This window comes from Triticum aestivum, chromosome 5B (assembly GCF_018294505.1).
Source record: "Triticum aestivum cultivar Chinese Spring chromosome 5B, IWGSC CS RefSeq v2.1, whole genome shotgun sequence".
NCBI lineage: Eukaryota > Viridiplantae > Streptophyta > Magnoliopsida > Poales > Poaceae > Triticum > Triticum aestivum.
In genome coordinates, this window is record NC_057807.1 from 460,980,307 (window position 1) to 461,124,485 (window position 144,179).

Sequence of the window (144,179 nt, forward strand, 5' to 3'; positions counted from 1 at the left end):
CTCCATGTCATAGGACATCTCTCTTATATGGTCCCTCCAGTTCTTGGCCGAGGGATCAAGCTTGTCCATAAGATCCATCTCGTCAAGGAGAGCTTTCATGGCACTGAGCTCGTCCTTGAGGAAGGAGGCATGCCTCCTCACCCCTGTGAGCATCTTGTACTCGTCGCTGAGCACCGTGGTGAGTTTGCCGAGGAGCAGGTCCAACACCCCTGCCATTCCAACGAGCTTGGTGAGCTTGCTGCTTTTGTGAGTGAGAGCAAGCAATCCCAACCCAGTAGCGGAGGCAAATCGCAAGTTCTCGACAGCGCTGCCCTGGAACCAGAGAGAGAGAGGCGGTGGGGGTCAGTGACTCAAGCGGCGGTGCGAGCTAGTCGAGAAACTGGACGCCGGAGGAGCGTGCCGCCGTTGCCATGGCCAGAGACTGCCTTTCAGAGCTCCCCGCCACCGGATCTGGGCGGGGAAGGTTATGAGGACAAGGGGAGGGCGTCACCGTGGCCAGGTGGTCCTGTCCGTGCCGTCGTTGACAGGGAAGAGGGTGGAGAAGAGGCTCCGTAGAGAGGGGAGAGTTGCTGCTGATGCTGCTGGGTTTGGGCGGAGAGAAGACGATCAGCTCGCCAGAGACCAGAGAGAATGGGACGGCCGGAGAGATGCTCAGCTCGACCGAGGACGGGAGAAGTGGATATTTTTTTCTGAGAGTGGCCATGATAACGCAGCACGTCAGGCAGCTCGGATGGTGGAGCGATGAGTCTCGACGGGTAAGCAGTCCAACGACGACGACGAGGACCCGAGCTGGTAAAGGCGACAATCGACAAGCAGCACGCGCGTTCCATTAATGAAGTAAGAAAAAATTGAGCATCGAAAATGATATGTTGCCTACCCCTTTGCTGAAGTGCTTCAAGAGCACGCATGCTGGCATGCATATGCGTTGGCAAGTTTGAAAATGGTGGATTGACGCCTTTGACGAGCACTCATGATTTTTATTCTAGGCACCTACGTGTTACGTGAGGAGAGGGCTTACGTAGGCCACCCTGAAATTCTTTTCTTTTTTCCAAATGATAACGTCCACACGTGTGGCATGTTTGCACATCGCCCACGCGCCTTGGTCCACGTTGATTCTGTTTTACACGAATCCTAAAGGAATTTGTTAGAATCTGAGTGCCATGTGGGCATCATCGACTGGTTCCGATAAAAAAAACTGCCCTCCCGAGTCACCCCCGCGAGGCGACCGGGAGGCGCCCCCAAATCCCCGCCGGCAGCCTTCTCGTCTCCCGTCCCTTCCCTCGCCGCCACCACAGGGCGCGACCGGGCGAAGCCCGGCCGGCGTCGGCGGCGGCGGGGCCCCCTTTGCCTCCTCGTGCAGCAGTTCTTCGCGGGCGGACGTGGCTGCTCCGAGGTGTGGTGCGGCGGCGACGGGGCACCACAGCGCGGCGCACGCCGGCGGTTTGAGGCGGCGGCAGATCGGCCGCACGGTAGGCTGCGGATGGTGGCGCATCGGCGACCTCGCTTCCCCGTGGCAGGAGGTCTCGCGATCTGGTGCGTCGCGGCCGACAAGGACGGCGGCGGCGTGACCGGATCGGTTCGCGGCGGCGCGACCGGATCTATGCCCATGCGTGGGCCTTGATCGCTGGTCTGCCGTCGGCACGGTGGTGGGTGCGACTCGTCGGCAGCTGGGCAGATCCGCGGGATTCTACCCTTGTCTGGTCCTTGACAGCGCGGGCAACTCCAGGGGAAACCCTAGATCTCCTTGGGATCGAACGATGATGGCGCTTTTGCGTTGTGGTCCCTCTTTAGGGCATTGTTTTGGAGTTTGCTCCGGTTGAAGGGACCAGCGACGTCAGCGGCGCATGTCTGGTGGAGCAACTGTCGATGAAAATCGCGCCGACTACGGTCATGGCGGACGATAGCGGCGTCTTAGATGTCGTTCCCTTGTCGAGGCATCGTCATTGCAGTCTGCGTCATCAGGCTCGGGATGCTACGGGGGAAGCCCTAGATCTGGGTCTTTCGGATCGGACGATGATGGCGTTTTATCGCTTTCCCTCCTGGGGGGCATCGTTTTGGAGTAAGTGATGGCTGGGGGGATGGTGGAGCGGTGCTTCATCTCACACATTGATGGCGGCGGATATCGGCGGCATGGCGCTGTGGAGGCTCGGCGTCCGATGCACGGAGATGGACTCACGCAGGAGGAGGTTGTTGTGCGGCGTCATGGTGACATCGATGGCAGAGTGGCCAGACAAGGTAGAGGCCTCAATATGATCTGAAGACGGACTTGTGGAAGATGGCGGCGACGACACACGAGTGCGTCTGACCGGATTGTGCCCCAGACCCGGTATGTGGCTCGGCTGGGGCTTCCGAATGAGTTTCGGCTTCCGGCTTTTGATGTTAGGCTTAGGTGAGTGATTTGTGTAGTGACCCAACTAGCACCCCTTCATCATTTTGGATAGGAGTAGTGGCATATGCTACCAAGATGGTGGATTCAGGCACATTGTTGTAATATTTTGTAAGGTCCTCGAGAATAATTAATAAAGTGGTCGTATGCATCTTCCAGATGCAGAGGCTCGGGGGCCATCCTCCTTTTCTAAAAAAATGTGGGCATCATCGTGTGTGTGAGCGTTGGAAAGTTCGCCCACACGCCCCGCAGCACGCGATTTACCAGCTGCGCTGTGTGGGCGAACTAGTTTCTGCCCACAAAGTCACCACCTAGTCCACGCGCGTGTGGGCGAACTGCTTTTCGCCCACACGGCACTCGTACGTTGTTGGTGGGCAACTGCAGTTGTGCATACGTGGCAACTAGTTAAATACACATGGTAACTATGATTCGTTGCTAGACAGCAACTGCAGTTGCAGCAACCAGATAAACATACATGGCAACTATGGATGGACCAGATGTGGCAACTAGGTAAACACACATGGCAACTATTGTTTGACCATATATGGCAAGTAGTTAATCACACACGGCAACTATAGTTTGACTACACGCGGCAACTACCATAAATTAGACATGGCAACTACAGTTAACCAAAACAGAGAGAGTTGCATGCTTTTACAACTACATTTGCCATCCCGGATAACTACATTTGTCATCCTGGATGGCAACTAAATCGCATCCCGCGGGATACCTAACGTAGTTGTACCAGGACGTGTGGGCATTTTTGCTTCGTGCCACACGCGCGGGATGGGAATGAGTAGTACTTGTTGGACATGTGGCACGAAGTAGCTACGCCCACACGTGTGGGCAATTCTAATGTTCGCCCACACACAACCAGTGTGGACTGCCTCCTGATTATGCCACGCAGGGCGGGTGGGCGGATCTCTAATATGCCACACGTGTGAGCATTATCAGGACCTTTCTTTTTTGGAAATTCAGAGAGAGGTTTTATTCAAACAAAAGCATTCGTAGGACAATTAGCTAATAAACTGCTCAATAGGAAGCTTAGGCTCACATCAAGCGAGCTAAGAAATCACTAAGGGCATCTCCAATGCAGACTCTCAAACCATCTGCATACATTCGGACCGCATTGTCTGGACATGTTGTGCCATCTAACACGGGTCTGTATCGGTCCGCCGAGCGGTTCGGACGTACTTTTTCCCACACATCGGAGGAAAATTAGGGAGGGCTTTGTGGGTGTCCGGACCACTGCCACGCTCGCTCCTGACCGCCCTGGCCCATAAAAAACCACTCGCCTCTCCCGCGCTTGCCTTCCGATGCATGCGTCGTTTCCCGTGCCGCATCAATGTCGGCCCAAAGCACGCAGCGGTAGGCATTGATGCCGCGATATGACCGGGCGGGAGGGAGGAGCGTCGCTCGCCACCGCCCGTGTCCCAATGCAATCGCCATGAAGGCACGTGGTCGCCTTCGCCACTACCTCGGCTGCAGCAGCGGAAGCTCTTCGTCCTCCTGGAGCGCCCTAACGGCACAAGAGTACGCTGACAGGGAGCGACGCTGGTCGAAGTTCACGGACTCCGACATTCTGCCGCCATACATTGCGGCGGGCCAGGAGCTAGCATACACTTGGGCCCTGGACTGCTCCGTGATGACGGCGGAGACCAGCAAGCGTCATCTCCGCCGCCTGGACGGGGAAATGGCAAAGTACGGCGAGGAGTGGTCCCTCAGCGATATTGCCGTCGCCAACACGCCTCCTCCTCCAAGGCCCGTCACCCTCTCCCCCGCACACGTCGTCGATGGTCATGGACGCACTCAGTACGACGCAGGAGAAAGTGGAGAAGTTCATCTACGAGCGCCAGACGGCTGCCGGGAAGCCCTGCCGCGACGCCGCCCCCATCCACCGCCCGAAGCCCGACGATGATGACGGAGGAGAAGCCGCCCGCCAGCCCAGCATGGCCTACCATGTCACCTTCAAGTATATGGTAGTTTAGTGTTTTTGTTTTAAGGTTTTTAGTTCACTGGACGAAAGTCCGGTTTTATGTAAAAATTATCCTAGTTTAAATGAACTTCATCCGGTTTATATGGAATCAACCGTATTTGCATGAATTTCGTCCGTTTAGTTTGAATAGTGGTTGAAATATATGCGGGCAGCATTGGATGGCGACCTCCGGCATCAGTGTTCGCGGACTGATCCCCCTGTCCGTGGACAGATGCCGAAACAAATTTGCCGGTCAGCGTTGAAGATGCCCTAACTAGCTCTCCAATTTCAAGTAACAAAGGAGTCACAATCGAACAAGAATTGGGCCAACCTGTCGGGGGGCGGTGGTTTTATTAATGGTGAAAAAGTCTACGTAAGACCTTTATGTAGGTATATTATTTCCACCAATAATCTTATACCTATGAAAGGTCTTACATAAGTTTACTTAACCTTTCATAAATTCTCTCCTACACGATGGGCCCCAGTCGCTAATTCTGGCCTAATTAATCACCGCCACACCAGCTTTTATGAAAAATTCTCATGTAAACTCTCGTACATGTAGCATTGCTCTATTTTCGCACACACCGTGAAGGCAATTGGGAGGCTTCTTCTTTGGGCACGATATTAGTCGGGCGTTTTTTGCTTTCATTTTCATTTCTTTATGCTTCCAAATATTCTAAATAAATATATTACAAAAACATTTTACATATAACATTTAAAAGGTGTTAATCAAACATTCAGAAAATGTTAAATGTGTATAGAAAAATGTTGAAGTGGTATAAAGATGTTCCTAATGTATACAACAAAGTACAATGTTTATGAAAAAAGTAGACATAAAAGTTAAGTTTAAAAAATTTAATCATGTATTTCGGAAATGTTAAACGTGTATAAAAAATATTTCTGATGTAGACAGAAAATATACAATTGTGTATGAAAAAAGTAGACATCAAAAACATACTACCTCTGTAAACTAATATATGACATTTTAGAGACTTAGAGACTAGATACAGGTCTCCAAAATGTGTTTTAAAAATTGTTAATCATTTATTTAGAAATTGTTCATGCAGTTTAAAAAAATGTATATTACCATAGAAACATTCTTCAATGTGTATTTGAAAGAAGGTTGACCATGCATTTGAATAAGTGTTCATAACATGTTTTATAAGAAAAGAATGTTCAACCTGTATCAAAAAAATGTTTCCTGTGTATAGTAATATATACACTGTGCACTGAAAAAAATAGAAATGTGTTGAAAAAAAGTGATGAAAACCGACAAACAAACATAAAGAAAACAAAGAAAACAGATAAAATCCAAAGTATAATGAGAAAAAAAACCAGTGAAGAAAAAAATAAAAAGAAAACAGAACAAAAACCGGAACAAAAACGAAACCAAGAAAATAAACCAAAATGCTAAATAAATCAAAAGAAAAGAAGAAACAAAGAAAACCAGTTAAAACAGAAAGAAAATAATAAACCAAAGAAAAAATGTTCAAGAAACGATAGAAAATAATAGTAAGAAAACCAAAGAAGAAAAAAAAATTGAAGCAACCAGAGCGAACGCAGCCACCCACGAGCGTCTCGATCAAAACCCCATTGAACGAAAACAAACTGGCAAACTGGCCTGCCCAATGTATACACATGGGAAGAAAGCTTTCAGACCAGGGCAACATGTATCTCGCTATAAGGGGTCCCTTATGTGTCGCTTCATGGGAGACGTAAAGGACTCTCGCGTGAAGTCGAGCGCAAGATGGGCAGCTCAGGCGCGCCAGAACCGAAGCATCAATTATTTTACTTATTTCTTTCTTATTTCTTTCCTTTTGCTTATACTTTCTGATATTCTAAATAAATATATTATAGGAAACGCTTTAATTTTTTAAAAAATGTTGTCCAAGCATATGAAAAAGTTAAATGTGAATATAGAAACTGTTTCTCATGTATACGAAAAATACAATCTGTGTGAAAAAGTTGATCATGTGTTAAGAAAAATACTCAAGAATTTGAAAAACTGTTAAACAAGTGTTTGAAAAAATGTTAATCAAGCATTTCAAAAATGTTAATATGTATAGAAAAAATGTTGATGACGTATTGAAAAAATGTTAGTCTTGTATTTGCAAAATGTTTCAAGCATTTGAAAAATGTGAAATGTGTATAGAAAAAATATTGACCATGTATTAAAAATGTTGATTCTGTAACTGAAAATGCTAATCAAGCATTTGAAAAGTTAATTTGTATATAAAAATACTGATCATGTATTAAAAAATTGTTGTAGTTGTATATGATAAATGTTAAACATGTAATAAAAAATTATTAGAAACATAATTAGAATGTACAATGTGTATGAAAACGAAATAGGCATAAAAAATAAAGCTTTTCAAAAAAATACTAATCATGTATTTCAAAATGTTAAACATGTATATAAAAATATTGTTGATGTATAAGAGAAAATGTTATTAGCACGTGTTAAACAAAAGAGAAACTGATGAAAATCAAGAAAAAGGATCAAAGAAAAATTAAAAAACCAATAAATACCAAAATGGAAATCAAAGAAAATAAAAGAAATAGATTAAAACCAAATAAACAAATTTATAAGATGAAACCAAGAAATAAAAAATCAATAAAGGAAAAAAGGAAAGGAAAAAAACCAATGAAATCCGAGAAAGAAACAATTAAAAATAAAGAAAAAAGGGAAAATGGGGATAACCAAGAAAGAACTGAAAAAAAATAAAAATAAAAGTAAACAAAGAAACCCATAAATAAAACAAAGGAAAATGATTAAAAAACAAAAGAAAAAGAAAAACCCATAAAACCGGAGAAGAAAATAAAATAATATGAAAAAACAAAATCGAACTATGGAAGCAGTCTAACGCTCGCGTGTGAGCGTCGGGAGCCAGCGTTGAAGAAAAAGGATAGATGGGCCGGCTTAGTAGCTATGCAAGATAAGAAGTTCTTCAGGACGAAATCACTAACCGAGGAGTATTTCTTTCAAAGATCACTCCCACCTCCTCAGGTTGCGACAAGTGGTGCGCTACATGTGCGTCACTTGTCGCAACCTGGGAATTTTCTTTTTCATAGATCCGTTTATTCACAACGTTTTATTTCTTAAATCGTGCGTCCAAATCTTGAACCGTTTTCACCATTGAATTTCTTACGTCGAGATCTTCGAAACTAGATCATATGTTGATAGATTTTGACGAACTTTTTTTCACAAGAAAAAACAGACGAAAAAATCGAACCGAGAGCATAATTTTTTTCCCTTTTCGGAAGCGGTTTTCGAGTGGCACGACCGTGCCTCTCAAGGAAGAAAAATATAGAGAAAACGTGTTTTTCATTTTCGAGAGGCACGACGTGCCTCTCGCAGAAGCAAAATTGTGTCTTTCAGTGAGGAAAAAAGGATTTTCTTTTCCATTTTCAAGAGACAAGCAGAAGCAAAACCTTACCTCTCACGAAAGAAAAAATGTGTTTTTTGTTTCCGAGAGGCACGACTGTACCTCTCACGGAAGAAGAAGAAAAAAGAAAATGTGTTTTTTCCGTTTTTGATAGGCACGACTGTGCCTCTCGCGGAAGCAAAACCGTACCTCTCACGGAAGGAAAAAAATAAAGAAAACATGTTTTGTTTCGTTTCCAAGAGGCACAGCCGCACCTTTCACGGAAAACACGTTTTCCGCGCACAAATAACTTTTTTTCAAAATAAATGTCAAAAAGCTAAGAAAAACCGGTGGAAAACTAAAAAAACTTCTAAAATCTAGAAACGCATGCGGAAAAAAAATCGAAGGGAGCGTGCTCTCAGCCAACTCCATGTAATCGTTGGTGAGGCTCCTGAAAGAGCGCTCTCAACTCCATGTGATCCACTTGTTGTTCACGGATGATAGCATTGTTTTCCTGGAGGGATCCCAAACCAACTTGGAGGCTCTTAGAGATATTCTGCAGGTATATGGACAAGCTTCGGGCCAGGCGTGTGAATCTTCAAAAATCATCAATATTCTTTGGAAAGGGGGGGCGCGAAGGGAACAAGGAGGTGATTAAGGGCATTATTGGCATATCTTCTGAAGTTCTCAGTGAAAAATATCTGGGTTTGCCAGCTGTGGTGTCCGATCTAAGGATGGTACTTTCAGGAATGTGAAGGAACCCTCCAAAGGAAAGGTCTTAGTTTGGAAAGGCCAAGAATTGTCTAAAGCTGCAAAGGAAGTTCTTGCCAAATCTGGACTTCAAGCGACACCTGCTTTCACCATGAGTCGTTCTCAACTCTCAAAGAAAATGTGTCGGAATCTGACTACCATTTCTTCTAACTTCTGGTGGGGTTCAGCGAATGGTGGAAAAAAGGTGCACTGGGTCGCTTGAGATAAGATGTGTTTGTCTAAAAAAGAAGGTGGCATGGGGTTCAGGAATTATGAAGCTTTTAACCAGGCTCTGCTTGTGAATCAAGCTTGGAGAATTCTGAATGCACCACATTCCTTGTGTGCTCGTGTCCTTAAAGCCAGATACTTCAAGGAGGGGTCCATCATGAATGCGACATGTCCTTCGGGAGGGTCCTATACTTTTAGAAGCATTTTGTTTGGACGTGATCTTCTCAGGGAGGGACTTGTTTGGCAGATCGGTGATGGATTGAGGGTTCTAATCCATCATGACAATTGGATTACACAGAAGAGCAACCTTCGACCACTGGGTCAGATTTTTATGCAGGGCACCACACGGGTGAGCGACCTACTTACTGCTAATGATGATGAGTGGGACCATACTGATACGTCTCTCATGTATCTATAATTTTTTATTGCTCCATGCTACTTTATCTACTGTTTTAGGCAATATTGGGCTTTATTTTCCACTTTTATATTATTTCTGGGACTAAACTATTAACCGGAGGCCCAACCCAGAATTGCTGTTTTTAGTCTATTTCAGTGTTTCGAAGAAAGGGAATATCAAACGGAGTCCAAAAGACCTAAAACTCCACGGAACCTGTTTTTGGACCAGAAGAAGCCCATGGAGTACCGGAAGCTCACCAGGGGAGTCCCGGGCTGCCCACGAGGGTGGGGGGCGCACCCCCCCCCCCGGGGGCGCGCCCCCCTACCTCGTGGGCGCCCCCCACCCTCGTGGACATCTCGGAAGTCCACCGACGTACCTCCTGCACCCATATATACTCTCGTACCCTAAAACTTCCAGAGGGGAGATTAGATCAGAAGTTCCGCCGCCACAAGCCTCCGTAGCCACGAAAAACCAATCGGGGCCCTCTCCGGCACCCTGCCGGAGGGGGCCATCATCATCGGTGGCCATGGAGGAGTATCCTGGAGGGGTCTTCATCACCATGAAGGCCAAGGACTAGAAGGTGGAGGCCATGGAGGAAGAAGTGAAAGATCGAGGATGTCGCCTAGAGGGGGTGAATAGGCGCTTTAAAATAATTACGGTTTAGGCTTGAACAAATGCGGAATAAACCCAACGGTTAATTTGCCAAGCACAAAACCTAAAACAACTAGGCTCACCTATGTGCACCAACAACTTATGCTAAGCAAGATAGGCAACTATGTGATAGCAAGATATATGACAAAGAACAATATGGCTATCACAAAGTAAAGTGCATAAGTAAAGGGCTCGGGTAAGAGATAACCGAGGCACGCGGAGACGACGATGTATCCCGAAGTTCACACCCTTGCGGATGCTAATCTCTGTTTGGAGCGGTGTGGAGGCACAATGCTCCCCAAGAAGCCACTAGGGCCACCGTAATCTCCTCACGCCCTCGAACAATGCAAGATGTCGTGATTCCACTAAGGGACCCTTGAGGGCGGTCACCGAACCCGTACAAATGGCAACCCTTGGGGGCGGTCACCGAACCCGAACACTTTGGCAACCCTTGGGGGCGGTCACCGGAACCCGTAAGATGCTCGGGGCGATCTCCACAACCTTATTGGAGACCCCGACGCTTGCCCAGAGCTTTACACCACAATGATTGAGCTCCGAACACCACCAACCGTCTAGGGCGCCCAAGCACCCAAGAGGAACAAGCTCAAGGGCACCAAGCACCCAAGAGTAATAAGCTTCTCAAACTTCACTTCCACGTATCACCGTGGAAAACTCAAACCGATGCACCAAATGCAATGGCAAGGGCACACGGAGTGCCCAAGTCCTTCTCTCTCAAATCCCACCGAAGCAACTAATGCTAGGGAGGAAAATGAGAGGAAGAACAAGAAGGAGAACACCAAGAACTCCAAGATCAAGATCCAAGGGGTTCCCCTCACATAGAGGAGAAAGTGATTGGTGGAAATGTGGATCTAGATCTCCTCTCTCTTTTCCCTTAAAAAGTAGCAAGAATCCATGGAGGGATTGAGAGTTAGCAAGCTCGAAGAAGGTCAACAATGGGGGAAGAACACGAGCTCAAAGTATTAGGTTCATTGGGGAAGAAGACCCCCTTTTATAGGACCTCCCGAATCTAACCGTTATGTGCTCAGGTCGTGCACAAGCGGTACTACCGCTTGGAGGAGCGGTACTACCGCTTAGCACGGTCAAAACAACCCAAACGAGAGAGAAAGCATGAGATTTTGGTCCGGGGCGGTACTACCACTTAGGAGCCACGGTAGTACTGCTCTGGAGCGGTACTACCGCTCAGGAGCAGCGGTAGTACCGCTCTGGAGCGGTAGTAAAAAATTACATCCGCTCTAGTCGTGGTAGTACCGCTGCAGCCTTTACCAAAACAGCCACAACATTTGCAAACGGACTCATGCGAACTCCGTTTTCGATGAACTCAAGCTTGTCATCAAGATGACCATAAGCTCTAAGACTCACAAAGATAACCAAACAAGAACCAAGAAACATGATGCAAGGATGCAATGGTTTGAGCTCTCTACTAACGATACGATCAAGCTACCAGCTTGAGAGCCCCCCTTGATAGTACGGCAAACGATCCTATAACCCGGTCTCCCAACTACCACCACGAGACCGGTAAAATAGAAAACCTATCAAGGGCAAACCTTTGCCTTGCACATGGTCCACTTGAGCTAGATGATGACGATCTTGACTCCCTCAAGTTGGACCACTTTTCTTGATTGCGTTGGCTCGATGAAGACTAGATGATTGCTCCCCCATAGTCCACTATGGGTGAGCGACTCTTCAGCACATCTTCACAAGTCCATTGGCACCACAATGGATGGCAAGATTCAAACTTGATTGCTCCCCCATACTCCATTATGGGTGAGCCACTCTTTGTGTTGCTCCACTTGAACTTGCACACTGCAAACTTCATGACGATCACCACTTGATGTTATCCTCCATGGGTTGTATGGGATCTTCCTCTTGACGCAAGACCATGGAAACATACGTAACCCCACAAAGAACTCTCACGTAGACCATGGGTTAGTACACAAAGTGTAATGGACAAAGCTTACCATACCATGGGAACACTTGGTCCCACTCGGTACATCTTCTATGCTTTGTGAGTTGATCAACTTGATTCACTCTTGACTTAGTCTTGATCAACCTTGAATCTTTCCAACTCTCTTCATTTGGATGATGTCTTGAAGGTAAATATGACTGATCACACAATCTTCTTCTTCAAGACATGCTTGCAATAAGCTCAACACTCACATGACCAATCTTTGGATAATTCCTTAATAGCACCTTGGTCAACTCATAAACTCCTTGAAACCAACACATGGACTTCAAGAAAAGCCTATGGACAAAATCTTCAAATATAACTCAAGGCAACCATTAGTCCATAGAGATTGTCATCAATTACCAAAACCAAACATGGGGGCACCGCATGTTCTTTCGATCTCCCCCATTTTGGTAATTGATGACAATCACTTTCACGAGAGTTTATATAAGGAATTATGCATCACAATGCAATGCAACAACCAATGATGCAGGAGAATGAGATGCAAATGCTTAGGAACAAAACCAAAGCAAGGAGAAAACTTTGGAATCTTCTCCACAAAACTCTCTGAAACTTCTCCCCCATTGGCATCGATTGCCAAAATGGGCGAAAAGCTTAGAAGGCCAAAATAAATTGTAGTCCTCCATAAATTGTGTATTTCTCAACAAGAGAGTGGAATGCAATACACATATCCAACTGTCAATACTTGGAGGAAGACAAACTATATTGAGGCCCAAAGATTGCAACAGAGAGATATGCCACAAAGACATAACAAAGAGAGAGACAAGCAATCAGAAGATACCAAAAGAAGCAAGCAATCAACGGATATCAATTGAACCAACTAGAACAATGATCCTACGTGCCACAAGAATAAAGATATTATGATATGAGCAAAGGATTGTTCTAAAGAAACTAGAGACGCTCCCCATGATTTGTGCACATATAAGAATTTTTGTATTTGAGTACAAAGTGCTCAAAATAGGATCGTAGCTCCCCCAAAATCAACAGAAACTCACATCCAGTGCAAGTGAGCATATAGGAAACAAAGCCTAGCGCTTGCAACAAGCACATGGTTGAGCAACACGTAAGGGAGGCAACTTAAGAATAGGCTCAACCAGAACCTATGTGTGTGAGTCAAGGCAATGCACTTGAGAAGACTAATGTATGGATGAGCATTAATCATCAATATAGTCCTGAAAGAAAGAGATACACGGTGCAAGGCATGTCATTCCCACACACAACTTGCAAACGGGTTCACAAGCTCACTAATAAGCATATAAAGAACCAATGCTTGTGACAACCCATGGTGAAGATAGACGATGAAAGCCTCATCAAGACGAGGGATACCAATTAGATGGCAAAGGCCTCATCAGGACAAGCAAAAGGAAAAAGATCTTCACCACAAAAGAGTGCATCAAGATGCAACGAAGTAAGACACGCACTCAAGGCAAATGCTTTCACGGAGCCACCAAAGAAATAACATAAGAAAGACAAGGTGGACGTGAAGGAAAGGAAATCAACTAGAGATGTAATTTCTCTCAAGTGTATAAGGTTCTAGGTAGACGAAATCATGATGACATATATCTACAAAGAAGGATGTACACCTGAAATAGTTACAACACGAAGGAACCAGATATCCACAAGGAAGTCATAAATATATCAATAAGATATTTGCTTGCAAGCATAGCACTTGCCTAGATATGGTCTTATTGTATATAAATGAATTCCAATCACACATCCATCAAAGACATCACAACTAGCAACAAGAGATCATCATTGGGATGCTTTGAGAAAGGAAACAAGTATCACAAGATATGAAATGAATATCATGCCAAGATGCAACCTACACAAGGTTGAATGCAAGAGAGGAAAGCATGAATAGATACTTGTTACCGAGATATCATTGGAAGGATGTAGTAGATACCAATTGAAGGTAGATAGTAATTCATTGATCATCCTAGCTTGACTCCAATATGCACATGGTGACAACACCTTCCTTGTGAGTGAGCCGAGCATCCAATGTATCTCCAAATGTTCCTAGAAGAACAACACAAACTAAACGGTATCCAAACTCATTGGGACCACATAGTTAGAAACACCAATACATAGGACAAACTCCACATAAATATGTGCATATAGATATGAAAATAAACATCATGCACATCTCATCCAATTTGAGACTTGGTGGAGTTTCCCCTATATATTGGGTCAAACAAAGAAAGCATGCCAAATAAAATACGTGAAGTAAACATGCATGCTCAAGACTTTCAAAACCCGAAACCAAAAGACAAAGAAATGCTAAGTGAAAAGGATACCAAATGGAGAAATCATCACTTGGAAGATATTATTAAAGATACATCAAGGAATGAGATATCCATTGATACACACTAAACTAAAGATGTCAAACTCCCAAAGATAGGATGGTTCCAAACAAACCAAGCTCTCAACAAAGTTTCATGATGGCACAAAGTACCAAAAAGAAATGGCTTGCCTTCCACCAAAACACACTTGATAAGGATCACAAGAAGAGTGTTCTGAAGAAAATAGAATAGCTCCCCCATGAGTTGTGCATTATATAGGATTTGTATTTGAATACAAAATGCACAGGGTGGGATCACCGCTTTCACTATATCTAGAAAACACTAGATAAGAACAAGAAATAAACAAGATCCACAAGTGGTATGGAAGACAAGGGGAGTTGACACAAACCTTGGCAAGAGAAAAGGCAAGTAAAACAAAAGCCAATGTAAAGATGATCAATAAATTCTACCACACATAAATGACTACCAATTGTCAAAAGACAAGAAGTAGATGAAAAGAATTCCCGGTGGTAGATAGCAAGGATATCCAACATCATCTTCACACCACACACAAGCAAATTGCAACTTGTAGAGCTAACATGCCACCTAGGAACAAGATAATCTACAATATCAACACTAGGTGACAACATCTCAAATGTACACATTTTCTAGGCTAGTAATATACATAGCATATTACTCCCCCATAATGTGATACCAATGAAGAAAACTTAACAAGAGACAACTAAGAAATAAACAAGATGCACTAAGGCTCAACAAACGACACACAAGTACATGGTGTGCAAACCAACATACACAAAGGCAATTTGGAGACACATCATATACAAACACATGCAAGGAACAAAACCAAAACATGCAAGGGGGCAAGTAACTTTCAAGGTAAACAATTTAAGTACAAGTTACCGCAAGGAGGCACATTGGATATAAGATAGAAACTTGATAATCCAATTGACTTGGCTTGAGACAAAGAGAATGATGAAGTCCCCTTAATTCTTCATAATGTAGCCAAGTCTCCAATGCCCTCCAACAACACCTATTGATCAAGTTTGAGCTTGTTGGTCCCCAACCAAGTTGGGTCCTAAGAGGTTAGTCACAATAGGTTTGGCTAACCAAATGGTTCTTTGCTTGACACCACTTTGAGTACCAACAAACTTGGCAAACACATTGCCAACCTTATCCTTACCAAGAGAATAGATATCATCAATAATAATTGGGTTGGATAAGTTACCACTAGTGCATGAAGAAGCGATGTGACCTTTCTCACGACATAAGTAGCAACGTCTACTCTTCACTTTCTTCTCACTTGATTTCTCAATTTGAGAAGCATTAACTTGAGTCTTCTTGGGAAGAGGCCTTTCTTCAACTTGATGTTGAGAATGAGATTGAACTTGTGCCCTCTTCCCTTGTTGCTTGACACTGATGGCCTTCTTCTTCAATGGGCAAGATCTAACATGATGCCCTTCAACTTTGCACTTGAAGCAAACAATCTTGGACGAATTCTTGACTTGTTCTTGGCCCTTCTTCTTGTTCAACTTGGACTTCTTCTTCTTGTTGGAGTTGAATCCAAGTCCACCTTTGTCATTGGGGGATTTTTGCACACTCAAGATATTGTTGAGTGTGGCCTTCCCTTCATGACACTTTTCCAAGTCTTTCTTCAAAGAAGTGACTTGGGCCTTGAGCTCTTTGATTTCCTCTACATGGTTAGTCTCAGGGGGATAATAGGTGGAATTTCGTAAACGCCAAATTCAGGGGGCTAAGGGTACCACAGGGAAAAATAGCAAAAAATATCAAACTATATATTCCTTAGAAGAAAATAACTAGACATAGAGGGTAGTCCGCAGTCTTACACATTTCTGAATGTAGTAAAAATATGACAAATGAAGACACAAAATTATTTCAAACCATCTGCCACGTCCCCTCAGAAAGAAAAAAAATAAAAAAAATAAGACAAAAGCATATGACGGGAGAAATTTCAAAACCACATTTCAAACAAACGCACAAACTCACATTCAAACTTCCAATTCGTACTCGCATTCACAAACACATAGTAGTGATGAACACAAAAGTAGTTCTTGTCACACCTCAACAGATTCAGGTCCACACTTATATTACAAAGCTTAGACGACACATACACGCCACCACTATACACTACAGCTACGGGGAATGAAGTCATAACCTAGCACACGGGCATAGTTTCGAAGAGTGAGGTGATACCTTACATTCATCAGCCACACACTGTAAGGTAGGCGTGTGTATGGAGCACCACGTGATCACATGTACTTCTTGTTCACAATTTTGACAGCTCCCTCTATGAATTCTCGTGCTGAAGCCCATGTGTTGAAATCTTCATTCATCAACCAGTTCCATATATGGATTTTACGTAGCTTGACGGCCATTGCAGCTGTGATCACAGGGACCCGTCAACCTGTCCACTTTGCAAGGTATTCCAACAAGTAAAACCTGAGTCATACCCAGAACTAAACAAAAACAGGTGAACACATGCCAACAGGAACATGATAAACTTTGATGGAGAGATGAAAAGGGTCAACATTGAGGTAGAAAACACATGAAGAAGATAGTAATTACCCGTTTTCTTGCTTCTCAGTCTTGACATACTCGATTGGAAAATGATTGATCTGGACCTTTGAGTTTTCATAATGACGGTTCCAGGTCTCTTTCAGGTTGTTGATAAAGAATTTAGCATGAGTAGAAAGGCTTTCATCATCTCCTGAACGGATTGAATCAAGAACCTCGAAATGTTGGTTCTCCGGATCAAGGCAAATGGCGTAGTGGTGACCACACTTATCAACTGGGTTATCTAGCTAGTGCACGTAGCTGGAACATGGGGAACATGATCTGCAAGTAAAAAAAGAAAGGAAAAAAAGAGTTGACATGAAAATAGATTGATGTAGTTGCAAATATGATATCTTCTAATGTTGCCATTTGCAATAATGGACATATGAAAAGTAAGCAACAAATGGCCAAGTGGAGACATGGAAAAAGGGTTCAGTTGCCATGTGTAAATGTCAGAAGTTGCCATACATGTTTAAAGAAAGTTGCCCAATATTTTCAGTTAGGTTGCCACATGAGTTCCAATAAATTTGACACTTCCTTACCATGGTAATTGTTGCCATAGGAAACAATTACCATGAAAAGTGTGTAACCCACATATCGAATATAACTATCGACAAACATAGAATGGAAGAAAGTAAAACATCTACAATGGGAAGAAAAACTCACATATTTTTTTAGTGTGAGCTTGTAGTCACCATGCGCAGCAAAATGTGTCCTCATGATGCGATGATGGAAGCCACCATCCCATATTTTGTTGGTCACGCAGTAGTGCATGATCGTCTTCTCGGGGAAAATGTCCACATGCTTGTTGATGTAGTCAATCCCACACACAACTACATTCTGCGACATTTTACTAGTAGGCCTCACAGACTCGGCTAGATCACCCATGTCGATGTATGTCGCATCGCATTGTATGATCTTGGTTCTGTCCAAACATGAGCTGTATAAAAATGATATAACATGGAAGAATCATGTCTACTAAAAAAAAGTAAACAAAAAACATGGAAAAGGGGCAAAAAAGGGAAAAAGCAAGTAATGGGTTATGTGGTGTGGACATTACTTTTTCAGCTCCTTCATGTGTTTGTTGTTCGACCTCGCATTTCCGAAACGCTTGACAATATCGTAGAGAAGGTTCTGCTCCTTTGTGGCCTTAACATCGAGCTCAAATTCATTCAATGGTGGTGCGTGAACTATCCTCGTCTGCCTCACAGAACCAGGGGTTGCACTCCTGACGATATCCTCAGATACTAGATCAGCAGGCACATCATAACTTGATTGGCCCTGATTCTGCGATGACCTCCTGTTTAATGTTTCCTGCTCAATCCTACGACAAGCTTCATCGAGGGAAGACGAAATCTCCTCAGGGGTGGCTGAAAGAAACAAAGGGGGGAATAAGAAAATTGGACACAACAAGTTATTGTGCATAAAAGTTCAAACTGTGAACTGTAGTGCTGGTAGAAAAGTATCAGTTTCAAAATGTTCAGTTCACAAAACAAAGTTTGCCATGTGAAAAATGCACTTCAGTTGCCATGTGACAACAACTGTAGTTTCCATATGTAATGCACTTTAGTTGCCATGTACAATGCAATTCAGTTGCCATGTGACAACAACTACATTTGCCATGGGCGACGAAGTACAGTCGCCATGCCACAACATCTATAGAAAACATATGTGATCAAAAGTGTTTTGGCCCTGCCAAAGATAAACAACGGTTATCATGTCAAAATAAAAATCAGTTGCCATGTTAAATGAACAGCAATTGCCAAATTAGGTAACCTGCAAATGCCATCTACATGTGCATCCCATAAGATTTTCCATCACAATTCAAAAACCAAAAGCTTGCGACGTAGATCCGGAAAAAAATTAGAACAAATGAGAAGCAAAAAAAAGTTTACCTTGCACTATAGGCTCTGCAAACTTCACAGCGTTCCTGCCATCAGCCATGGGTTGCGCCATCATCGAGACCGTCCCTGCCGGGAAAGCAAAGGCAACAGGCATAGGATCGATGACCGGTTCATCATGAGTGCGATCAATCCCAAGGCTGCATCTTGGTGGGGTGAAAGCCATGGGGTGCCTCTCCTACTGATCAGCCGGGTTGCGAACAAACTGTTTAGAAGAATCTAGAGGTGAAAGATCAATAAACATGCCAGTCTCGTCTGTTGCAGAATCATCACGCTTATCTGTAGGGCGAGGCATCCTCTCAACGATCTCAATCACAGCCTTCTTGCCTATCTTCTTGTTTGGGTTGTGCGGGACACCGATGTTGACAGGGAGCTTAGAAGTGCGCAGATTTAAATTGGTGTTCTCCGCGGCAGTAAAAGAAACCATCTACTCTGAACGTCTACCTCCTTCAGTGGGACACTGCTTACCACCTGCATCTGTTGTAGTGCGGACTTCCATCTTCTCGGCTGCATTGCTTTTGGCAGGTGGGAAAAGTGTGGAAGTAGGCACAAAACCAGAGTCATCTCTGCTCCTCTTAAGTACCTCCGGTGCATTGGATAACTGTGTAGGATTCTACGCCTAGGTGGTAGGCCAGCTCGCACAATGGTTGCAGTAGCAGCCTGTGCGCCAGTAGCCGCTGAAGCTATTGTGCGGTGAGAGTCCTCGGTGGATGTATTGTCATACTGAAATGTGGCCGCATCCACTTCCTTCATGGCCACATAGGTGCCATCGGCCGCACGCTTGGAATCCGTATGAGATGAGCGGGAATCTTCCTTGTTTAGGTTGAGTTTAGGAGCGTCCACTTCAACACTTGCTGATTGGGTGGCATGGGTCACAACAGCATCTCTCATTGCCACCAGGGTAGGCAATATCTCAGCAGTCCTGGCAGACATTGACTCGTCACTCCCAGATGTACGGATGCCTAAGGTTGTATTCTGCACATCTGCAACCGACGGAGATGGGCTGCCACTTGCATCAGAACTAGTGGCAACAGTGGGTGGTACAACGGCAGATTTGTCAACTGGCGGATCATGAATATCTGCATTATCGAATGTCGACAACTTGGAGTGAATGCGTTCAAGTGGGTCTTTAGTAGTGTGACTGGTTGAGCGTGTAGTAGTCTTCTTCATCCTACAAAAAATATGTCGAACAATTAGGCAGCCATTCATGAAAGCACATTGATACGTCCATTTTGCATCATGCTTTTATGTCAATATTTATTGCACTATGGGTTGTTATTTCACGTTATGTCACAATACTTATGGCTATTCTCTCTTATTTTACAAGGTTTACATGAAGAGGGAGAATGCTGGCAGCTGGAATTCTGGGCTGGAAAAGGAGCAAATATTGAAGGACTATTCTGCGCAACTCCAAAAGTCCTGAAACTCCACGGAATACCTTAAAATAAATAAAGAAAAATTGTCACCAAAGATGAAGGCCAGGGGGCCCACACCCTGCTCACGAGGGTGGGGGGCGCCCCCCTGGGCGCGCCCCCCTACCTCGTGGGCCCCCTGGTGGCTCTCTGACACCCATCTTCTTCCATATGAAGTCTTTCGATGAGAAAAAAATAGAAGAGAACCTTTCGGGACGAGACTCCGCCGCCACGAGGCGGAACCTTGGCGAAACCAATCTAGGGCTCCGGCAGAGCTGTTCTGCCGGGGACGCTTCCCTCCGAGAGGGGAAATCGTCACCATCATCATCACCAACGCTCCTCTCATCGGGAGAGGGCAATCTCCATCAACGTCTTCACCAGCACCATCTCATCTCCAAACCCTAGTTCATCTCTTGTATCCAATTCTTGTCTCTAAGTCCGGGATTGGTGCTAGTAGGTTGCTAGTAGTGTTGATTACTCCTTGTAGTTGATGCTAGTTGGTTTATTTGGTGGAAGATCATATGTTCAGATCCTTTATGCACATTATTACCCCTCTGATTATGAACATGAATATGCTTTGTGAGTAATTACGTTTGTTCCTGAGGACAAGGGAGAAGTCTTGCTATTAGTAGTCATGTGAATTTGGTATTTGTTTGATATTTTGATAAGATGTATGTTGTCTAACCTCTAGTGGTGTTATTTGAACGTCTACTACATAACACTTCACCATTATTTGGGCCTAGAGGAAGGCATTGGGAAGTAATAAGTAGATGATGGGTTGCTAGAGTGACAGAAGCTTAAACCCTAGTTTATGCGTTGCTTCGTAAGGGGCTGATTTGGATCCATATGTTTCATGCTATGGTTAGGTTTACCTTAATACTTTTATTGTAGTTGCGGATGCTTGCAATAGAGGTTAATCATAAGTGGGATGCTTGTTCAAGTAAGAACAGCACCCAAGCACCGGTCCACCCACATATCAAATTATCAAAGTATCGAACGCGAATCATATGAGCATGATGAAAACTAGCTTGACGATATTCCCATGTGTCCTCGGGAGCGCTTTTCCTATTATAAGAATTTGTCCAGGCTTGTCCTTTGCTACAAAAAGGATTGGGCCATCTTGTTGCACTTTATTTAATTTTGTTACTCGTTACTCGTTACAATTTATCCTATCACAAAACTATCTGTTACCACTTATTTCAGTACTTGCAGAGAATACCTTGCTGAAAACCGCTTATCATTTCCTTCTGCTCCTCGTTGGGTTCGACACTCTTACTTATTGAAAGGACTACGATAGATCCCCTATACTTGTGGGTCATCAAGACTCTTTTCTGGCACCATTGCCGGGGAGTGAAGCGCCTTTGGTAGGTGGAATTTGGTAAGGAAAATTTTAGAGCAACAAGGCAAGGAAAGCAATTCATCACAAGATGTACCAACATTGTGAGTAGATGAATTACAAGGACTAGCACATGGCAATATACTATCTTGACTAGAAGTAGTGCTAGTATCCACATGAGGCTCACTAGATGTTACCTTAGCAATCATGGCCTCATGAGCTATCTTTAGCACACTATGGGATACTAGAAGATCATCATCAGAGCTTGAGAGCTTTTCATAACTTTCTTCCAATTTCCCATAATTGCAAGATAGCACCTCAAGTTGAGCCCGTAGCTCAACATTCTCCTTCAAAATGGATGCTTCACAAGTAATAGAATTAGTAGCACAAGCATCATCATTAACAACAAGAGGAGAAGGCAACTTGGCAAGCTCTTTTAAATAAGCGGCTTCAAGTTGAGCATGAGACTCGGTGAGTTTGATGAGCTCACCCTTGATGACCCTTGAGCCATTTTCGAGGTGCTCAAAATCCTCAAGGAGTCTAGCATGAGCAACTTCAAGCTTAGCATTTTTAGTTTCAAAAACATTGGCCACCTCAAGGGCTCTATCAGTAGATTCCTTCACTCTAGACAATTCTAGAGCAAAAGTCTCCTCAAGAGATTCCTTGGTGGTTTGTTCAAGTTCAAGAGCTTGAGAGAGGTCCGCAATCTCATTAGCGTAATCACGCCCATGACCTTCCATTTTATCAATGGTGACCTCATGCTCCTCAAGACAAGATTCCAACTCATCAATATATTTCTTGCTCTCAATAGCAATGGACATAATTTCCATGAAGTTGGAACGAGCAATTTTATTTTTATGAAGAGCTTTAAAAACCATTTCCCCCTTAATTTTTAAGGAGGCAACATTATCATTCTCTTCATCATTATCCTCATCATCATTAGCATTAACATCATCATCAAGAGACATATTGGGGTACAAAGTAGGAGATACCTTTGACGCCTTAGCCATAAGGCAAAACGCAATAGATGATGATGTAGGATCCCTTGAGGCACCATTAAACACCACATCTTGTTCCATGGAGTGTTCGGTTTCCTCTACATTGTTAGCACAACAATTTGAGGAAATAGATGCATTTTTATAATGGCAACAAGACATAGCAAGCATATCATCATGATATTTAGTCAAGCAATTTCTACATGATATGCAAGGACTATCAACACAAGCACGTGAAACATTTGGAGTGCTCGAACTGTTAAGCCCAAGAGGAGCATTGCAATAATATAGTGATGAAGGATCATCCACAATAAGCATACTATCATCATTGCAATGACCAACACTACTCACCATATCATTACCTTGTGGCAAATCACATGTAGGTGAAGTAGAAGAAGTTGAGAAGACTATATGACCGGAGGTGGAGGAAGAACAACCATCCCCACAAATCTTGGACACACCATATTTATCTTGAAGCTTTGTCCATAACTCATGAGCATCCCGGAACGGCATGAGTTGAAATATAACTACATTGCTCAAAGCATCGAAAAGCACATTAGAGGCTTGAGCATTGAGATAAGAGTTTTTCTCATCCTCTAAAGATAATCTTTGGGGATCCTTTGGAGGAGAAAAACCCATATCTACAATTCGCTCTAAATTTGGGTCCATGACCCTAAAGAGATTAAGCATGCGAATTACCCAAACATCAAAATTTGTGCCATCGAAACTAAGAGTGTCAGAGAATCCTAATCCTCTAGTCGACATCTTTACTCTCTAGGCGGTTAAGCCCAACAAAGAGAGACGAGGCTCTGATACCAATTGAAAGATCGAGGATGTCGCCTAGAGGGGGGGTGAATAGGCGCTTTAAAATAATTACGGTTTAGGCTTGAACAAATGCGGAATAAACCTAACGGTTAATTTGTCAAGCACAAAACCTAAAACAACTAGGCTCACCTATGTGCACCAACAACTTATGCTAAGCAAGATAAGCAACTATGTGATAGCAAGATATATGACAAAGAACAATATGGCTATCACAAAGTAAAGTGCATAAGTAAAGGGCTCGGGTAAGAGATAACCGAGGCACGCGGAGACGACGATGTATCCCGAAGTTCACACCCTTGCGGATGCTAATCTCCGTTTGGAGCGGTGTGGAGGCACAATGCTCCCCAAGAAGCCACTAGGGCCACCGTAATCTCCTCACGCCCTCGCACAATGCAAGATGTCGTGATTCCACTAAGGGACCCTTGAGGGCGGTCACCGAACCCGTACAAATGGCAACCCTTGGGGGCGGTCACCGAACCCGTACACTTTGGCAACCCTTGGGGGCGGTCACCGGAACCCGTCAAGATGCTCGGGGCGATCTCCACAACCTAATTGGAGACCCCGACGCTTGCCCGGAGCTTTACACCACAATGATTGAGCTCCGAACACCACCAACCGTCTAGGGCGCCCAAGCACCCAAGAGGAACAAGCTCAAGGGCACCAAGCACCCAAGAGTAATAAGCTTCTCAAACTTCACTTCCACGTATCACCGTGGAGAACTCAAACCGATGCACCAAATGCAATGGCAAGGGCACACGGAGTGCCCAAGTCCTTCTCTCTCAAATCCCACCGAAGCAACTAATGCTAGGGAGGAAAATGAGAGGAAGAACAAGAAGGAGAACACCAAGAACTCCAAGATCAAGATCCAAGGGGTTCCCCTCACATAGAGGAGAAAGTGATTGGTGGAAATGTGGATCTAGATCTCCTCTCTCTTTTCCCTCAAAAACTAGCAAGAATCCATGGAGGGATTGAGAGTTAGCAAGCTCGAAGAAGGTCAACAATGGGGGAAGAACACGAGCTCAAAGTATTAGGTTCATTGGGGAAAAAGACCCCCTTTTATAGGACCTCCCGAATCCAACCGTTATGTGCTCAGGTCGAGCAACAAGCGGTACTACCGCTTGGAGGAGCGGTACTACCGCTTAGCACGGTCAAAACAACCCAAACGAGAGAGAAAACACGAGATTTTGGTCCGGGGCGGTACTACCGCTTAGGAGCCACGGTAGTACTGCTCTGGAGCGGTACTACCGCTCAGGAGCAGCGGTAGTACCGCTCTGGAGCGGTAGTGAAAAATTACATCCGCTCTAGTCGCGGTAGTACCGCTGCAGCCTTTACCAAAACAGCCACAACTTTTGCAAACGGACTCCAAATTCAACGAAACCAAGTTTGTTGGAAAGCTAACGACATGGGCTAACACAATATTGATAGAAATATCAAGAATAAGCAAATGAGAAAAGTCCCATAAGAAAATGGTGAGAACCCTTCATCGGATAAGACCGGTAAAACCTCCAACACCGAAAACATCATAGAAGACGCATGCGAACTCCGTTTTCGATGAACTCAAGCTTGTCATCAAGATGACCATAAGCTCTAAGACTCACAAAGATAACCAAACAAGAACCAAGAAACATGATGCAAGGATGCAATGGTTTGAGCTCTCTACTAACGATACGATCAAGCTACCAACTTGAGAGCCCCCCTTGATAGTACGGCAAACGATCCTATAACCCGGTCTCCCAACTACCACCATGAGACCGGTAAAATAGAAAACCTATCAAGGGCAAACCTTTGCCTTGCACATGGTCCACTTGAGCTAGATGATGACGATCTTGACTCCCTCAAGTTGGACCACTTTTCTTGATTGCGTTGGCTCGATGAAGACTAGATGATTGCTCCCCCATAGTCCACTATGGGTGAGCGACTCTTCGGCACATCTTCACAAGTCCATTGACACCACAATGGATGGCAAGATTCAAAATTGATTGCTCCCCCATACTCCATTATGGGTGAGCCACTCTTTGTGTTGCTCCACTTGAACTTGCACACTGCAAACTTCATGACGATCACCACTTGATGTTATCCTCCATGGGTTGTATGGGATCTTCCTCTTGACGCAAGACCATGGAAACATACGTAACCCCACAAAGAACTCTCACGTAGACCATGGGTTAGTACACAAAGTGTAATGGACAAAGCTTACCATACCATGGGAACACTTGGTCCCACTCGGTACATCTTCTATGCTTTGTGAGTTGATCAACTTGATTCACTCTTGACTTAGTCTTGATCAACCTTGAATCTTTCCAACTCTCTTCATTTGGATGATGTCTTGAAGGTAAATATGACTGATCACACAATCTTCTTCTTCAAGACATGCTTGCAATAAGCTCAACACTCACATGACCAATCTTTGGATAATTCCTTAATAGCACCTTGGTCAACTCATAAACTCCTTGAAACCAACACATGGACTTCAAGAAAAGCCTATGGACAAAACCTTCAAATATAAGTCAAGGCAACCATTAGTCCATAGAGATTGTCATCAATTACCAAAACCAAACATGGGGGCACCGCATGTTCTTTCAAGAAGCACAAGGGGGAGAACCTCTCATCCTCTCTCTTGGTGGCACCGGAGTGCCATCGGGAGGGGAATCATCGCCGTGGTGATCGTCTTCATCAACATCACCATCATCATCATCATCCTCATCTCTTTTACGCGGTCCACTCTCCCGCACCTCGCTGTAATCCCCTACTTGAACATGGTGCTTTATTCCACATATTATGATCCAATGATGTGTTGCCATCCTATGATGTTTTGAGTAGATATCTTTTGTCTTTGAGTTGATTGATGATCTAGATTGGTATGAGTTGTATGTTTTACTTTGGTGCTGTCCTATGGTGCCCTCTGTGTCGTGCAAGCGTGAGGGATTCCCGCTGCAGGGTGTTGCAATACGTTCATGATTCGCTTATAGTGGGTTGGTGAGTGAACAGAAGCACAAACCTGAGTAAGAGGGATTGTTGCGTATGGGAATAAAGAGGACTTGATGCTTTAATGCTATGGTTGGGTTTTACCTTAATGATCTTTAGTAGTTGCGGATGCTTGCTAGAGTTCCAATCATAAGTGCATATGATCCAAATAGAGAAAGTATGTTAGCTTATGCCTCTCCCTCATATGAAACTGCAATAGTGATTACCGGTCATGTTAATAATTGTCTAGGACAATTCCGCACACCGATCCACCATTATTCCACACTCGCTATTTATATTATTAGTATTATATTCTAACTTTATGATAACAGCACCTACTTTTATGTTTTAGCTCTCCGATATCATACAAAGGTATCCTCGCCATACCCACAACGTAGTTTTATTTCTCGTTGCTAGTTGAAAGCAAACGTTCGGTGCACGTAGAGTCGTATCAGTGGCAGATAGGGCTTGAGAGAATATTGATCTTACCTTTAGCTCCTTGTGGGTTCGACACTCCATACTTATCACTTCCATCTTTGGAAAGTGCTACGATGATTCCTTGCACTTGGGGATTATCACATACTAAGGTTGATGCCATGTTCTCTACTGATGATGCCTTGGATATTAAGCAAATTCCAATTGGGGGCCAGGGTGTGGCGGACTATTTAGTGTGGAATTACACAAAGGATGGAGCTTTCACTGTTCGGTCGGCATATCACCTTCTCATGAACAAGAAGTGGGCTCACACTGGACGTCCGGGGGCCTCCTCGAATGTGCAGACCCATAGGAGTTGGCTGTCCGTGTGGGGCTCTCATGTCCCAAAAAGGTGAAGGTGCATAGCTAGTGCCTCATGGGAAATGGATTGGCTGTTGGGTCCGAGCTTCTTAGTAGGAAGATCAAGCCTGGTGTATTTTATACAACATGTGGCAGAGAGGAAACACTTGCTCATCGTTTTTGGGCGTGCCCCCATTCTAAAAGTTTTTGGAATGAACTTTCTGATAAACGAGGAGTCCCATCTACACATCCTCCTGTATTTGTCTAGTCTACCAGGGATGTGGGCATGTGGTTACTTCAATAGATGGTGGATGCTAAAGATGAGGAAAAGGAAATGATGTTGCAGGGTGTGTATGGCCTTTGGCTTGCAAGGAATAAAGCTAGGGATGGAAAGAAGCTCCAAGCTCCAATTGGTTTAGCTGGTTCTGTAAGTAAATTCATGGACAAGTGGCTTGAGGTGGTCCAGAAAAAAGTGAGACCTGAAGGGCGGCCTACTCCAGCGACATGGATTCCTCATGATCATGGATGGATCCTCGCCAACGTTAACGGAGCTGTGTCCAAGGGTGCGAACAAATGTGGAGGAGGGATGGTCTTACGTGACCATGATGGTGCCTTTAGGGGTGCTACATCCTAGTTCTCCTAATGATTCGAAGCCAGAGTTTGTTGAACTTAAAACTTGTCAGAAAGCGCTCTAGTTCAGACGTGAGACGGGGGTCCCTAGAACCCATGTTGAGTTTGATTGCAGTGAGGCCGTGAGGATGATCAATAGTGCAAGCAAAAACATGTCGGTAGTTGGGCCTCTTGTGGAGGAGATTAAGAGTTTAATGCAGGGTTGGCAGGGTTGCAAAGTTACATGGAAACGACAATCTGCAAATCGTGTTGCTCATATTTTAGCTAAGCTAGTTGTAGGGGACGAGTTGTGTGAGGAATGGCGATCTGTGCCTCCTGATTGTATCCTTAATGTAGTTGCGGATGAGATCCCGAACGCTTTTTTAGTTAACTAGCAAAACATGCCCGTGCGTTGCAACGGGAAAGAACATTTGTCCCTCATACTCACACCTAACAACATCGTTGAACCCCTTGAATCTTTGACGATGCCATACGACAAACAACATGATAAGTCATGTTGTGCAAAAAGGTTGGATGTTTTTTAAAGTGTACTCAAGATGTTTTCAATTTATTAGACAACAAAAATATCAACGTTAAGCTGGCATTTCCAAAATACCCCATATAAAGAAGATATTAATTAATATTGCATCATAAACAGAATAAAATGGACAATATAATAGCATATTTAAAATTTAAATATATTTTTTGAGGGATTTTCATATATAACATATTAGATTTGGAGTTAGGGTTTGAAAGTTATGAATCATTAAAAAAACATTTGAATTTGCCCGAAAATAGAAAAGCTGGGCCAAAACTGAAACATCTTTGCGGACCATCTGCTAAATGACGCTCGGGCGAGGCAGTAATATCCTTGCCTACCGGCATTAGTAGCAGAGATTTCAAATACCCCATATAAAGAGGATATTAATTAAGATTGCATCGTAAACGAAATATTAGAAATGGATAATATAATAGCATATTTAAAATCTAAACATTTTTGAGGGATTTTCATATATAACATGTTAGTTTCGGAGTTAGAAAAGCTGGGCCAAAATTGTAACATTTTGCAACCCATCTGCTAAATGACGCTCGGGCGAGGCAGTAATATTAGTAGCAGAGAAAAGGAGAAAAAGAAAGAGAGAGCCAAGATCAATCCCGCGTCTCTGACGCGGAGTGGTTAGGCTCATACCACTGCGCCACTCAAGCACTAGTGATGTCTATCAGATGCTTAATATAAATAACATAAACTACCGGCGATTTTAGAAGGAAAAAAAGCGAACGGTTCTTTCAACTTACCAATGGCATGATGGGTAATTATTTACAACTCCGGGAACGGATAATTTTAATGACGAACGAACAAAAGCAGCCCGTGCTTTATTAGTAGGTAGAGATAGAGATAGAGATAGAGAAGAGATAGAGATGAAGTGTTCTTCCCTAAAATCTCTACTCCTAATGGAGCAGTTGGTAGTCTCGCTTCCAGGTTTTTTTTCGTCCCCCCTCTCATGGTTTTTTTTGGTACCTCCTCCCACCTTCGCTGGGTTTTTTTCATAGATTTTTTTTCGTCCACTCCCCCCACTTCATCGGTTTATTTTCGCCTCACCCTCTCACACAACGAAAGAAATCTGAATAGATCAGAACTTTCCATACTGGCGCAACTTATTTAGTAATGTAGAATCAATCACGAAAAATCTCTAAAGATCAAATCTAAATTAATTAACATTACCTTAAATCAGTCAATCACATTAATTAGAAAACAAATAATTGATTTTCAAAAAAATCGCTCAATCACATTAACCTTACCTTAACTCACGGATGGTAATCAATCTCCAAACAAAGGAAACAATACATCGAGGGAGCAGTAAATAAACTCCCTTTCTTATTACATGTATATGATCTTCCCTTTCCTCTCCGTTGTCGAGCGTTCTTGATTCTCGACGCCGATGCTTGGGCCGCGTCACTGGGTCGCGACGGTGCCGGAGGACGAGGACAGCGAGGCCGGGTGCCGCGGCACCGCGTTGGCTGCGGCTGGTGAAGGGGGCGAAGAAGGGCGGCTTCCCTGGCCCTGGCCGTGGCCGTGGCCCTGGGAGTTGGTGCGGTGGAAGCGGCACTTGGAGGACCCGGTGTGGCTGGCCGGCGCGCAGATGCACTTGGAAGCGGGCCCGTGGCCCGCGCCGGACGGCGCCGACGCCGACCCGGGCCACCTCCTCCGAGTATTCTTGGAGCTGTGGCTGGCCGATTTACATGAAATTATTTCCCTCAGTTGTGGTGGCAAAAATACACATAATCCATATTGTTATGCACTAGCGTGTGTGTGTGAAATAGATGGATTATGATCCCGTACTCGATAATATGGATTTGTGTGTGTGTTAGAGAGAGAGGGAGAGGGGGGGAGAGAGTGAGAAAGTGGGAGGGAGAGAGTGTGTGTGTGAGGATTTGATGGTAAAAAATGTCGCCAATGTCACTTAATATGTATGAGAATATTAACATTGAACTCTTAAAGTTAATGTGTCCCCGTTGCAACGCACGGGCGTTCTTCTAGTAAAAGTAGTTACTCTCTCTTCAGGCGAGAGAAAGCTACGGTCTCGCGCCGAGCGAGACATAGCTCTCGTGCGCTATAAGCCAGATATAGCTTCCGTGTTTCCACTCTGAGGCCCAATAAAATCAGTCTAAACGAAAAGGCCCAATAAAATCGATCGAGGTAGCTTGGGTGGCGGCGCCGAAGCGATTTCCTCCCCTGGCCTGGCCCCTCGATTCCTCTCGGCGTACCATGGGGGTGCTGGCGCTGGGGCGGCTCATCTCCGCGCAGCGGCAGCGGCGGCGGCAGCGGCGGCGGCGTCGCCGGATACAAGCCCGTGGTGAGGCCTCTCTCTCTGCTCGTCCTGCTACTTTTGTAACCATGTCCTGGCATCTGTAGAAGAGTATCTCTTATATTGCGTTTGCAGATTAGGGTTCCTTTTCCAGAAGAACAAAAGAAAAAGGAGCCATATGTTAGAGTTAACTCCAATCCCCTCGAGTAGCAACTACGCGGTTAGGGATTAATCCTTTTCTGAGGCAGGCTAGGGTTTAAAACCCTTGTTCAGGCAGGCTGGGAATTAAACTTGTGATCAAGGACCGGCATTTTTTTTTTGTGTGTGTTTGTGTACATGATAAGGATCTCACTCGCAGATGGTTGAATGTTCTGGACTTCTGGTGCACTGTTAGAGGGTTAAACCTGTGAGATGTTGCGGAAGGATAGGGATCTCACTCGCTGATGGGTAAAATCAATTGTTCCGTCAGATTTGGCACAAATGTGTGAGACTGGGGAGAGGTTGTACTGTTCTGCAAAAAAACCGAAAAAACCATATGCTCTAGTGAACTGGATTCTCAAAGGCACTAGCGCTCTTGTGTAAAAGTTGGATGCCAAGTCGAAATTGAACCTTTGTTTTACGCAAGCGTGTACCTTGTTGCTTTCTTCTGTTAGCATGTGTCCTTATAACGATGATGTGTTGCAGATGATCCAGTTCCTTTGTTGGCGAAAAGAGGACGCTCATCCTGGCAACAAGATGATCGTTCAGAGGGTAGGAAAAGAGTTAAATACTCGATACCAGACCTTCCACAGGTATGAATAATGGAAGACTTTGGTTGCAAGTAAATAAAATATCACCATCACTGCCCTGCTGTACAAATTTTTGGACCTGTGTTAGCTCAATAAAGATGTATTTCCTGTGTTAGTAAGTAGTAACTCCTCTTCTACTCCCTCCGTTCCAAAATATAAGTCTTTTTAGAGATTTCAACAAGTGACTACATACGAAGCAAAATAAGTGAATCTATACTCTAAAATATGTCTACATACATCCGTATGTTTTAGTCCATTTGAAATGTCTAAAAAGACTTATATTTAGGAACGGAGGGAGTATTTTACAAAGGGGAAAGATTGATGTTGGGGCTTTAACTTTGTGGAAAACTGTCTGTCACGAGTCTTGGGTGCCCTGATGTTGGATAGAATTCCTATAGGCCCTTATCAGCAATTCCTTGTGCTTCATTTATTGTGATTGATGTGTTTTAGCTACAATCTCCGCAGTTTATGCTTACCCGAATTCTTATTGTGTGACTTGTCGCTATTATCTATTGCATATATAGCACATGTCTTGGTTATATGGCCACTCTTGCTACCGTCTAACGCCTGGGTGTATATCTACCGGAATACATGTTTAAGATAGGATCTCCCACCTCGTGGGCAATATGCGTCCCAAACTCTGTAGATATGTTATTGTGATGTCCCACCAGTCTTATAATGTCATTTAACATGTAGAAGGTCCAAGTGCGGATGGACTGGCTGAAAATTATAATGTCACTTGTACCATGTAGAAGTTGCACGTTCGTGCTATTTCTTTGCTGTATTGGCCTATCTATAGCATGCTATTGTGCAGTAGACACCATTCGAGGCAATTTGTAAGCCGATATTATTGGCTACCCCATGACTAACTCAAGAATATATTTCTTAGTTGCCATCTATAGCAGTCTTCTAGGAAAACCATTATAAACATGTAGGAAAAAGGAATGCCCTATCTTCCTCACCAGTGCATGCTTGCATACAGTTGACTGCTCAGGTTTGGATGGTGTTGTGCTTGTTGTCGTCCATTAAGTCTGGCCTTCGGGCAGATAGTGACCAGAACATTACTAGTTATAATTAGGCTCAGGGCTCAGGCTTCCCGGAAACAAAGTAACATGATTAAACCATGAGCACCACAAGCTTGGACCCATGTCAAATATGCATACTCACTTATTCAGACTAGAAATTTGGGGGAATAATCCGTCTATACTACTTAACACAAGTGGGACTTTACTCCACTCTTGAATATTTTGTCCTATAATCAGGTTCCTGCAAGTCCAAATTTCATATGTGATCCACCTGCAGTCTCCATACAGTTCAGGGTAGAGTATTGATTCCTCTATTATGTGTGTAGAACATCAATATCTGGTCTCTTCAATCTCTTCTCATCTCAGTTACCATGTTGTGTGTTATATATCTTCGTGGGTAGCTGCTAGAGTTGTTGCGTGAGCTTTCTGGCTGATTAAATATTACTCCCTCCGTCCCAAAATATAAGAACGGTTTTTACACTATACTAGTGTCAAAAACGTTCTTATATTTTGGGACAGAGGGAGTAAATGGTATTTGTGCAATGTAGAAGTTACATGTTTGTTGCTGTTTCTTTGCACATTATTTTCTCCCAACGAATCACACCACATGTCCTTTTTTTCTTCTCCTTTCCATAGTCAATTGTACTCATTATCCTTCGGAAATCCAGTGTTTAACTCTTGAATGCTTGGTCATACAGAAAATTTGGCGTCATATAATCTCACTAGTACCAATGCAAGATGCTGCTCGTGCTGCCTGTGTCTCTCATGCCTTTCTACGTTGTTGGAGGTTCTACCCGAACATTGGATTTAGTAACTCGACTGTAGGATGCAATGGAGTTCTTACAAAGGCTGAAACAGCAAGAAAATTCGCCAGCAAAGTTAACCAAGTTCTGAAAAACCACTCCGGCATTGGCTTGAAGACTCTCAAGCTTGAATTCCTTGGCCACAATTCCAGCGATTGTTCTTCTCTCGATAGCTGGCTTCGGGTTGCTATTACATCGGAGATTGAAGAACTCGGCCTTATGTTGTCTTCAGAGGTGGCAACATACAGATTCCCGTGCTCACTTTTATCTGGTCTGAGGGGGAACTCGATTCGGTATGTACACCTCTCGGGTTGTGTCTTCCGTCCTGTGGTCAGACTCAGCTGTTTCAGAAGCCTGATGAATCTGCGCCTGTATCATGTGCGTATCAGTGAGGATGAGTTAGGATGCCTTCTTTCCAGTTGTTCTGCTCTGGAGCTATTTGCATTTGGGTACTGCAATGAAATAACTTGCCTGAAGATACCCGACATGCTGCAGCGCCTCAACGACCTACAAGTGGTCGGATGCAACGCTCTACGAGTGGTAGAGAGCAAAGCTCTGAATCTCTCCAGTTTTTACTTTGGTGGTAAACAAGGACAAATCTCACATGGAGAGCAATTGAAGAACTTAACAATGCTGCATCCACATGCCCTCGATAATGCTCATGCCATGCTTCAGACTACTATCCCGAATCTTGAAACTCTTGACATAAGTTTGCGTCTCAAGGTATATTCATCTGACAGATATATGCATATGAAAATGTTATATCTTGCTTGACAATTAACCTGAGATATGTCTTTATACAGGCTGATACCCCCATGATGCATAGCCAATTCCTCCGCATTAAGTACCTGAGGATAACTGTTGATGGATATGCATTTCCTCGTATCAATGATTATATTTCCCTGGTTCCTTTTCTGGATGCTTCTCCTTGCTTGGAGTCCTTTTTCTTGCAAGTAAGTTAATGCTCATCCTGCAAAGGTATCTAGTGATTATAAATGGCAGAACCATTAATTTAATTGGCTTTTCATCTTTAGGCAGCAGAACCCATGGAGCACGAGTCGATTTTCAGAGATCCCTCTCCTCTGAGGCGGATGCCAGGACACCGCCATGACAAGCTGAAGAGTGTGAAGATAACCGGCTTCAAATCTGCAAAGAGCTTGATTGAGCTAACGCTTCATATCATCGAGAATGCAGGGTCGCTACAGTCCCTCACATTGGACACCGCTGATTGTTCTCGTAGATGTTCTGACAGCGACATGGACAGTTGCTCTACCTTGGGCCAGAGTACTCTCATGGAAGTTCCTAGAGCGCTCTTTGCTATCCGAAGGTACGTGGAGGGCATAGTTCCGTCCACCATGAAGCTGGATGTTCTGGAGCCTTGCGCCCGCTGCTGCAATGCTTCTTGAGCTTTAGAGATGTCAAGCTATATTAATATTTTGCATGATGTTTATGTGATTTTAGATGGGATGTGATCGAGTGAGACCCTTTACCTGGAGTAGTACAAGTGTGTATTTCACTTGTAAATCAATTATGAAACAACAATATTAATTTTTATTACCGACGCTTTAGATGTTAAGTTCTGATAATATCTGGTAATTGATAATAAATCAAAAACAGTCAAAACAGTTTCAGAAATGTGATGTATGAGGTAGCAGGCCATGTACAGATGGAGTTCAAATTTGTTCCATGTGTCAGCATCTTGTAAGCCTTGAAGGTGGTATGAACTGGAGGCAACAGTTTGTATTGGTCTTGGCATCAGAAATGCAGCGCAGAATCTACTCCAGTTCAGTACAGCAAATCAAACTGTGTCTTGGCATCATAACTTTCAGAAATCCAGTGCAGGAATACAGTTCGGTACAGCAAACAAAAACAGGTCTGCAGTATAGCAGGTTCAGACTTCAGAGCCGCTATTTATCAGTACATTATATAATTTCCCATGACAAGAATCACAAGATTAAGCGGGAGAGAAGTGTCCCTTTTACCGAGACGCCAAATGGCGGCGCCTGGGGAACCCTAGGGCCTTTGCATCTTTAAACTGATGCAAACAAAGATTTTTTTTTTAGGAAGGAAGGTGCTCTATCTTGATGCATCTGTTAACACTTATTTCCACTTTATCTGTCTTTTTGCTTTTCATCACTGATATTTAATGAGCATCGATGCTTAAGATGTTTAGTTCTGATAATAATATTTGGTAGTAATAGATAATAAATCAAAAACAGCGAAACACTTTCAGAAGTGCGATGTACTATGAGGTAGCAGGGCCATGTACAGATGGAGTACAATTGTCAGCATCTTATAAGCCTTGAAGTTGGTATGAACTGTAGGCAAACAGTTTGCATTGGTCTTGGCATTTGGAACATTCCGAAACGCAGCGCAGAATCTAGTTCAGTACGGCAAATCAACCAGTGCCTTAGCATCAGAACTTTGATAAGTACGATGCAGGAATACAGTTCGGTACAGCAAACCAAAACAGGTGTGCAGTATAGCAGAGTCGAAACGTTCAGAGCTCCCCTTTTTCAGTACAGCACCCATAAGAAGATCAACAATGAAGGGTGGGAGGAGCTGCTCTACTGAAACACTTATTTCAAACAAACAAAGATGCTCTACCATTTTTTTTAAATAAGGTGCTCTACCTTGATGGATATGTTCAACACTTATTTCCACTTCATCTGTTCTGTTTACTTTTCCTACATGTTCAGTCAGGCAGAAACATGTCTGCTATAAATGATCACTTGCAGTAGCATACAATACAGGTCAAGGCAAAGATGAGATGTCACAAGTGTGTAACCATTCCAAGATAGACAGTATACCAAATGTAAGAAACTATAAAGATTCATAACAATGTTTAACGGCACCTGATACAGCAATATTAAGTACATTGGACAGTCTGGTAAACAAAGTTTACGAGAATGTAATATCACAGACCCCTAAACGTTGGGCAGCTCTTGAAAGTAACATGGCAACTAAAACATCTAATCATTAAACATCAGATAGAATGGTTTGACACCTGATTCGTTCAAACGATGGCATCGTCCGCAAGGCTCCGGAACATTTAACTTGACTGTAGAGGGAACATTCCCCTCAATGTATTTTTTCACAGCCAAGACTGATTTATGTGCCTTCACTATAGCTGTAGTTGTCAGGGGACTGCATTTTCTGCCCGGTTTACTGCCAGAACACCTGTAATTAGCTGGACTAGCATCCACTGTAAGGGACTCAAGTGACATTGCATTCTCGAGAAGATGACATGTTAGCTCAACCATGCTCTTTTGGGGGAAGAAACCAATGATCTTCACACTCTTGAGGCTCCCATGGCAGTGTTGTGGCATTCGCCTCAGAGACGAGGGATCTCCCTCAAACCAGTCATCCATGGAATGCTCGATTACCTTAAGATCAAAAGCCAAGGTATTTAAATTGATGATCCAAACATGGTTATTAGACAATTTGCAGGATGAACAGTCATTTGTTTCCTTTTTTGAAGAAAGGGTGAACAGCAAACTTACATACAAGCGAAACGTCTCGAGGGAAGGAGAAGCATCAAAAAAATGAACCAACGACAAAAAATCGTAGTCCTGGAGAAAATATGATCCACTAATAAGAAAAATACTCAAGAACTTGAGGTGGAGGAACTTGCTAGATGCCAGTGAGGAATTGACTATCTGCATCTATGTTTTCAAGGCGTCCAGGCGCTTTAAGGCGCTGGGGGGGGCGCCTCAACGCCTAGGCGCTCAAAGCGTGAGGCGAGGCGACGCCTTAGACACTTATTATTAGGCGCTAGGGGTACTAATATGGCAGCCATGAGTGGACATGTAACTGATTCATACCTTGAATTTCCTGGTTGTTGAGCCCACATAGCATCCATTCCTCCCATCTTGTTTCCCATTTCTGCCTTCCACAATAGAAATCTGCATAAAGATGAACATATATCATATATGGTTAAAACTAAACTTAATTAATAGATCACCATTGGTAAAAAAACAGAGTAGATGACAGAGCAAGTGCAAAACAAGATGACAAACATGAGTGCATTACATATACTAAACAGAGGGCTAGCTTAGAGGCAAAGCAGTGAGGCACAAGCAGCAGCACCATCAGAAAACATGGGCAGGTGAGGGGAAAAGAGAGGCAGAGAGGAGCCGTACCTTGGGAGAGGGCTGCCGGCGGCCGAGGAGCTTGGCCGGAGAGGGGGATGGCCGGCGGAGATGGATCTTGGCCGGAGAGGGGAAGGGCCTGCGGAGGAGGAGCTTGGCCGGACAGGGGGAGGCCGGCGGAGGAGGAACGGATCTGGGCCGGCGGCGTGAGAGACTGAGAGGAGAGAGCTCCTCTCTCTTTTCCCCTCGATTTGGAGTCACAGGTGTGTTCCCCTCTCTCTCCTGCCTCTGTTTACCCCCTCTCTCCCGCCCAATTTCTCTTCCCTCCCGCCAATTCCTCTTTCTGGCGCGCGCCAGCTGCTGGTTCCCGCTCAACCTGCCCGCGCATGTCCAGGGCGTCCAAAATCAAGCAAAGCGGCGCCTTGGACGCCTAGGCGACGCCTTGGACGCCTCAACAGCACAAGGCGGACGCCTTAGACAAAAAACTAAAGCGACGGCGACGCCTTGACGTTCGCGAGCGCTCTGACGCCTAGGCGTCGCCTAGGCGACGCCTAGGCGACGCCTTGAAAACATAGATCTGCATAAAGATGACTCAGGTTAATTATTCCAAACATCCGGCTACTGTTATATGGACGTTCGCCAACTTAAGAGCAAGACCATACCTCATGAGAAGATTGTATGTTAAGTGTCTCAAGATTCGGCACACGTGAAGGAAGGTTCTCAATAGCATAATTGATGGCATAACCCTGCCTCAACTGCACGTCCTTCACTTTCGACTCTCCAAACGAGACTTGCACCAGTTCACCTGCTTCAAGGTAAAATCTGGAGAGATTTGGAGCTTTGTTCTCTATCACTTGAAGATTCGTGCATCCAGACACCTCCAGGAAGCTGAGCCTCTGCAGCAGGCAAGGTATCTCCAGGCGAACTATATCATCACAATATACGAGCTTCAGGTGTTCCAAAGCAGTGGAACTGGACAGAAGGCACCCTAACTCCTCCCCCGTAACACGCACATCGCGCAGATGCAGAGTTTTCAGGCTTCTCAAACCAAGTTGAAATGTGGGACGTAAGGCACATCTGAAAAGGAGAAGCTTCTGAATCGAGCCCCCACACCTGTCAGATAGTAGTGTGCATGGGAAATCAAAGCTCGCCTCTTTCGACCATACTAGAAGCTCGAGTTCTTTGGTCCTGGGCGTAACAGCCATCTGGAGCCAGCTATCAAGACGATGATACGATTCAGCACCATCAGGAGGAACGTGGTAGTCAAGCTTGAGTTTCGTCACGGCATCAGTACACAAGCGGTTCCTCAGAACACAGTCAATTTTGTTGTTGTAGTCTCTTATAATAGCGTTCGATCCCGCTGCTTTTAAATCTTCTTTGGGGCACATCGTTTCGTTGGTGAAGGTGAGATTGGGGTGGCATCTCCAGGAGTGTAGGAAGGAGCGAGAAACACAGGCGGCACGGGCAGCATCTTGCATTGGTAGTAGGAAGTGTATACGACACCAAATGTCCTGCACGCGTGCACAAGTAGAGAAGATCATCATGAGAAATAGAGAGGTAAAAGCTGGGAAAGGATGTTACAATCAGCAAGATTCAGCCAAGGTTAGGACTTAGGAACAAGAATGACATGAACAGGAATGCTGTAATGATTTTCTATTTAGCTATTCTGCTGAGAACATACCTCTGGAAGGTCTGGGCCCGGATATCTGGCTTCTTTGCCACCATAGGAATTAACATCCGGTCGGCAGGGTGGGCTGTTTCTTTCGGATAATGAAGAAGCATTCCATCCATCTGCAACAAATACATCAGTGTTATGATCAGTACAGACAGGGATGAAAGGAACAAACGAGTTCAAGCACAAGCAAGGAAAGTGAGATCCCCAATGCGAACAGGGCTCTGAAGAAGTTCCTTTTTTTCCATATACCAGCAAGGCACACAAAGGGGTAATTAAGTAACCAAAGAAGGGCCGAAGGGCACGGACGAGTTCAAGCACACGCAAAGTTGGATCCTCTGTCTGATTCTCTGCAGGAACACAAACGGAATCTACAATCTACAAGACGGATATCAAATCGTGTGAGCACAGGTGTTTTAACAAAGCAACGCCTGCAATTTCCTTCAATCTCATATAAACCTAGATCCCTTCTCCCCCAATGCGGACCGACATGGCTCCTAAATAAAGTTGTTTTTTGCTTATATAGCAGCAACTTGCATATGAATTAATTTCAGCTAGCAATCAGATCAAATACAAGATCATATAACACTATAGCACGACATGGCATAGTTATGAAATAGTAAAACATGTCTGCCTATAGTAAATTTGGTAGAGATAGAGAGCACTAGATAAATCAATGTGCCTAGTTCACAGTTCAGAAAAAAGAAAAATTAGCATCTTCCATGTATAAACTTCATGCAATCAGCACCGGGAAAATTTCTTGTTCCATGTATGGTTGTAATAAGATGTTGAACAAATATGGGAGAAAACCTTTGATGAAAAAGAATAGCAGGATCATTTTATGACTTGAGATGAAATGTATCCATAACTACATACATGTGTCAGCAGGCTAGAGTTGTCCAGGACAATTCTTGCTTAGTACTACCACAACCGCCAGAATTCATGACACATGCGGACATGCCCTTCCTTGTACCTCTACACCTAGTACTACACATGTCGACCTATGTCTCGACCTAAAGGATCACAAAATACCTACCTCACGATCCATGGATGCAAGCTACAGTGCTATCTAGCACAAGCAAAAAGCTACTGTTCTCGACGAATCCAAAGGGGAGATGGCGCGGGATCTTTACCTGGGGGGAGAAGAGGATGAGGAGCTGAAGAGAGCATCGGCGGGATTGGAGAGAGAGTAGAGGAGGCGCCTCCGCAAGGCTCCGCTGGGTCCCCGGCGCTCCCCGACGGCGGCTTCTTCGAGAAACATGGCGGCGCCATGGAACGGAGGGAGGATTGGCAAGGGGAAGCGATGCGGGCAGCGACGGCGACCGCGAACGCGCAAGGATTGGGGAAGGAGAGGCCCAGGAGGCGAACAGGGAAATGTGGTCAGGTCAGGCCGCTGGTGTTCATGGGCCTTCCTGGGCTGTCCACTTGCGCCACTTATTTTTCTGGATATCCACCAACGCCATTTACAAAAAAAAAAAAAAAAAAAATCCTGAGCAGCAAGGCACGCATGGGAGAGAATTAACGTGTAGATGAATAATACTCTCTCCGTCTCATAATATAAGAGCGCTCTTATATGTGTCAAAAATGCTCTTATATTATGGGACGGTGGTGTAATAAACACTCTTATATTATGGGATGGAGGGAATAGCAGAGAGGCGAGTTAAAGATTTTTTTTTCTTTGCAGGGCAGCGAGTGAAAGAATCTGTGTCGCGCTGCACGGACATGTCCTCCCTTCCTCTCTCTAGGATGCTCGGGATCAACTGGCACGAAGGGAGGAGGGATGGAGCCGCCAAACCCTAGGCGGTATATTTGGTTGGGATCAACTGGTCCGAAGGGAGGAGGGATACGGAACAACCAAACCTTAGGCAGTACTTGGGCCAAGTGCAGCTCCCTACTACAGTACTACTACCTCTGTTTCTAATGGTCTCCTTGGAATCTTGCATTAGGTCTAGCCGGACCTGCTGGCTGCCATTTTGACATGTTTGATTGCATGTATCAAATTCTTAGCCCGCACCAGTCAAGCCTGCTTGAAACACTCAAATCGATTGTTTCTAGGGCCAGTTTTTTTGGGCAATTCTCCCAGAATTAACCCCCTCCCCAGCTTCTCCCAGAATTGCCACTTAATATTTTTTTACAATTCCTAGCTAATTAGACCTTAACTAGCTAGGAATTGTAAAAAAATATTAAGTGGCAATTCTGGGAGAAGCTGGGGAGGGGGTCAATTCTGGGAGAATTGCCCAAAAGAACTGGCCCCTAGTGAGTCAGGCTGAATCGACCTCAAAAGTGGGGCGCATCTATGTCTCGCTTATTACGATATGAGGGCAGTCTCCCCTTGGGTGAGCGCAAGACTGGGCCAGACCCGCGCGCGGGAGGCCATAGGCTACAACCTAATTATTTGGGCAATTCTTTGCTTTATTTTTTTATTTTGTGTACTTTTAAGTATTATAAATATTTATGTTACAAAAAAATTACATAAAATTTCGAAAAATGTTAATCAAACATTTAAATATTAAATGTGTATAAAAAATGTTTCATATGTAATGTATGCAATGTGTCAAAAATAGTTGACAATGTACTTAAAAATATTAATCAAGCATATGAAAAATGTTAAGCAACCATTTGAAAAATGGTAATTATTATTTGAAAAAATTAAATATGTATAAAAATGTTTCTATACACATCTAAAACGTTTGTATACTTAATTATCAAAATATAAATTTTACTAAATGTTAATCATGCATTAGGAGAATGCTAAATGTGTATAAGAAAATGTTCCTAATGTATAAAAATTATTGAATGTGCGTGAAAAAAGTTGATCACTAGAAAAGCGAAGAATGTGTGTGTGTGAAATGCAGAATGTGCACGAAACAAATGTTAATTATGTACTTAAAAATGTAAACATGTGTAAAAAAATGTTCTAGATGTAAACATCAAAACCATATATTCAAAAAAAAATGTTATTCAGATAAAAATAGAAGATAAACAAAACAAATAGAAAGAAAAGTAAAAAACGTAGAAAATAAATCAAAAGATGGAAACAAAAAATGACAAAAGAAACAGAGAAAAATGAATAGAACCATTGAAACCCAGAAAAGAAGCAAAGAAAACCAATGAAAAATAATGAAAACAATAAAATCCACAAGGAAACAAAGAAAAATTAAGTAAATCATGAAAGAATAGAAACACCAAATAAAAAAGAAAAAATAAATAAACAAAAAAACAATGAAAACCAAGAAAGAAAAAAGAAACTGAAAATTTAATATATAAATAAAAACAAGTGAAAACCGAGTAATACCAAAGAACACAGGTGAAAAAAGCAAAGAAAACTGACAAAAAACAAAGAAAAGTGGTGAAAAAACAAACAAACCAAAAAAACAAAAAGGAAATAGAAAAACAATTCAAACGAAGCTACAACGAGCGATCGAAACAAATGAAACGGGCCGGCCCTGTTTACGACGTGGAAGAAAAAGCTTATGCCAGTACTCGCTAAAATCCCCTCAGAAAAAGATGGAAGTTATACTTGCTACAGTCTTCACTCACTTTGTGCATTTTAAAATCAAACCCAAAAACCATACAAAAAATAAACCAGACCGAACCAGTTTTACGGATTTTGTTTTCGGTATGGTATGAACTTTCCATACCGATTTGAATTTTTATTTTTATGGTATATACTGAAAAACCAAACGGTTAACCAAATAAACCGAAGTAAAAAATATATTTATATTTCTTGAGCGAACAACCATAAAAGTAGTAATTTCTCTTGTACAGGAACCACGAGGCGCACCCATTTTCCTTGTAACGTACTTATTTTTCTCTTGAAAAATGTTAAGCACAACCATAACCATCAAGGCATGATTCAATACATGCAATGTACTTATATGTATTTATTATATATTTTTGTATAAAAAATAGGTGTTTTGAGTCGTAAATTTGTAAATTATTGTTATGTCATTTTCAAATTCGCGTCAACTTTAGTTTTTATGGTATATACTGAAACTATACCAGTTATTTTTGATATATACCGAAACGGAGCCGTAATTACCGAGGTATTAGTACCGTACAAATCGGTAAACCTTATAAACCGAACCTTGCAAATCGAATAAACTGAATGTATAGAGTTAGTCTTCACCACAAAAGCAAGCCAACAAAGTGCACGTGATGGACCCGCAAGTCAAGGAGTGTACGTGATGGGCCCAAATGTATGAAAGGATGAGAGCAAGCACAGAGGATACACTTGGAGTGTTTTGTTTCCTCTCTAATCTCTTTCACTTAATCTCTTTCACTTAATCTCTTATAATCTATACAACAGTGCTTAAATTCGAGATGAGCTCTACACAAAAAGGGTGTACATCAATGTTTGGTTTCATTCAGACGATCGGTTCATAATTTCGTTGACTGTAAATGTTCGATTTCATGTTCATATTTAAAGTTGTGTTGGACAAAATTTGTGGCGCATGGTTGACTGTTTGAAATCTTCTTGGACAAGTAGTTTCACACAACTTTCATGTTGTACGTTATTTGTTTCGACAGTAGACGAGTAGATCTACATCTATGGACTGTACAAATTCATATATGTAGTTTGTTTTAATGTCCCTCTTTAATCTACTTGACCTAGTTCATTCTAATCTACACAACGATGCTTCGATTCGAGATAATCTCTACACAAAAAAGATGCATATCGACGTTGTGGTTCTATTCAGATGATATATTCATAATTTCATAGTTTTGTCGATCGTAAATGTTTAATTTCATGTTCATGTTTGAAGATGTTTTGGACCATTTTTGTCAAAACCGTCGTGTTTGGTTGACCGTTTGACATTACCTTTGACAAGTAGTGTCAGCCCGTCGTTTCTACGGTCCTAGACGAGTAGATATACATATCCCTAGTGGAATGTACAAATTCATAAGTGTAGTTTGTTTTAATGACACTTCTTACTCTCCTTCACCTAGTTCCTTTTAATCTACACAACGGTCTTAAATTCGAGATAAGTTGTACATCAATGTTGTGGTTCCATTCATTGGATCGGTTTGTAGTTCCGTTAACTGTATATGTTCAACTTCGTGTACATGTTTGGAGCTATTTGGGTGAATTTTGTCAAATTCGCCGCGCATGGTCGACCGTTTGAAATTTTCTTTGGCTAGTAGATTCATCTCGCTATTTTACATGACTTTTCTGTTGTACATTTGTGTGGTGTGTTGTACTCACACTCCATAATCTCCTATGTCTAGTCCCTTCTAATCTACTAACATCTAAACGAAAAAGATACACATCAACGTTATGGTTCCATCTAGGCGATGGATTCGTAGGTTCGTTGACTTTAAATGTTCAACTTCGTGTTCATGTTTGGAGCTATTTCGGACAAAATTTTCAAACTCATCGCACACGATCGACTGATTCACACTACTATCACGTTGTATGCTTTATGTTTCGACGTTCGTAGACGAGTATATGTGTATCACACTAGTGTACTGTCCTAAGGTGTTCCTGTGATGGTTTAGACAAAATTCGGCAAATCCATCGCACACGCTCGACCGTTTGAAATTTCCTTTAATCACTAGCTTCATCTCGTTATTCCATGGAACTTTTGTGTTGTACATTTTCCGTTTCAACTCGGGTAGGCGAATAGAGCTATACCTATCTACTCTACTCTTAACTTTGTGTGTCATGTGTACCTGTTAACTCTTAACCGAATCCAGTGTGAACCGATAATCCTGTGAGGGAAATGTCATATATCGTATGTCTCTGTGTGTATGTTGTAACCATCGGAAGCAAATGGGGAATTCGATATCTCACACCCGCTACAGCCCAACCGTTATATAGGAGCAGGTTTAACTGAAGTAAATGAGCTACAGTTACTACGACAGTGGTTAAATAGTCAACAAGCGTGTCGTAGACAATCTCAACGCTGAGCGACGAAGCTGTGAGGGAGGAGCGAAGGGAGCCGTTCGGTAACTGATGAATTGGCACGCGTAGTAAAACTTGACACCGTCTTCAGATCTAGGTGGAGAGTACCTGACAATCTGTCATATAGTTCAAGGCAAATATGATATGCGAGTGCCAAACGTAAAAATATACTACGAACATGAACATGAATACCATCCATAAATTTGAATACTCAAGAACTTGAGGTGGAGGAATTTGCTAGATGCCATTGGTGCACTGAGTATCTGCATAAAGATGCCATTGGTGCACTTGTTGTATTACCAATGCTTTCGATGTTTAGGTCTGATATAAATAATATTTGGTGATTAGATAATAAATCATAAACAGTTTCAGAAATGCGATGTAGCATGAGGTAGCAGGCCATGTACAGATGGAAAGGTGTGTGTTAGCTGTCGTTATCTTGAAGATGTCAGGCGAGGCGACTGGGGGGGCGACTCCCCGGGCGATTCCCAGGGTGTGTCCCCGGGGGACCGCGGAGGCCGCCGCCGCGCCATGCCTCCCCGCGGCGGCTCGGGCGGGTATTGGCGGCCGGTTTTGGGCCCTGATGGAGTCAGACAACGAGGACGACGCCGGAGATGGAGACATGGCGATACGTTCGCCGCTGTCACCTACGCCTTCGGATTTGATTGGCGATCTATTTCATGCAGGTTATGATGAAGATGAGGTCGCCAATAACGTAGACACGGTGGTGCCGGTGGAAGATCCGGCGCGGGTGGGGCTTCACCCGGACGAGAGGAGGGAATTGGTACGACGTGTCGTTCATCGGAGAAATGCGGCATCGACGGTCAGGCCATGGAAGGGCCATATACCCAAGGTATGCCTTCCGAATCTTACTCTTTTCGACATGATTAAGCCGGAGTCGTGGATTACTGTTAAGAGACGAAAGAACGGGAAGCGGAGGGGCGTGCATCCGGCGCCGGCGGCGGCCATGGCGTCCGCAGAACCTTCCCAGATCGCTCAGATGCGATCGGCTCGTTTGAATTTTTTTGGTGGGCTGCGATGGGCCGACTATGTGTCGGTCGGGGAGGCGAGGAGATGGGCCTGGGATGGCTGGGTATGTGGCCCAGGCTAGACCGGACCTGACTCTCCTACGTAGCGAACCTCCATGCACGAACGCAGCGATATCTCTTTCTTCTGCTATCGCGCCGTCGACTGCTAGCGCTAGGGTTCTTAGGCGAGGGACTCCGGGATTCCCAGCGTGTGGCTCGGGTCGGGCGAAGAGGATCACGCCTCTCCGGCCTATGGTTGGCCGCGGGGCGGCAGCGCCGCCGGCCAAGAAAACCGTCACGGTGGTTCCCTCGGGTTGGGGCGGGGCTGCGCCGCCGACAGATGCGGCTACTGGACGTGGGGCACCGGCGGGTGATGGTGCGGTGCCCGGCTTCCCTGGTCGTGGAGCGGGCAATCTGGGCACCCACCGGCCAGGGCAAGTGCCGCCGCTTCCTTTGCCTCGTCGGGGCGGGCCGAGACCTCCAACACCAGGAGTGGTCGCCGCGCCGACGGCTGCGGGCCGAGGAGGGACTCGGCCCCCGGCACCGGGCGTGACGACCGGTGTGCAACCAGCCGCGGGTCGGGGCGGGACACGGCCCTCGGCGCCGGGCGCTGCAGCACCAGGCCGGGGTGGTGCGGCCTCAGGAGTTGCGCCTACTGTCGGCTACCAGCCTCGTGCCAAGCATCCACCGCACTACGTCGCGCGGCCTGAGCAGGATCGTTCGGGATCATTGCAAACGAGACAGAACACCAACACGACAGAGTCCTATGACCCGCCCCGAGGTCAGTGGGGGGACGACGGTTCGGACGCGTATGGAGATGGACAGCATCGAGGGTCTTCATCCACGGGGGGCGGCCGGGGCTATGCCTGGCAGAGTGACGGGTCTGCTGAGAGACCGTTTCTCGGCCCGGCAGGTGGTTTTGTTGAGGGGGCTTTCGGCCCGGATCACCGCCAGAGAGGAGGATTTCGTGGCCATCGTGGTGTGTCGGGGTGGGGGTCGTGGGAGGTTTCGCCGACCGCCCCCGCCCAGGGCAGTTGATCCCGCGGCGTCTACAGCGGAGGATGGTCATACTCTTACCGAGCCCCAGCCGATGGAGGTAAACGTCGGGGTCAGTGTTGAGGTTCCTGAGGCTGGGACGGTGGAGGAGGCTACTGAAAGGGCGTCCAAATATGCTCGAAAGAAGGAAAGGATGCTTTGTTACCGCTGCGGTGAGAAGGGTCACTTCATTGCTGAATGTGTGGCCGAACTGTGCGAGACGTGTGGCAAGCCGGTACACGATTCCGGGGAGTGCCCGTTGTTGCGTGACCTGCCTCCGACGCTGAACATTTATGGAGTCTATTGTGCTGAGCTCATGTTTTTCGAGTCCCCGGGGGCAAGAGAGGTCTCGGAGGATTCACTAAGCTTGACTACCGGGATTGTGAAAGCAACCCAGGGCGAGGTGAGTGAGGCACAGATTGTGAGGAGGCTTCAGGAGTTGGCTCCCGGGGATTTTCGATGGGAACTGGTGCTTATCGAGGACAGGTCTTTTAAGGTTGAGTTCCCAACTGTGGATGATCTGCAGAGATTATTGAGCTTTGGCCTGTGTCGAGTTCCCGGTACTACGTGTATCTTGGAGTTCCATGAGTGGAAGTAGGTTGAGCCTAAGGGGAAGCCGCTTACGCAGGTCTAGTTGCGGTTTACAGGGGCTCCTTCTAAGCCTCTGCAGGACGCTCGAGTGGTGGCTAGCATGGGCATAATGGTGGGGAAGACAGAAAAAGTGGATATGGCGTTCACACGTGCCCATGGGGTGGCCCGGATATTGGTGAGTGTTCTGGATATTGAGTTCGTGCCCGATAAGGTCAACTGGACCTACAGGGGAGTGGTGTTCCCGCTAGACATCGAGTTTGAGGACACGGATTTATTTGATGATGCGGTTAATGGTAATGATGTTGACATGCAAGACAGTGATGGTAATGCCGGGGCCAAGGGGGCACCGTCATATGAGCCCACGCACGAGGGGGCTAAGGGTTCTTCTCAGTTGCCCGGGGATGGGATCGGGGTTGAGCCTGCTGCTTCCCCAGCGGTGCCCATGACTACTCTGCGCTTTGGGTCTTTTCAGCCAGCCTCGGCACCTCCCAAATTATGGAGTGACCGGGTAGATTCTGATGATTGTCTTGAGTACACGCTCCCCCCGTTGGAGTTCGAGAGGGAGGCTGGCTTATTTGCGGGTCGCCAGGCCAGGACTATGGTCGGAGCTACGGAGAGGAGCCTGGAGGGAGCTTCTCTTGCACTGGCACCCCAGGCGGACGCGACTCCGGTGTCGGCGTCTACGGGCAGGGTGAGTCGAGGGGGGGGAGCTTCGGGGCTGGTGGCCTCGCCTTCTTCCCACCCCACCACGCCCTCGGCGGCGTCGGTCACGCTGGCCCAGTGTGGGTCGGCCGGTACGAGGGGCGGGATCCCGAGGCAGGCGGCCTCGGCTCCTGCCTCCCCGACGGTGGCGGTAACCACCGCAGCAGTAGCGGAGCTGGGGGGGCGCTGGGGCAGGAGGCCTTGGCTCCCCCTTCACCCTCGACGATCAGGAGGACCGTCTCTCCCTCGCTGATGGCTCATGCGTCTGAGCCTGCGGCTGCGGTCGGAGGAGGGCGCGGGCAGGCGGCCCCCGTCATCATCTCCTCTCCGCCCCTACCCATGACCAGGGTCCCTAGTGTGGGACTCCCGTCTAAGGGGATCGGGAGCCCGCTGACGCCTTCTCAGGTAACCCCGGTACAGCCTTCGGAGGGCTCTATGCCAGGTGTTACTAGGGAGGAGGTGGTCGCGTTTGGCGGGATCCCGGACCCGATTGCCGAGGGGAGACGGATGAGTGCTCGCATCCTGGACGTCCCCGAGATAGATGATATGCAGCAGCGGTGCGCTATGAGGGCGGCCAAGCTTCAGGAGGCTGCGTTTACATCTGGTATGTCCGTCAACTTATCTAATTCACTATTGCATTTTTCTAATGAGGACATTATAAATAATGCAAACCAATTAGGAGTTTCACTAGGTGCTACGGACAGTGAGATTACTAAGTCGGTGAATGATATTTTAGATCTGGAGGCGGAACGTGCTTTAGAGACTATTCATAATCTTGCAGCAGTTAAACCAATGAATGATGATGAGATTAATGCGTTAGGGTTAGAGTGCTTGATAGCTTGTGTGCGGATCTAGCACCCACCAACCATGACGCTGAGGAAGATTATGTTTCCCCAGAGAACGATTCGACTAATATTGGTGAACCCGGTCATGAGGACCGGGTGCCTGAGCTTAGTAAACCTAAGCGTAAGTGGAAACGGAAGATCTATCCCGATTCCGCAGTTCGTAGGAGTGCTAGGATTCGAACCACCAAAAAATTCCATGATGAACTATGAGAGGAATTTTTTGGAATAGCAGAGGTCTAAAGGACTTGGCTAAAAGAAGATTCCTGGCTGAGACAGCTGTAGAAGAGAAGTTAGACTTCGTTGCTCTATCAGAGACGGGTAGAGATAACTTTGCACCGCAGTTTCTCTCCTCTCTGGTTGGTGGTATTGATTTCGATTGGCATTGCCTCCCTCCGCGAGGAAGATCGGGTGGTATCTTACTCGGTGTGAGATGCGATTCTCTTGAAGTCCGTAGTGTAGTGATGGGCGATTTCGCGGTCAAGTTTCGAGTTAGGTCTAAGATGGATGGCTTTAATTGGGCTTTGGTGGTGGTTTATGGTGCCGCGCAACCAGAGCTTAAAGCGGAGTTTCTCGCAGACCTTGTTCGAATCTGTGGATCAGAGCAGCTGCCAATTTTAGTTGGAGGTGATTTCAATATCATCAGGAGGAGAGAGGAGAAGAACAATGATAACTTTGATGGCAGATGGTCCTTCATGTTCAACACCATTATTGAAAGCCTGGATCTGAGAGAGATAGAACTTTCTGGTCGAAAGTTCACATGGGCTAACGCTCTGCCAAACCCAACCTACGAAAAACTTGATAGAGTTCTTGCAAGCGTGGAGTGGGAACAGAAATTCCCGCTGGTTACGGTGCAAGCTCTTTCGAGGGGAATATCTGATCATACCCCATTGTTCGTGGACTCGGGGGAGCCGAATCATGTGGGTAACAAGAACACCTTCTCCTTTGAGACGTCGTGGTTTGAACGGGAAGGGTTCTTAGATTTGATAGCCAGGGAATGGGTTAAAGATGTTCGAGGCAAATCTCTAATTGAGAGGTGGCAGAATAAGATTAGGAACTCGAGAAGTTTCTTACGAGGTTGGGCTAAGAACCTTAGTGGTGTGTATAAGATTGAAAAGGATAGACTCCTTACTCTTATACATGACCTGGACATTAAGGCTGAATCCAACATTTTGGCACCAGCAGAGCTTCAGGTTAAAAATGAGGCGGAAAAGAGGTTAAAAGAACTACTCCGCGAAGAAGAACTGAAGTGGGCTTTACGTGCTAAAGTACGTAGAGTGGTCCAGGGGGACGCAAACACTCAGTTCTTCCATTTAATAGCTAATGGCAAACACAGAAAGAAGCGAATATTTCTGCTTGAGCAGGACGAGGGCACTATTTTAGGTCAGCATAACCTAAAAACATACATAACCGACTATTATAAGCAGTTATTTGGACCGCCGGAGGAGAATACAGTGTCCCTCGATGAGTCCAGAACTGAGGATGTGCCTCAGTTATCGGCTGCTGATAATGACATTCTAGTTGCCCCATTCACGGAGAAGGAGGTTTTCGATGCTATTGCACAGATGAAAAATAATAAGGCTCCTGGACCGGATGGTTTCCCTGGCTGAGTTCTATAAGAAGTGCTGGCACATTATTAAGGGGGATCTTCTACCTATGTTTCATGATCTGTTCTGTGGACAGCTTCAACTATTCCACTTGAATTTTGGGACTATCACACTACTTCCTGAGAAGACGGATGCGGTCAGAATTGAGCAATTCAGGCCCATATGTCTCCTTAATGTTAGTTTCAAAATTTTCACTAAGGCCGGGACTAACAGGCTCACACAGATTGCGCATTCTGTGGTGCAACAGTCCCAAACCGCTTTCATGCCGGACAGAAATATCCTTGAAGGGGTGGTAGTCCTGCATGAAACGCTCCATGAAATCCACTCCAAAAAATTAGATGGAGTGATTTTTAAAGTGGATTTCGAGAAAGCGTATGACAAGGTCAAATGGCCATTTCTCCAACAGTCTTTGCGTATGAAAGGCTTTGATGAAGCCTGGCGCAGACAGGTTCAATCATTTACGCAAAAAGGTAGTGTGGGAATTAGAGTTAATGATGACATAGGTCACTATTTCCAGACACATAAAGGCCTAAGACAAGGAGATCCGATGTCCCCTATCTTGTTTGACATAGTGGTGGATATGTTGGCAGTCTTGATAGGAAGGGCTAAGGAAAATGGTCAAGTAGGTGGATTGATGCCTCATCTTATTGATGGAGGTGTTTCTATTCTACAATACGCTGATGATACAATCATCTTTATGGAGCATGACTTGGCTAAGGCAAGAAATATGAAGCTGGTGTTATGCCTATTTGAACAATTGACCGGGTTAAAGATAAACTTTCATAAGAGCGAGCTGTTCTGTTTTGGTAGGACCAAAGATGAACAGGATGCTTATAGGCAATTGTTTGGATGTGAGTTGGGAGAGCTACCATTCTCATACTTGGGAATTCCTATCCACCATCGTAGGCTAACGAACAGAGAATGGAAGTGCATCAAGGACCGATTTGAGAAGAAACTGAGCTGCTGGAAGGGCAAGCTCATGTCATATGGAGGCCGATTAATCCTAATTAATTCGGTGCTCACAAGTATGTCGATGTTTCTTCTCTCGTTCTTTGAGGTACCAGTTGGTGTTAGGAAGAGACTGGACTTCTATAGATCGCGGTTCTTTTGGCAGGGTGATGAGCTTAAAAGAAAATATAGGCTTGCTAAGTGGGATATCATCTGTAGACCGAAAGACCAAGGGGGTCTAGGTGTTGAGAATCTAGAAATTAAGAATAAATGCCTTCTTAGCAAGTGGCTGTGGAAGCTTTCGTCGGAAAATGATGTTATGTGGGCTCAAATCCTTCGCGGCAAGTACCTCCAGTCAAAAACCTTGTCACAGGTCACAGTAAGGCCTACCGACTCGCCCTTCTGGAAGGGTCTCATGAAGGTCAAGCAGGCTTTGTTTAATAGGACAAAGTTTGTTGTTGGAAACGACACGAGTACACGTTTCTGGGAAGATACTTGGCTCGGTGACACACCCTTAGCCATCCAATATCCCTCTTTGTATCACATTGTTCAACGACGTGAGGTGTCCGTTGCATCGGTCTTTCAATCTATCCCCCTTAATATACAGTTCAGACGAGTGCTAGCGGGCAATCGTTGGGAAGAATGGCTCCGTCTGGTTAGGAGACTGATGGAAGTCCAGCTTTCTCAACAACCCGATGAATTACGCTGGAAGTTGACTAAGTCTGGAGTATTCACGGTTAAATCAATGTATATTGATGTAATTAATTCGAACTCTATTCCTACGTTTGTGTGGGATGTCAAAGTTCCTTTGAAAATAGAAGTGTTTATGTGGTTTGTCCATAAACAAGTAATTTTAACTAAGGATAACTTGATGAAGCGTAATTGGACAGGACCTACTAAGTGTAGTTTCTGCGATCGGGATGAGACTATTAAACACCTATTTTTTGATTGCCCGCTGGCCAAGGTACTTTGGCAGACGGTCCATATTGCTTTCAATATCAAACCCCCGACTTCTGATTATGCGTTCTTTGGGACATGGCTTAATGGGATTGAGTCTAACGTAGCGAGACATATTCGGGTTGGGGCTTGTGCTTTGTTGTGGACTATCTGGAATTGCAGAAATGATTTGGTCTTTAACAGAATATCATGTATACAATTTTTGCAGGTTTTATTCCGGACTACGGCACTGATTCGTTCGTGGTCGCCAATCACCCAAACGGAGGCCAGGGAGCATTTGGTTACTGGGTCTATCCGCTGGGAGATGGTAGCTTGGGATATCTTCAACCGGTTTGGATGGCGGTCATGTAATAGGATAGGCATTTAGTGTTCCTATCTACTTTACCCAGCCGGTTGTGGCATCTTGATTTGGCTAGTTGTTGTTTCTAGCCTTTTTTGGCTCTGTGTGAGCTTTTTCTACTTTTCTACGACCATTGAAACCATGTTGGCACTACTTTATTTTTTAATAAGAGGGCCGTATGCATCGTGCTGATGCAGAGGCCGGGGTTTTTCCCCCTTTTCGAAAAAAAAATGTACAGATGGAATTCAAATGTCAGCATCTTATAAGCATTGATGGTTGTATGAACTAGAGGCAAACGGTTTGTATTGGTCTTGCATCAGAACTTTCAGAAGTACTCCCTCCGTAAACAAATATAAGATGTTTTGGACATTTCAATTTGGACCACATGCGGACTAAAATAAGTGAACAGACACACTGAAATGCGTCTATATACATCTGAATCAGAAAAAAGGAAGAACATCTTTATTTGTGAACGGAGGGAGTACAATAAAGAAATACAGTTTGGTAACAGCAAACCAAAACAGGCGTGCAGTATAGCAGGTTCGGAGTTCCCATTTTCAGTACATCACCCATAAGAAGATCAATAATGAAATGTGGGAGGACATGCCAAAGGGGAGGTGCTCTACCATTTTCTTCAAAAGAAGTGCTCCACATTGATGCATAATATGTTTAACACTTATTTGCAGCACTTCATCTGTCTTGTTTACTTTTCTTATATGTTCAGTCAGGCAGAAACATGACTGCATGACTGCTAGAAATGATCACACTTGCAGTAGCATACATGTAAGGCAAAGATGAGGTGGCTATTACCATTCCAAGATAGAAAGTATGCCAAATATAAAATTTATAATAAATATTCCCTCTGTTCCGAATTATAAGATGTTCTAACCTTTTTCTGAGAATTATAAGATGTTCTAACTTTTTTCTGATTCAGGTGTATATAGATGCATTTTAGTGTGTTTGTTCACTCATTTTTATCCATATGTAGTCCATGTTAAAATATCGAAAACGCCTTATAAAAGTGAATGGAGTGAGTTCATTGGACAGTCTGGTAAACAAAGTTATCAAGAATGTAATATCACAGACCCAGCAACTTAAATGTAACATGGCACAAGACAACTAAAACATATCACCATTAAACGTCAGATAGCTACACTGATTTGGCATCTGATTTTTTCAAACGATGGCATCGTCCGCAAGGCTCCGGAACATTTAACTTGACTGTAGAGGGAACATTTCTCTCAATGTACATTTTATCGAAAAAGGGTTTTCCCCCACTTTGTATACAAAGCAACCAACCGAACTATACAGGGATAGGTGCTGGGGCAGAAGCAGCACAGACACGCCCAAAAGAAACGACAGAGAAAGATCAAAAGAAACAAATGCCGACAACGGCGGATCAACAAAAATGAAGAAGCCTCGCGATCGCTGCACCCACCGGAATCTACCCCTAGGCTCCAAGACTCCGAAGCGTCGGCACCTATCAACACCTCCAAGAAGGAACGCGACGATGACGACGCTGCTGCCAAGGGTTTCCCCGGGTACACGACGAGGCGAGAGGCAGGGTAGCCCCCGACGCCCTCCCGGAAGGTCAGGTGGCACCCTCAAGCGCCACCGCGCCGGTGTCGGCCACGCCGACAGGGGTTTCCCCCGATCCCAACCCGCACCTCGGGCGCTCCGGATCCATCCACCAAACCAACCACCACCCTGCGCCAACGCGGTCATGAGGCCCCCACGCCGTCTCACCACGGCACCACGAAATGAGGGCAGTGCGGCGAAGGATCAGAGCCAGGACTAGGGCATCAGCACCATCGGCACGCGGGAGGGCCCTACCTCCACCGTCAGCGACGGTAGCCGTCCGGACGCAATAGCAGGAGCACATCAGGCCCGGCCTAGCCCTCGTGGGCCCGTAAAGCTCCCGCCTTCGCGCTGCTGCCGGCACGCCATCGGCGCCGACGCCCCATATCCGAGCCGCTCCTCTTCCTCACCGCGCCGCAGACAACGAGGCCACGCCGGGGGCCGGCCTGCGAGGACCCAGATGGGGCCCGCCAGGCCCAGATCTGGGCCGGGGGCGCGACGTCGGTCACCCAGCACCACCACGCCGCCCCGCCGCCAAGGAGCAGCGCCGCCACCACGTCTGCCGCCGGCCACCCCGCCGGGTCACCGGACCGCCGCCAAGCCAAGCGACACCGCCGTCGCCCCCCTGCCCCGGGCCAGGAGGACGCGCGCGCGGGGAGGGAGATCCTGCCGCCGCCGGCACCCCCCGGGCCGGAGCCGGGGGCGCCCGCCGGCGACGGCAGGGGAGAGGAAGACCGGAGCGAGGCCGAGAGCAGCGGCACGGGGGCCGCCCCGGCCGCCTCCCGGGGAGGCGGCGCGAGGGCGGAAGGAGGGGAGGGGGAGGAAGGGCGGGGGGAGGGAGGGCCGGCTCCGGGACGCGCGCCGGCGACGGGCAGGGGGAGGCGGCGGCGGCTGAATCTATGCGCCTTCACTATAGCTGAAACTTCCAGGGGACAGCATTTCCTGGCCGGTTTACTGACAGAACACCGGTAAGTAGCAGGACTAGTATCCACTGTAAGAGACTCATGTGACGTTGTATTCTCGAGAAGATGACATGCTAGCTCAACCATGCTCTTTTGGGGGAAGAAACCAATGATCTTCACACTCTTGAGGTTCCCATGGCAGTGTTGTGGCATTCGCCTCAGAGACGAGGGATCTCCCTCGAACCAGTCATACATCCACATGGATTGCTCGCATACCTGAAGATCAAAACCCAAAGTATTCAAATTGATGATCCAAACATGGTTATTAGATAATCGTTGCAGGATGCAGTGTTTCCTTTTTCTTTTTTTGAGGAAAAGGTGGACGGCGAACTTACATACAAGCGGAACGTCTCCAGGAAAGGAGAAGCATCAAGAAAAGGAACCAACGATAAATAATCATAGTCCCGGTGAAAATTCCATCGATTAATAAGAAGAATACTCAAGAACTTGAGGTGAAGGAATTTGCTGGATGCCGCCATTGGTGCATTGACTCTCTGCAAAATATGTCTCAGGTTAATTATTCCAACAGTCGGCTACTGTATATGTACGTTTGCCAACTTAAGACTAAGAGCATACCTCACAAGTACTGTAGAATATATGGTAAGAGTCTCGAGATTTGGCACACGTGAAGGAAGGTTGTCAGTAGCATAACTGATGGCACGGTTCTGCACCAACTGCACTTTCTTCACTTTCGACTCTCCAAATGAGACTTGCACCGGTTCACTTGGAGCTTCATGCATCCAGCCACCTCCAGGAAGCTGAGCCGCTGCAGCAGGCAAGGTATCTCCAGGCGAACTATATCATCGCAATATACGAGCTTCAGGTGCTCCAGGGCAGTGGAACCGGACAGAAGGCGCCCTAAATCCTCCCCTGTGACACGCACGTCGCGCAGATGCAGCGTTTTCAGGCTTCTCAAAGCAAGTTGAAATGTGAGACGCAAGGCGCATCTGAAAAGGAAGAGCTTCTGAATCGAGTCCCCACACCTGCTGTCAGATAGTACTCCCTCCGTTCCTAAATACTTGTCTTTCTAGAGATTTCAACAAGTGACTACATATGGCGTAAAATGAGTGAATCTACACTTTAAAATATGTCTACATACATCCGTATGTTGAGTCCATTTGAAATGCCTAGAAAGACAAGTATTTGGAAACGGAGGGAGTAGTGTGCATGGGAACTTAAACCTCGCCTCTTTCCACGATACTAGAAGCTCGAGTTCTTCAGTCCTCGGCGTAACAGCCATCTGGAGCCAGCTATCAAGACGATGATACGATTCAGCGCCATCAGGAGGAACATGGTAGTCAAGCTTGAGTTTCGTCACGGCATCAGCGCACGAGCGGTTCCTGAGCACACAGTCGATTTTGTTGTTGTAGTCTCTTATAATAGCATTTGATCCTGGTGTCTACAAATTTTCTTTCGGGCACATTTTTTCATTGGTGAAGGTGAGATTGGGATGGCATCTCCAGTAGCCTAGGGAGGAGCGAGAAACACAGGCGGCACGGGCAGCATCTTGCATCTGTAGTAAGGAATATATACGACACCATATGTCCTGCGTGCAAAAGCAGAGAAGCACCATGAGAATTAGAGGCAAAAGCTGGGAAAGGATGTCATAATCAGCAAGATTCAGCCAGCCAAGGTTAGGAACAAGTTGCAAAATGTTCTTGTAGGCATAAACACAAGGAAAAACAATGTTAAATTTGGAGTTCACGGCAAAATAAAACAAATGACACAGCCCACACAGAGAAGTGTTCTAGTACATCTAGTCCCTAACCAAGTAAGAAGAAACTCTAGTCCGTAATAAAATTTGTAACAGTTTTTCTGCTGGAGTTATAACTGCAACAGAACAAAAAAAATCTTGCAGCTATTCTACTGATCGTGGCAATATCAGAACATACCTATGGAACGACTGAATCCAGATGTCTTGCTCCTTTGCTGCCATGGGAACTAACATCCGGTCGGCAGGGTGGGCTGTCTCTTTTAGATACCGATGAAGCAGCATTCCATCCTTCTGCAACACATCAGTTTTAGAGTCCCGCTTCGGTCTGCAACACATCTCTACTCCTAATGTCTCAGTTGGTAGTCTCCGTTTCGGGTTTATTTTCGTCCCACCGACTACGGTAATTTTTGGTATTTGCTCCCACCTCCCGCTCAGCCGCGATGAACCAGAAAAAACCCTCCGTCCGAGTCCCCCACCCGCCCCCACTCCTCCCGTCGCACCCATCTACTCCCTCCGTTCGGAATTACTTGTCTCGGAAATGGATGTATCTAGAACTAAAATACATCTAGATACATCCGTTTCTACGACAAGTAATTTCGAACGGAGGGAGTACAAGCGAAGGAAAAAAAGCCTACGAAAATTAACCGACGAAAAAAAACCTACGAAAAAAACCAGCGAAAAAAAACCGTCTGGCAACGTGCGAACGAGCGAGCGAAGCCTTCGCCCTCGAGCGACGCCACACCAGATCCTTCGCCGTCGCCCTCGCAGCCGCCGCCGATCCCCTCCTCCATCTCCCTCCCTCAAACGCCGCCGCCCGTCTCTGCCGCCCCCGCCACCTCCCGTCGCGGCCGCCGCCCGTCGCTGCCGCCCCCGCCACCTCCCGTCGCGGCCGCCGCGCCCAGCTCCAGCCACGGCCGTCGCGCTCACCTCCAGCCGCGGCCGCCGCCCCCACGTCCCACCGCGGCCGCTGCCCTGCCCCCTCGAGCAGGGCGTCCTCAAGTGCGGCAAGGGCCTCAAGCTGCAGAAGCGCCTGGCCTCGAGCGTCCTCAAGTGCGGCAAGGGCAAGGTCTGGCTCGATCCCAATGAGGTTAACCCACCCCCTTCCTCTCTCTCCCTCGCCGAGCGTCTTGATTTTCTCGCCTATTCCGTAGATCTGTGGGCAGGTGGTGCTCCATGCGGTTTAGGTGAATCAAGGCGGGTAGATCCCTGCTTGCTTGTGCGGCGCTTGCTCATAGATCACATGAGCAGCCTTGGGTTGCCGGGATTAATGTTCTTGGGATAGCTGATTTTTTAGCTGAAACATCATATAGCTGACCACTCTTATGGATTTGATTTTGTTCTGATGTCCCATGATAGCTATGGGATTGTGATGTTGCCACTCTGATTGTGTTTCAGATAGCAGATGAATCGGTGAGTCATGTAGATGCTTCTAAAACGCGACTCACTTAGATTGAGCATCCACGGCTGCTCTTATTTTTCCGTTGCGTGGTTAATGCATCTCCAAGTGTTTTACCCTGTTAAATTTACTTGCTTAGCTGCCAGAATTTGATAGTACGAATCTATATAGGTACAGTGGAGTCTAATGTAATTGATTGTGCATATAGTTCAATATTATGTGGTCTCTCCATGTGATAATTATGTTTCCTTGCAGGGCACTGGCGGACTGCAAAACACGTACGACAAGAGTTCGAACATTGTTTAAGAAATCCTTGCAAGCATGTTTCTCCATTAGCTTAGCCATGCTAACTCGTTGAAGTTAATTCTACTGATGAAGCTAATAGAGTTGCTGCTTCAGATGTTGCTTTACCTTCATGCGCAATTGACTTCTTGCAATGAAACTAATAGAGTTGCTGGTTTCGGTGTTCTTTTACCTTCATGTGCACTAACACAACACAACATAGTTGGATTATACTGAAGTGGTTGCGTCGTTAGCTTAACCATGATAACTCCATGTAAATCCTCTGCTAGTGACAGAGTTTAGGTGTTATTTTACCTTTAACGCATTAACGTGTGTGTAAGCAGTCTTGTCTGTTAAGGTTCAATTGTTGCTTCATTTTGTGAATGTCAATCTCGTGGACCTAGCTCCCAATTATGTTCCTCAGTTTGTATTAGTAAATTTGTAGTTCACACGCACTTGAATGTCAGGGTATTGCAATCACATCCATTCTTATGCTGTATGTTGTTTGTTTATAATAGGAAGTTTTTGTGTTAGTTTTAACTCATATTTATGCGTACTTTGTACCTCTTATGTCCATTGATTCATAACTGAGCATAACTGTGATGCATTGTTTGGCTAAAACTTGCAGGGCAGAACATCCAGAAGCTGGTAAAGGGTGGTTTCATCATCAGGAAGCCTCAGAAGATCCACTCCAGGTGTCGTGCAAGGAGGGCACATGAGGCCAAGCAGAAGGGCCGTCACTCTGGATATGGTTTGTAGCTGCAACTTTAATTGGCACGATGGTGTTCATTTTTGGGGATATATGTTGTAACCTGTGATTCTGTTCTCTGCACAGGTAAGCGTAGTGGCACCAGGGAGGCTAGGCTCCGCACCAAGATCCTATGGATGCGGAGGATGTGCGTCTTGAGGCGTCTTCTGCGCAAGTACCGTGAGGCGAAGAAGATCGACAAGCACATGTTTCATGACATGTACCTGAAGGTCAAGGTAACATGTTCAAGAACAAGAGGGTCCTCATGAAGAGTATCCACAAGTCCAAGGCTGAGAAGGCAAGAGAGAAGACCCTCTCTGACCAGTTTGAGGCCAAGCGTGCCAAGAGCAAGGCAAGCAGGGAGAGGAAGATTGCGAGGAGGGAGGAGAGATTTGCTCAGGTAAGATGATGTTTTCACTTGAGCCCTTTCTATTTCCTTGCATAGTTAGATTTGTGTTGCATTATATTGGTACTGAAATACATGATGCATGCACATGTCTCCTCTTGGATGTTTCAGAGATGCTTATGCAGAGTTTCTTTAAACATTTTGGTTCACAGTACCAAGTAATGACTACCAACTTGTTTAATTCTGCAGGTGCGGGTGTTGCCGGTTGATGGTGGCCTAAGCATTTGAGTCTAACTGAAAGTGAACCGGAGCGATGTGCAGAAAAAAAAATTAGCACAGAGACTGAATTTGTATACTACTTAGAATTTATTAGGTATACTCCCTACACTTGTATATCACTTCTGAATACAAGTTCAGGTTATTACGTAGTACTATTGAATTTTAGAATTGAAGGTTACTGAATTTTGTACCAAGTCTACTGTTATGTATAGGAAGAACATGATCTAAAATATTGATAATGCATATAAACGGTGATTATCTACTCTTATGATGAAGATTCCTTGCTTCCCTGTTAAATACATGTGAACTACAGGGAATTATTTTCTAACATTCGTACTGGAAGAAACTATTTTCAGTTTTCAGGTTATGCCTTTCTTGCAATGATTGCATCTGTGAAGTTGATGCTTAATTACTTCCTACATTTAGAAGATCGTAACTTTTACTATACAAACATGCATGGTGAGATGAAGCGTTGATGAGTGTTGTGCATTTTGCAGATCAGGTTATATTTCCTTGGTAGCATGGCAGCAGCACCCAATCAGACCACAACCGCGGCAGGCGTGCTCTGCGATCTTGTCCACCGTCTCCAAGGCAGGTACGACCTACCCCGCCACTGAGAGCTGCCCCTCCTCATCACCATCAACGCCGGTGAGCTCTCCCTCTACTCTCGCCGCTACCCAGCTCCATCCACTATCTTCTACAATATTGTTGCGACTTTGTAATGGCTAGCCCAATTTTCTTTATTGCTGTTATGCCTTTTTTGCGAGTCAACGATTTTCTTTCAAATCTACAAATGGGTGCGTTTGTCTAACCATTATGTAAATGGCTGGAATCCATAATATGTGAAATTCCGGCACAGTTGCATGAAAAAGTGAGTATTGAGTAGGGATGTAATTCTTGCCGATTCAAATATCAGAATGTGTTCCAGAGACATAATAAAACCATCCTGAATCTTACGTTTTTAGCATGCTGAGATCTATACTACCATATATATACTTCTAATTACATGGTATGGAGATTTTGAATATTGGCACCTGATCTTTTATCTTATAATAGATCAGATGTTCCTGGTCAGCATCAAGGAATTGTTTTGAGACTTGTATCCATTTTTTCCCTGGTAAAATGTATGACAATATACCGTCCATGTTGGTGACCTATTGATCTTCTAATTTCTATATTCGCAAAACAAGATCTTCTAATTTCTAAAGATGTCTCTGACTTGCTCACATGCAAATAAATATAAGCTGCATCAAGTGAGCTTTCCTGTCAATAAGTAGCAATCAACCAAAAGAAAAGAATAATGCTCATCTGACTTGTTGGTTGTTTCTCACAATTATTTGATTGCCTTATAACCTTCAATTTAACATAGTGTTGCAGTTTGTGGCAAACTTATGGACTGGTCATACCTGTATTGGACGTTGCTACTGAACAACAAGTAGCTTCTCTTGTCTTCCTATTACGCCAACGAGAGCAGCCATCCTATTACGTGAGAAACCACCCCATGATTCCCTCCGCTGTCTGACCATTGCTATGATGGAAAGTTGAAAATACATCAGTGCAGAGTGCACTCGCTGCCATCAGATGCACTAGGAGTCAATGTTAGACCTTTCAGCCTGAGCATTGATAGTTGTGGATGACACTAGGAGAGTTGGGACAATTTTCGTTGGTTTATTTCTCACACAATGCCATGCCAACCTGAGGGGTTGGGGATACATATTTATAGGCTGCTAGCCAGCCAAGGCATATGCTAAGATGCTGCTAAGATGCCAGTCTAAGATGCTAGTCTAAGATGCTAGTCTAAGATGCTAACTGACAGTCCTTGATGGTCAAGAACAGAACTCTATCCTAACAGCCAGTCCTTGATGGTCCAGGACTTTATCCTCCTAACTGCCACAAGGACCATGTGCTGCAGCCCCACAAGGACCCTAGTACAGACTTATTCATCATTCTCCCCCTAAGTCTTGTACGTCGTCTTGTGGGAGAGTTGAATCATCCCAATCCTGGAGCAAAGTTCGAGGAACTTGACCCTCCCAAGGGGCTTAGTGAGCAGGTCTGCGAGCTGATCCTTGGTGTTGATGTAGCTTGCCTCGATGCTCCCTTCTTCCACACAGCTGCGGATGAAGTGATACCTCAGTCGGATGTGCTTGCTCCGTTCGTGGAACACGGGGTTCTTTGCCAGGGCCAGGGCGGACTTGCTGTCCACCAGGAGCTGCACCGTTCTGGTGTCTTGAACGAGAAGATCACCAAGCAGTCGAGCAAGCCAGAGCGCCTGAGTACAGGCGGTGGAGGCCGCTATGTACTCAGCCTCACAGCTGGACAGGGCCACCACCTGCTGCTTGACTGATTGCCAGCTCACGAGACACTTGCCGAGGAAGAGGAGGATCCCGCTCGTGCTCTTGCTGGTGTCGATGTCGCCGGCGTGGTCGCTGTCGCTGTACCCGACGAAGTGTGCCGCCCCAGGGCACCTAGGGTAATGGAGGCCGTGGTCGAGGGTCCCTGCTATGTAGCGGACGATCCTCTTCACTGCCTGCTGGTGTTCCGACGTTGGTCGCTCCATGAACCGACTGACATAGCCGACGGAGAATGCCAAGTCCGGCCGTGTGTGAGTGAGGTAGCGAAGGCTCCCCACAAGGCGTCGGTACTGCGTAGCATCCACTTCCTCCGTCGTGCTGTCGCGACTTAGTTTCAGCCTCTCCTCCATCGGAGTGAGAGCTGGATGGCAGTCGGTGAGCCCAGCTAGCTCAACGATGCGCTTGGCGTAGGCGGACTGTCGAAGCGCGATCCCGGAGTGGTCCTGGTGCACCTCAATCCCTAGATAGAAGGAGAGGAGCCCCAGGTCACTCATCTGGAACGTGGCCTTCATGTCTTCCTTGAACGCCGCCACCTCTGCATCTTTGGTGCCGGTGATCACCAGGTCGTCAACGTAGACGCCCACCAGCAGGGCATTTCCTCCACTTCCCCGTCGGTAGACGGCAGCCTCATGCGGGCTCTGCTCGAAACCCATCTTCTTCAGCGTGGAGTCCAGCTTGGCGTTCCACGCCCTGGGTGCCTGCCGCAGGCCATAGAGAGCCTTGCGCAGGCGGAGCACCTTGCCCTCCTGGCCGGGAATCGTAAACCCCGGTGGCTGATGCACGTAGACTTCCTCCTTCAAGTCGCCATTGAGGAATGCCGACTTAACGTCCATGTGGTGGACACGCCAGCCCTCCTGGGCAGCCAGCGCAAGGAGAAGTCGCACGGACTCCATCCGTGCCACGGGAGCGAAAGCGTCGTCGAAGTCGACTCCTTCCTGCTGCAAGAAGCCTCGGGCCACCAAACGAGCCTTGTGCTTGATGATGGCGCCGGCTCCATCCCTCTTCAGCTTGAACACCCACTTAAGGGTGATTGCGCGGTGACCTCGAGGGAGATCAGCAAGCTCCCAGGTGCGGTTTTGCTCGACCGCATCCATCTCCAACTTCATCGCGGCGCGCCATGCCGCGTCTCTCTCGGCCTCTGCAAAGGACCGTGGTTCGCCGTCTTCACACACGAGCTGTAGCTGCGCCTCCAGGTCACGTGGCACCAGTCCTGGCACCGGCTGGTCGCCGAGCACATTATCCATCGTACGGTACCGCAGCGGTTCGCCTCCATACCATGCGTCGACCCGCTCCTCGTCGTGAGTGAGCGGGGAAGCGAACTTCATCGGGTTGTGCTCTGCGTGAGCTGGTGCTGATGAAGACGAGCCCGGAGTGGCGACCGCCGGGGCTGGAGTATGCGGCGTCGCCGGTTGTGGTGTCGTCGGTGTAGCAGGCGCCGGAGTCAATGTAGTTTTGGGGGCCGGGGTAGACGTGCCCGGTGAAGAGGAGCTGCTTGCTCCCCCAGCTTCCTTGAAGTGAGCGTACTCGACAATGAAGTCGTCATACGTCGGCGTCGAGCCGTCGTCCACCGCCTTGTCCCATTGCCACCCTCGCCCTTCGTTGAACACGACGTCTCGCGCTGTGCGCACACGTTGTGTCTTTGGGTCGAGGATGCGGTAGGCCTTTGAGCCCTCCGCGTAGCCGATGAAGACTCCCGGAGTGCTCCTGTCGTCGAGCTTGCCGATGTGGCCGAGCTCCTTGGCGAACGCAAGGCAGCCAAAGACCCGCAAATGAGAGACCGCCGGCTTCCGCCCATGCCAGGCCTCGTACGGAGTTCTGCCGTCGAGTGCCTTAGTAGGAGAGCGGTTGAGGATGTAGACGGCCGTTAGCACCGCCTCTCCCCAGAAGACAGCCGGCATCCCTCTCTGCTTGAGGAGAGCCCGAGCCATCCCCACAACCGTCTGGTTGCGCCGCTCGACGACGCCGTTTTGCTGCGGGCTGTACGGCGCGGAGTAGTGGCGCTGGATGCCCTCATCGGCGCAGTACGACGCGAATTCAGCCGCCGTGAACTCGCCGCCGTTGTCAGTGCGCAACACGCGCAATTTGCGGCCGCTCTCCGCCTCCACACCAACCTGCGCGCGCCTGATGGCGTCCGCTGCTTCTCCCTTACTGCCGAGGATCATCACCCACATGTAGCGGGAGAGATCGTCGACGAGCAGCAGGAAGTAGCGTCGACCTCCTGGTGTGGCTGGCGTCACCGGGCCGCACAGGTCTCCGTGCACGAGCTCCAGCTTCTCCTTAGCCCGAAAACTCGCCTGTTGGGGAAAGGGGAGTCGTCTCTGCTTTGTCAGTACGCAGATGTCGCAGAACTGCTCCACATGGTCGAGGCATGGCAGGCCTCGCACCATCTCCTTGGCACTTAGACGCTTTAGGGCCTCAAAGTGAAGGTGCCCAAAGCGCTCATGCCACTGCCACGCCTCGTCGTCTCGACGGACAGCGAGACAGACCGGTTGTGCCACCTGCACATCAAGGACGTAGAGTCGATTTTCACCTCTGGGCACCTTGGCGAGAAGGCGACGCTGGCGATCCCAGATGCGTAGGACCCCATGCTCAATCAGCACGCGTGAGCCGTTCTCATCCAGCTGTCCCAAGCTGATGATGGAATTCCTTAGCGCGGGGATGTAGTAGACACCGGTGAGCAGCCGGTGCTCTCCCATCTTGGTGGTGAAGATGACGGAGCCGACGCCCTTTATCTCCACAGCGGAGGCATCCCCGAACTTGACGGAGCCTCGCGCATCGGAGTCGAGCTCGGCGAAGAATTCCCTTCGACCGGTCATGTGGTGGGTGGCGCCGGTGTCGAGGCACCACCCCGTAGCCTTGTCCTTCCCGGAGCCATCGCCGAGAAGAGCATGTGCTTTTGGCTCATCGAGGTGGATGAAAGCCTTTGCGACTGGAGTCGCCGAGGGTAGCTCAATGCTTGCATGCGCCATGAACAGAGCCGTCTCCTCCTCCTTCGCCTGTGCGACGTGAGCCTGGCCTTGTCGTGGTTGCCGACACTCATTGGCCCAATGGCCAAACCGGCCACAGTTGTGGCAACTGTTGCCTTGTGCCGGCCTGGGCTTGCCAGCGGCGCCGTCCTTGGCGCCTCCGCGGGCGTCACCTTCGGCACGTCCTTGTGCCCTGCCCGGGGGGCCTCTTCGCGCCTTACGCTGCTTGCCACGCTTGCGGCCGCCCGTCGAGGAGGAAGGCTCCCCCTTCTTCTTGTCACCAAGGCTGGGATCCCACTGCTCCCGAGTTAGGAGCAGCTTCCCGCCGGTGGTGACGGGCCCCGAGGGGGGCTGTGGCTCGTCGGTGTCGACGACCTTGAGTCGACCTATCGCCTCCTCGATCGTCATCGTGGAGAGGTCCAGCAACGACTCGATCGAGCGAGCCATCTGCTTGTACTTCTCGGGAATGCACCGAAAAAGCTTCTCGACAGCTCTCTCCTCGGTGTAGGTGGCATCGCCAAACTTCACCATCTTCTGCAGCAGAGTGTTGAGACGGAGAGCAAAGTCATCAACGTCCTCACCTGGCTTGAAGCCCAGGTTCTCCCACTCCTTACGAAGTGCCTGCAGGGTGGACTTGCGAGCACGGTCGCTGCCGATGCGTGCTGCGGCGATGGCGTCCCAAGCCTCCTTGGCAGTCCGCTTGTTGGAAAGCGAGAACTGCATCTCGGGCGGGACTGCGGCAATGAGGGCGTCCAGCGCCCGTCGATCCTCTAGGTGGTCGACGTTGCTGTCCTGGACTGCCTCCCACATGCGCCGCACCTGGAGCCTGACCTTCATGATCCCGGCCCACTCGACGTAGTTGGTTTTAGTGAGGGTAGGCCACCCAACACTGGAACCAACATCCCTGACCACAGTCCGGACCTCGTAGAGGCCGCGGTCCTGGTCGTTGCAGCCGCCGTCGCGGTGCGCGCCTCCACCTGGAGCGCGGGCGTGCTCGGCTGCCCACTGCGCCGTCCACTCCTGCGCCACTTTGGCGCGATCTGCGTCGGCGCCGTCGTCCGCAGGCGCGGAGCTGCTGGAGCTGCCGGGGCTGCCGCGGAGTGCCTTGGCATCCGCCGTAGCCTCACGGGCTGCTTCTGCTGCTGCTGCTGCTTCTACCTCCGCCCTGGCTGCTTCTACCTCCGCTCTGGCTGCTGCCAGCTCCGCTGCAGCCAGCCTCGACACTCTTGCCGCCGCAGCAGCCGCTGCTACAGCCGCTCGCTCACGCTCCTCTGCCACGGCGCGCTCGGCCTCTTGCCGGCGCCGCATGCTCGAGGTAGCCGTGTGCTGAGAGCGACCTGCAGACATGGCTCGCTGCAGGGGGGCTGTTGCGTGAAGAGGAGGCTGATGAAGACGAGCTGCTGCTCGACAGTCCGGAGGGAGGAAGGTAACCAGAGGCAGACGGAGCAGCTGCTGCTACCGACTTGGGCTGCTCACAGGAAATGCTCAGGGTGCAGGTTAACGAGGCTCTGATACCACTTGTTAGACCTTTCAGCCTGAGCATTGATAGTTGTGGATGACACTAGGAGAGTTGGGACAATTTTCGTTGGTTTATTTCTCACACAATGCCATGCCAACCTGAGGGGTTGGGGATACATATTTATAGGCTGCTAGCCAGCCAAGGCATATGCTAAGATGCTGCTAAGATGCCAGTCTAAGATGCTAGTCTAAGATGCTAGTCTAAGATGCTAACTGACAGTCCTTGATGGTCAAGAACAGAACTCTATCCTAACAGCCAGTCCTTGATGGTCCAGGACTTTATCCTCCTAACTGCCACAAGGACCATGTGCTGCAGCCCCACAAGGACCCTAGTACAGACTTATTCATCAGTCAAAGCCGTCAATTGTGTTCTAGCCTCACATGTATGCAAGCTGTTTGACAAAAGGCTCCACCTACAATCTTCTTGAATTTTTCACGGTACAGAAAGAGTGAATAATGCACGTGTTGGGTGAAGTGCAGATGCTATGAACTCTTCCGGCTCTATTAATTCACATATGGTGTTAGTGCATTCTAATTTGTTTGGTACATATGCTGCAATGAACTCACAGCAGCAAGCTTTCCTTCTTTCTTTAGCATTGCTTTTCTACTACAATTGATGAAGGAGCACTGGCAACCTCAGGAAGTTGGGCGCCAAGGTGGAGTCCCTGCAGAAGTTGTTCACCCGGAAGGTCGTCTTCTCCAAGGCGTCTCTAGCCTTCGAACAGGACCGCTCCATCAAGGTATCTACTCATGTTTCCAATTACCAAACTTATCCTTTCACTTGGGCCGGAGGACAATAGATTTGTCTTAATCATTTGAATCCATTAATAAATCTTCTTCTTTGCTCGAGTTGAATCTGTGAAGACTCCCATGGAGTAATGTCGTCTTCGTCGGGCTGCAGTTATATGCCTAGGGGTGGTCAAACTGAAAAGTTCAGGGAAGATTCAGACTACATGTGGTAGTGCTGAACATTGTTTGGCCGTTCATCGAATGTGGTAGTGCGTATAGGGTTATAGCCTCGGGTTAAACTGAAAATCTATCTGGAATTTGGTTTTACAGTGTCTAAGTGTTAATGATGTCTAGAATTGCTGCAGATAAATTAGTTATTGTGGAGGTTATAAGACCATGTAGTGGTACATTGATTATCTGGCGCTGAGTAATTAACTGAACATTATTTTGATGTTCATCGATTGTAGCATTGCGTAGGCTGTTATAGCTTCAGTTTAAACTGAAAATTATCTAAAATTTGGATTTAGAATGTCTAACTGTGAATGGTGGCTAGCTTCGGTTGCACCCGAAATACCAAAGTTCACACTAAAATCTTTTTTTTTTTACAAAACCTCTCGTAGTTGAGTTGAATTTCATTTTTGTTGGTTTAGTAGACGGAAACTTAGCATTGCCCCAAAATTCTGAAAAGATGGAGTATAATTTTTGTTTACTAAAAAAATGAAGTGACTTTTAACAGCTGGGGGTTATGTGATATGTTTTTCAATCGTGTTAATGTACACTTTTGGAATGTAGAATGGAACTATATCTGTTTGTTCAACTAGAGAGAGGAGCTGTTTTTCAACTGCATTAGTGTATACTTTCGGAACAAAAAATGATTTTTTAAACTTTTCCAATATTGGAAGATGTAAAATGTATACTTTTGGCTGCGCGGTGATTTTTTCTGGCTATCCTTGCAATGTATTGAAACTGATCATCTCTGATTAGTGTTGTTCCTACTTCTTGAAGGGTAAACCATTGAGTGGCAATTCCACATGTGTATTCATTGCAATTTGGATGTATGGCGTAGTGATTAGCAGCACGAAGTGCCAGGTCGTGTGTGTGTGTGTGTTGTTGGTACAGTATGCATTCTTGGGCCTGTATTGCGGAACTAACTTAGATTGCCTGATTGTTGTTTTTAGTATAGTATACCTTTTGTGGGCCTGAATTCTGAACCTTACTGATTTTTTTCCTTGTGTGTTAGTATACAGTTTTTTGGCCTAATTTGTTAACCTTATCCGGGTATTGATTTTCTGCATTCAGTGATGCACCCGCGGTCATGCGTATTTGTTAGTCTACTTTACTTATAGATTTAGTTGTTTTTATCAGTATCCACCCGTAGGTTAGTTAACTGAAATTTGTTGGGAGTGGTTCATTATGTTCTTTAACTGCTATACTGAAGCAGCGGATCAAAAAATTTAAAGACAATTAGATCTGAAGTAATTAATTAAGACTTGATGGTTGTGTTATTATTATAGTATATACATTTCTGGGCTGAATTGCAAATCTGATCGAAATTTCCTGGTTTTGTGTTATTATTATTATGGTATACTATTATGCTGGCGAGCTTTTTGTTAGTGCTTTTCTAACTGTCCTTGCTAAACTTTTGATACTCTCTGCAATGATGAAATGTTTCTGCATGTTAGTTAAGTACCAGGGCAACCATAAATGATGTTCCTTCCTTTCGTTGAGCTACCTTACTGTTATGCCGTCTAGCTTTTTGTTAATATACACACTGGAATTCTCTATTCTGGAACCCATGAACTCTTTGTCTCTTTCCTGTGACCTGTTTCTCATCCAATTTTGCTTGTAAGAAACATTATAGTATATTACGTGCTATGTAGGCGAAATATACATAATTGGTTCTCTTCTATATGCTTTCCTCAATGAATACACTTGGTTCACAAAAGCATTGGGATAATTAGCTGAACAAGTTTTGCAAATTTTTGTTTCTTGCATCTCCCCTGATTATTTCCTGGTACTTGTGAAATTGTTCAGATTACTTAGCTTCGTTCAACTGCCATTTTGACATGGACTGCAAGTGGTGCTAGGGTTTGGTTGCTGGATGGAAAAACACCAAGAACATACGTCATTACTCCAGCCACATGGAAGCAAGCATGCATGGCACCGTCCGCGTGGCCTGATTAGCGATTAACCACACGTATGGTCTACACGTATATACTTGTCAATCATACATATATATGTGTACCCACATATTCTTGATTAGTTGGTTTGGTTGATATATAAATACATTCTTAATTGGTCTACCAGTTCTTGTGATGTTACGATTGAAAAGAAATTATTGGGGAGTTATTCCATGGAATTAATATCGTGGTAATGGTCTTGCAATTGAAATAAATATTTTCTTGCAACACGTATTGGATCTGTCTTCTCCATGAACAGATGTGAACAAATGGTAGTTTTGTTTAGAACTATTTTCTTTTTCTTTTTTCGCATGGGTGTCTCTCTTATCAAATTATACATCACACAATTACTGTTATGGTGTACGACAGTAGTACACTCTATTTATGTGCCCCAAAAGTGAATTAAAAAAATCATGAACCGTATGGAGAAGCACTGATGTGTTTTTGACTTGTAAAGACCATAACATTTCTATAGGGATGATACCCTCTTAGAGCAGATTAGTAAAGATGATTAAATGTGCTTTTGATCTTGAATTTGTAAAATATAGTATTTTTCTCCGGTATGCCATCCTTTGATGCATTTGATTTTTTTTTTCTCGATCTATTGTCTGGTGCAGCAGTAGTCAACATGAGATAAAGGTCTCAAAGAGCTATCTAGCATCTCAATAGGCCATTCAAATTAGCCCATAGAAAATTCAATTTTAATATGCCTAATAGGGACACTTAGCTAACTTATCATGTGTTTGTATTGGAGTTGACCCTCCTGTGTTTTTCATTCTCATTCATCAGACATGGAAAGGGGATCAAGATGCTAGATAGTGTTAGAAGTGAAATGTTTTTACTTATTAGGTGAGTTGGATCCTTCATGCCTCCAGCTGTTTTATCCAACTAGCTACATGCTCGTTCGTTCCTACGGGTGTCTCAATGCTCATGCGGCCGTTGGGATGTCGCGATGACATGTGACAAAGGTTTCTTGGATCTTTTGCCAGGTGATGATGGATGGGACTGGGTAGGTGGAGGAGATGTAGGGGCGATGGCAGGTGAAAGGATCGATATGGTTGACTAGAGGGGGGGGGGTGAATAGGCAACTACCAATTTTTAACCTTTTCTTTACCAAATTAAAGTTTGCAACAAAATAGGTTGTCTAGATGTGCAACTAGGTGAGCAACCTATATGATGCAATAACAACTAGTACACAAGCAAGCAAGGGATGAAACAACAAGTAAGCTTGCAAGAGTAAAGGCACGAAATAACCAAGAGTGGAGCCGGTGGAGACGAGGATGTGTTACCGGAGTTCCTTCCTTTTAAGGGGAAGTACGTCTCCGTTAGAGCGGTGTGGAGGCACAATGCTCCCCAAGAAGCCACTAGGGCCACCGTATTCTCCTCACGCCCTCACACAATGCGAGATGCCGTGATTCCACTATTGGTGCCCTTGAAGGCGGCGACCGAACCTTTACAAGCAAGGTTGGGGCTATCTCCACAACAATCGGAGGCTCCCAACAACAACAACAACAACACGAAGCTTCACCACAATGGAGTATGGCTTCGAGGTGACCTCAACCGTCTAGGGTGCTCAACACCCAAGAGTAACAAGATCCGCAAGGGATAAGTGGGGGGAATCAAATTTCTCTTGGTGGAAGTGTAGATCTGGGCCTTCTCAACCAATCCCGAGCAAATCAACAAGTTTGATTGGCTAGGGAGAGAGATCGGGCGAAAATGGAGCTTTGAGCAACAATGGAGCTTTGGGGGAAAGAGGTAGGTCAACTAGGAGGAAGAAGACCCCTTTATATAGTGGGGGAACACATCCAACCGTTACCCCACTGAGCAGCCCCGCACAGAGCGGTACTACCGCTGGGGAAGGGCGGTACTACCGCTGAGAGCGGTACTACCGCTCCCTGCTCAGCGGTACTACCGCGCAGAAGGGAAACCCAGGCCACTGGCCCCAGAGCGGTACTACCGCGGAGTAGGAGTGGTACTACCGCTCGGAGCGGTACTACCGCTTCCACTTCCGCTGGTAGTGCCGCAAAACCCGACACGAGAAAATATCGTCCCGAATTGAGGTGGTAGTAGGCGCGGTACTACGGCGGTACTATGGCTGAGCCCCCGAGCGGTACTACCGCTCAACGGAGCGGTACTACCGCTGAGAGCGGTACTACCGCTCGGTGGAGCGGTACTACCGCTGTGGGGCTTCGGCGGTACTACCGCTGTAGATCGCGGTACTACCGCTGGCACAGGACGAAGAGGGAACCGGAAGAGAAGAGCAGCTCCAAAGATGCGAAGGGAAGATGACGGGTGTGATAGGGATGTGTACGTGTTGATTCCACCCTAGTCTTACCAAAGCGGATCCCCTCTTAATAGTACGGTGACTCCTACGGAACTAGTCCACCAACAACGAAACGCAGGAGTTACATCGTCTTGAATAAAACACCGAGGGGAGGAAATCGTCTCGTGCCAATGGATAATTCTCTGAAAGAACTTAACGCACACGATTAGTCCGCAAAAGTATTGTCATCAATCACCAAAACCACTGGGGAATAAATATGCCCTTACAATCTCCCCCTTTTTGGTGGATTGATGACAACACGGGATTTGCATAAACATGATATATATGTAAGCATACAAACCCCACGGTCCTAATATGTAGATGGGCTCCCCCTAGATGTGTGCTAGTTTAGATAAGTGCTTTGGACTGCACAGTACACATACTAGGATCAAAGCTCCCCCTACATTTTAGAGACCAATAATCTAGGCATGGTGTATGAGAGCAGCATAGATGATATAACAAGATAAGTACGCAACTCATGAGCTAGATAGACATAGATAAAGATACTGAAAATGAAGGTAGCATATGTCTTACACCATATGACTCGAACTTAAGTCTTACTCGAACTTAGGTCTCACAGACAAACCAACCAAAGCAAATGCGAGGAAAACACGACAGACACGAATAAGAGACGACAAAGACACACTCGCAAATCCCTAAACTCTCTCCCCCTTTGGCATCGAGACACCAAAAAGGAGAGGGAGTGTTGCTACTGCTCCAGGTGAGAGCAAATGAGGGACACACGCATCAGAGCCCAGCAGAATCATCGGCACCACCGTCGTCAGTCTGGAAGTGCTCGGCCTCAGAATCAGTCCACGGGCAGTGCTGCTGAATCCACTCCTCCTCCTCAGTAAGCTGGTCCTCAGATCCACTCTTGACTGTAGCACCCAACTGACGCATGAGCTCCTTGTGACGACCGCGAGCCTTCTTCTCAGCCACATGAGTCATGTACTGGCCGTGAGCCTCCATGCAGAACAGCTTCTTCATCTTAGACTTGAGCTTCTTAGCCCAAGAGGGCTCTGCCGCAGAAGGTATGTAGTCATCATCCTCCTCATCATCAGCGGCAGGCTCCTCCTCTGTCTCCATGGCAGCAGCAGACGAAGGAACTCCAGTCTTAGGGGCCGGAGTGCCCGTGTGATCCTTCTTCCTCAGACGCTTGACATCGTGAGAGATCAACTCTCCACACTCCAGAGGCACCATAGGGTATACATGATCCCAAGCCTTCTCAATGAGTAGCATGATGAACGGACCATAGATCGGGCACTTACGCTCGGAGATAGCAGACAGCAGCTCAGACCACATAACATGAGAGATATCCAAAGACTCTCCGGTGGGATTTTCCTTCTCACGCTGGCAGAAAAGAAGCATATCCACAAGATAAGAGTGAACCTGGTCCAGATTCCCAATGCGAGGGAAAAGAGTCTCTCTGAAGATGCGGTGAAGGATATCCAGATAGGCAGGCAGCTCATAGGTTTCCTTCTTTGTCTCCTGGTTGACCTTCAGAGTGCAGTACGGCCAGAGAGCTTGCTTGTGGGTGCAATGGGTGCGGGCGTGAGGTCGAAAGCCAACCGGAGACTCAAGCCCTAGATCTTGCACCCCAATCAGCTGCATGAACACTTTCCACTTGACAGAAAGCAGCTTGCCATTGGTCATCCAGGTGAGAGTCCCAAGGTGAACCGTGGCATAGAATTGGGCCACTATATCAGCATCAAAGTCCTTGTTGAATTTCAGGATCTCAAGAATGTTCAGTTGAGTGCACATCTGAAGTGCTTCACCAAAGTAGTCAGGATCTTGCTCCATATGGTCGGTGTCGATGGAGTGCACGTTGACATAGAAATTCTTCTTCGCTTTGATAACATCGAAGAAGATAGCAAACTGAAACCTGTTCCAGAACGGACGGTTGGCCAAAGTGGAGTCTTGGTCAACTTCATACGGGTTGCGCGGCGCCTTGCCCAGAACTCTTTTGGCGGCATTTCTGGCACTGTCTTGCCGGGCTTTGGCTTGACTCCTGGCTTCTTCTGGAGTTGAGGTGGAGGTGGAGGTGGAGCACTTGAGGATCCTCTGGCACGCTCGGTAGTACGGTAGCGCTTGGATGTTGCACGTCCGGGATTGACACGACGAGCCTGATGCTCAGGGACCTCATCACCTGGAACCACACAGCAGAACACGCAAACAACCAGAAAGCACAAGAATAAGCCACAAAACACGAGCAAAAGATCACGGAGAGGTAGTAATACAGTGGAATTTGGTGGAGGGAGGTAGTACCGCGATCTGATAGCGGTAGTACCGCCATGAGCGGTAGTATCGCTCCACTTAGAGCGGTAGTACCGCTCCAAGCGGTAGTACCGCCCTGGTGGGGGCGGTAGTACCGCTCGGGGCGGGGAAATAGCAGTTTCCTACTACCGTGGTCAGATCCGACACTATCGTCCAACCAAATTCAAATATACTCCAACCAAACATCAATCCATACTGCCTAGAAGCATTCTCCATCCAACTCAAGCCTAGATTTGGCCAAAAATCTAGAGATGCAATTGCTACTGCCCCTAAGATGCTAGATTGGAAACCTAGACAAAAAGAACAAGAGAACAGGGGCAGTACCGACATCCATGGCAAGAGGACGAGGTGGGGATCGTTTCCACCGAAAGGAATGGAGAGGGACGGCCCGGAGAGGGAGATCCGCCGGAGCCCTCCCGCGGCGCCGGCTGCTGCAGAGAGAGAAGAACAGGCGTGGGGGCGTGCGAATGGGTATGGGGGAGAAGAAACTCCCCCTTCTCCGATATAACCCCCCACCCCACGCCTCTCAGCGGTAGTACCGCGCTGGCGGGCGGTAGTACCGCTTGGAGCGGTAGTACCGCTCGCCAGCGGCGGTAGTACCGCCAGCAACCGAAAACTGCTTCTAGACTCCAAAAAAAACGTACGAAAAGGACGGGAATGCAAAGATACTAATCCAAAGATCAACAAGACACCAAAAACACTAGTAACGAACCGGAACCCACTCTGTCAAGGCAATCAAACAAAAGAGAGACGGGCTCTGGCCTCTCTCAAGAGAGGGCGGTGGCCGGAGCCACCTATATTTGAGTCAATTGGTATGGCACCGCGAAGAATTATCCTTGGGCCCATGACCAAAACTCGTCTTTGAAGCACAAGTACCATCAAAAATGGCTAATGTGAAAGAGTTGATCGTTTTATGCATAATGGGGGAGGAAGAGTTCATTGAGAGAACAACCCTCCCCCTATGTCCATGCCTACATCTAAACTAGACAACAAGTTGAGTGTGGTGGGGGGTGCACGGGTTCAAGTCACATTGCTCAAATCAATGATATTTAGCTCATGCCTTAACTCGCGAAATCTTGCTTCATCCAAGGGCTTCGTGAAAATATCTGCAAGGTTATCATGAGTGTTGACATACTTGAGCTCGATCTCCCCTCGCCTAATGTGATCCCGGATGAAGTGATACCGAATCTCAATGTGCTTCGTCTTGAAGTGTTGCACCGGGTTGAGAGAAATCTTGATGGCACTTTCATTATCACATCAAAGAGGCACTTTGTCACAAATGACACCGTACTCCTTTAAAGTTTGCCTCATCCATAGGAGTTGAGCACAACAACTACCGGCCGCCACATACTCCGCTTCGGTGGACGAGAGAGACACACAACTTTGCTTCTTGGAAGACCAACTTACCAAAGAGCAACCAAGAAATTGGCACCCTCCGGAAGTGGACTTCCTATCCACTTTGTCTCCCGCCCAATCGGAATCCGTGAAACCTTCAAGCTTGAAGTTTGCTCCTCTTGGGTACCATAAGCCAAAGTTTGGGGTATGAGCCAAATATCGAAAGATTCGCTTGACCGCCACAAAGTGACTTTCCTTTGGTGCGGCTTGAAAACGTGCACACATCCCCACACTCAACATGATATCCGGTCTAGATGCACAAAGGTAAAGCAAGGAGCCAATCATGGAGCGATATACCTTTTGATCCACCGCTTTACCATTGGGATCGATGTCAAGTTGGCACTTGGTAGGCATTGGTGTAGTAGCCGGCTTGACATCACTTAGCTTGAATCTTTTAAGCATGTCTTGAGTGTATTTGGCTTGGTTGATGAAGGTTCCTTCTCTTCTTTGTTTGATGTCAAAACCAAGGAAGAACTTCAACTCTCCCATCGAAGACATCTTAAACTTGGAGGTCATGAGAGCGGCAAATTCCTCATTGAAAGCTTTGTTAGGAGAACCAAAGATAATATCATCAACATATAGTTGGCATACAAACAACTCCCCGTTGACCTTCTTAGTAAAAAGAGTGGGATCGATTAGTCCTACTTCAAATCCACGATCTTGTAGCAACTCGGTAAGGTGGTCATACCACGCACGTGGGGCTTGTTTAAGGCCATAGAGTGCCTTATCGAGTTGATACACATGATCCGGGAAGTAGGGGTCCTCGAACCCGGGGGGTTGCTTGACATAGACCAACTCATTAATAGGACCATTAAGAAAAGCACTTTTCACATCCATTTGTTGCAACTTAAAGTTGTGATGGGAAGCATAGGCAATCAACAAACGAATGGATTCAAGACGAGCAACGGGAGCAAAGGTTTCACCGTAGTCGATACCCTCGACTTGGGAGTAGCCTTGTGCTACCAATCTTGCCTTGTTGCGAATGATGTTCCCATGAGCATCTTGCTTGTTCTTGAAGATCCACTTGGTTCCAATGACGTTGTGGTTCCCCGATGGCCTTGGCACCAATCTCCACACTTTGTTGTACTCGAAGTTGTTGAGTTCTTCATGCATGGCATTGAGCCAATCCGAGTCTTCGAGCGCCTCATAGACCTTTTGGGGTTCAACACAAGAGACAAACGCGTGATGTTCACAATAGTTTGCTAATTGTCTACGAGTGCTTACCCCCTTTCTTAGGCTTCCAACCACATTTTCCATGAGATGGCCTTGGGTGGTGAGCTTGGAAGCAATCTTCGCGGCACGACGCTCTAATTCCTCCTCGGATGTGGAAGGAGGAGGGTTGACTTGATCATCTTGAGCGTCGTCTTGAGCTTGTTCTTGATCTTGAGTTGCTCTTGATCTTGAACTTGCTCGAGGGGGAGAACTTGACCTTGGGCATCATTTAGAGGTTCATCACCATCTTGAGGTTGATCTTGCCCTAGGTCTTGTTCACGAGGTTGAGGGCCTTCACTTTGTTCTTCGGAAGCGTGTGGGTCTTGATGAGGTGATGGCTCTACTTGAGTAGAGCATTGTCCTTCTCCTTCGGCCACAAGGGGTTCCTCAATGGGTAGGATTTGACCAATACCCATTCTTCTTATGGCTTGGGGAGGAATTTCATCACCTACATCACAAGTACCACTTTGCTCCACTTGGGAGCCGTTATTTTCGTCAAACTCCACGTTACACGTCTCCTCAATGAGTCCGGTGGACTTGCTGAGGACACGGTAAGCATGAGAGTTTGTAGCATAACCAACAAATATGCCCTCATGAGCTCTAGCCTCAAATTTAGACAAACGAACACCTTTCTTGAGAATGAAACACTTACAACCGAACACCCGGAAGTACTTGAGGTTGGGCTTGTTGCCGGTGAGTATCTCATAAGGAGTCTTGTTCAAGCCTTTGCGAAGATAGAGCCGATTGGATGCATGACATGCGGTGTTGATGGCTTCGGCCCAAAAGTTGTACGGAGACTTGAACTCCGCCATCATGGTCCTTGCCGCATCCATCAACGTCCGGTTCTTCCTCTCCGCAACACCATTTTGTTGAGGGGTATAAGGTGCCGCATATTGATGCTTGATCCCCTCATCACTAAGAAACTCATCCAAGGTGTAGTTCTTGAACTCGGTGCCGTTGTCACTTCTTATTGTCAAGATCTTTGCATCATGTTGACGTTGAGCTTCATTTGCAAAGTTGATGACGGTTTGTTGAGTCTCACTCTTCCTCTTGAAGAAGTATACCCAAGTGTATCTTGAATAATCATCCACAATCACCAAGCAATACTTTCTTCCTCCAAGACTATCAAAAGATGGAGGCCCGAAGAGATCCATGTGAAGGAGCTCCAAGGGTCTCTTCGAGTAGATGATGGTTGAAGGAGGGTGAGCCTTTTCATGAAGCTTTCCTTCGATACAAGCACTGCAAGCACGATCTTTGGCAAAACTAACATTTGTTAGTCCACGAACATGGTCCCCCTTGAGAAGACTTTGCAAAGATCTCATATTGACGTGGGCTAAACGGCGATGCCAAAGCCATCCCACGTCAACTTTAGCCATTAGGCATGTCGCGGTCTTAGTGGGTCGCTCCGAAAAGTTAATCACATAGAGACCGTTCTCGACATGCCCAACAAAGGCTACTTTAAGAGTCTTGCTCCACAAGAGGGCCACGGTATCAATGTCAAAGAATGTAGCAAAGCCCATGAGTGCAAGTTGACGAACGGAAAGTAAATTGAATGCAAGGGACTCAACAAGCATGACTTTCTCGATCGTTAGATCATGAGAAATGACAACCTTGCCGAGACCCAATACCTTAGAATGTGATGCATCACCCCACTCGACATTGGTGGGCATAGATGGAATCTCTTGCACGTCCACCACCAAGTCCTTGCTCCCGGTCATATGATTTGTTGCTCCACTATCGAGCAACCATGATCCCCCACCGGAAGCAAACACCTACACGAGATCAATGCTTGGTTTTAGGTACCCAATTAGTAATGGGTCCTTTGATGTTAGTAACAAGGGTCTTGGGAACCCAAATAGACCATTCAATGTACTCATAAGAAGAACCAACAAATCTAGCATAAACATGTCCATCACTAGCACGGCACAACACATATGACGGGTTAAAGTCGCCGGCTTTGTTTGAGGAAATGCTTTTGCCCTTTTGGACATCAACTCCCTTCACTTTCTCCTTCTTCTTCTTAGAAGCACCCTCTCCCTCTTTCACAAACGTTTGTTTGAGAGGAGGAGGACGATTGGTCTTGTTGTTCTTCTTCTTCTTGCTCTTGGACTTGGGTGCAAACCCAATTCCTTCTTTGGCCACAACTTCCTTTTGATTGCTCAAAAGGTCGTTGAGGTTTTCTCACCTTGAATGCAAGTCACAAGGCCTTTCTCAAGTTGATCCTTCAACTTGGCATTTTCCTCCACAAGATGCACATGCTCACAACAAGGGTTAGTAGCACATGCATTATCAATTAATACCATATGAGGAAAGGTGGCCTTTTCCTTGATTAGCTTAACTTGGAGTTGAGCATGAGACTCTTTGAGGCTAGCATGAGTACCCTTCAAGACCTTGTGGGCCTTGTCAAGTATCTCAAACTCCTCTTTGAGTCTAGCATGATCAACCCCAAGTTTAGCCTTCTCGGAGGTTAGCACACGAGACATGACAAGAGCATGATCAAGATCTTTCTTTAACTTAGCATGGTCATCATTGTGTGACTCCTCAAGAGTCAAACGATGCACACGCTCTTCCTCAAGAGCATTAGAGAGATCCGATATCTCATCGGCATAGTCACGACTATGACCTTCCATCTTGGAGATGGTTTCTTCGTGAGCCTCGATCATGTCATTGGCCTCACCAAGTTGTTCCAAGAGAGCAACAAAGTGCTTCTTGGACTTTCCCTTGAGCTTACTCATAAAAGACTCAAGTTCATTCACTTCCTCATTAGACTCAACATGTCCATCAATGCAATCCTCCAAGGAGGGATTAGTAATGATGGTGGTTGTGATGTTGGGGGTTACCTTGTTTGAAGCTTTAGCCATGAGGCATCTAGCGGTGATGTTTTCGTTGGGTGATTCGAAGAGAGACACCCGGGGAGTAGCAATGGCAACGGATGCCATGGCCGTTGCTTCTTCATTTTCATCATCATCGTCATCCTCTTGGTATTCTTCTTGAACCACCAACCCACGAGAGGGAGTCTTCTTGGTGAAGTTGTTCTTGTTGGGGAAGGACTTGGCTTTGTCTTTCCGAATGAACTTGCCACCATTGTCTTCCCGCTTCTCGTAAGGACAATCCGCTACGAAATGGCTCGTTGCTTGCCCTTGACGCCACTGGAGTTGTTCTTGTTGAAGTTGGGTCTAGAACTCTTCTTGTTCCAAAATTGTCTTGAAGCAAGGGCCATGTGCTCGTGATAATCAAATTTGGTGTCTTCGGGGTTGCTTTCCTCATCTTCCACTTCTTCCTCTTCTTCCATAATAACCTTGGCCTTCAGAGCAAGGTTGGGCTTCTTAGCCCTTTGGGAATGAAGCACCGCATTGTCGGCGGTCTTATCCAAGATGTTCATTGCAATAAACTCATCCAACACTTCACTAGAGGACATGGAGTGGAAGTCCGGTCTTTGGCGGATGACAGAGGACATGGCCTTGTTGTAAGGCATCATGGCCTTGAGGAACTTGCGCTTGATCCAGTTGTCATCCGTGTCCTTACTCCCATGATCTCGGAGTGCGACCGCAAGTTTGGTCACTCTTCGAAATAGCTCACGAGGTTCTTCATCCTCTTTCATCGCAAACTCATCGGCTTCATCTTGCACCACTTCATAGTTGGAGCGTTGAATGCTAGCACTTCCTCTGTACATACGCTCGACACACTTCCATCCGTCTTTAGCCATGGAATGAGGTCGAAGATGAGGAAGATCTTCGGGAAGGATAGCATCTTGGATGATGAAGAGAGCACTCTCATTGAATTGATTGTCCACTTCTTCTCGAGGGGTGAAGTTGCTTGGGTCATGAGGAAAGAAACCTTCTTCAATGATTCTCCAAAGGTTAGTGTTCACATGTTTTAAATGTCGCTTGAAGCGATAAACCCAAGAATCAAAATCTTCATTTTTTACATACTTAGGAGGAGGACCGGCATGATTTAAATGAGTGGAGGGAATCGGTCCTTTATAGATAGGAGGTTCCACATGGGCAAAGATGCTGGTGCCATTTCTACCACTAGTAGAAGGACTCTTTTCATTGTTAGCTTCCCCCTTATCGGAGTTAGCATCCGTCACCTTGTTAGTGGGATCACCCACTTTCATAGGCGAGGTAGATAGTTTAAGTCCCTCTAGAAATTCGGTAAACATGCTTTTAACCTCGGCCGTCATGGAGGTTTTCAATGTGTCTAAAGCCACATTGAATTCCTCACGTGAGACCGAGGTTCCCCCTTCGGCCGAAGATGAGATGGGATTCACACCGGAGTGTTCCTCCGCACCATCGTTAGTGTCAACCATACTCTTCGGACGGTAAAGTCCTTAATAAAGAGACGAGGCTCTGATACCAATTGAAAGGATCGATATGGTTGACTAGAGGGGGGGGGGTGAATAGGCAACTAACAATTTTTAACCTTTTCTTTACCAAATTAAAGTTTGCAACAAAATAGGTTGTCTAGATGTGCAACTAGGTGAGCAACCTATATGATGCAATAACAACTAGCACACAAGCAAGCAAGGATGTAACAACAAGTAGCTTGCAAAAGTAAAGGCACGAAATAACCAAGAGTGGAGCCGGTGGAGACGAGGATGTGTTACCGGAGTTCCTTCCTTTTAAGGGGAAGTACGTCTCCGTTAGAGCGGTGTGGAGGCACAATGCTCCCCAAGAAGCCACTAGGGCCACCGTATTCTCCTCACGCCCTCACACAATGCGAGATGTCGTGATTCCACTATTGGTGCCCTTGAAGGCGGCGACCGAACCTTTACAAGCAAGGTTGGGGCTATCTCCACAACAATCGGAGGCTCCCAACAACAACAACAACACCACGAAGCTTCACCACAATGGAGTATGGCTTCGAGGTGACCTCAACCGTCTAGGGTGCTCAACACCCAAGAGCAACAAGATCCGCAAGGGATAAGTGGGGGGAATCAAATTTCTCTTGGTGGAAGTGTAGATCTGGGCCTTCTCAACCAATCCCGAGCAAATCAACAAGTTTGATTGGCTAGGGAGAGAGATCGGGCGAAAATGGAGCTTTGAGCAACAATGGAGCTTTGGGGGAAAGAGGTAGGTCAACAAGGAAGAAGAAGACCCCTTTATATAGTGGGGGAACACATCCAACCGTTACCCCACTTGAGCAGCCCCGCACAGAGCGGTACTACCGCTGGGGAAGGGCGGTACTACCGCTGAGAGCGGTACTACCGCTCCCTGCTCAGCGGTACTACCGCGCAGAAGGGAAACCCAGGCCACTGGCCCCAGAGTGGTACTACCGCGGTGTAGGAGCGGTACTACCGCTCGGAGCGGTACTACCGCTTCCACTTCCGCTAGTAGTGCCGCAAAACCCGACACGAGAAAACATCGTCCCGAATCGAGGCGGTAGTAGGTGCGGTACTACGGCGGTACTACGGCTGAGCCCCCGAGCAGTACTACCGCTCAACGGAGCGGTACTACCGCTGAGAGCGGTACTACCGCTCGGTGGAGCGGTACTACCGCTGTGGGGCTTCGGCGGTACTACCGCTGTAGATCGCGGTACTACCGCTGTAGATCGCGGTACTACCGCTGGCACAGGACGAAGAGGGAACCGGAAGAGAAGAGCAGCTCCAAAGATGCGAAGGGAAGACGACGGGTGTGATAGGGATGTGTACGTGTTGATTCCACCCTAGTCTTACCAAAGCGGATCTCCTCTTAATAGTACGGTGACTCCTACGGAACTAGTCCACCAACAACGAAACGCAGGAGTTACACCGTCTTGAATAAAACACCGAGGGGAGGAAATCGTCTCGTGCCAATGGATAATTCTCTGAAAGAACTTAACGCACACGATTAGTCCGCAAAAGCATTATCATCAATCACCAAAACCACTGGGGAATAAATATGCCCTTACAGCAGGGAGTACATGAGGTGGGATGGTAGTAGATATGCGCGTCATGATTTCTTTCCTCGCACGAGAAGAGAGGCAAGAGTGAATCCATGCAGTAGGAGCGAAGGGAAGGAGTGGGCAATGAGTCGAAGCGTTGGTGATATGGTGGGTAAGGAAACCATACACACACACAATTGAAAGAAAACCCAAAACAAAAAATGAAAGAGGTGTTAGCTTTAATAGTCAATAACGGACACGACGGCGTATCAGTTGCATCCCCAACAATGGACATCATATTTTTGTTTTATGGTAATGCATGACCTTCAACTGTATATATTAGAACGTGGCAATGGCTCGGAAGACATCAAATCTGCCTTCTTGGCTCGGGGGGAGTTATGGGCGGCGCACGCCAAGTCCTCCCTTGATGGCAGTAGCGGATGGAACACGGGGAAGGGGATCAAGGCCAAGAGTAGGGTGGTTGGTGAGAAACTCCTCCTTGGCAGTCCATGGGGAAGTACGGTGTGAAGAGAGAGGGTGCCATGCGAAGGTGAGGTGGGTGTCATCCAGTTTTAAAGGAGAGGGCTCCAGCAAGAAATGTCCAGGTACGACGGGAAATTGAGCGGGAAGGGGAGGGTCCGACAGGAAAAGGGGAGGGTGCATTGTGGGGTGGGGTTTTGTGTTGGGACTGCATGCTGGAGATAACATGTCGAGTAGCCCGGACAACCATATTTCTCCCCACACATGGGCTGGATTTGGTGGAGCCCGGACTGTCGAGACGGGTGGATTTTGGGGAGCCCGCTGGGCACCCATTTGATGTCAGAAAAAGCACGAACTTATGAGGGAGAAATGAGTTTCAACCTTGAAGACGATCTTAGTCATTTATTTGATTCATTTATTGTCATTGTAGCCCGTAGCAACGCACGGGCATTGTACTAGTCAGTTTTAGAGTCCCGCTTCGGTACACAACCCCCCTCGCAATACGTATAAAGGGTAATATGGACACTTCACAATTTGTATCTACTTTTATAGCAACATATACACCAGGCAGCCTACTTGGGCCGGCCCATTTGCGGTGGCATGCGATGAAAAATAGCAAAAAACAATTGCACAAGCTGGGAATCGAACCCACAACCACTTAAAACATTACGTGTGTCCACAACCACTGCGATAGCATGCCTTTGGTAGACGATCTAAAGCTATAGCAACGCACGGGCATTGTACTAGTCTCTACTCCTAATGGAGCAGTTGGTGAATAGTCCGCCAGTTATTTTTCGTTGGTTTTTTTTCGTCTCACCACTTTCGTTGGTTTTATTTTGCTGGTTTTATTTCGTCTCCCTCCCACCTGCCTTTTCGCTTCACCACCCACATAAACCCGTCAGATTAGTTACCATATATTCGTGCTTGATCTGGCAGGTGTCGATTCAATTTAATCATGTAAATATTTGATAATTAAGAATTCAAAAATAATACCATATACAGAAGATCACCTTCCAAACAAATCACCTCCCTCTCCGATTTATTTCTCCCACCGATCTCCTTCCATACTAATAAAGTACGCATTACATTCCTAACGAAGAGAGAAAATAAAAAAGAACCCCCACCCGCACGACCCCTCCCACGCCTCCAGTGCGCCGCCACCCGCCACCACGTTGCTGCGCGCCACCCCCACCTCCATTGCGCCGCCTCCAGTGCCCCGCCACCCACCGCCACGCTGCTGCGCGCCGCCGGGCACGGCGACGGCGATCTCCAGCCAGATCCGGCTGAGGAGGCGAGTAGGAGTCAGATCCTGTTTCGGGGATGGTGTGGAGATGATCTAGGAGGCACGGGAGGAGGTCCAGCGGCGGGGCTTGAACTCCAAGTTCTTGGCGGCGGTGTTCCTCGCCGGTTCCGAGCGAGGGAGCTCCGACAGATTCTGCGTCTTGCGGCGATGGTCGTGTTATCTCTGCAGCGGCAGTGGCGAGTCGGCGACACACAACTGGCGCCGCGCTCCGTAGGTCAGATTCTCTCATCCCTCACCCTGGGATACCCTGATCTCTCTCTCTCTCTCTCTCTGTGTCTGTGTGTGTGCAAGGGATCTTAATTAATTGTTTGCTTGGAGTTTAGGATCCAAGTACGCCCCTCTCTGTGGTGTTCACTGATTTCTTGGAGCAACAACGTGTTGTTGGAGTTGCCGAAGCATTAGGTCGAAGGAAAGATGACGATGAAGGACACACAGAGGAGTGTGAGCGGTGATGGCAGCAAGGTTACCGGCAGGTATGTATGCATTAACTGACTGTACAGTGTTCCTGTGTGATGCTACTGGTTTTAACGTTTGTACTGTGATGCCACTGGCAGTTTAAATAAATCTGCTATCATTTGGGATGTGAGTTGTCACAACTTGCTTTTGGGAATGATTCCTCTGAATAGACTACTTATGCTTGACATTTTACTTTTGTTATTTCTATTTGTAACTCAATTTTGGTATCCTGTCAAATTAACAATACTTTTTCTAGATATGGTAGTTGAGAATAGTTATGGTATATGGCGGAGTTAGCCCATCCTCACCAATGACTCTTCCTCAGGGATTTGCTGAACTAGAGTTAGTAATGGGGGTATTGCAGACTGTTTTGAATTATGGGGCTATTGCAGACTTTAGAAGCTGAATTAAATTTTTGTGCAATTGGAAAAGGTGTATACAACTTGAATTTATTAGGTAGTATAGGAGAGATATGAAATTTTAAAAGTGTCAGTTAGATTTGTGTGTTGTTTTGGGTAGTATTCAGTTTTGTTCCATCTTAGAGGCCAATAATGTTGGGGAACGTAGTAATTTCAAAAAATTTCCTACGCACACGCAAGATCATGGTGATGGCATAGCAACGAGAGGGGAGAGTGTATGTCCACGTACCCTCGTAGACCGTAAGCGGAAGCGTTATCACAACGCGGTTGATGTAGTCGTACGTCTTCACGATCCGACCGATCCAAGCACCGAACGTACGGAGCCTCCGAGTTCAGCACACGTTCAGCTCGATGACGATCTCCGGCCTCCGATCCAGCCGAGCTCCGGAGATGAGTTCCGGCAGCACGACGGCGTGGTGATGATGATGATGTTCTACCGGCGCAGGGCTTCGCCTAAACTCCGCGACGATATGACCGAGGTGGAATATGGTGGAAGGGGGCACCGCACACGGCTAAGGAACGATCCGTAGATCAACTTGTGTGTCTATGGGGTGCCCCCCGCCCCCGTATATAAAGGAGGGAGGGAGGAGGGGGCCGGCCTAAGGGGAGGCGCGCCCTAGGAGGGGGAAACCTACTCCAAGTAGGTTTCCCCCCTCCTTTTCCTAATCCAAGAAGGAGGGGGAAGGAAGGAGTAGGAGAGGGGGAAGGCAAGGGGGGCGCCGCCCCCCCTTCCTTGTCCTATTCGGACTCAAGGAGAGGGGGCGTGCCACTTGCCCTGGCCAGCCCCTCTCTTTCTCCAATAGGGCCCATCAAGGCCCATTACTTCCCGGGGGGGGGGGGGGGGGTCCGGTAACCCTCCGGTACTCCGGTTTTCTCCGAAAACTCCCGGAACCTTTCCGGTGTCCGAATATAGTCATCCAATATATCAATCTTTATGTCTCGGCCATTCCGAGACTCCTCGTCATGTCCGTGATCACATCCGGGACTCCGAACAAACTTCGGTACATCAAAACTTATAAACTCATAATAAAACTGTCATCGAAACGTTAAGCGTGCGGACCCTACGGGTTCGAGAACTATGTAGACATGACCTAAAACCATTCTCGGTCAATAACCAATAGTGGGACCTGGATGCCCATATTGGTTCCTACATATTCTACGAAGATCTTTATCGGTCAAACCGCATAACAACATACTTTGTTCCCTTTGTCATCGGTATGTTACTTGCCCGAGATTTGATCGTCGGTATCCAATACCTAGTTCAATCTCGTTACCGGCAAGTCTCTTTACTCGTTCCGTAATACGTCATCTCATAACTAACTCATTAGTTACATGCTTGCAAGGCTTAGGTGATGAGTATTACCGAGAGGGCCCAGAGATACCTCTCCGACAATCGGAGTGACAAATCCTAATCTCGAATTATGCCAACCCAACATGTACCTTCGGAAACACCTGTAGAGCACCTTTATAATCACCCAGTTACATTGTGACGTTTGGTAGCACACAAAGTGTTCTTCCGGTAAATGGGAGTTGCACAATCTCATAGTTGCAGGAACTTTGTATAAGTCATGAAGAAAGCAATAGCAGTATACTAAACGATCAAGTGCTAGGCTAACAGAATGGGTCATGTCAATCACATCATTCTTCTAATGATGTGATCCCACTAATCAAATGACAACACATGTCTATGGTTAGGAAACATAACCATCTTTGATTAATGAGCTAGTCAAGTAGAGGTATACTAGTGACTATGTGTTTGTCTATGTATTCACACATGTATCATGTTTCCGGTTAATACAATTCTAGCATGAATAATAAACATTTATCATGATATGAGGAAATAAATAATAACTTTATTATTGCCTCTAGGGCATATTTCCTTCAGTCTCCCACTTGCACTAGAGTCAATAATCTAGATTACATAGTAATGATTCTAACACCCATGGAGTCTTGGTGCTGATCATGTTTTGCTCGTGAGAGAGGCTTAGTCAACGGGTCTGCAACATTCAGATCCGTATGTATCTTGCAAATCTCTATGTCTCCCACTTGGACTTGGTCCCGAATGGAATTGAAGCGTCTCTTGATGTGCTTGGTCCTCTTGTGAAATCTGGATTCCTTTGCCAAGGCAATTGCACCAGTATTGTCACAGAAGATCTTCATTGGTCCCGATGCACTAGGTATGACACCTAGATCGGAAATGAACTCCTTCATCCAGACTCCTTCATTCGCTGCTTCAGAAGCAGCTATGTACTCCGCTTCACATGTAGATCCCGCCACGACGCTTTGTTTAGAACTGCACCAACTTACAGCTCCACCGTTTAATATAAACACGTATCCGGTTTGCGATTTAGAATCGTCCGGATCAGTGTCAAAGCTTGCATCGACGTAACCATTTACGACTAGCTCTTTGTCACCTCCATATACGAGAAACATATCCTTAGTCCTTTTCAGGTATTTCAGGATGTTCTTGACCGCTGTCCAGTGATCCACTCCTGGATTACTTTGGTACCTTCCTGCCAAGCTTATTGCTAAGCATACGTCAGGTCTGGTACACAGCATTGCATACATGATAGAGCCTATGGCTGAAGCATAGGGAACATTTTTCATTTTCTCTCTATCTTCTGCTGTGGTCGGGCATTGAGTTTGACTCAACTTCACACCTTGTAGCACAGGCAAGAATCCTTTCTTTGCCTGATCCATTTTGAACTTTTTCAAAATTTTGTCAAGGTATGTGCTTTGTGAAAGTCCTATTAAGCGTCTTGATCTATCTCTATAGATCTTGATGCCCAATATGTAAGCAGCTTCACCGAGGTCTTTCATTGAAAAACTTTTATTCAAGTATCCCTTTATGCTATCCAGAAATTCTATATCATTTCCAATTAATAATATGTCATCAACATATAAAACTAGAAATGCTACAGAGCTCCCACTCACTTTCTTGTAAATACAGGCTTCTCCAAAAGTCTGTATAAAACCATATGCTTTGATCACACTATCAAAGCGTTTATTCCAACTCCGAGATGCTTGCACCAGTCCATAAATGGAACGCTGGAGCTTGCACACTTTGTTAGCACCTTTTGGATCAACAAAACCTTCCGGCTGCATCATATACAACTCTTCTTCTAGAAATCCATTCAAGAATGCAGTCTTGACATCCATTTGCCAAATTTCATAATCATGAAATGCAGCAATAGCCAACATGATTCGGACAGACTTAAGCATCGCTACGGGTGAGAAAGTCTCATCGTAGTCAACCCCTTGAACTTGTCGAAAACCTTTTGCAACAAGTCGAGCTTTATAGACAGTAACATTACCATCAGCGTCAGTCTTCTTCTTAAAGATCCATTTATTCTCAATGGCTTGCCGATCATCGGGCAAGTCAACCAAAGTCCATACTTTGTTTTCATACATGGATCCCATCTCAGATTTCATGGCCTCTAGCCATTTTGCGGAATCTGGGCTCATCATCGCTTCCTCATAGTTTGTAGGTTCATCATGGTCAAGTAACATGACTTCCAGAATAGGATTACCGTACCACTCTGGTGCGGATCTTACTCTGGTAGACCTACGAGGTTCAGCAGAAACTTGATCTGAAGTTTCATGATCAATATCATTAGCTTCCTCACTAATTGGTGTAGTTGTCACAGGAACCGGTTCTCGTGATGAACTACCTTCCAATAAGGGAGTAGATACAGTTATCTCATCAAGTTCTACTTTCCTCCCACTCACTTCTTTCGAGAGAAACTCCTTCTCTAGAAAGGATCCATTCTTAGCAACGAATGTCTTGCCTTCGGATCTGTGATAGAAGGTGTACCCAACAGTCTCTTTTGGGTATCCTATGAAGACACATTTCTCCGATTTGGGTTCGAGCTTATCTGGTTGAAGTTTCTTCACATAAGCATCGCAGCCCCAAACTTTAAGAAACGACAACTTTGGTTTCTTGCCAAACCACAGTTCATAAGGCGTCGTCTCAACGGATTTTGATGGTGCCCTATTTAACGTGAATGCGGCCGTCTCTAAAGCATAACCCCAAAACGATAGCGGTAAATCGGTAAGAGACATCATAGATCGCACCATATCAAGTAAAGTACGATTACGACGTTCGGACACACCATTTCGTTGTGGTGTTCCAGGTGGCGTGAGTTGCGAAACTATTCCGCATTGTTTCAAATGTAAACCAAACTCGTAACTCAAATATTCTCCTCCACGATCAGATCGTAGAAACTTTATTTTCTTGTTACGATGATTTTCCACTTCACTCTGAAATTCTTTGAACTTTTCAAATGTTTCAGACTTGTGCTTCATTAAGTAGATATACCCATATCTGCTCAAATCATCTGTGAAGGTGAGAAAATAACGATATCCGCCACGAGCCTCAACATTCATCGGACCACATACATCTGTATGTATGATTTCCAACAAATCTGTTGCTCTCTCCATAGTTCCGGAGAACGGTGTTTTAGTCATCTTGCCCATGAGGCACGGTTCGCAAGTACCAAGTGATTCATAATCAAGTGATTCCAGAAGTCCATCAGTATGGAGTTTCTTCATGCGTTTTACACCGATATGACCTAAACGGCAGTGCCACAAATAAGTTGCACTATCATTATCAACTCTGCATCTTTTGGCTTCAACATTATGAATATGTGTATCACTACTATCGAGATTCAATAAAAATAGACCACTCTTCAAGGGTGCATGACCATAAAAGATATTACTCATATAAATAGAACAACCATTATTCTCTGATTTAAATGAATAACCGTCTCGCATCAAACAAGATCCAGATATAATGTTCATGCTCAACGCTGGCACCAAATAACAATTATTCAGGTCTAAAACTAATCCCGAAGGTAGATGTAGAGGTAGCGTGCCGACCGCGATCACATCGACTTTGGAACCGTTTCCCACGCGCATCGTCACCTCGTCCTTGGCCAGTGCTCGCTTATTCCGTAGTCCCTGTTTCGAGTTGCAAATATTAGCAACAGAACCAGTATCAAATACCCAGGTGCTACTACGAGCTCTAGTTAGGTACACATCAATAACATGTATATCACATATACCTTTGTTCACTTTGCCATCCTTCTTATCCGCCAAATACTTGGGGCAGTTCCGCTTCCAGTGTCCAGTCTGCTTGCAGTAGAAGCACTCAGTTTCAGGCTTAGGTCCAGACTTGGGTTTCTTCTCTTGAGCAGCAACTTGCTTGCCGTTCTTCTTGAAGTTCCCCTTCTTCTTCCCTTTGCCCTTTTCTTGAAACTAGTGGTCTTGTTGACCATCAACACTTGATGCTCCTTCTTGATTTCTACCTCCGCGGCTTTTAGCATCGCGAAGAGCTCGGGAATAGTCTTGTTCATCCCTTGCATATTATAGTTCATCACGAAGCTCTTGTAGCTTGGTGGCAGTGATTGGAGAATTCTGTCAATGACACTATCATCAGGAAGATTAACTCCCAGTTGAATCAAGTGATTATTATACCGAGACATTCTGAGTATATGTTCACTGACAGAACTATTCTCCTCCATCTTGCAGCTATAGAACTTATTGAAGACTTCATATCTCTCAATCCGGGCATTTGCTTGAAATATTAACTTCAACTCCTGGAACATCTCATATGCTCCATGACGTTCAAAACGTCGTTGAAGACCCGGTTCTAAGCCGTAAAGCATGGCACACTGAACTATAGAGTAGTCATCAGCTTTGCTCTGCCAGACGTTCTTAACATCGTCAGTTGCATCAGCAGCAGGCCTGGCACCCAGCGGTGCTTCCAGGACGTAACTCTTATGTGCAGCAATGAGGATAATCCTCAGGTTACGGACCCAGTCCGTGTAATTGCTACCATCATCTTTCAACTTTGCTTTCTCAAGGAACGCATTAAAATTCAACGGAACAACAGCACGAGCCATCTATCTACAAACAAACATAGACAAGCAAGATACTATCAGGTACTAAGTTCATGATAAATTTAAGTTCAATTAATCATATTACTTAAGAACTCCCACTTAGACAGACATCTCTCTAGTCATCTAAGTGATCACGTGATCCAAATCAACTAAACCATAACCGATCATCACGTGAGATGGAGTAGTTTTCAATGGTGAACATCATTATGTTGATCATATCTACTATATGATTCACGCTCGACCTTTCGGTCTCTGTGTTCCGAGGCCATATCTGCATATGCTAGGCTCATCAAGTTTAACCTGAGTATTCTGCGTGTGCAAAACTGGCTTGCACCCATTATAGATGGACGTAGAGCTTATCACACCCGATCATCACGTGGTGTCTGGGCACGACAAACTTTGGCAACGGTGCATACTCAGGGAGAACACTTCTTGATAATTTTAGTGAGAGATCATCTTAAAATGCTACCGTCAATCAAAGCAAGATAAGATGCATAAAGGATAAACATCACATGCAATCAATATAAGTGATATGATATGGCCATCATCATCTTGTGCTTGTGATCTCCATATCCGAAGCACCGTCGTGATCACCATCGTCACCTGCGCGACACCTTGATCTCCATCGTAGCATCGTTGTCGTTACGCCATCTATTGCTTCTACGACTATCGCTACCACTTAGTGATAAAGTAAAGCAATTACAGGGCGTTTGCATTTCATACAATAAAGCGACAACCATATGGCTCCTGCCAGTTGCCGATAACTTCGGTTACAAAACATGATCATCACATACAATAAAATATAGCATCACGTCTTGACCATATCACATCACAACATGCCCTGCAAAAACAAGTTAGACGTCCTCTACTTTGTTGTTGCAAATTTTACGTGGCTGCTACGGGCTTAGCAAGAACCGTTCTTACCTACGCATCAAAACCACAACGATAGTTTGTCAAATAGACTTCGTTTTAATCTTCACAAGGACCGGGCGTAGCCACACTCGGTTCAACTAAAGTGAGAGAGACAGACACCCGCCAACCACCTTTAAGCACGAGTGCTCGTAACGGTGAAACCAGTCTCGCGTAAGCGTACGCGTAATGTCGGTCTGGGCCGCTTCATCTCACAATACCGCTGAACCAAAGTATGACATGATGGTAGGCAGTATGACTTATATCGTCCGCAACTCACTTTTGTTCTACTCGTGCATATAACATCAACGCATAAAATCTAGGCTCGGATGCCACTGTTGGGGAACGTAGTAATTTCAAAAAAATTCCTACGCACACGCAAGATCATGGTGATGGCATAGCAACGAGAGGGGAGAGTGTATGTCCACGTACCCTCGTAGACCGTAAGCGGAAGCGTTATCACAACGCGGTTGATGTAGTCGTACGTCTTCACGATCCGACCGATCCAAGCACCGAACGTACGGAGCCTCCGAGTTCAGCACACGTTCAGCTCGATGACGATCTCCGGCCTCCGATCCAGCCGAGCTCCGGAGATGAGTTCCGTCAGCACGACGGCGTGGTGACGATGATGATGTTCTACCGGCGCAGGGCTTCGCCTAAACTCCGCGACGATATGACCGAGGTGGAATATGGTGGAAGGGGGCACCGCACACGGCTAAGGAACGATCCGTAGATCAACTTGTGTGTCTATGGGGTGCCCCCACCCCCGTATATAAAGGAGGGAGGGAGGAGGGGGCCGGCCTAAGGGGAGGCGCGCCCTAGGAGGGGGAAACCTACTCCAAGTAGGTTTCCCCCCTCCTTTTCCTAATCCAAGAAGGAGGGGGAAGGAAGGAGTAGGAGAGGGGGAAGGCAAGGGGGGCGCCCCCCCCTTCCTTGTCCTATTCAGACTCAAGGGGAGGGGGCGCGCCACTTGCCCTGGCCGGCCCCTCTCTTTCTCCAATAGGGCCCATCAAGGCCCATTACTTCCCGGGGGGGTTCCGGTAACCCTCCGGTACTCCGGTTTTCTCCGAAAACTCCCGGAACCTTTCCGGTGTCCGAATATAGTCGTCCAATATATCAATCTTTATGTCTCGACCATTTCGAGACTCCTCGTCATGTCCGTGATCACATCCGGGACTCCGAACAAAATTCGGTACATCAAAACTTATAAACTCATAATAAAACTGTCATCGAAACGTTAAGCGTGCGGACCCTACGGGTTCGAGAACTATGTAGACATGACCTAAAACCATTCTTGGTCAATAACCAATAGCGGGACCTGGATGCCCATATTGGTTCCTACATATTCTACGAAGATCTTTATCGGTCAAACCGCATAACAACATACTTTGTTCCCTTTGTCATCGGTATGTTACTTGCCCGAGATTTGATCGTCAGTATCCAATACCTAGTTCAATCTCATTACCGGCAAGTCTCTTTACTCGTTCCGTAATATGTCATCTCATAACTAACTCATTAGTTACATGCTTGCAAGGCTTAGGTGATGAGTATTACCGAGAGGGCCCAGAGATACCTCTCCGACAATCGGAGTGACAAATCCTAATCTCGAATTATGCCAACTCAACATGTACCTTCGGAAACACCTGTAGAACACCTTTATAATCACCCAGTTACGTTGTGACGTTTGGTAGCACACAAAGTGTTCTTCCGGTAAACGGGAGTTGCACAATCTCATAGTTGTAGGAACTTTGTATAAGTCATGAAGAAAGCAATAGCAGTATACTAAACGATCAAGTGCTAGGCTAACAGAATGGGTCATGTCAATCACATCATTCTTCTAATGATGTGATCCCACTAATCAAATGACAACACATGTCTATGGTTAGGAAACATAACCATCTTTGATTAATGAGCTAGTCAAGTAGAGGCATACTAGTGACTATGTGTTTGTCTATGTATTCACACATGTATCATGTTTCCGGTTAATACAATTCTAGCATGAATAATAAACATTTATCATGATATGAGGAAATAAATAATAACTTTATTATTGCCTCTAGGGCATATTTCGTTCAAATAATGCACATGTGATATTATCTACATTATTCAGTTTATACGGCTTCCCATATTCCAATGGTTGTATTTTGATAAATTGCCCATCTACTTACTGGAATTCCCACAAATAGAAGTGCAGTCAGAAGGTAAAAAGGATGGTATGGTATGTCTCCATTCACATGGTACTGAACTGTTAATGATGCTTTGTGTTATTCTGCAGACTTGAATTTAGTTTCTATGGTTTTCTTTTTCTGTTCATAGACGAGAGTATAGTCTGAAGGGAAAAATGATATGCTCTCAAGTCTGAAGGGTGTGCAAGAACAGTGAGATTTATATTACTGAACATATTGTTAACAATTTGTTATTTTGCAGACTTGCTCTCAGTTTTTATTCTTGGCAGGTGATTCTTCATGATAATTTTTCGTAGAGGAACATTTTTGGTAAACATATTGTAATATTGACTCCCACCTTTTTATTTACATGTAAAGATAACCAATTGGAAATTTTAAATTTTAAATGTACATTTAACTTATTTTGTGAAATAACATCATGTCGTTCAGATAATTTGATTTCCCTCTATGATATTCTTTGGCTTTAGTATATCTTAGGACAAAGCTGTCAGAAATTCTATGCTTCATAACCAAAACATAATTTCCTTTTTGTTATTTGATTTGCATCATGATGTGTGCCCATATGTTCCCCTGTCGCTTAAAAAAATTAATGCCCGATGCAACGCACGTGCATATACCTATCATGACAAATAAACCTCATCATGAAAGCATTTATGTACATATTTAATTTGCGATGGCAGGGTGGCGCCGGGAATGGGGATCGGTGGTGCTGGTGTAAGTATTGCGGTACAAGGCAGGATGCGGGACAGGACGGCCATCCGTGTGAGGCAGTCGGCGGCGAGGGTTTGTGGCATCAGGAGGAGCGCCCGCGACACCTCCAGATTCAAGGTGTTGGCCCGAGACTACCGAAGAGGGAGGAGATGTGGTTAGTATTTCCAGAGGGAAAAAAAGAGAAGAAGAACAAGAACGACGACCATCTCGGGTTCTAGGTACGATGGAGCCGGCAGCGAAGCGCATGGCGCTTGCAAACATGATACTGTGATAGTGGATGACGTCGATGCCCTCAACTACGGCATCTGCTACCTCCCTCTCAAGCCACCAGTCTTCCAAGTGCGTACGCTCGTCGTCCATGCTAGGCCGATCCATCACAAGTTTGTGTACCAATAACACTGGAATGTCATTTCTACTCGGGTGCAGTGTGGCTTCGGTCATACCATATGCTCGCGGTGCCGCGACAAGATGATGGCTGCAAGAAGGTGCCATGTGTGTCACGTCCGGTTGACCAGCGGCTATCACTGGAACGTCGCACTGGAGAGGCTAATGGAGTCCATCCGGGTGCCGTGCGCCAACGCCGCCCACTGCTGCACCGCCACGCCAGCCTACTACGACCACCCCCCCTCCCCCCCACCTCAAGGAGTGCCCTCACGATGTCGTGCTACTGCCCGCAGGCGAACTGCGGTTTCGCTCGCTCCACGGCGGCGCTCCTAGACCACTTCGCCGACGCGCATGGGTGGCCGTGCACGACTGAGCTTCGGGCCTGGGTGTGCATCGAGGTCCAGCTCTGTGACAGCTTCAAAGCCTTCTCGACCCGTGCCAAAGGCCGGCAGTACCTATTCCTGCTGAACGTGGCGTTGAACCCGTTTGGCAGAGCGGTCTCCGTGCTCTCACTGCATCCTTGGGTGTTGTCGACGGTGCCATGTTCTTTGAATTTTGAAGCTAGACTCAGGTACTGCTGCAACATCAACCACCGTGGCGACATGTGCCTCGGCCATAACCACGAAACTACGTTTAAAGTAGGGTGCACTGATCTCTCCGGTGGGTTGTCGAGCTCTGAGTACTCTTCCTGGTTATTCCTGGACAAATACGTCCATCCACATGACATCCGTACTATCATGGCCAGTTTCGACGTAGTACGTGTTTTCAAAGAACTATCATTATGTTGTATTAACAAATCTGACTTTCTTTCTTTTTCATATTGTGCAGGATTCAGATTTATGACGAGGACACAAGCAAATTTATAGCATCTGTTGTGATGATACAAAAGAAGTAAGCATAGATGCGTATTTTGTTCAATGTGATAATACATGGGAGAGCTCGGCCTATGCTGCCAACTGATCTGCGGCGGCGCAGAAGGAGATTTCAAAAGCAGGGCAAGCGAGAGTGACTGTTCTATTGATGGTCAGAGGGAGGGCTTGGCAAGAGAGATTGAGGGAGCTCTACTACCTCGATCTTGGCATAAAACCTGATGGCATCATGCCCAGGTAAGATTCTTCTATATTCCAAGTCTGGCACTCGCTGGTCTTTTACTATCAGAGCTTACAAAATCTTAGATGCTGCCTACAAAAGGCTAAGACACAATATTTTGATTGCAGATGGTATATTCTTCAGTAATATGCAAAGACTAAGTGAGAAACATAATGTTTTGATTGCAGTCTTGCAGACAACATCTTGTTCAACAAGTAGATGCCTTTCTATGCATGTATATTCTGACTGGATTGTAAGCCATTATCAAAATTTACTGGTATTGAAACAGAAGGGCATATGCTCTTAATCTCCCTTTAATCTCAAAATCTACCAGTAGGTTATAACATAAATCTTAGAGATTTTAATGATATGTATTGATCCGCAAGTCTTAACTTTTAATGATATTTTTTAGTACATTGTTCACCTTTTAGTCAACTTCCTTATGGATGTATTTCAAATACAACTTTCCCATGTAATCAACCTTGAATATTAATTTATTGGAACCATTTAGATTAATCACAAGAAGTAGTCATTATATTTCTACATGGGTTGAAGTGAAGCAAATAAACAATTATCCCGTTTAATTCATGTAAAGTTCATATTTGTCATTACTAATGGAGGTGGCACCTTCAAACATGAGAAATTATGCAGTATATCCATTTTATTTTGTATCTAGCATTGTTGCTTACAGTGTAGGTTTTTTTGGGTCTTATGTGGGTGTATGATTTATTGCAGTATAGTAAACATAACTGGATGTGTGATTTATATTCACTTTTCTTCCTTCATGCTTTCCTTTTCTTCTCTCTCTCTCTCTGTGTGTGTGTGTGTGTTATGCTAGATGGCTCATCCTCATCGTTTGGATTTCTCAAATTGATGCCTTATTTTGTATCTCTTAGTTCAGGGACACGCCTATTTTGAAGTACAACAGGTGAATTTAATTTTGAGGAATATCAAGAAAAAATAATACACGCTCCTGAGTTTACCCATGCAATTTAGCATTATTTAAAACCTACAATGTCCATTTCCTCTAATTATTTCACAGATCTTACGTTAGTATCTTAGGCTCTGGCTCGAGGTTCGTGTTGGTATGTGGAACAAATTGGTTGCCAACCTTGGATATGAGGAAAATTGCTTTTGTAGACAGGACCAGTGAGATGGATGGCTTATTTACTGATTTTGTGCTTTGATCTGGTTTGGATTTCCTCCCCTGACTTGCTCTTCCTGTGTAGCTCAACGCTGCATCGCTCGGTTCATTTGCTTGCATCCTTTGCTTGGCTCAGGGAGGAGAAGGCCAGGACCAGCGACAAGAACCTAAGGGTCTTGCGTCACGGCCTTTGCCCAGAAGGCGAAGAACCAAAACTAAATTCTTTGTTTTTAACTTCCAAAAAATTACATGGTACATAACTATTATTAGACTTTAGATCTCAACCATTATAATCTAGATCAATTGATCTTTGCCAAGCTTTTTTTTGATATGTATACTACAAATCTATTTTCCAATCTAAGTACACAAAGTTTTCTTTTAAAGAGTTGAGTAAGTTATAAGAAAGAAGCAGGAGTCCGACTTCTCCTTTTGGTATTGAACATAATCACATGTGTCTTGATTGGACTCTTCCTTAGGGTCTTCTTTTTTTATTTGGATTCTTGTTTTAGTCTACCATAAGATGGTTACCGAAAACCTTGTGGTTGTCGTATTACGCAGCTAAGTTTTTTAATAGAAAGGCATTGATCTATCTGTAATTTTTTCAGAATGATATGTGACATGTTAAACTATTTATACATGGTAATATTTATAAGTAACGCTACATTTTTAAATCTCATCTGTTAATATGTGAAATTTATGGTTCAGATATTTTAATCTATGTGGTCAAACGTGATGGCTTGTTTGCCTTTTGTATGAAGTATTTAACACTCCAAATATATGACATGTTAAACTATTTGCTCCGTATGTAGTCCGCGTTAGAATCTCGAAAAAGACTTATATTTAGGAATGGAGGGAGTAGATAGCACCTGTATAAAAACGCTTTCAGGTGTTATCTATCGTTTGTGATGCAGTGCAGAACTGTGTATATTCTTAAACCACCTTCTTTTATTTTGTGCATCAGATGAGTCAGTATAGGTCATTGAATTACATTTTTTTATCTAAATACATTGCAATTAAAGTGGAATTTAATTTTTCTACACATCTGAAATTTGACATGCATTACGTTTATATACGCAATAAGTAAGTCTTTAAAAAGCCCGTGCCAGTTGAGTAAGTCTTATTGGCGGGAAAAATAGGCTATGTGTGTGTTAGAGAGAGAGAGGGAGAGAGAGTGAGGAAGATGGAGGGAGGAGAGTGTGTGTGAGAGGATTTGATGGTAAAAAAGGTCGCCAATGTCGTAATATTGAACTCTTAAAGTTAATGTGGCCCCGTTGCAACGCACGGGCATTGTACTAGTCAGTTTTAGAGTCCCGCTTCGGTACACAACCCCCCTCGCAATACGTATAAAGGGTAATATGGACATTTCACAATTTGTATCTACTTTTATAGCAACATATACACCAGGCAGCCTACTTGGGCCGGCCCATTTCCGGTGGCATGCGATGAAAAATAGCGGAAAACAATTGCAGCCTACTTGGGCCGGCCCATTTGCGGTGGCATGCGATGAAAAATAGCGGAAAACAATTGCACAAGCTAGGAATCGAACCCACAACCACTTAAAACATTACGTGCGTCCACGACCACTGCGATAGCATGCCTTTGGTAGACAATCTAAAGCTATACGCATTAAGTAAGTGACGGGGTGGGAATTTTAAAAAGATTTTACGAACACTTTGTGAACTGGTCATTTTTCCATAATTTATTTTTATTTATTTATTTTACTTTTCCTGTTGCGTTTCTTCTTTACTTTTTCAAAAAATGACCACGCTTTCAAAATGTTGCCCAAAATTTCAAAAGGTTCGTTGTTTCCAAATTTTGTTCATAAATTAAAAAATATTTTCATTTTTGAAAATTGTAAGGTAATTTCAAAAAATGATTGTGTCTTTAATATTTTTTCAGAATGTCAAAATGCGAATAATTTTTTGAAAAGGACAAACAAAATTGTGAAAAAAAATATGAGAGCTTGGACAAAAAATTAAATTCCAAAACATTTTTCAGAAATGAGACTAAATATATGATATCAAAAAAGTTTTCTAAATTTGCTGGAACATTTTTTTTACTTGTGAACAACTTTTTTGAAAATAAGAATTTTTTTAAATTCCAAACAAATTTCAATAGTCACTTGACAGGAGCGATGCCGTCACTTAGTTGGGCAAGGCCTAAGATTTTCCTTTTTGTTCTATTTTTTTATTTTTCTCTTATTTTGTTAATTTATCTCTTTTTCCTTTTAAAACTTTTTTGTACAAAATTAAAATACCAAAGTAACTATTTTAAATCATGATTTTAATTCTTTTTCCATTTAAATATTTATTAAATACTTTTAAAAAGCATTTGTTGTTTTCAATTCTATCATTTTGTATTTATTAGTTATGTTAGAAACTTAAAATGACAGCTTTAAGTATCTATATAAATTATGATTTTAAATACATGTTTCTTCAAACCTGGCATGGATGACTACTCGGACATGCTACATTAAGCATGGTGTTTTTTTCGACATTCTTGAAATGACCCCAACATTTGCCACCAGGTGGCATGTCCATGGTATGCATCCATGCCCCCAGTATTTTTTTCATGGCCTTGTATGACCAATTCAAGGCACCAATCCAAGTTGCATGGGTTTTCGACAAGTTTGCATTTTATAAAATTCTCGCGATAAAAAAAGGTCGATAAATGGCTAGACGTGTCGCAACTTGCATATGGTGTCGGAAGTAGTTCAAACCTGCCATGGATGCCCACCATGGGCATGTCCAAGTGACAAAAAGTTGTGGTAATTTCAAGGATGTCCATGAAAACACCATGTTCAATGGAAGGTGTTCGGGTTGGCCAGAAGGGTCTATCAGAGAGCACGTTGTTTTTCGACATCCTTGAATGGTCCTAATTTTTTTCATCGCCTCGTATGACCAATTCAAGGCACCAGAAGAAGTTGTTTGGTTTTCAACCAGATTTGTATTTTTCTAGAGTTTTCTCGATAAGAAAATGCAAAAAAAGGTTGGACGTGTCGCAACTTGCATATGGTGTCGGGAATTGTTCAAACATGGCATGGATGCCTATGAGGGGCATGTCCACCTGGTGGAAAAAGTTGGGATCATTTTAAGGATGTACAAAAATAGACCATGTTGAACGAAGTATGTTCTCGGGGCGATGAGGCTCCGTTTGAGAGCATGTTATTTCTCGGCATCGTTGAAATTACTCCAATTTTTTCTCGACATCCTTGAAATTACTCCAAATTTCTTTCAAGGGTCTGGTATGACCAATTCAAGGCATCATGAAAAGTTGTTAGGGTTTTCGACAAGTTCTACATTTCCTGGAGTCTTCTCGGTGAAAAAAATTGATAATTAATGACAGAACATGTCGCAATATGCACACGGTGTCGGAAATCATTCAGACTAGGTATCGATGCCTAACATGGGCATGCCCACTTGCTTGAAAAAGTTGGGGGCAGTCCTGATATTTTCAAAGAAATACCATGTTCAATGAAGAGTGTTCGGATTGGACAGAACAGTATGTTTGGGAGCACCTCATTTCTCGACATCCCTTAAAATGCCCCGTTTTTCATGGCCTTGTATGACCAACTCAAGGCACCATGCAAATTGTTTGGGGTTTCGCCCAATTTTGCATTTTTTTTGAAATTTTCTTGGTTAAGAAGGCCGATAAATGACCGTATGTGTCACTACTTGCAAATGGTTTCAAAAATCGTCCGAACCAGGCATGTGCCTACCATGGGCATGCCTACCTTCTTGCGAAAGTGAGGTTCATTTAAGGATCTCCAAAAATAAACTATGTTCAACGGAGGGTGTTCGGATAGGCCAGAAGGGTCCGTTTGAAAGCTGTTTGTTTTTCGACATCCGTCAAATAACCCTCAATATTTTCCACTAGCTTCTATGAACAATTCAAGGCACAATGCCAAGTTGTTTAGATTTTTGAGAAGTTTTGGATATTCTAGAGTTTCTCGATGAAAATAGGATGATAAATGGTCAGACGTGTCGCAACATGTAAACGATATTGAAAATTATCAAACCTGACATGGATACCTCATATGTCCAAGCCAGGCTCTTACAAGACGCTGGGATCATTTATCCATAGCCTAAAACATACCATTTAGATGAGTGTATTTGTAATTCCCGTCATTATCACTCAACATAAACATTTTATTTTTTTCCTAACAATTTCCTAAAAAAATTCAACAATTTTGGAATTTCAAAGTGTGGATGAAAATTTTAGTAACTTGAACACTTTTTTTCCAGTTTGAAAAAATGTTTGTGTTTTTATTTTCCAATAATGCTCACCAATTTGGAAAAGTATTTGCATTTTTTAAATGTTTGGAAATTTAAAAAATTTCATGTTTTCAAGAAAATGTTCACAAATTGAGTAATTTATTCGTCTTTTTGAAAGAATGTTGGCAGCTTCAGAAAAATGTTTACAATTCTGAAAAACGGTTCCTAAGATTTGAAAAATATTCACAAAATCAAAGTATTTTTCATAAAAAGGGTTCAGAAATTTGAAATGAAAAATCGCGTTTCCAAAAGAAGTTCAAGTTTTGAAAAAGGTTTTGTATTTTAAAAATATTCCAAAAGATGAAAAAACACATTAAGCTATAAAAGACGCTTTAGCTAGAATGTCTGGTCCGGTTGTACAGTGCCAATTTTGTTCTGCTACAGTATTTCTAATAAAAAATCATCTACAACACGTCTATTCTTGGTGATAAATAACTGCGCTCAATATTTATAACCAAATGGTGGTGGTTCTAGTGGCTATTAGCAAATTCACAAACAAGGAGGTTGTGTGTTTGACGCCTAATAGTATCACCGTCTTTTTGGATTTTCGACTGGTGCTAGTGCTATGGTACATAATCCATTAATGGGACGGTCCAAGGCCGACTCAGAACGGGACAGGTGTCTGCAACGTATTTTCTGAAAGACCATCCTACCCTTTATTATGAAGGGGTATGAATAGATCTCGTCCATGGATGTGTTCAGGGGGAAGAAGTGTCAGTTTTATGATTAGTACAGACAGCGATGAATGAAAGGAACAAACAGGTTCAAGCACAAGCAAACAAAGTGAGATCCCGACAGAGAGCTTGCCTGCCGACTGAGTTTTTTGGATTTTCGATTGGTGCTAGTGCTATGGTACATAATCCATTAATGGGCCGGTCCAAGGCGGACTCAGAACGGGACAAGTGTCTGCAACGTATTTTCTGAAAAGACCATCCTACCCTTTATTATGAAGGGGTATGAATAGATCTCGTCCATGGATGTGTTCAGGGGGGTTGTAACGAAGAAGAAGTGTCAGTTTTATGATTAGTACATACAACGACGAATGAAAGGAACAAACAGGTTCAAGCACAAGCAAACAAAGTGAGATCCCGACAGAGAGCTTGCCTGCCGACTGAGTTTGTTGCTGGCTCATGGTGGGCATGGAGGATGTGGAGGCCGAGCCGGGAGTGGCGGACGGTAGCTCGGTGCTTCGGGTGTCTGCCGGACGACTGTTGGAAATATGCGCAATTTACCGAATGATTTTATTAACAGAAACACTAGATAAAGCATGACTAGTATAGCAGTGATAAAACAAGTCATGCGATTTGACAAAGAGAAGGTAAACAGCATCTTCATATACGAACCGTAACTAAACATATCTAGAGCAGACAGCATAGCAAGTTGCATATATGAAATAGAGTCTAACATATCTAGGGCAAATAGTAGAACAAGGAACTGTAGCAGGACCTCTAATAGAAAGAGTAAGAACACGTACGGGACAGCTGCAGCGGTAGCACTGGACTTGGGATCGGTGTCCTCGCCAGCCATGTCGTCGAGGAGGTTGTCGACGTCGGGAAGTAGTCATCGGAGTCCGTGACGAAGAAGTCAGTAGTCGCGCTGAGCGCTCCCTAAAAACCTTATCACCCTTCTCCCGTACAGGACTCAAAAGGTGCGGTTTCGGAGGCCTACTGTCCCGACCTGCGGTGTACGCCGCAAGCCAGGATGGGGAAGATCGTAGCAGTAGTGCAGTGCTCAGGAACCGGTGGCGAGAGGAAGAAGTAGTTCTGGTGCGTCTCTCTGAGAGGAGCGACCTCCCTTTTATAAGCGCAAGAGAAGGAGGCGAGAGGGTAGCAACGGGAGGTGAAACGAAGAGACGGAGATGAAGCGAACAGCCAGCAGCTGAAGGGTTGTACCTTTTCAGCTTCCGTCTAACCTTTCATATACCCATAGTGCATGGCAAAAATTTAGACATCGTCTCGGCTCATTCCCGCAACCCGCGGCGCGGCGAGGCGGGCGGCGGAGGAGGAGCGCGTGTGGATGTCCCTCTTATTCTCATGCTCATACATGTGGGGGAAAGAACCTCCCTTATAAAGAGGTCCAACTCCCTCTAAACTAGCAATGTGGGACTAAACTTTAGTTCCACCTCTTGCCTTGCACGAATGGGCTGCGTGGGCCTCTAGGATTTATTAGGAATTTCTGAAACTGCTATTGGGCTGGCCCATAATAGACAAAAATCTAGCATTCCCCCACCAGATCCCAGAGGCACACAAAATTTGCCTTTGGTTCCAAAACACTGTTTTATATACCGGTACTGTAGTGGAGACTATTAAGTTGGACTTCCACCTAGAACTCTATGCTACACTAGTAAGCAACTTGAACAGTGGACTGGGCCTTGAACTGCAAGTTTTTTGTGAATCTAGCTTCACACAAAGCCTTGACCGATATATGGCTACCGTGGGTCTTCCCCGCGGGTGGACTTATGCGGCATACTCCGAGACCTTTCATGAGTTTACTAGAGAGAACCCTACTCTCATAGATTGCGACGTTTAACAATCAGACTCATATAGGTGTGTTCTTCAAAAGATGTTCTGCAGGACAACATCTCTGCTTCAAAGAGCCACTTAGAACACATTAAGATATACATCAACCTGCCATGCAGATTAGGAGAGTATTGCATCTTCATGGAGTGGTATTTTAACAGTAAGGATACTCTCCTCCAGTTGACCAACAGCTTGTCTTCCACATCTAATTCACGGGATCTCCGATCACAAAGAATAGGTTACCACTATGAACAACTCATATTGTGGGTCTCATACCCATCTCCCTCGATGCATTATCTATCACATTACGTGATAGACCCTTAGTGAAAGGATCTGCCAGATTTTTAGACGTTTGGATATAATCCAATGCAATAACTCCGGAGTTTCTCATTTTTCTGACAGACTTTAACCTTCTCTGAACGTGTCTTGATGACTTCATGTTATCCTTTGAGCTGTTCACTTTCGTGATCACAGTTTGATTGTCGCAGTTCATAAGGATACCCGGTACAGGTTTCTCAACAACCGGCAAGTCATTCAAGAGCCGGCGAAGCCAATCTGCTTCGACCGTAGCTGTATCTAGTGCTGTGAGTTCTGCTTCCATTGTTGACCTCGTTAAGATGGTCTGCTTGCAAGACTTCCAAGAAACAGCGCCACCTCCATGAGTGAATACATATCCGCTCGTGGCCTTTATCTCATCAGCATCTGAGATCCAGTTTGAGTCACTATACCCTTCAAGCACCTTTGGGTGCCCAGTGTAGTGAATTCCATAATTCGCAGTGCCTTTCAAATAACGCAAAACTCTCTCTAGAGCTTTCCAATGCACATCTCCTGGTTTTGAGACAAAACCGACTCAGTTTGCTAACAGCAAAAGAGATGTCAGGTCTTGTAGCACTAGCTAAGTACATAAGCGAGCCAATAATCTGAGAATATTTCAATTGGTCTCTAGCAATTCTTCGATTCTTTCGAAGCAACACACTAGCATCATATGGTGTTGGAGAGGGCTTGCAGTCACTGTAGCCAAAGCGACTCAAGATCTTTTCCACATAGTGAGATTGAAGCAATGTAATCCCACCATCATCGTCTCTCAACAACTTGATGTTCAGAATGACATCAGCCACTCCTAAATCCTTCATCTCAAAGCAGCGAGATAGGAAATCCTTGACCTCCTTAATAACATTCAGATTTGTTCCGAAAATCAGTATGTCATCAACATACAAGCAAAGCATAACTCCCTCGCCCCCACCATGGCGATAGTACACACATTTGTCAGCTTCGTTCACAACAAAGCCTGCAGCTGTTAAAGTTCTTTCAAACTTCTCATGCCACTGTTTGGGTGCTTGCTTGAGTCCATACAAAGACTTCAGCAACTTGCACACTTTCCCTTCCTGACCATCTATTACAAACCCATCTGGTTGTTCCATATAAATTTCCTCGTCCAACTCTCCATTTAGGAAAGCAGTCTTAACATCCATTTGATGAACGAGAAGACCATGTGAGGCAGCTAGTGAAAGTAGAACTCGAATAGTGGTCAGTCGAGCCACAGTGAGTAAGTATCAAAGAAGTCTTCACCTTCCTTTTGGGTATAACCCTTAGCCACGAGCCGAGCCTTGTACTTTTCAATAGTACCATCAGGCCTAAGCTTCTTCTTGAATACCCATTTGCATCCTATAGGTTTGCACCCATAAGGACGATCAGTTATCTCCCAAGTTTCATTCGCCAAGATGGAATCCATCTCGCTACGAACTGCTTCCTTCCAGTAGTCAGCATCTTCAGATGCATAGGCCTCTGAAATAGAACTGGGAGTGTCATCTATGAGATACACAAGAAAATCATCACCAAAGGACTTTGCAGTCCTCTGTCTCTTGCTCCTAGTAGGAACTTCATTGTTCTCCTCCACAGGACTTTCAAAGTGTTCCATCGAAATGGCAGGTTCAGTAATTGTAACTGGTTCCTGATTCGATGAACTAGGCATCTCCTGATTAGATGAGGTAGCCATATCCTTCATGGGAAGATATCTTCAAAGAAAGTCGCATCATTCGACTCCATGATCGTACCGACATGCATGTCAGGTACCTCAGATTTTACAACCCAGAATCTATAACCAATGCTATGAAAAGCATATCCCAGGAAAACACAATCCTTAGTTTTTGGTCCCAGCTTCCGCTTCTTTGGAATTGGCACATTGACTTTCGCCAAACAACCCCAGGTTCGTAGATAAGAGAGCTTTAACCTTTTCTTCTCCCATTCCTTAAATGGAGTTATCTCTTTGTTCTTTGTGGGAACTCGGTTTAGGACATGACATGCAGTCAATATCGCCCCCCCCACCATGCCTTGGAGAGACCCGATGTGTCTAACATGGAGTTAACCAAATCAGTTAGAGTACGGTTCTTTCGTTCGGCCACCCCATTTGACTGAGGTGAATAGGGAGGCGTCCTCTCATGGATTATACCATGTTCCGCACAAAAGGATCAAATTCATTTGAGAAATACTCTCCACCACGATCGGCCCTAAGCCTCTTGATCTTTCGATCAAGTTGGTTTTCCGCTTTAGCTTTATAGATCTTAAAGTAGTTCAAAGCCTCATCCTTAGATTTCAGAAGATACACATGGCAGTATCTAGTGGAGTCATCAATCAACGTCATAAAATACTTGTTTCCACCTTTTGTCAAAACACCATTCATTTCACATAGATCTGAATGTATGAGCTCTAGTGGTGCAAGATTTCTCGTTTCCGCAGTCACATGAGACTTACGAGGTTTCTTAGCTTGCACACACACTTGACACTTAGATCCCTTGACAATGGTGAAACTAGGGGTTAAGTTTAACTTCGCTAGTCGCGACATGCAACCAAAGTTAACATGACAGAGACGTGAATGCCACACATTTGATTCACTATTGTTGCAAACATGATTAACAACTTTATTGTAAACGTATGATAAGGATAAACGAAATAGGCCTCCTGACTCATAGCCTTTACCAACAAAGGTTCCATACTTGGAAATTACAAATTTATTCGACTCAAAGACAAGCTTGTAGCCATCTCTACACAGAAGAGATCCGCTAACAAGATTTTTATTGACGGAGGGGACATAATGCATGTTCTTCAGCCGCACGATCTTCCCCGAAGTAAACTTCAGATCGACCGTGCCGACACCACGAACAGAAGCACTTGAGCCGTTGCCATCAGCACGGTTGAAGTCACTGCGGTCTGATAAGATGAAAACATGGAAATATCACCGCATACATGCACATTAGCACCCGTGTCAATCAACTAATCAGGAGAATGACATACTGAAAGAATAGTGGGAAATATACCATACCCAGCATCCTTCATGTCAGTGTCTCCAATGGCAACATCAGCGGTCTTGCCGCCTTTCCCAGGATGACGCTTGTCATAGCGATTAGGGTAACTAGGAGCCCAATGATCAGGATCCTCACACACATGACAAACACCTTTCTTCTTGTCATTCTTCTTCTTGAAGTTCGTGTGCTGCACAGCCTTGTTCTTCCCATCAAACTTTGCTTTACCATCAAACTTGCCCTTGTTCTTGAACTTGTGGGGCTGGAAGTTCTTCTTCTGTACCAGATTGGCACTAGAACCTCCTTCAATACCTCGAGCACGGTTGTCCTTTGCTCTCGCCTTTTCTTCCACATCAAGAGTACCAATGAGATCCGGAACGGAAAACTCCTGCCTCTTATGCTTCAGTGAGGTAGCAAAGTTCCTCCACGTGGGAGGAAGCTTAGTGATGATACCTCCGGCAATAAACTTGTCCGGTAGGATACAATTGAAGTGCTCAAGTTCTCTAGCAAATGACTGTATCTTATGAGCTTGCTCAACCACGGAGCGCTCTTCAGTCATCCTGTAGTCATAGAATTGCTCCATGATGTACAGCTCAGTGCCAGCATCCGAGACCCCAAACTTGGCCTCGAGTGCGTCCCACATATCTTTTCCATTATCAATTGACGCATAAGCATCAACTATGTTCTCACCAAGTACACTCAAGAGAGCAGCCTTAAACAAGGTATCCATTTTCTGACAAGCTTGTGCCTCTTGAGCATCTTGCTCTCCTTCGGGTTTGCCAAGAGTGGCGTCATAGCAACTCATGGTTTGAAACCATAAGACTGCTCTCACGTGCCACCTCTTATAGTGGATACCCTCAAACATAGGAGGTCTCATGGAAGCAGCAAAACCACTTGGGGTAAATTGCCTATCATAAGGTTTTTGGATTGTTGGAAATATGAGCAATTTACCGAATGATTTTATTAACAGAAATATACTAGATAAAGCATGACTAGTATAGCAGTGATAAAATAAGTCATGCGATTTGACAAAGAGAAGGTAAATAGCATCTTCATATACGAACCGTAACTAAACATGTCTAGAGCAGACAGCATAGCAAGTTGCATATATGAAATAGCATTTTCAAACTCCGCTATCGCAAAAATCTTTTCACCTTTCGTCTGACCTTTCGTATACTCGTAGTGCGTGGCAAAAATTTAGACATCAGCTCGTTCCCGCAACCCGCGTCGCGTCACGTCGTGACGAGGCATGGCGAGGTGGGCGGCGGAGGAGGAGCGCGCGTGGATGTCCCTCTTGTTCTCATGCTCATACATGTGGGGAAAGAACCTCCCTTATAAAGAGGTCCAACTCCCTCTAAACTAGCAATGTGGGACTAAACTTTAGTTCCACCTCTTGCCTTGCACGAATGGGCTGCGTGGGTCTCTAGGATTTATTAGGAATTTCTGAAACTGCTATTGGGCTGGCCCATAATAGACAAAATTCCAGCAAGGACGACGACGCCGCCCTTTGCCGTGAGCTGTGCGATCCTTGTCGAAGTTGTCCGGGAGAGAGGGCGTCGGAGAAGGGGCGTCCCGGCGAGAAGGGTGGCGTCGGAGAAGGAGGGTCACCGAGAGAAGGGGGCACGTCAGCCCACCATCGCCCTCCCCGCGTAGCCGCCGACGCGAGCCGCCATCGCCATCGTCCTGCGTGGTGGATTTCGGGATATTTTTTTTTCTGAGCAAAATTTCGGGCTGGGGGTAGGGGGGTTAAGAGGCACTGGACCGTGCGTGATTTCAGTTTGGGCCCGGGTCACGAAAAGTAAAAACGCTATAGCCAAACCGGTTCTTTTGCACCAGGGCTATATCTTGCTTACAGCAAGATGTATGCCCAGCTCGCTGAATGTTCCTAACGTATATGAAAAATGTACAACATACATTAAATAATAAGTACACATCAAAAACATATATTTAAAAAGTAATTTTGTATTTAAAAAATATTAAACATGTATATAAAAATGTTTCAGACGTATATACGGAAAATGTATATTATCTCTGCAAAATGGTTATTGCAATTAAAAAATGTTCGCCATATATTTGAAAATGTTGACCATGTATTAAAAAAAGTTGTATTTAAGAAAAAAAATGTATGTTGTCCATTTGAAAAATGTTCAATGTTTGTCAAAAATTATGTTTCACATGTACACTGAAAAAAGTACACATGTGTTGAAAAAAATTAAGTGATGAAAACCGACAAAGAAACAATGAAAACCAACGAAAGCCAAATAATAAACAAAGAAATGAAGAAAATAAAAAAAATGATGAAAACCAATGCAAAAGAATGAAAACAGTGAAAACCAAAAAAGAAGCCAAAAAATGAAGAAGACCAAAAGGAAATAACCAAAAGAAAAAACAAAGAAAAAGAAAGAAAAGGAATAATGCCCAGTGAAAACCGAGAAAAGAAACAAAGAAACCAAAGAATGTTTATGTGATTTTAGATGGGATGTGATTGAGCGAGACCCTTTACCTGCAATAGTACAGGTGTGTGTGTTTCACTTGTAAATCAATTATAAAACACCAGTATTACTGAGCATCACAGATGCCTAAGATGTTTGGTTCTGATAATATCTGGTAAATCAAAAACAGTCTAAACGGTTTTAGAAGTGCAATGTACTACGAGGTAGCAGGCCATGTACACATGGAATTCAAATTCGTTCCAGATGTCAGCATCTTATAAGCCTAGTATGAACTGCTACATCATACTCCCTCCGTTCCTAAATGTAAGTCTTTGTAGATAATTCATTATGGATCACATACGGAGCAAAATGAATGAATCTACCCTCTAAAATGCATCTATATACATCCGTATGCGGTTCATAATGAAATCTCTACAAAGACTTATATTTAGGAACGGAGGGAGTACACTGCATTGGTCTTGGCATTAGAACTTTATAAGAAATGCAGCGCAGCATATAGTTCGGTACAGGAAATCAACTTTCATATATGTCTTGGCATCACAACTTTCAGAAATACAATGGAAGGATACAGTTCGGTACAGCAAACCAAAGCAGGTGTGCAGCTGCGGTATAGCAGGTTGAGATCTCCCATTTTTTCAATCCAGCACATAATTCCCTATGAGAAGATTAATAATGAAAGGTAGGGAGAAATGTCCCTTTTGCCAAGACACGCCAAAGGGCCTTTGCACCTTTAAACTGATACAAACAAAGATGCTTTACCCTTGTTTAGAAAGGATAGTTATTTGCATCACTTCATCTGTCAATCCTTTTAAAGTGATTGTAGTTTTTGTTTTCTTCGGTCTTGCTTTCACGGCGAAGAATTGGTGAATTATGTACTTTCATATATCAAAATGTCGTTGAATGAAATAGAAGAATCGTGTTTCGATGGCCAAAAATATATATACATAGGGCCACCAGCCGGTCGTGGCGGAAGAGATGTATCCGCGTGTTGAGTGCACGCCCAGCGCATTCAAGAAAACGCACGGACGCCGCCCCATTGCCCTATCCAAAGGGATAAAATTCGGACAAGGCGGACATTCATTTGGGGTCATGCGTTGGAATTGGCCTTGCATCAATTGAGTGAAGCACATACTATCAAACGGGAGAATACATCGATGCAAAAATGGGAAAAATTATCAACCAAGTTCATACAAGAGATTCATGAGGCAAACAGAGATCGTTTCCAAAGGACCAAACATCTTTATAGTATTTCATTCATTCATTGAGTGCTGGAAAGATAAAGAACCAAAATCTCCACAGACCAAAGTCACCCATCACACGAACACGGACGAACACCATCTCATTTCAACTACTGTATACTACGATATCGCTGTGCAAACGCACCTGAGTCCAACTGAACACGAAATTCGAGATGCAGACTGGTACGGCGATCCTGTTGGCGAATGCGGTGATCTGCGCGGCGACCTCCACGCCACGGGCGCGGAAATCACCACCCACTGCATGGGCCGTGCCCACCAGGCTTGCGGCGTCGCGGCGGAGATGTTCCTTGGTGGGCTCGCTGTTCGGCTGTCCGCGGAGGCGGGGGATCGACCGAGAGAGAATGTTGGAGACGACCTTCTCCCTCCCGAGCTTCAGGTGGCGGAGACGCTCGATGTTGTAGATCAACATGCCCGGCGGCATGTTCACTGCAAGCAGCGCGTCGTAGAGGACGGCCGCATGGTGGGTTGACGGCACGCGCGCGACGCGGATGTGGCGGACTATCGGACCTCGCGCGATCAGCGCCCGGAGTGCAGTGACGGTGTTGACGATGTCCACGCCGCCGTCGTCTTCTTCGATGGGCTCGGGATCGGGCTCGGGGTCGTCTTCAGGGTCTTCGTCGTCGGACTCGTCGGACTCGTCTTCAGGGTCTTCGTCGTCGGACTCGTCGGGGTCGTACTCGGGATCTTCACGTCCAATCCTGGACCGACACGTATGACGATCCGGTCTGTTGTCCCAGATCTGCGTCCATTTTTAGCTGATCCGACGGCACGTATTGATCCTATATCCCGTGTGTTGTGCAAACCGACCTTTCTTCAGCTCAAACAATAATACTGTTAATAAATGAACCTGGTTCAGCTCAAAAAACAACACTAGTAATTACTCCCTCCGTTCCAAAATAGATGACCCAATTTTATACTAACTTTAGACAAAGTTGAATCAACTATTTTGAAACGGAGGGAATACTTATGACCCTTCTTTTTTTAGGGGCTTATGACCCTTCTTTAGCCTTGATTTCTCTGCTCACCAAAAAAAAAATGGAAATACTAGCGCCCACACGTGTGGTAATCTGGCAACTCGCCCACACGCCTGGATCATTGTCCGGCTAAGTCTGCACGAATCTTGACGCACTAAGGCAGTTTTCGCGTGCCACGTAGGACGAGGCTGGTGGGTGGAGGTTTGGCAGTTCGCCCGCACGTTGGTTTCTCGCTCCGGGAGGTCGCGATTGCGAGTGGGACGTGCGGTGGGACCGTCGTTGCGCCCGCATGCCGCGCACGACTGTATCTGTTGTCTTCCCCGTCTGCCCACCCCCCCCCCCCATTCTCGTTGCAATTTCCTCCCACCCGCTCCATTTCTTCCCATTCCCCGCTACAGCAGCAGTTTCTATCAATAGGAGGAGCAGTCGAGAGGGGAAGGCGGCGGCGGCGGAAGAGTCGCGGGTATTCGCGGCCGTCGCTGGTGTTCACCGGACCGGAGCGTCGTCTCCGGAGCAGCCACCGCGAGTAGTTAAGGCTCTCGTAGCTTTCTAATGGTCGAACTTGTCTCCATTCCTCCCTGGCCACATCCTGGTGGAATCTGGCTGATTCGCGATGCTCGAATGTCCCCGTCGGCGGGGGAGTCGCGTGTGTGCCATTTAGGCCGGCATTGCGTAGTTCTGTCGTCATCGTGCTGGTAGTCAAGCCGGCGAGGCTCGCCCGTTCGGCAACTTTCTCTTTGTTTCTGAGAGATTAGATGCTTGCACATCTTGTGTGGTGGCGATTTCTACCGTGTTTTTGTTAGTTTTGATTGTCTCGTAGGCTATGATTATCATTGTTTTAGGGGCGATGTTGCAGTCGAACTTTAGGGACTGATAGTTGGGTATGAACCCTAGATCTAGATAGTTGCATTTTACATGTGTAGGATAATGGCAGTCCGGGCTTTGCTTGGAATTGCTTTAATTTGCTATTATGTTTTGTGCAGGCATGGCAATTTCAGTGCGATTATTTATCTGCAACTATCCTATTAGATGGCAACTAATTTTCTGAATCAACTCTGACGGTTGTCATGTCCTACGCAGGATAATGGCAGTTTGTGTGTTCCACATACTCAATTCGTTGCCATGCTGTCTTGTGATAACACGGCATCTTGAATCTACTAGACGGCAACTCTTTTTTGTGAAGCCAATGTGTGAGTTGCCACATTATATTTTGTATAATATTAGTTGGGTGTTCCACTGCCATGCCTTAGTTGCCACATTGTTCACTCCTATCAGGGCAACTTGGAACTGCTAGTTGGCAACTCCTTTTTGTGAAGCCAATGTGACAGTTGCCAGATAATAAGTTGGATGATGGCAGTTGGGTGTTCCTCTGTGCTGCCTCAGTTGCCACATTGTTTTACTACTAACATGGAAACTTGATTATGCTAGATGGCAACTGCCATTTCTAAAGCAAACATGTCAGTTGCCATGTTTTTTCGCTTGTTTTGGTGATCATTTTTTGCCTACTGTGCATGTTCACCAGATGGCAATTACCTCCTTTCACACACTGAGACTTTATTTGACATGCTTGTTTTTGCGCAAACATGGTAACGTAAATCCTTTTCAGTACATGGCAACTTCTGATTGAACCCAAAAAATTTCAGTTAGCTTGTTTATGCAGGCATCCACGTCTCTATTTTTGCTAATTTGCGTTCAGGGAGTTGGCAAACTACATATACGCAGCATGGCATTATTTTTGCATGCCTTTTTCTCAAGTACTTTTTTTGTCAGCTTCTTCGTCTTGCTTAGTAGCATATGTCATGCATTTTTTAGATTGCAGGTGGCAACTCCCTCTTATGACACATCATATACATTTCTTTTTAGGGTAAACATGGCAGTTTTCATTTTGTTGTCAATGATATCTACTGCCTCATTTCTTCGTGCATGTCCTTCTACATATGTCGGCTGGGTTTTCATTTATACTAGCGTGTTTTTTGTTCTTACCGTAGCACAATGGATCCTGGTGACCAGAAAGACGATGATGACGACTTCATGGAGGTACCGGCACGGAATCATGCGACCGGTCGTACAAAAGACGGCAAAGTGGTCTTTTTCCCAATCTATTTTATTGTGATACCGAGTTTACATTCATCCGTCAAAACTAATTTTTAGTTTTTTGAACATGGCAACAATGACCCTTTTGTGTTATGTAGAAGAAGAAATGTCTGTGCAAGAGGGCTTCGCAAGAATGCTTGACTACATTGACCAAGGGTTTCACTGATGATCAGAAGGGAGCTACCAGTGAGATGGGATTGCAGGCATTGATGGATGTTCGATGCATGAATCTAGTGAACCCTGTATGTGACTGGCTTGGTGAGATATACTATCCTGCGTCTAGGGAATTTGTCATTCCGGGACGTGAAAGAATCCCTTTGGACGAGGAATCTGTGTTCTGCACTTTGGGTGTCCCCCGTGGAGAAATCAAAGTTCCGTATGAGGTGAACAATAAGATCGAGAAAGTTTTGTTCCCCCGTTTGTTTCCTGGAATGGCATCCATGCCTAATACGACTGTGCTGGCAACTTCGCTGGAGGGAACGACAACCCATGGTGAGGTATTTAAGATGAAATTGTTGATGCACCTGATCTCGTCTGTCTTTGCGCCTACCACGTCGTTGCGCCCAAGCAACAAGTGCTTCCCTATCCTGGTGAATGCTCTCTCTATTCTTCTTCCCACAATCTTTTGTTTTGGATGTCATGTAGAAGCTAGTCTCTGCCAGTTTGTTGTTGTTATTGACTGTCGATGTGGCATCTTTTGTCCTGAATTCCTTTTGTGCAGGCAAAACTAAAATATGGTAAATACATGAATCGGTGCGAATTCATTGCCGACTTTCGGCATGTTGCATTCTCAATTAAGATGTACCAGAAGGGCTATCGGCTGCACCTTATGGTATTTTTCTTGTTGTTTTGCAAATGCTCTTACCACGGTTCATTATTTCCTCGAAGACTTTTACAGTTGTTCATAAGTGGCAGCAATTTGTTTTGCATGTGGCATCTCTGTTCGGCCATACTGTGTCAACCCTATGTTGATAGAGCTTTAAATGATTTTTTGCTTTTTTGAGGGCAACCATAGTTGATCATATACGACAACTTTCATTTTTTTGTGCTTTTTGCATGTCAAAGTGAAGATGTTGATACATGGCAGCTGTAGTTGACGCCTACATGGAAATTATAGTTTTCTACAACATATATAGTGTTCACTTGATCTATTTTTCATTTGTTTTAATTACTGATACATGGCAAACATACGTCCATGCCCATGGCAAATCTTTCTTTTATTTTTTAACTTGTGACTCAAGGGAGAGTGTATTGCCAACGACATTTAAACCGTAGTCATATTCCTTTTTCTTTTTCCCCGCATTTTTATCTGTTTTCCTTTTTTGCACAACACTGATCAGTGACATATTCTGATTTACTTACTCGCTTTATTATGTAAAACAGCTCATGTACGTCGATCGTCTTGATTTGTCCATTGTCGACTTCACTGAGATAGGAGGTCAGCTGCCTCCACATAAGTGTGCTGTCTCTGCCTGGAGTTATGATGTTGTCAAGGCTGTGCTTGCCGCAGACAGAATATCTGATACAAAATATGGGAAATTGCAGGTTAGTTTTGTCTCCTTTCTTGCACCGCTTTCTGGAAGTTCACTGTTGGAAATAGTATGAAAAAACAAAACTGATCCATATTGGTTGTTCATAGTTTTTCTTTTTAAGGAGAGGATTATATAGCGTATACAACATGGCAAACACGTTTGGTTATGTGTGGCAAATGCACAGTATTTTAATTGGCATCCATATTATAATTTGTGCATTCAACTTTGTCTGTGCATTCCATTGGACCACCTCACCGCTTTCACTATGTTTAACAACTCATAAAGAACTTGGCAACCATGGTTATCTCCATATGGCAACTTTGCCGTTCCCGTTGATTTCTTTTTCCTTGCAATCCATGACCATAGTCATTGCTTCTTATTTTGACCTTTTTTCTTTTTGCTATTTTTTCAGCTGATGGTCAAGCATGCCATAGACTACAGTGTGTTTGGTGGGCCACATAATTTCGGCAAGTGGATGGATGTGCATTTAGCTCCATCTTGTCCCGTTGAGGTAATGAAGCATGTTTTTTGTTGTTTGAATGATGTTTTCTTGCATTTGACCACTCTTTACTATTTTTTGCCTTCTTTTTCTTATGCACATGTTCTAATGTGTTCGGAACTTGTTACTTTCTGTTTTCTGATCAGGTCAGGGCACTTGTGAGCACCTAGTCGGGGAGTTTGCTTCTGGCATGACCAGCTTGCTTGGAAAGTTGGTCGAGGGTTGGACAACATTGAATGGTTCTGATAGCGACGTGGTCCATCCATAGTTGCCATGTATGTTTATCTGGTTGCTGCAACTGCAGTTGCTGTCTAGCAACGAATCATAGTTACCATGTGTATTTAACTAGTTGCCACGTATGCGCAACTGCAGTTGCCCACCAACAACGTACGAGTGTCGTGTGGGCGAAAAGCAGTTCGCCCACACGCGCGTGGACTAGGTGGTGACTTTGTGGGCAGAAACTAGTTCGCCCACACAGCGCAGCTGGTAAATCGCGTGCTGCGGGGCGTGTGGGCGAACTTTCCAACGCTCACACACACGATGATGCCCACATTTTTTTTAGAAAAGGAGGATGGCCCCCGAGCCTCTGCATCTGGAAGATGCATACGGCCACTTTATTAATTATTCTCGAGGACCTTACAAAATATTACAACAATGTGCCTGAATCCACCATCTTGGTAGCATATGCCACTACTCCTATCCAAAATGATGAAGGGGTGCTAGTTGGGTCACTACCCAAATCACTCACCTAAGCCTAACATCAAAAGCCGGAAGCCGAAACTCATTCGGAAGCCCCAGCCGAGCCACATACCGGGTCTGGGGCACAATCCGGTCAGACGCACTCGTGTGTCGTCGCCGCCATCTTCCACAAGTCCGTCTTCAGATCATATTGAGGCCTCTACCTTGTCTGGCCACTCTGCCATCGATGTCACCATGACGCCGCACAACAACCTCCTCCTGCGTGAGTCCATCTCCGTGCATCGGACGCCGAGCCTCCACAGCGCCATGCCGCCGATATCCGCCGCCATCAATGTGTGAGATGAAGCACCGCTCCACCATCCCCCCAGCCATCACTTACTCCAAAACGATGCCCCCCCGGGAGGGAAAGCGATAAAACGCCATCATCGTCCGAACCGAAAGACCCAGATCTAGGGCTTCCCCCGTAGCATCCCGAGCCTGATGACGCAGACTGCAATGACGATGCCTCGACAAGGGAACGACATCTAAGACGCCGCTATCGTCCGCCATGACCGTAGTCGGCGCGATTTTCATCGACAGTTGCTCCACCAGACATGCGCCGCTGACGTCGCTGGTCCCTTCAACCGGAGCAAACTCCAAAACAATGCCCTAAAGAGGGACTACAACGCAAAAGCGCCATCATCGTTCGATCCCAAGGAGATCTAGGGTTTCCCCTGGAGTTGCCCGCGCTGTCAAGGACCAGACAAGGGTAGAATCCCGCGGATCTGCCCAGCTGCCGACGAGTCGCACCCACCACCGTGCCGACGGCAGACCAGCGATCAAGGCCCACGCATGGGCATAGATCCGGTCGCGCCGCCGCGAACCGATCCGGTCACGCCGCCGCGAACCGACCGGTCACGCCGCCGCCGTCCTTGTCGGCCGCGACGCACCAGATCGCGAGACCTCCTGCCACGGGGAAGCGAGGTCGCCGATGCGCCACCATCCGCAGCCTACCGCGCGGCCGATCTGCCGCCGCCTCAAACCTCCGGCGTGCGCCGCGCTGTGGTGCCCCGTCGCCGCCGCACCACACCTCGGAGCAGCCACGTCCGCCCGCGAAGAACTGTTGCACGAGGAGGCAAAGGGGGCCCCGCCGCCGCCGACGCCGGCCGGGCTTCGCCCGGTCGCGCCCTGTGGCGGCGGCGAGGGAAGGGACGGGAGACGAGAAGCCTGCCGGCGGGGATTTGGGGGCGCCTCCCGGTCGCCTCGCGGGGGCGACTCGGGAGGGCAGTTTTTTTTATCGGAACCAGTCGATGATGCCCACATGGCACTCAGATTCTAACAAATTCCTTTAGGATTCGTGTAAAACAGAATCAACATGGACCAAGGCGCGTGGGCGATGTGCAAACATGCCACACGTGTGGACGTTATCATTTGGAAAAAAGAAAAGAATTTCAGGGTGGCCTACGTAAGCCCTCTCCTCACGTAACACGTAGGTGCCTAGAATAAAAATCATGAGTGCTCGTCAAAGGCGTCAATCCACCATTTTCAAACTTGCCAACGCATATGCATGCCAGCATGCGTGCTCTTGAAGCACTTCAGCAAAGGGGTAGGCAACATATCATTTTCGATGCTCAATTTTTTCTTACTTCATTAATGGAACGCGCGTGCTGCTTGTCGATTGTCGCCTTTACCAGCTCGGGTCCTCGTCGTCGTCGTTGGACTGCTTACCCGTCGAGACTCATCGCTCCACCATCCGAGCTGCCTGACGTGCTGCGTTATCATGGCCACTCAGAAAAAATATCCACTTCTCCCGTCCTCGGTCGAGCTGAGCATCTCTCCGGCCGTCCCATTCTCTCTGGTCTCTGGCGAGCTGATCGTCTTCTCTCCGCCCAAACCCAGCAGCATCAGCAGCAACTCTCCCCTCTCTACGGAGCCTCTTCTCCACCCTCTTCCCTGTCAACGACGGCACGGACAGGACCACCTGGCCAGGGTGACGCCCTCCCCTTGTCCTCATAACCTTCCCCGCCCAGATCCGGTGGCGGGGAGCTCTGGAAGGCAGTCTCTGGCCATGGCAACGGCGGCACGCTCCTCCGGCGTCCAGTTTCTCGACTAGCTCGCACCGCCGCTTGAGTCACTGACCCCCACCGCCTCTCTCTCTCTGGTTCCAGGGCAGCGCTGTCGAGAACTTGCGATTTGCCTCCGCTACTGGGTTGGGATTGCTTGCTCTCACTCACAAAAGCAGCAAGCTCACCAAGCTCGTCGGAATGGCAGGGGTGTTGGACCTGCTCCTCGGCAAGCTCACCATGCTGCTCAGCGACGAGTACAAGATGCTCACAGGGGTGAGGAGGCATGCCTCCTTCCTCAAGGATGAGCTTAGTGCCATGAAAGCTCTCCTTGACAAGATGGAGATTATGGACAAGCTTGATCCCCCGACCAAGAACCGGAGGGACCATATAAGAGAGATGTCCTATGACATGGAGAACTGCATCGATGACTTCATGCATGACATTGAAGGTACCCATTTAAAGGCAGGCTTTGTTAGAAAGATGGTTCAGCGTCTTAGGAGGCTGGGGAGACGTCATAAGATAGCGAAGAGGATCAAGGAGCTCAAGGTTCTTGCGGTGGAAGCAAATGCTCGACGCGAGAGATACAAGATTGATGGTTGCATCAATTCGAGTCGTGGTGTTGCGGTTGTGGATCCCCGGATGTCGGCGATCTACAAGGATGCGGCATGCCTGGTGGGTATTGATGGCCCAAAAGAAGAGCTTGTCAATTGGTTAATGGATTCACAGAAGAAACTCAAAGTAGTTTCTATTGTGGGGTTCGGAGGTTTGGGTAAAACTACACTTGCCAAATAGGTGTATAATGAGATTGGAGGGCAATTTAACAGTAAGGCATTTGTTTCGGTCTCCCAAAGACCTGATATGAAAAGCCTTATGGGTGGGGCCTACAATTCAAGCTTGGACTGCAGGAGTCTTCTCATGCTCACGAGCTGCAAGACTTCATTGACCAGCTTAGAGAACACCTCAAACATAAAAGGTATTTGTTCTTCTCTTGATAGCTGTATGATTTCCCGAGAGACATTTACTTTTAAACAGTTGTACCCATGAGTCATGACGAAGAGATTTTGTTAGGCCAATCCAAAATATTGTGTGGCGGTTCGGCTATAAAAAACTTGTGCTGGTTCATAAAGATTAGTATTAGGATCAAAACTGTAAACACAAAGCATGTTTATATGTCTTATTCTTGTAGTCCATTATAATAAATGAACCTCTATGTGGCAAGCATATAAGTCGTTATAATCTGGGACAATAAAATTAGGACATTGAACCCCCAAGGTTTCCTTTCATTACAAACTTTGCCATATTTCTATATGTCCCCCTTATTTTTGAAAGACAATGGTCATCATCCTTTACTATGTTTGTTTCCTTCGTTTTAGTTTTGATGCTTTCTCTATACCTTATAATCGTATACGAACATAATTTATGAATAACTTGTGCAAAAATTGCAATAGGTACTTTATTTTATTGGATGACTTGTGGGATCAATCGACATGGAACATTATTAGTTGTGCCTTTCCTGAAAATGATAATGGAAGTAGAGTAATGGTAACCACACGATTGGATGACGTAGCTGCCAGGGCGTGTCACAATGACCGTGCCTGCCTTTACATAATGAAGCCCCTTGGAGAGCAAGACTCAAGAAGATTATTCTTTAATAGAGTATTTGGGTCTGAAAATGTCTGCTCGATACAATTCAAAGAAATTTCAGTTGAAATTCTCAAGAAGTGTGGCGGATTGCCACTTGCAATTATCACCATAGCTAGCCTATTAGCTAGCCATGAAGCAGGATCTTCAAATGGATGGGAGAGCATAAAGAATTCTCTTGGCGCGAAGATTGCCACAAAACCCACCTTGGACGAGATGAGGGGTATATTAAACCTTAGCTATACGCATCTTCCTATTCATCTCCGACCATGTTTTTTATATCTTGGCATGTATCCAGAAGACCGTTTGATCATTAGGGATGACCTAGTTCGACAATGGATAGCCGAAGGATTTGTTTGTAATTTGCATGGAGCAGATTTGGAAGACGTTGCCAAGAGTTATTTCGTTGAGCTTATCAATAGAGGTCTGATTCAGCCTGAAGAAACATGCTATGGGGATGTAATTACATGCAGGATACACGACATGATGCTTGATTTGATCCTAAGCAAGAGTAAAGAGGATAACTTCATCAGTGTGGCATATAAGCATGAAGACATGGCAAGATTTAATAGTCGTGAGTACAAAGTTCGTCGATTATCTCTCCAATCAAGTGTTGATGGTGCAATGTCGAAGACCCTTGCTACTAGCATGTCACAAGTCCGATCATATACACAGTTTGGAGAGTCCAAGTACATGCTTCCTCTTCCACAATTTAAGTATCTACGGGTGCTTGCCTTTGAGTTTCCGTTAATTGGAAAACGACAATCGACCTGAGGACAACTGGCCATTTGTTTCTACTAAGGTATTTGAAGGTTTCAGCTTTGTCCGCGGATGTAGCGCTGCCTGTAGAAATTCAAGGGCTTGTGCATTTGGAAATTCTTGAGTTACATTGTCGTCCCATACAAAGGTTCCCATCAGATATCACTCGCTTGGCCAACTTGTTTCATTTGATACTTCCAGAGTGCACATTGCTTCCTGAAGGGATCCAGAACATGAAATCAGTCCGCACCCTGCATTGTTCGGACATCTCAGAGAGTTCTCTGGAGGAAATCAATGGCCTCAGCGAGCTGACCAACCTGAAGGATTTGAAGTTACGTGTGCCCACTTACTTCCCAGGCATGACGATTGGATGTTTCGATGCTTTGCTCTCCTCCATTGGAATGCTTGGAGACCTCAAGCACCTCTCCCTCGAGTGCTGGCATAAATACGATGGCTACGACAGCCAGTTGGACTCATTGTCCGATCCTCCACCCTATCTCCAGACAATCCATTTGAAAGGTTTGTCATTTAATATAGTTCCAAAATGGATTGGTGAGTTACGCTGCCTCCGGATCCTCTCTCTGCGTGTCTTGTACCTGCCGAGTGACATGGTTCGTGTTCTTGGAAAACTTCCCTCCCTCGTCTTCGCCAGGTTCTACGTGTCGGACGTCTCCCAAGACAAGGTGGTGGTCCGCACGGGGTTGTTCCCGGTTCTAGAGTGCTTTGATTTCCAGTCCGATGAAGATGTCACCGCGAATCTGAGCTTCGAGCCAGGAGCTATGCCCAAGCTCCAAAGGCTCGCTCTGGCATTCGACTGGCAAGAGTGGAGAGGCGCCACACCAACTGGCATGGAGTGGGAGTGCCTACTCTGCCTCCTGGACATTGACTTGAGTATTACTACTGTTTCAAGCAATAATAATCTGAAACATAAATACGATACTATGGAGTCTGCATTCAAGGACGCCGCACGGATGCACCCAAGACATCCCTCTGTTACATATTTTTAGATTGGGAAACATTTGGAATCGGCGCACCGGCCGAACGCTCGGCCGGTGCCCCTCGCCCGCTCGCTCTTTTCCACGTACGCTGCCCATACGTTTTTTTTCTGTACTTCTTCTTCCTCGCGCAAGCGCCTTCCCCTGGATGCATTGTCCCCTCCCCCCTCCCCCTCCTCCTGAGCTGCGACTGGGCCACCACGACCTCCATCGCCGGCGGCCAGGCTCCCCTCGCCGGCTGCGATGGCTGCCTGCCGCCATGGCCAGATCCATCCCCTACCTCAAGCCTTCACGCAGGCGCATCCCCTCCCCCCTTCCCCCTTCCTCCCGGGCTGCGACTGGGCGACCACGATCTCCATCGCCGGCGGCCAGGCGCTCCCTCGCCGGCCGCCATGGCTGCCTGCCGCCATGGCTGGATGCACCCCGTGTATACTAATGTTGCAACTGTCACCTAAAACAGCTTCAACAGCTGTTGAAAAAAGCTTCAACCATAGACAGAAAAGCTTCAATGAAACTGCACAACAAGGGGAAGCTGCAACCGCAGTTGGATTTTGTTACTACTGGCGAAGTTTTTTGCTACATCCATCAGGCGGAGCTGCGACCTCGCGATGATGACAACGACGATTTTTGTTGCAACCGTAGTAGATTTTTGCTACTACCGCTGAAGTTTTTGCTACATCCATGTAAGGCAGAGTTGCGACCTCGCGAAAGACGGCGACGGTGTTTGATTTTTGCTGCAACCGTAGTTTTTTTTGCTACTACTGGTGAAGTTTTTTGCTACATCCATTCCAAATGGCGTTGATTGACCGACGGCCGCCGTCGACATAATTTCCTGCAGCGAGCATCAATGGCGAGGGGCGGCGGCCGAGCTACAACCGCGCCGTCAAGAGCTGCAAACGCAGGTGGAGTTGTTGCATGGGAACTGGCGATGAAGACAGCCGGCGAGGGCGGGGACCGGCGACGAGGTCGGCCGGCGAGGACGGGGTCCGGCGGCGACGAGGAATACCAGTGAGGGTGGGGACCGACGACCACCGGAGGGGACAAGAGGCGCGGCGCCGCGCTCCCCCGAACGGGATATGCGGATCCAACCAACTCCGCGAGGAAGAAGAGAGCTGGGGGCGATTTGTTTTTTTTTTCCGCTTGGATCCAACGGCCGCGTGGCCTAAATCGAACGCCCCGGGCTGGACCGGCCGAAACTTTCGGCCGGCGCACCGGCGCCTATAAGCGCCCTTTTAGATTTATTCCGTTGATCGGCGTCTCATTTGTAACTTAACCAATTCCCTGACACTTTGATGTCTTAATAAATTTATTTATTACGATATCTCTTGTGTATTTGATTTCTTGAGTTTTGTAAACCCCATACAATTCAGCTTTATTGACCCAGATCGACACTCAGCAGACCCTTTGACAAATGATCCGTCGAGTTTGGAAATGCTTCGTCTCATGAAAAGAAAATTTTGTTGTGAAGAGAGAGAGACATCTCTCTGTACTGCTCTTTATATGCGTCTCTCTTTTGAGTTGAATCTTTTAAGCCAGATTACCAGAAGCTGGGTGTGCCTTCTGGTACGGACATGCTAGGTACTACTCCCTCCGTCCCGAATTACTTGTCGCATAAACGGATAAAAATGGATGTAGAACTAAAATACGTCTAGATACATCCATTTTTTCGACAAGTATTTTCGGACAGAGGGAGTACTAGGTTGTAAACATGCAAATTTTCAGTAGAATTCGGGTATAAAGTTAGGTTTGACCTAGTCAAATGACTGTGCATGTCGCTGATCTTGATGCTAGATCGAAGGGCCCTGGTACCATTGTTCTTCCAAACTTTATTGCCGACAAATATAAATTCATCCTTCATTGGATGAACTTGTTATTTATGGGACCTCCATCGGTTCAGTTCCAATGACTTATGTAAGATGTACGTATATGGTAAGGCTAATTCATTTGTAGATCACGCTTTAGTCCATAGGTTGTCTTTTCAAATTTGAAAACTCTCAACTAAGGTCAACTATGGTATTTAGAAACAAATATTACAAATCCATAGGAAAATGGTAAAGAAATCAACACAAACGGAGATCAGATAAAACCGGTACACGAGCGGATATGTGATTCTTTGAAAGAATTTGCACTGGATTTTGCAGGGGGTTTGAAGAAGGCTTTCGCCCCAGCTTACAGCGAGGATGGATCGGGTGCAGGCAATTGATAATAGGATGCCCAGACTCAGCTCCGGATACGAACTAAATCTCTGCTCTTCATCCGCCGGACCCCCGTGTGCGCATTCGTCCAGGCCTTTTGCTTTTGACGATCAGCCTTTGTGGTAAGCTCTGGCGCCGCGCCGCCGCCCGCTGGGGACACCTGCCGATGGTTCTTCGCCGCCGCAGCGGGCGTGGTCGGATGGACTCAGCCGTGGCGAGAGGTGTGGAAACGGTGCGGGAACGGCGAATGCGGAAGCGGCGTCAATGAGGGTACACTCGGTCGGGTCGAGGCACCGGGGGAGTGCTTGGTTGCCTGCATACAGTCCAACCAGACCCGCGCGGGAAATACCTATTTAGTAGCTCACATAGATCTGCATCGTACGCTTCTTAAAGCACCTCTGGGCCTAGCTGACTGGAAACGCAACAGTCTGCAGTTTCTTTGGAGCCAGGCCGAGCGGAAGGGCAGCCAGCTGGAAACAAAGGGAGGGATGCGAGGTGTTTAAGTGGTGTCTTCTTCAAAACTTCTCTCTTCTATGCCCCTCTAATCTACACAACGATGCTTCGATTCGTGGTAAGCTCTACACGGAAAAGATGCACAATGATGCTACGGTTCCATTCAGGTGATCGGTTTGTAGTTTCGTCGGCCCTAAGTTTTTAACCTCGTTTTCCCGTTTGGAGCTATTCTGGACGAATTTTGTAAATTTGTCGTGCACGATCGATCATTTGAAATTTCCTTTGACCAGCAGCCTAATCTCCCAGTTCCTCACAACATTCGTGTTGTAAATTTTTAGTTTCGACGATCTTAGTTTTGTCTCTTTTTGAACAGCAGTCTACTGCACTGACGCCGCCATGTCGAGCTCCTCTATCCTCTGCTCAGAGCCCTCCTATTCGTCCCTCTCGACGCCGAAGACCTTCCCTTGATCTCCTTGCCCGCGTGCTACTACACTAGAGTCGTTTCTGGCGTCGTTCATCTCGGCCTACTCACTGTCGTACTCCTACTACACTGACGCTGCAATGACGCGCACACTGCTTTCTTGTGTCCTATGCCTTCGCGCACACTGCAGTTCACCGCGCCGCTGACGGGGTCGATCATCTTCGCCTCCTCTCTCTCGCCCTACTACATTGGAGTCGTTTCCGGCGTCGATCATCTCGGCCTCCTCTCTCGTCCACTGCACTCACGATAGCATGGCGCGAGCACTGCATTCTTCTCCTCTGTCCACTGTCTTTGCGCGAGCACCGCAACTAGTTCGCCGACGGTGTCGCTCGCCGTGCCGCCGACGGGGTCGCTCGTCCACGACTCCATGCTTGTCATGTCGGACACGACGCCACGACCACTATCCACCGTAGTCGCCATTGTCTGGCGCACACTGCACTTCTTCTCCCCTTCCCTCTGCTAGCTCTTAACCCTGTCTGCTAAGTGAAGTGCTACCTCTTAATCATACCTCATGCGTGCAACCAAACACCAAGTTCATGTGCCGCTTGGGCCAATGCAGGCAACCAAACAAAGCGCACTTGCGTACTACCTAATGCAGGGACCCTAGATGCAGGCAACCAAACAACTCGCAGATGTCGCATATGAAGCTATTTTTTCAGAACCAGGCTGAGTTGAGATGTGTATGCAACGCAACTACTATTTACTATGGCAACCAAACACGCCCTGGGTGTTTCTTCAGAGAGGTCAACTGTGCAAATGAACGTTTCTTTAGGAGCCTCGTTTGAGCAAATGATGTCATCAGAGAGTGTTTCCTCAAAATCTCACTTCAAGGGAACACTGGGAAATTGTCATGTTAATACAGAAATACTCTATTTGTCATGCTATTATAGAAAGTTTTGCCATGTTGAAAAGAAATGGTTGTCATGCTTAAGGATGGCAATGGGTAGGGTATGGGCAGGGTAGAGCAATACCATACCCATACCCGTATAGTCAGTGGGTATAAAATTCTATCCATACCCATACCCATGGGTATGAAACTTTACCCATACCCATACCTGACACGTACCCGTACCCATTGCGTATCCAACGGGTAGAACAAATAGTACACAAGTTGTTCACAATTTTACGCTCATTAATAGCACATTTGACAGAAAATAAATTATCTCAGCTCAATGACAGGTTGATGAGTAAATGACCACTATCAAATTTAGAAATCACATCATACTTTTAAGTTAATAGGAGTAGATGAGTCACATGACATATTAATGACTAATAGACGACAACTTAATATTAGTTCACAGATGGGCAAGGTATGGGTTTACCCGCGGGTACAGGGCTATACCCGTACCCTACCCATGACTTAATGGGTAGGGTATGAATACTATCCATGGGTATAAAAGTGTGCCCATACCCTACCCATATGGGTACGGTACCCGCGGGTACCCGTACCCATGAGTAAAATTGCCATCCTTAATCATGCTACTAAAAAGAATTATTAGAAAATTACTATGCTGCTGCGGAGTAAATTGACGTCGATTCTATAACAATTAGGAAACATTTTCTGATGGTACGCAAACGCAAATGTGGGTGCGACCAAGGCAAAGTAGCCCGACATCTCGATATTTCCAAACACACAACACAACGGGATGAATTTGATTTAGGATTTGCAATGACACAATGACAGCATGCCTACCAGTGGCGGGTGTCAAAAGCACATCAATTGCAGGCAGGGCTCCCAGGGCGCCCGCCATGGACCTCCCGCTACTGATAACATGTCATCAGTGGTAGGCGGGCTCCCGCCACTGGTAAAGACCTAGCAGTGGCGGGCTTTACCTAGCGCCCGCCACTAGCAATTCACTAACTGCACAAACTACCAATGGCGGACGTCACTATTCAACCGCCATTCACAGGGAAACATACTTGTGGTGGTCCTTATTTCCCGCCCGTCACTGATATGATTTTACAAATTAAAAAAAATGCACCTACCGACGGCGCAGCGGCGGCGGCCATGCCTGCTCGGAAATCTGGCACGCACGCATGCACGCTTTGTCTAGCCTGCCACCACCGCCGCATGCTTTGGATCCGCCGCCCCATGTGCCCTCGTTGGATCTGCCTACACGCCCGCTAGATCTGCCTAGTGCTCTGAATCAAATGAACAAGTAAGGAAGGGAATCAGGCAGAGAATATGAGATGTTCCAAGAGCTGAAGTTGATATTTCAAGCAAATGCCCGGGTTGAGAGATATGAAGTCTCTAACAAGTTATATAGCTGTAAGATGGAGGAGAACAATTCTGCCAGTGAACACATACTCAAAATGTCTGGATATCACAACCACTTGACTCAGCTGAGAATGGATCTTCCAGTTGAGAGTGTTATGGACAGAGTTCTTCAGTCATTGTCACCAAGCTACAAAGGCTTCATGATGAACTATAATATGCAAGGGATGACGAAAACGATTCCCGAGCTCTTTGCGATGCTGAAATCGGCAGAGGTAGAAATCAAGAAGGAGCATCAAGTGTTGATGGTTAACAAGACCACTAATTTTAAGAAAGAGGGCAAGGGAAAGAAGGAGAACTTCAAGAAGAATGACAAGCAAGTTGCCGCTCTCGTGAAGAAGCCCAAAGCTGGACCCAAGCCTAAAACTGAGTGCTTCTACTGCAAAGGAAATGGTCACTTGATGCGGAACTGCCCCAAATATTTGGCAGATAAGAAGGATGGCAAAGTGAACAAAGGTATATTTGATATACATGTTATTGATGTGTTCCTTACTAATGCTCGTAGTAGCACTTGCGTATTTGATACTGGTTCGGTTGCTCATATTTGTAACTCGAAACATGAGCCGCGGAATAAACGAAGATTGGCTAAGGACAAGGTGACGATGCACGCCGGGAATGGTTCCAAGGTCGATGTGATCACCGTCGGCACGCTACCTCTGATCTACCTTCTGGATTAGTTTAGACCTCAAAAATTGTTATTTGGTGCCAGCGTTGAGCATGAACATTATATTTGGGTCTTGTTTGTTACGAGACGGTTATTCATTTAAGTCAGAGAACAATAGTTGTTCTATTTATATGAATAATATCTTTTATGGTCATGCACCTTTGATGAATGGTCTATTCTTATTGAATCTCGATCGTAGTGATACACATATTCATAATATTGATGCCAAAAGATGCAAAGTTGATAATGATAGTGCAACATACTTGTGGCACTTGCGATTAGGTCATATTGGTGTAAAGCGCATGTAGAAACTCCATACGGATGGACTTTTGGAATCACTTGATTGTGAATCATTTTGATACTTGCTAACCATGCCTCATGGGTAAAAATGACTAAAACTCCGTTTTCCGGAACAATCGAGCGAGCTAATGACTTATTGGAAATAACGCATACCGATGTATGTAGTCCGATGAGTGTTGAGGCACGAGGTGGGTATCGTTATTTTCTGACCTTCATGGATGATTTGAGTAGGTATGGGTATATCTACTTGATGAAACACAAGTTTGAAACATTTGAAAAGTTCAAAGAATTTCAGAGTGAAGTAGAGAATTATCATAACAAGAAAATAAAGTTTCTACTATCTGATCGCGGAGGCGAATATTTGAGTTACGAGTTTGGCCTTCATTTAAAACAATGTGGAATTGCTTCACAACTCCTGCCACCTGGAACACCACAACGTAATGGTGTGTCCGAACATCGTAACCGTACTTTATTAGATATGGTGCATTCTATGATGTCTCTTACCGATTTGCCTTTATCATTTTGGGGTTATGCATTAGAGACAGCCGTAGTCACGTTAAATAGGGCACCGTCTAAATCCATTGAGGCGACATTGTATGAACTATGGTTTGGCAAGAAACCTAAGTTGTTGTTTCTTAAAGTTTGGAAATGCGACACTTATGTCAAAAGGCTTCATCCTGATAAGCTCAAACCCAAATCGAAGAAGTGCATCTTCATAGGATACCCTAAAGAAACTATTGGGTACGCCTTCTACCACAGATCCGAAGGCAAGATCTTTGTTGCTAAGAATGGGTCATTTCTAGAGAAGGAGTTTCTCTTGAAAGAAGTGAGTGGGAGGAAAGTAGAACTTGATGATATACCTTCTCTCGAATTGGAAAGTAGCACATCAGAGAAAACCGCTCCCGTGATGCCTACACCAACTAGAGAGAAAGCTGATGATGATGATCATGAGAATTCAAATCAAGTTACTAGTGAACCTCGTAGGTCTACTAGAACACGTACCGCACTAGAGTGGTACGGTAATCCTGTCCTGGAAGTCATGTTGTTAGACAACGGGGAACCTACGAACTATGAAGAAGCTATGATGAGCCCAGATTCCGACAAATGGCTTGAGGCCATGAAATCTGAGATAGGATCCATTTATGAGAACAAAGTGTGGACTTTGGTGGACTTGCCCGATGATCGGCAAGCCATTGAGAATAAATGGATTTCAAGCAGAAGAAATACGTTGATGGTAATATCACTGTCTATAAAGCTCGACTTGCCGCGAAAGGTTTTCGACAAGTTCAAGGGGTTGACTACGATGAAACTTTCTCACCCATAACTATGCTTAAGTCTATCTGAATCATGTTAGCAATTGCCGCATTTTATGTTTATGAAATCTGGCAAATGGATGTCAAAACTGCATTCCTTAACGGGTTTCTTAAAGAAGAGTTGTATATGATGTAACCAGAAGGTTTTGTCAATCCTAAAGGTGCTAACAAAGTGTGCAAGTTCTAGTGATCCATTTATGGACTGGTGCAAGCATCTCAGAGTTGGAATATACGCTTTGATGATGTGATCAAAGCATATGGTTTTATACAGATTTACGGAGAAGCCTATATTTACAAGAAAGTGAATGGGAGCTTTGTAGCATTTCTAATATTATATGTGGATGACATATTATTGATTGGAAATGATATAGAATTTCTGGATAGCATAAAAGGATACTTGAATAAGAATTTATCAATGAAAGACCTCGGTGAAGCTACTTGCATATTGCGAATCAAAATCTATAGAGATAGACCAAGACACCTAATAGGACTTTCACAAAGCACATACCTTGACAAAGTTCTAAAGGAGTTCAAAATGGATCCGTCAAAAAAGGGTTCTTGCCTGTATTGCAAGGTGTGAAGTTGAGTAAGACTCAAAGCCCGACCGCGGCAGAAAATAGAGAAAGAATGAAAGTCATTCACTATGCCTCAGCCATAGGTTCTATTATGTATGCCATGCTGTGTACCAGATATATGCCTTGCCATGAATTTGGCAAGGGGTACAATAGTGATCCAGGAGTGGATCACTGGACAATGGTCAAAATTATCCTTAGGCACCTAAAGAGTACTAAGGAAATGTTTCTTGGTTATGGAGGTGATAAAGAGTTTGTCGTAAAGGGTTACGTCGATGCAAACTTTAACACCGATCCGGATGACTCTGAGTCTCAATCTGGATATGTATTGAACATGGGAGCAATTAGCTAGAGTAGCTACATGCAGAGCATGGTAGACATAGAAATTTGCAAAATACATACGGATCAGAATGTGGCAGCCCATTGTCTAAGCTTCTCTCACAAGAAAAACATGATCACACCTTAGAACTAATTGGGTGTTAATCACATGGTGATGTGAACTAGATTATTGACTCTAGTGCAAGTGGGAGACTATTGGAAATATGCCCTAGAGGCAGTAATAAAGTGGTTATTATTATATTTCCTTAATCATGACAAAGGTTTATTATTCATGCTAGAATTGTATTGACCGGAAACGTAAATACATGTGTGGATATATAAACAAATACCGTGTCCCTAGTGAGCCTCTACTAGACTAGCTCGTTGTTGATCAAAAGATGGTTAAGGTTTCCTAACCATAGACATGTGTTGTCACTTGATAACGGGATCACATCATTAGGAGAATGATGTGATGGACAAGACCCATCCATTAGCTTAGCATAGGATCGTTCAGCTTATTGCTACTGCTTTCTTAATCTCAAATACATATTCCTTCGACCATGAGATCATGCAACTCCAGGATACCGGAGGAATACCTTGTGTGCTATCAAATGCCACAACGTAACTGGGTGATCATAAAGATTCTCTACAGGTATCTTAGAAGGTGTTTGTTGAGTTGGCATGGATCGAGATTGGGATTTGTCACTCCGTGTATCGGAGAGGTATCTCTGGGCTCTCTCGGTAATACAGCATCACAAGAAGCTTGCAAGCAAAGTAACTAAGGAGTTAGTTATGAGATAATGTATTACGGAACGAGGAAAGATACTTGCCAGTAACGAGATTGAACTAGGTATGGAGATACCGACGATCGATTCTTGGGCAAGTAACATACTGACAGACAAAGGGAACTATGTACGTTGTCATAATGGTTCGACCGATAAAGATCTTCGTAGAATATGTATGAACCAATATGGGCATCTAGGTCCCGCTATTGGTTATTGACCGGAGAAGCCTCTCGGTCATGTCTACTTCATTCTCGAACCCGTAGGGTCCACACGCTTAACTTTGTTGACGATATAGTATTATATGAGTTATGTGAGTTGGTGACCGAATGTTGTTCGGAGTCCCGGATGAGATCACAGACAAGACGAGGAGCTCCAGAATCGTCCGGAGATAAAGATTAATATATAGGACGATACTATTTGGTCACCGGAAAGGTTTTGGGATGCACCAAAGTTTTATCGGAGTGCCGGAAGGGGTTTCGGCAGGCCACCGGTACTTGGTGGGCCTCATGGGCCAAAGGAGGGAGGCGCACCACACTACTAGGGAAAACCCTAGTAGTAGCGCTTGTTTTTAAGCTAGTAGTAGCGCTTGTGCAAGCGCGACCACTAAGGCGCTACAACTAACTAGTAGCAGTAGCGCTGGATGGACGCGCTACTGCTATACCTAGTTAGCAGTAGCGCTTTCCTATAGTAAGCGCTACTGATAGTACTAAGTACAAGTAGCGCTTCTTCTGAAAAGCGCTGCTGCTAATTTTTCCTGTATTTTTAAAAATACAGCTTATTTTTGTTGTGGTTTTATATACAGTACTTTCATCATATGATTTTATGACCATGATTAGTTATTATATATAACAGTGGGTGAAATGAACGTGGAGTAGATTCAAGTGGAGGCAACATGTGGTGCACATCGAAAGTACTACTAATCCAAACTAGTTCTAGTTTGGATTAGTAGTACTTTCGATGTGTTTGGATTAGTAGTACTTTCGATGTGCACCACATGTTGCCTCCACTTGAATCTAATCCATGTTCATTTCACCTACTGATATATATATATATATATATATATATATATATATATATATATATATATATAATAACTCATCATGCTCATATAACAACTTAGCATCATGCACCATTGATCATAATAATAAATAACTCATCATTGGTATCATAATAACAAGTCATACTCATCATCATCGATCATACAACTTCTTCTCGATACCACATCATCATCATAGTCATCTAACCAATCCTACTTAGTTGTTCTTAGCACATGATCATGAGTATTAGCTAGGACCTACTACCTTCTCCTAGGGAAAATAACATAAAATAAGATAGCCCCTGACTCTCCTTATGGAGAATGGAGATTATCCTGTCTCCAATTCTTGCCTTTCGCACAATCTTGCTTCCAAGAACCTCCTTACGACTGTCCATACATTTTTTCCATTCTTTGATTACCATGTGTTCACCGGTTTTAGAAATCCGATATGGACAGGTGAGACTCGTAGGATGACCTAGCTGTATGTTCAAAACATCAAGGTGACCATTCTGATACATCAAATGAGTCACACAATCCATCGGGGTTTTCTGTTGAAAAACATAGTAATAACTTCGTAGTTAGCAATGTAGTTTAGTTTTAGAAGTATGCAAAAGATGCACGGATGTCGTAATAGTAAAAAAATCTTACCAGGGTATATCCATGGAAGTTATCATGATTCAACACGTGCACTAGTGGCACATATTGACCATAATGTGGAGGAGTTTGATAATAGGCATTGTAATTCTCAACGTCAGTACAAAATGCAACCATATGATTTTTCTCCTGATAAGTTAACTCAGAGCCATCGGTGTAGTAGGTTCTGTCTACCATCTTCCGCACAATCTTTGAAGAATGAAAATAAGCTATCAATGGAAATAAGCTGTCAACTATTTTGAGATAAACAATATAAATTACTTAATAACTATGTTTGAGAAACTCACATAGCTCTAGAATTGGAAGCGTATCAACAAGGACCCAAATGTCAAAATTGTCCACCTCGATGTAAGGATCACCAAGATCCATGGTGACAAACATACCCTCTTGAAAATCATACATCTTGCAAAGTGCTTCCCAACCCGGGCAACCAAAATTGGATACGCTCTCAGAATTGTATAGATTTACCTCAAAATCCATACCATGATGGGTCCTTAGGTTAATTTTCTTTCTTTCATTCCTCTCATGATCTTAAAAACCCATCCTCTCCAAGACATAGCGTCTTGCATGGCATGGGATAAGCTAGTCAAATTGTAAAAGACGAAAATTACATGTTGAAGTAGTAGAAGTCGAGCTTAATTACGAAAAAAGCACTTTGCGACGTAGCTTACTGATACGTCTCCGTTGTATCTATAATTTTTTATTGTTCCATGACAATATTATTCAACTTTCATATACTCTTGGCAACTTTTTATACTATTTTTGGGACTAACATATTGATCCAGTGCCCAGTGCCAGTTCCTGTCTGTTGCATGTTTTATGTTTCGCAGAAACCCCATATCAAACAGAGTCTAAACGGGATAAAAACGGACAGGGAATTATTTTAGAATATTTGTAATTTTTGGGAAGTAAAATCAACACGAGACGGTGCCCGAGGTGGCCACGAGATAGGGGCCCACACCCACTCCAGGTGGGCACGCCCCCACCCTCCTGGGCACCCCGTAAGGCGGTTGATGCCCTTCTTTGGCCGCAAGAAAGATAATTCTTGGAAAAATATCTGGGCGAAGGTTTCAATCCAATCGGAGTTACGGATCTCCGGATATAAAAGAAACGGTGCCAGGGCAGAATACCAGAACATAGAAACAGAGAGATAGATCCAATCTCGGAGGGGCTGGCTCTCGCCCCTCCCACGCCATGGGAGCCAAGGACCAGAGGGGAAACCCTTCTCCCATCTAGGGAGAAGGTCAAGGAAGAAGAAGAAGGAGGGATCTCTCCCCCTTGCTTCGGATGGCGCCGGAGCGCTGCCGGAGGCCATCATCATCACCGCGATCTACACCAACACCTCCGCCATCTTCACTAACATATCCATCACCTTCCCCCCCTCTATCTACAGCGGTCCACTCTCCCGCAACCCGCTGTACCCTCTACTTGAACATGGTGATTTATGCTTCATATTATTATCCAATGATGTGTTGCCATCCTATGATGTCTGAGTAGATTTTCATTGTCCCATTGGTGGTTGATGAATTGCTATGATTGATTTAATTTGCTTGTGGTTATGTTGCTGTCCTTTGGTGCCCATCATATGAGCGCGCGTGTGGATCACACCATAGGGTTAGTTGTATGTTGATAGGACTATGTATTGGAGGGCAAGAGTGACAGAAGCTTCAACCTAGCATAGAAATTGATGCATACGGGATTGAAGGGGGACCAATATATCTTAATGCTATGGTTGGGTTTTACCTTCATGATCGTTAGTAGTTGTGGATGCTTGCTAATAGTTCCAATCATAAGTGCATAGAATTCCAAGTCAGAGATGACATGCTAGCAGTGGCCTCTCCCACATAAAACTTGCTATCGGTCTAGTAAAGTAGTCAATTGCTTAGGGACAATTTCACAACTCCTACCACCACTTTTCCACACTCGTTATATTTACTTTATTGCTTATTTATCTAAACAGCCCCTACTTTTTATTTACGTGCTTTTTATTATCTTGCAAAGCTTTCCAACAACACCTACAAAGTACTTCTAGTTTCATACTTGTTCTAGGTAAAGCGAACATCAAGCGTGCGTAGAGTCATATCAGTGGCAAATAGGACTTGAGAGAGTATTTGTTCTACCTTTAGCTCCTCGTTGGGTTCGACACTCTTACTTATCGAAATAGCTACAACTATCCCGTATACTTGCGGGTCATCAAGACCTTTTTCTGGCGCCGTTGCCGGGGAGTCATAGCGTGGTGTGAATATTCTCGTGTGTGCTTGTTTGCTTTATCACTAAGTAATTTTTATTTGTTGTTCTTGGTTGTTTTCTATCTTTAGTTATGGGTAGGAAATGCAAAATACCAAAAAAATTAGTTGTACCTACTACACCAATGGTTGAAGAACCACTCAAAATCTATCACACTCCTGAAGCTTTTTACTTGGATCATCTTCGATCCCTTTGTGCTCGTGCTGAAACCCCCACTAGCTTAGTTGAGGGCAAATCTTTAGATGGGCATGCTTGTTATGTGCGACACCGTATATCTGAAAAAGGGAAACTTTTACTGGATCAAATTCATCGTTTGCAATGCTATGCTTGGACTTTATGTGAAATATATGATGTTACTTGTTGTTCTAAAAACCCTAAGAAACACCTTCCCTACCAATGTGAGTTTATTGATAATGGAATCGTATCTTTGTATGCTAAGCGTGTTTATAATTACTATGATGTTCAAAAAATTGAAGAATTTGTTGCTTTTAAGGGTGCTTATGAAATTTCTTATTTGATTGAAAAGTATGATGCTACTCTCTACAAATCTGAAAATTTTGCCATACTTGAATATTGTTATGATAATTATGCTTCTAATGCCTATGTTAAACTATATATTGAGAAATTCTCCGCTGTCCAAGAAGAGACTAATATTTTGCAGGAAGTTATGGAAGAAGAAATTGATGAAACTGTGAGCTCATTGGATGGAAAAGATGATGAGAAGAGCGAAGAACAAAAGGAGGAAGAGCGGATTAGCTACCCGTGCCCACCTTCTAATGAGAGTAACTCTTCAACTCATACATTGTTTAATTTCCCTTTGTGCTTACCGAAGGATGATTGCTATGATGATTACTATGATGATTGCTATGATGATTGTTATGATCCCGTTGATTCTCTTGAAATATCCCCTTTTAATGATGCTTGCTATGCTTGTGGCCAAGATGCCAATATGAATTATGCTTATGGAGATGAACTTTCTATAGTTCCTTATGTTAAACATGAAATTCTTGCTATTGCACCCACGCATGATAGTCCTATTATCCTTTTGAATTCTCCAAACTACACTATATCGGAGAAGTTTGTGCTTATTAAGGATTATGTTGATGGGTTGCCTTTTACTACTTCACATGATGATTTTGATAGATATAATATGCATGTGCTTGCTGCTCCTACTTGCAATTATTATGAGAGAGGAACTATATCTCCACCTCTCTATGTTTCCAACACGATAAAATTGCAAGAAACTTCTTATACTATGCATTGGCCTTTACTTTGTGTGCATGAATTGTTCTTTTATGACATGCCGATGCATAGGAAGAGAGTTAGACACTGTTATTGCTTGATATATGTTACTTTGTGCTCACTACTAAATTACAAATCATTGTTAATTAAAATTGGCTTTGATATACCTTGGGATCCAGGTGGATCCATTACTTGAGCACTATATGCCTAGCTTAATAGCTTTAAAGAAAGCGCTACTAGTGAGACAACCCAGAAATTTTAGAGAGTCATTTATTTCTGTTGAGTGCTTTTATATAGTTTAAAAACAAAAAAAATAAAGAGGGGAACTGAAAACTTTTCAAAAAGGAAAGCGAAAGTGAGAAAGACAAGCATTGTTGAAGTGGGAGCTAGCCTTGAACTTTGTTCATGCTCACGGAAATTTTGTGAATCTTGATTACAGAAACTTTTCAACAAAAATAATTATCCCCTTGTACAATTCCATTGTATTATAAAAATAATGTGCCAAGGTTTGCCTTTAGGATGTTTACAATGCTTGTTGGTTTGTACGGTGCAGGACAGAAACTTTGGCTGTAGTGCGTGATTTTACATTTTTTATTGGAACACCAAATGGTTCTGATTCTTTTTGCACTGTCTTTCTGTACAACTTTTTTATTTTTTCTAATGTCTGTAGAATTTTTGGGGTACCAGAAGTATGGTGGATGTTCAGATTGCTACAGACTGTTCTGTTTTTAACAGATTCTGTTTTTGATGCATAGTTTGCTTGTTTTGATGAATCTATCAATTTATATCAGTGGATTAAGCCATGAAAAAGTTATATTACAGTAGACACAATGCAAAAAAAAATTATTAATTGGTTTGCTATAGTACTTAGAGTAGTGATTTGCTTTATTATACTAACGGATCTTACCGAGTTTTCTGTTGAAGTTTTGTGTGGATGAAGTGTCTAATCGAGGAGGTCTCGATATGAGGAAAAGGAAGAGAGGCAGGAGCTCAAGCTTGGGGATGCCCAAGGCACCCCAAGTAAATATTCAAGGAGACTCAAGCGTCTAAGCTTGGGGATGCCCCGGAAGACATCCCCTCTTTCTTCAACAAGTATCAGTATGTTTTCAGACTCATTTCGTTCATGCGATATGTGCAGGTCTTGGAGCGTCTTTTGCATTTAGTTTTTACTTTTATTTTATGCACCATGCTGGTATGAGATATTCCTTGGTTGATTTATAGAATTCTCATTGCACTTCACTTAAATCTTTTGAGTATGGCTTTATAGAATGCTTCATGTGGTTCACTTATATCATTTGAAGTCCGGATTGCCTGTTTCTCTTCACATAGAAAACCGCCATTTGTAGAATGCTCTTTGCTTCACTTATATTTGTTAGAGCGTGGGCATATCTTTTATAGAAAGAATTAAACTTTCTTGATTCACTTCTATCTATTTAGATACATGACAGGAATTGGTCATTCACATGGATAGTCATAAAATCCTACATAAACTTGTAGATCGCTGAATATGATATGTTTGATTCCTTGCAATAGTTTTGCGATATAGAGATGATAATATGTGGGAGGTACTAGTAGATGGTTGTGTTTAGTAAGGATGTTGGTGTTAAGGTTTGTGATTCCCGAAGCATGCACGTATGGTCTACTAACTATGTAACCAAATTGGCGCGCATTGTATTTTGATTGTTTATCTTTGCATGAAGGTCGGGGGCGCGCGATGGTTAACTCCTACCAACCTCCCCCCTAGGAGCATGCGTGTAGTACTTTGTTTCAAGGGCTAATAAATTTTTGCTATAAGTATGTGAGTTCTTTATGACTAATGTTGAGTCCATGGATTATACGCACTTTTACCTTTCCATCATTGCTAGCCTCTTTGGTACCGTGCATTGCCCTTTCTCACCTCGAGAGTTGGTGCAAACTTCGCCGGTGCATCCAAACCTCGTGATACGATACGCTCTATCACACATAAGCCTCCTTATATCTTCCTCAAAACAGCCACCATACCTTCCTATCATGGCATTTCCATAGCCATTCCGAGATATATTGCCATGCAACTTCCATCATCATCATATACATGACTTGAGCATTAATTGTCATATTGCTTTGCATGATCATAAGATAGCTAGCATGATGTTTTCATGGCTTGTCCGTTTTTTGATGCCATTGCTATGCTAGATCATTGCACATCCCGGAACACCGCCGGAAGCATTCATATAGAGTCATATCTTTGTTCTAGTATCGACTTGTAATATTGAGTTGTAAGTAAATAAAAGTGTGATGATCATCATTATAGAGCATTGCCCCATGAAAAAAAAGAAAAAAAGGAAAAAAAGGAAAGGCCAAAGAAGCCTAAATAAGAAAGGGGGTCAAAGAAGCCCACCCAAAAAAGGAAAAAAAGAAAAAAAAGAAAAAGAAAAGGGGCAATGTTACTATCCTTTTACCACACTTGTGCTTCAGAGTAGCACCATGTTCTTCATATAGAGAGTCTCCTATGTTATCACTTTCATATACTAGTGGGAATTTTCATTATAGAACTTGGATTGTATATTCCAACGATGGGCTTCCTCAAATGCCCTAGGTCTTCATGAGCAAGCAAGTTGGATGCACACCCACTTAGTTTTCAGTTTGAGCTTTCATACACTTATAGCTCTAGTGCATCTGTTGCATGGCAATCCCTACTCCTCGCATTGACATCAATTGATAGGCATCTCCATAGCTCGTTGATTAGCCGCGTCGATGTGAGACTTTCTCCCTTTTTGTCTTCTCCACATAACCTCCACCACCATATTCTATTCCACCCATAGTGCTATATCCATGACTCACGCTCATGTATTGCGTGAAGGTTGAAAAAGTTTGAGAATACTAAAGTATGAAACAATTGCTTGGCTGACACCGGGATAGGCATGAGGGGTACCTTGTGTTAAGAAAAGGGAGCATACAAGACTATATGATTTTGTAGGGATAACGTTCTGGAAGCATTGATATTTTGAAAGACCACTACAAAAAAATACACTTCCGTGATGATACGTGTTTGTCACAGTAGGTCGCGTTTTTTGTCATGCATGTACATCCATGACGATTTTATGACAGAATCAAGATAGTCATACCTATGCTGTCGTAGAAGTGTTCCATGACATTACCAAAATTATCATCATGGAAGTGTCCACTTCCATGACGATAAATCGCGCGTCACAGAAGTGCTTTCGTTAAGGGTGGCCGACACGTGGCATCCACCGTAACGGAATGCCGTTAAGCTATCGGGTCAGGTTTTGGATCCGATAACCCGTTAACAGCCCCGACCAATGGGGATTTTCCACGTGTAAAATTATCATTGGCTGGAGGAAACACGTGTCTGCTCATCGTTGGGACAGATGTCATCCACTCATTGGAGGTAAGGCGCCTATGATACGTCGACATGTGGCACGGCCCAACAGAGGCCCATTCATGTGAAAAGGCCGGCCCATTTGACTTGGTCAAAAGGTGGCGGGCCGGCCCATGGAAAGCCTGTTAACGGGCTATTCGCATATAGCCCATTTACAGCCCGCTAACCCAAGGCCCGTTATGCCCTATCCGAATTAGGCCCAGTAGCGTCATCTGGGCCATCCAATATGATTCCAGCCCATTTTCACTTCTGGCGCATGTATGGCCCATGACGTCTTTCGGCCCATATGAGGCCCTATGTAACTCTTGGCCTATTAACGGCCCGTGGTGAAACTGGCCCGTAATGAACAGTGTATCACTTTACACCCATTAACGGCCCGTGGTGAAACTGGCCCGTAATGAACAGTGTATAACTTTATACCCATAAATGGCCCATTATTAGGGTGGGCCGTTTCCAGCCCATGTTATCTTTCGGCCTTCTCAGAGCCCATTTATTCTTGGGCTCATTTCCAGCATTCGTTTACTTACGGCCCGTTACTGTCATTTTCTGCCCGTGGGCCAAATTCAGCCTGTGGTTATAGTCGGCCCGTTTGTGGTCCGTTAATACATTGGGCCGTTTCCATAGCGTCATCAAATATGGCATATTAACGATGGCCCGTTATGGTCGGCCCATGAACGGACGATTCCAACTCTAGCCCGTTTACGGCCATAAGGCGGTCTGTTTGGCCCATGTTTGGCCAATCGATCATACGACTCGTATAAGGCCCATTGATGATACGGCCCGAAGAAGGCCCATTGTTTCTATGGCCCATAGAAGTCCCATTGTTTCTACGGCCCATAGAAGGCCCACTTTTTCTTCGGCCAGTAGGAGGCCCAGTGTCACTACAGTAAATATTAGCTGATGGTTATTGTGGCCTAATTTTAAAAAATAGGTTATTGCAGCCACTAGCAAACCGCGGAAAAAGAACTGCAACGACTACAAGCAAACAAATAAACAAGACAAAAAGGAAATAAATAAGCAAGCAACTAATGCTAGGCTATCACGACTATTACACATATTACATCCACTAGGCATCAAAGTTCGCCACCAGTGCAAATATAGGGAACAAAGCAACATATCATATACACTGGTTGTCAAAGTTGGCGACCAGCGCAAATAAACGCTGCAGCAAAACAAATCCAGAACTAAACCACTTCAGGAGATCTCAAGAAACAATATCCTGGGTACCCATAATGCTGGCGAGATGCTTAGCAAGCTTATTAACTTTCTCTTGTTTGGCGCTTAAATCCTCCAGCGCTTGCTGTTGCACCAGAAAATATGCATCTGAATTCTGCAGGGACTTCCTCAGTCCTTCAGCTTCTTGTCGCAGCACATCTGATCGATGTATTTCAACTTGAAGTTGAGACTCAAGAAGACAAACTGATTCAGGCAACGAGTTCGAAGAGCTTGTGCTAGCAGTAGTGGCCAGTAACTCGAACACTATATCAAGACAGGACTTTTGGGTTCCCTCACTGTCGTCAAGATAGTTTTTATCAGCTTTCTTGGAGACCAACAGGGATGTCTCACTATCTTGAACCTTATCTGCATTACTTCCTTTACCATTGGATAACGCGGTACTGTTCTCCAACATTTTGTCTGCATTCTAAAAGAGAAACAAGCAGACACATCACATGTTTACCATGTTGTATATGAAACTCAGTTTGGTAAATGAGTTCAGTAGTAAAGTGGACAGGATAACAACATGAAACAAACATATATCTATGTACCATGGTCACTTTATGGTCTATATCATTCTAGTTTTTGTTGCCAAATCAAGATAGAGACACAGTTCAAATAATATTTGTTCAAGACAAAGCAGAATAGACAGGATATAAGTGTGGGTAACTATAGAGCAATAACAACACTTGGTATGTGCATGACATAAGAACATAACTGTTTATTCAATTGAAACTAAAATCAACATAGAGCAGGTTACAACAGCAAACCGGTTAAAGAAACAGGTTTAAAACATACCTGTTGCACCATTGGAGTTTCAATTCCATCCTTCAAATTTGAAAATAGTTGGTATGAGTAAATACAGTAATGCAACAGCAAAGGAGTATGAACCATAGCTACAGAACCTAACCTGAGAACAAATCTTCTTCTCCTTTAAGCGTTGAGTTCGGATTCGGAGTGGTGGTCCTCGTGCTTTGGGCACTGCAGTTCCCTTACTAACTGCTCGTGTTTGGGTGCTCTGTGGTGGAGACGGTGATGTGTCAACTGGAACTGGGTTACTATCTGCCGGGGTTGGGGTTAGAAGGGGTGTAGCTGGTTCTCTGTCCAACTGGGTAGGGGTACAATCTGCGAGAGTCTGGGTTATGTGTGGTGGATCTGGTCCTTGGGCAAGTACAACCATGGTTCTATCTACATCAACTGGTAGCACTATCTTTTCTGAAGACCGTGTTGTTACTCCCTTAGATACTGCCATCACACTCTCCAATTCAAATGGCTGATAAACAAGAAAAGTAATTGAAAGTATAGACATTGTATGATAGACAGGTACAATGGATAGTTGGGAATAAAAGAGGGCATGAAATAATTCATATTTATGTTGTCTAACCAAACAGGATAGCATGACACAATTTCACATATATGATGGCTAACTAAACAGGATAGCATGAAACAATTTCACATTATGATGGCTAACTAAAAAATATGGAAAGACATAGTTCAAAATATGAGACTATGTAAACAGGATGACATGACATAACTATATAATGTGTTTATTAAATAGGTTGGCATGCCATAATTCACATACATTCACGGATAGAATGCCATAATTCAAAATATGATGACTGTAAACACTAAACAGGATGAGATGATATAACTATATGATGTCTTTATTAAATGGGTTGCCATGCCATAATTCAGATAGATGATGTGTATGTACTATGTAAACATGATGGCATGATATAATTCAAATATATGATTTATATAGTAAGCAAGTAAGCAGATGGCAATCCATATATGATGTAAAAATTAAGCAATGCAAGACAACATGCATGACATGGGTAATATAACCCTGCCAAGTTTGAGAATAGACCTCAGGGGGGAAATAGGACTGGTCATCAGTCTCTGAATCCTCCTCTGAGGAGCTCTCTGTAACCAGCAAGATGTCTACTTCAGCAGGTAGCATTGTATGCTCTGAGTACCTTGTGTTCACTCCAGATACTTCCATCACGGCTTTAAATGGCTGATGCACAGGAAGAGTAGTTGAATATACAAACGTTGTCGACAAATGGAACACGTAATACAAAAAAATGATAGCATGATATAATTCACATACATGATGATTGGCTAAACAGCATGACATTGCATAATTCACATATATAATGCCTTTGCAACATGATAGCATTGTATAATTGACATATATAATGTCTTGCAACAAGATGGCAATGCATAATTCACATATATGGTAATTAGACACTGAACAGGTGGCATTCACACAAAGCATGTCTAAACTAATCAAATGACATAGCAATGCGAGACACCATACACACGATATGAGCAACATAACCCTG

General features: G+C 45.2%; 3 protein-coding genes and 2 pseudogenes across 7 annotated transcripts in view; 3 read left to right on the forward strand and 2 right to left on the reverse strand.

Annotated features, from left to right (window-relative positions):
- LOC123116435 (disease resistance protein RGA5) overlaps window positions 1–747 on the reverse strand; it is a 2,172-nt gene extending 1,425 nt beyond the window's left edge. The window contains exon 1 of the mRNA XM_044537391.1: window positions 1–747. This exon is cut by the window's left edge and continues 557 nt beyond it. Coding sequence (XP_044393326.1) covers window positions 1–216 — 216 coding nt within the window. The 5' untranslated portion in view covers window positions 217–747.
- Window positions 748–30,101: 29,354 nt separating this feature from the next.
- Window positions 30,102–34,425, forward strand: LOC123112466 (putative F-box/FBD/LRR-repeat protein At5g56810). Its single transcript, XM_044533452.1, has 5 exons — window positions 30,102–30,281; window positions 30,918–31,024; window positions 32,745–33,572; window positions 33,653–33,802; window positions 33,884–34,425. Exons 1-5 carry the CDS (start codon window positions 30,194–30,196, stop codon window positions 34,253–34,255), a joined length of 1,545 nt encoding a protein of 514 aa, XP_044389387.1. The 5' UTR covers window positions 30,102–30,193; the 3' UTR covers window positions 34,256–34,425.
- Window positions 34,426–35,656: 1,231 nt separating this feature from the next.
- LOC123112467 (uncharacterized) lies at window positions 35,657–40,001 on the reverse strand. 5 transcript variants are annotated; one of them, XR_006455499.1, is made up of 7 exons: window positions 39,746–39,960; window positions 38,622–38,731; window positions 37,603–38,451; window positions 36,992–37,517; window positions 36,674–36,754; window positions 36,357–36,421; window positions 35,971–36,235 (listed from the first exon to the last, which is right to left on the reverse strand). XR_006455499.1 is itself a non-coding variant. In XM_044533453.1 (5 exons), exons 1-5 carry the CDS (start codon window positions 39,882–39,884, stop codon window positions 35,822–35,824), a joined length of 1,668 nt encoding a protein of 555 aa, XP_044389388.1. In that variant the 5' UTR covers window positions 39,885–40,001; the 3' UTR covers window positions 35,657–35,821. The 5 variants fall into 5 exon arrangements, 2 of the variants coding, with proteins under 2 accessions (XP_044389388.1, XP_044389389.1); XR_006455498.1 differs by having other exon boundaries at window positions 36,025–36,235; window positions 36,353–36,421; XR_006455500.1 differs by lacking the exon at window positions 36,357–36,421 and having other exon boundaries at window positions 35,949–36,235.
- Window positions 40,002–57,519: 17,518 nt separating this feature from the next.
- LOC123114877 (60S ribosomal protein L19-3-like) lies at window positions 57,520–69,799 on the forward strand (annotated as a pseudogene).
- A 49,211-nt stretch (window positions 69,800–119,010) lies between these two features.
- LOC123112468 (disease resistance protein RGA5-like) lies at window positions 119,011–122,840 on the forward strand (annotated as a pseudogene).
- The last annotated feature ends 21,339 nt before the right edge of the window (window positions 122,841–144,179 follow it).

Coding starts and splice junctions, on each gene's coding strand:
- LOC123112466 (XM_044533452.1), top strand. CDS start 30,194: ATGGGGGTGCTGGCGCTGGGGCGGCTCATCTCCGCGCAGCGGCAGCGG. Junction 30,282..30,917: donor TCGCCGGATACAAGCCCGTG/GTGAGGCCTCTC, acceptor GATGTGTTGCAG/ATGATCCAGTTCCTTTGTTG. Junction 31,025..32,744: donor CGATACCAGACCTTCCACAG/GTATGAATAATG, acceptor TTGGTCATACAG/AAAATTTGGCGTCATATAAT.
- LOC123112467 (XM_044533453.1), bottom strand. CDS start 39,884: ATGGCGCCGCCATGTTTCTCGAAGAAGCCGCCGTCGGGGAGCGCCGGG. Junction 38,732..39,745: donor TCATCCTCTTCTCCCCCCAG/GTAAAGATCCCG, acceptor TATTTGTTGCAG/ATGGATGGAATGCTTCTTCA. Junction 36,509..37,602: donor ACATACAATCTTCTCATGAG/GTATGGTCTTGC, acceptor ACATAGATGCAG/ATAGTCAATTCCTCACTGGC.